This window comes from Macrotis lagotis, chromosome 1 (assembly GCF_037893015.1).
Source record: "Macrotis lagotis isolate mMagLag1 chromosome 1, bilby.v1.9.chrom.fasta, whole genome shotgun sequence".
Classification (NCBI taxonomy): Eukaryota; Metazoa; Chordata; class Mammalia; order Peramelemorphia; family Peramelidae; genus Macrotis; species Macrotis lagotis.
Genome location: NC_133658.1, coordinates 259,640,344 through 259,784,522, shown reverse-complemented (window position 1 = coordinate 259,784,522; position 144,179 = coordinate 259,640,344).

The following is a 144,179-nucleotide window of genomic DNA, read 5'->3' as shown; positions in this document are numbered from 1 at the left end:
GTGAATTACATAGGTTTCGGTTGTTGTTTCTTTATTGTTATTATCTAGGATAAAATAAGTAATACTTTCTATAATTTGTTGTTTGATCCACTCATTTTTTAAAATGAGGTTATTCAGTTTCCAATTAGTTCTGGGTCTATATCTCCTTGCCACAATATTGCATATGAGTTTTATTGCATTGTCATTTGAGAAAGATGTATTCACTATTTCTACCTTTCTGCAATTGATCATTAGGGTTTTATGCCCTAGTATGTGGTCAGTTTTTGTGTAAATGCCATGTACTGTAGAAAAAAAGTATCTTCCTTTCTATCCCCATTCAATTTCCTCCATAAGTCTATTATATCTAGGTTTTTAAAAAATCAACTTACCTCCTTAACTTCTTTGTTGTTTTTTTATGATTGGATTTATCTAAATCTGAGAGTGGGAGGCTGAGTTCTCCCAGTAGTAGAGTTTTGCTGTCTATGTCTTCCTGTAGTTCTTTCAGCTTCTCCTTTAAGAATTTGGATGCTATCCAATTGGGTGCATATATATTCAGTACTGAAATCACTATTGTTTACATTACCTTTTAGGAGGAAATATTTTCCTTCCTTATCTCTTTTAATCTATTTTTGTAGCTGCTTTGTCTTAAATAAGGATTGCTAGCCCTGCTTTTTTCACTTCAGCTGAAGCAAAATATATTTTGTTCCAACTTTTTACCTTTACTCTATATGTATCTCTCTGCTTCAAATGAGTTTCTTGTAAGCAGCATATTATACAATTTTTGGTTTTTAATCCACTCTGCTATTAGCTTAGGTTTTAAGGGAGAGTTCATCCCATTCACATTCAAACTTAGATTTACTAACTCTTTATTGCCCTCCATGTTATCTTCCTTCTGTTTGTATTTTCCCCTTTTTCCCTTTATCCATACTCCCCAATGTTTTATTTCTAAATACCACCACCTTCCGTGTTTTTTCCTTCTTATATCAACCCCCTCTCCACTTTCTTTCCCCTTTCCCTTTTCCTCTTCTTCCCTTCCTTCTTTTAGTTCCCCCTTTTCTTCCCCTCTCCCTCCCCATTCCCCCCTCCCCCTTTCGCCTTTTAATGCTTGAAATATAAGATATGTTTCTTAATTAAAATGAGCATGTCTCAGTTAACTTTAAGCCAAGTCTGATGAAATGAAGATTCAGGTGTTTCTCATCTCCTCCCTCATTCCCCTCAATTACAATAGGTCTTTTGCACCTCTTGATGTAATGAGATTTACCCCCTCCATCCTCCCATCTCTTTATTGTCCCCCTTTTTAAGGAGGTATTGTTTTTAAATCATTCTGAGTCTCATCAAAGTTATGAGTGTCTATCACTTCTGGCTAAGTATATTTTCTCTAACAGAGTTAAAATTCTCAGGAGTTATGAGACTCTTTCTCCCTAGTGGGTATATAACCAGTTTCATCTTATTGGATAAAAGTTTTTCTTCTTTACCCTTTTTTTGAACCTTTTCTTGTATCTCTTGAGCCTCCTATTTAATGTCCAAATTTTCTATTTATCTCTGGTCTTTTCATTATGAAATATTGGAAGTCTCCCATTTCATTAAATGGCCTTCTTTTCCCCTGGAAGAGAAGGTTCAGCTTTGCCAGGTAGTGGATTCTTGGCTGCATTCCAAGCCCCCTTGCTCTTTGGAATGTCTCATTCAAGGTACCTTGATCTCTTAATGTTGCTGTGGCCATGTCCTGCATAATCCTTACTGTGGCTCCTTTGTATCTAAATTATTTCTTTCTGGTTGCTTGCAGGATTTTTCTTTAATCTGATAGTTCTTGAATTTAGTCACAACATTCCTTGGTGTTTTCATTTTAGGATCTCTTTTTTGGAGGGAACCGTTACATTCTTTCAAGAACTATATTGCCCTCCTGTTCCATGATATCAGGGCAATTTTCCATCACTAAATCCTGTAATATTATGCACAGGATTTTTTTCTCTTCAGTGTTCTCAGGAAGGCCAATAATTCTCAGATTCTCCCTTCTCAATTGGTTCTTGAGGTCAGTGGTTTTGTCAATGAAGTTACTTTACATTTTTTTCTATTTATTCAATCTTTTGATTTTGTTTATCACAATCTTGTTGTCTCATGAAGTCATTAGTTTCAGCCACCAATTCCATTTTTTTAGAGATTTTTCTTCATTTATCTTTTGCAACTCCTTTTCCAGGTGGTCAATTCTATTTTTGAAGGAGTTTTCTATTTGTCTGAGTGTAGTTTTGAGAGAGACATTTTCTTTTTGCATTTGCCCAATTGAATGTCTGAGAGAATTATTCTCATTTTGTATCTGTCCAATTGTATTTTCTAAGGATTTGTTTTCTTCTTTTGAGATGTATATTTTCTCTTGCAAGGTGTTAATTTTCTCTTGAGTTTCTTTTCCCAATTTTTCCAATTGACTTTTAAACTCATTCCTGATTTCTTCAAGGAAGTCTTTCTGGGCAGAAGACCAATTCATATTCTCCTCAGCAGTGCTAGATTTCTCTGGGTTAGAATCTGTTACTTCTAAGTATTTCTCCACAGGTTCCCCTTTACTCTGGCCTTTCTTCATCTTTCTAGGATCTTGTTTTTGGGGGAGCTGGCTCTCAGAGGTTTGCTTTTGAAGATCCTAGAGGCTTTGTTCACTTATCTTAGTAATTCCAAGGGCCAGCCAGTAGATTTCTCTGGTTGCTTTTTTCCTGGAGTGTTTGGGGCCCTCAGCAGCAGGGTCTGGGACCTGGGGGAGGGATTTAATTTCTTTCAGTTGAGTGAACTCTGTTGACCAAGCCCAAACCTGAGGGGTTGGGGAGTTGTTTGTTGTTTGTTCTGGACAAAGGGCTCTGCTGGAAGTATGAAGCTCATGTCCCTGGCCCAGGTGGTTGTTCTCCAGATGTGTTCTGAAACCTTGTGCTGGAACTCAGCCTCCCATATTTCCTCTAACCTTTGGCAAAGACTCCACAGCTAAAGTTGGATCTCACACCTGCTACTCATCAAAGTCTCTTCAGCTCTGCTCTCATCTCCTGGTCTACCCATGGTCCCCTGAGCCAGGTGTTCTTCTCCTAGCTTCTCTTTCTGGGTTATGTCGCTTGAATTTCTGTTAAGAAGTTTCTTTCATATTGATTCTGAGGGGAAAGAGGCACACTTAGCACAGTGCCTTTCTTCTTTCCTCCATCTTGGCAGGAAGTCCCAATTCTGCTTTTTAAGGCATTCTTATCCTCATTTGCCTTTTGCATTGCTTTTTCCATTTGGCCTAAACTGGTAGTTAACATATTTTTTAATATATATTTTTTGTTTTTCTTTCATCATGCTACTAATTTGATTTTCAATATTTATCCGCATAGCTCTTCTTTCTCCCCCCCCCATTTTTCCTCTACCTCCCTAAATTGCTTTTTTTCTCTCTTTTTTTGGTGCAAATTATTTTTTATATATTACTAAAATATTTTTGTTTAAGAGTAAACATAATACCCCTCCCCCAAAATATAGACCCTCATGAGCAATAAAGTAAAATAAAGAGAAAAAAAATTAAATGTGCTTCAGTGTGTTCCAACACCATTTAAAATTTTTTTTATTTAGTTGCTGGGCCTTAGGGGTGGTAAGTGGGCTTGGGTCCTCTTGGCCCCAGGGCCAGTAGTCAGTCTGCTGTGCCACTCAGCTATCCTACAGCATATTTGAGAAGAGGAACAGAATGAAAGGAGAAAGAAAATCTAGTATATGGTAGTGGCAAAGTATTAATGGAGGGAGTTGCAATCTGCAATGGCAAAGGAAGAAAAATATGGAAGTAGTTTTTGTGATGGACTTATAAAGAATGTGATCCACCCAAGACAGAGCTGATGGTATCAGAACACAGACTGAAAACATTCTTTATGATAAGTCCAGCAACCACCCAGCCCTGGGGTCCTGGACAGGTCATCCAATCCTAGCCCCTTGCAAGAAGTCTCTTTCCACTTCCCTACCTTTGGTAGGCTGAGCACTCAAGGCTCAGTTGCCTGGGAGTTTCTGCTTATGTGCCTGCTTCCATTTCCTGATCTGGGCTGCCCTTGCCACCACTGCTCACTCAGTGCCCTGAGGGCTGGGCTTCATTCACTCTGGCAGAGGTCCATTCCCGCCCCACCCCCAGCTGATCTTCCAAGTTGTACTGGGTGCTCCCCCGCTGCTGTGAGCTAAGGCTCCCAGACTCCCCAGGGCTGCCTCTGGGAGGCTGAAGTTCCTTCACTTTGGTGGGCTGCCCCTCTAACCTTTCCACTATTTTACAGGTTACCTTGCTCTGGAGAACTGCCTCATTGGATCCCTCTGTGGGTTCTGTCTCTCAAAAATTTAGTTAGAGTCATAATTTTATGATTTTTGAAATATTATAGCAAGAGTGCCATCTTGGCTCTGTCCCCTTTCTTAATTGCTTTTTAAAGTCTTTTTTTGAGCTCATCCTTAGCCAGAGTCCATTTTCTACTTCTCTTGGAGGTTTTGGCTACAGCAGCTTCAATGGATTTTGTCATCATGTGAGTATGTATTTTGATCTTCCATGGGACTAAAGTAATTCTCTATGGTTCTTTTTCTATTGTTTACTCATTTCCTCAGCCTATGACTGATTTACTGCACTTCTAAGGCTTTGGAGGTTTTTGCGACACCCAAATGGGACATTAATTCCTCCAAGGTCTTACGAGAGGCTCTGATTGCTTTCTTGGCCTGAGCTTTGACTACCCTCTGTCCTGGAACTGTGAGGAGGATCCCTTTCCCTTTTTGTTTATGATAGTATGGACGTCCAAACTGCATCCTGGATTTGTGTGCTTGGCAAACAGCTGAGTCCTGCTCCCAGGGAGAGCAGAGAGATTTCTGTAGTCTCCCCACCCCCTTACCATCTGTGAGCTATGCTCTGGAGATGTAGGCTGGCTTCCCTGATTCCTGACACAAGTTCTCACCACAGGGTTGCTCTGAGGCCAGTGCTTGCTCCACTGGTGTGGCAGAGTTCTCTCACCACCCCTTCAAGCTGTTCTCCATGATCCCAGGGCTAGGAGGTTTGGAAAACTGTTCCCTCTGCCTCCAGGAACTCCCAAGCAGCTAGGTACTCAACCTGGCTGCTCCGTGGCTGAGTCTGCAGCTGTGCTCACAGCAGCTTTTACCAACCCCTGGTCTGGTGAAACAGAGCTTTCCCTCAGAACTTCTAAGTTGTCTTGGACTGGGAAATTGTATCACTCAGTCTTTCTGGGGGGTTCTGTCCCTCTAAATTTTGGCTAGAGTCATAATTTGACAGTTTTTGGAGTTTTTTGAGGAATGAGTTTCTGGGAATTCCTGCCTTCATGCTACCATCTTGACTCTGCCCCCTTCTCTATTATTTTAATTCTCCCTCGAGGATATTTTTTTTCTCTCAACACATTCAATTTTGATAAATGCAATTCATGAAAACAGTGTAAAGATTATCAGATTGCTTTCTATGGGGAAAGGGGGAGAGAAGGGAGGGTGGAAGAAAATTATAAAATTCAAAATCTTACAAAAATAATAGGTAGAAGCTACTATTGTATATAATTGGAAAACAAATAAAATATTAATATAATTAAAAAATCTCTCTCCCAATTAAAAGCAGCACACATCTTATGATGCAACATACTTATCCAAGGACATCATATGTCCTTTATTGAATTATATTTCCTTAAGGAAGGACTATACCTTTAAAGATTTTGTATCATTTGTGCCAAGCATTATACATTTCATATAGTAGGCATTCAATAAATACTTTTAGATATAATTTAATACAACAAATTTAGGTGTAATTTGGCATTTATAAAAATAATATGGGCAGCTAGGTGGTATAATGGATAGAATGTACTGGAATAAGGAAGATTCATCAACCTGAGATGAAATCTGGCCTCAGATTTTTAGTTTTTAGTAGCTATGTGACTCTTGGCAAGATAATATTTATCTCAGTTTTCTCATCTAAAAAAATGAACTGAAGAAGGAAATGGCAAATCATTCCAATATTTTTTTCCAAGAACACCTAAACAGGATCATGCAAAGTCAGATATGACTAAAATGACTCAACAACAACAACAATGATAAATATGAAGTCAAAGTAATGTATTAGAAAGAGTGGCATGCTTGAATGAATGAAACTGAGTTTGAATCCTGACTCTGATACTTATTCATTGGTTTTATGATACCTACTATGTGATTTTAGTGAAATAATTTAATTGCTCTGAACTTCAGGTTCCTCATCTGTGAAATGGGAGTAATATCATTTGCATTAGCCACTTCATAGGGTTATTCTGCTTTTTTACTTTTAGGAATTTTTTTTAAGGCAAGAGGTTAAGTAACTTGCCCAAGGTCATATAGCTAGGTAATTATTAAGTGTCTGAGGATGTATTTGAACTCAGGTCCTCCTGACTCCAGGGTCAGTGCTCTATGCACTCTAGCACTTAGCTGCCCCATAGGGTTATTCTGTAAACCTTAATGCAAACTATAACAATAGCTGCCTTTTGGATAATGCTTTATAGTTCACAAAGCAATACACATACATTCTATCATTTGATGTAGCAAAGAAGCCAGGACTAATTTGGGGAGATATTTTGGTCTAATTACATTTGGAAACTGAGTTTCTCTTCCATGTCTTGAATAATCTGTTGTGACAAATCTATATTGGCAACACAAGTCTCTTCTCAAAAGTAGAGTGTCATGTTATTAGGCTTCAACAGTTCAGTAGCACAGAATAAAAGAACAAATTAAAATGGCTTGTTTCTCTAAGACACAGGTAGCTAAGGAATAGGGACTGGAATGGAGAAAGAAGAAAGCATTGGCAGAATATTATCAAGGAAGCTTCACTTCTCCTCTATCAGTAGGAATCCATCTTCTTATGTGAAATTCTGAAACCAAATCATGTTTTAAAAAAGGTGATTTCCTACAGAGCATCAGACAAGCCCTGGACTGTATTTATGAAATGTCCAATTCAAGGCAAATAAAACTAACCTTCATTTCAGGAAAAAAAAGAGAATGTATTTGATTTCTTTGATATAAAAAATTGTCAGATTAAGGCATTCTCTTCAATACTGGAGGTCAATAATTCCTCTCCAATTTCTACTATCATGTCTAGAGAAATGAGAATTAAGTGACTTGAAGTCACATAGCCAGTATGTGTTAGAGTCAAGATTCAAATTCAGGTCTTCTTGGCTTCAAGGTTAACTTTTCTGTTCATTATCAAATTGTTTCTCAGTGGCCAATGATGGTACTATTAGATAGATTTGATTGAATTATTAGATTTTATTTCAAGAGATGTGAATTCAAATCCTAGGTGTGGAACTCTTTGGATAAATCACACAGAAAATTTCAATAATTTCCTCCTTTTTCATCTCCAATCCCTAGAATCATTAGATTCCTTCAAGGTTTACCTTAACTACCCCCTCATACAGAAAGCCTTTCCTGATTTTATCCCTTCCCCAGTTCTTTATGTTTGTGTTCTCCTTAAATGTAATCATTTATTTGTATACATATTGTCTCTCCTACCTATGATCCTTAAAAAGCAGTAATTGTTTAATTTTTGTCTTCATAGGTCCTTCCCCAGCTTATGTTAATACATTTGTTAAAAAAAAATAAAGAAAAATGCCATTTCTAAAGTATACTAAGGTTTAAAATGTTCTTACTTCATAATAATCTGTTAAGATAGGGAAGGAAAATATTATACTGATTTTTGAAGTGAGAAATATGAAGCTCAGGGAGGTTAAAGTGACTTGCCCATATTTATATGTACTTTCAGGTCCCAAGTATCAAATTTAGTACTTGGCTTTCAAGACCTGTGTTCTTTGTTTTGAGCAAGCTGCCCGTGGCAAATAATTCATTCCCAAACAGCAAAGGGCCTTAATCAATGACCATGATAACAATAAAAATCCCCACTTTAAGATCAATTAAAGATACTTCAAACCCATTTTGAAATCAATTAAAGATATTTATTAAAATGTTGATTGGAATTATAGGATCTCATGGTTCAGTGAGACCTTGAAGGCAATGTAATCCTATCCAATTAAATTCCCTCACATTTTTGAGGACCTCCCAATTGCCTGGCACTGTGCTAGCTGCTAGGGAGAAACCTACCACCCTTCACCATGAAATAATTTCTGATTTTATGAATCTGCTGGAGTAGGTTACACAACATATACACAAAGAAGAGAATACAAGATATTTTGAGGAAAGAGAAACTATGAAGAACTGGTAAAGGGAATGAAGGGGTGAAATCAGGAAAGGTTTTGAAGGAAACTAATACTTCTAAGAATTGGAGACGGGAAGTTGAGAAGTAAATTTTCTCTGTAGCATTTGCAATAAATGGATATCTAGTCTTGAAGATCCCACGAGAGAATGAATCTAATAATTTAATAAAATTGTAATAATAGTAATAATGCTAGCAGCAAAACAACTAGACTTTAACATCTTAAGGCTTTCAAAAACACTTTACATATATTATCTCATTCAATACTCAGAATACATTGTAAATGTATTAATTTAAATTAAAGTAAATGCCATTAATATCTCTGTTTTACAGATGAGGAAACTGAGGCTCTGAGAAGTTAAATAATTGTTTCAGAGACTTTCTTCTAAGATAGCTCATTCCACATTTGGAAAATTCTAATTCTGAAAAAAATTTTCCTTATGACACAACATTCTTTGCAATTTTTAAATATTACATATTGTTATCTAGAACTTAACTAAATGTCTAATACATGACAGTCTTCAAATATTTAATGATTGCATTATGTGCCTTTAAATCTGTCCTTTTCCAGATGAAATGACCTAACTTCTCAGTCAATTTTCATATGGCATGGTCTCTGACAAATACCTTAATAAATGCTTTTTAATTAATTGAACTTGAGGCTCTTAATAAACATGGAAGGTGATTCAATTAGGTAGAAGACATACTCTCTATCCTTGAAGAGTTTTTTCCCATTTTCAGGAATATGATTAATCCAATTTAGTGACCTTTCTGAAACATCTTGACCACTTCAGACTGGAGAGTACACTCATTCCTGAAAACTCATCCTAGAGGCACTATTGATTCTGATGACATGGTGAGAAGTATTTGAAAGGTTATCATGTAGAAGAGAGATAAGACTTTACTTGAGTTCAGGAAGCAGAACCAGATGCAGTGAGAGGAAAATACAGAGGTACAGATCAATATTAGGAAATATTTCATTCCCAGAATGGTTTTGTCGATTTTTCCAACACTGAGTTTTCAAGAAGTTGCCTAATTCATTTGCTGAGGATCTTGTGGAAGGGATTCTTGATCAAATACATATAGATTGTAATGAGTATTGAAGTTCTTTCTAGCTCTGAGGTTTTGTGATGCTTTGAGTAGACCAAGAAGGAAATTTCAGTGATGATTTAAGGATATATGTCTGAACAGTTGCTTCTATAATTATTTCAGAATTTTATCACAAAATGTACTTGAAGAAGCTAGGTTGTACAGTGTATAGAGAGTTGGGTGACCCTGGACAAGTCATTTAACCTCCATTATCTCCCTTTCCTCAACTGTAAAATGGAACAACAACAACAACAACAACAACAACAATAATAATAATAATAATACATACATACATACATACATACATACCTCCTAAGGTTGTGAGGATGAAATTAGATAAAATTTGTAATGTTCTTAGCCTAGTGTCTGCCATAGAGTAGGGTCTTAGGAAACTCTTCCTTTTTTTTTGCCCTTCTTTCTTCTTTTCTTCCTCCTTTTTTTTTAGATTTTTTTTGCAAGGCACACGGGGTTAAGTGGCTTGCCCAAGGCCCCACAGCTAGGTAATTATTAAGTGCCTGAGACCAGATTTGAACCCAAGTACTCCTGACTCTAGGGCCGGTGCTTTATCCACTACGCCACCTAGCCGCCCCTTTTCTTCCTTCTTTCCTTCCTTCCTCCTTGAAACATGGTCTTCTGTTTGGCAATCCTGAAATGGATTTTTCATAGAATGGATTCCTCTTTTCCTTGTTGCAATTGTATGTTGGAAATTACAGAATCATTAAATTTAAGAATTACCAGAAACTTTAGAAAGCATTTAATCTAATCTTCACACTTAAGGCCAGAATTTATTTTTACATTTTCAAAAAGGGAAAATAGACCAAAGGAGGTCTAATAAATTGTCTACAGATTTTCAGGTGCATTGTGCTTTGGAGTTTTCATGAATACTTCTAGGGACAGGTATTGCATTGCTTCATAAAACAGTTCATGGATTTGGGGAAGGTTCTAATTGAAAATTTTTCTTTATATTGAGCTGAAATATGAATTGAACTTGGACTACTTGGTCCTAGGTAAGTTCATTGGAAAAAATGCAGAACTAGTACGCCCCTTCTTTTATGTGATAATTATAAAAAATATTTGAAATCAGAAATACTGTTTTTCCTTAATTCAATGACCTCAGACATATCACTTCACTTACTTTAGTCTGTTTCATCATCTATAAAATAAATTTTGACTAGATGATCTCTAAGAACTTTTTCAAGTCTAAATCCTATGATCCTATAGGATCCTATAGGATTTCTGGGCTTCTATAAATTCTTTCAATTTTTCTTTCTTTTTCTTTTTCTATTTCTTGATCTGTCACTATTCTGCTTGAAAGATTCTACATGTATTCTTTATTTCATTGCTCTTCATTTTATTGAACTTTGCATATATGTTTTAAGCAAAATGAAAATTTGTGCCATTTTTCTAACAGCATGTGCTCTCATCAAGTCTTTGTGAAACAGTTTGTTAATTCTTGCAATATTTTAAATAGTTTCATTATTGTTATGTCTGTGATCAGTGACATTTGATGTTACTATTATAATTGTTTTGGGGTGCCATGAGCAGCATCTATATTAAATTATGAACTTAATTCATAATTTTTATGTATGTTTGTCACAGCCTCACTAACCTGCCATTCTCCACGTCTCTCCTTCTCCTCTGTTATTCCTATTCCTTGAGACAAAACAATTTTAAATTAGACCATTTAATAACACTGAAGTTGCTTCCATGTTTTAAAGATAAAGAAATAGTCAATACATATGACAAACATCATTGTTATCTTATTTTAAGAAATTGCCACAGTCATTCCATCTTTAGCATCCTAATCAGTCAACTGCTAACAACAACAAGGCAAGATCTTCCACCAGCAAAATGATTATTAGGATTTACTGAAGTCTCAACTTTGGTTCATATTACTTTTTTTTTGCAATAAAGTATTTAATTAAGTTATGTATATTGTATTTTAAAGACATAAAACCATTGAAAAACTTAATAGGCTACAATATAGTATAAACATAACTTTTATACACCCTGGGAAACAGAAAAATTCATGACTCAATTTACTATGATATTCGCTTTATTGCCATAGTCTGGAGCTGAACCAACAATATCTCTGAGGTATGCCTGTCTCTGTGTATCCTCTAGTTTGTCACTTAGTTCCCTAAAATGTGGCATTTTTCAAACCATTTCATCCTTTTATGAGATTTCTGGGCTTCAAATGCTCTCAATGAGAGTTGTACATTTCAAAGACATATTTAAGAGGCAAAGAGGGTAAGAAAAACATAGGATGGAAATGGAGATAAGACAGGGACTGGGGTTGTTTTGGGACATAAGAAGTGGGTAGAAGAAACACACAGAATCATGGAACAGCAAAGTAAATAAGGAATAACAAAATTTAATTACTGAATTTGAAGTCTAAAGACCTTCCAGGCTCTCCCACTTCCTAACTTTTTGACCTGGAGACATGTTATTTCATATTTCTTAGTTTCCATTTCTTCATCTTTAAAAAAAGAGAATGCAGGGTCAGATGAATTCTAAATTTCCTTCGTTGGCATGTTTATCTTAGATGTAGTTAGCTAGAAGTAGGGAAAGGAAATTATGACAAAAGAAAATCTGATACATTGGACACAGGTTCAGTTGGTTTGTGCTTTGGAGTTTTCAAAATCCTGATGACTATTGGTTTTGGTCTCAGTTTCATGCATGATCAATTTCATCACTGCCACTTACTATAAGAATGACTATTGCCAAGTTATTCCTAGCTCCTGTCAATAGCTGGGCTTTGTTCAATGATCAACTGATATTCCTCCTCCTCCCTTATCTATAAATCTTTCACAATTTCAAACTCATATGCTCACAAACTGCTTTTTAATGGTAACTCTGGTATTCTATTGAAATCATTATATGTGGTAATTAGTAATCTGCAAGATAATTTTAGTTAATTTTAAATTTAAAATCCATCATGCAAAACGAGAAGGAACAGAGTGAATATCACAACAAAGGAAATGAATCAGTGTAAGAGAATAAACTGCTGAACACTAGAAATAAAAATACACAGATTTCTTAGGGAATAATCATTGTCTAGATTTTACTTGTAATTATAATTTAATTATGAACCCCCTTTTGCAACATTTTTAAAGTACATAGTTAGCATTTAAGTACTTTCCATATAATTATCTGCCATTGAACCTGTTCATTATTTAGTGGTTGCTGCATAAATTACTGTGCTTTGTGTAAAAATATTTTTCACTTCTCAGTGACTTGAAATCAAATAAGATAAATCATTTGAATGGTATTTAGTGCCCTCCCCAATATTAAATTTCAACTTTGAAAGAGAGGCTGACCATCTTAGACAGAAGAGGATAAAAAAAGATGAACTTAGACTACTTTATTCTAATACTAGAAGGTTTCCAGAATCTTAGAGGGACTTCTTTTTTCATTTCTTTCCCAAGAACTCAAGGTGCCTTGCTTTAAGAATCCCATTGGATGTATTCTTGGAGGAAAGGTAGAATACTCTGAATCTGATATATATCCCCATCCTTCTGAAAAGAAACTAAATATAGAAACATAAGATTATAGAACTTGAAAGCAATTTTAGTCTTACCAAAAAAGAGTTGAGCTATCTCATTTTACAAAGAAGAAATAGGCCTAGTCAGAAGAATTGATTTAATAATAATATTAACTAGCATTTTTATAGTTCTTTAGACTGATAAAATTATATTTATATGTATATGTATGTAATCTCAGTTGATTGTCACAACAACCTTTTATATCCCCATACAGATGAGGAAACTAAAGTTGAGTGAGAGAGATTACCTGATTTGCCCAGGGTCAAACAAGTAAGTGCCTAAGGCAGAATTGTGGGTGCCTTACATAAGGTTACAGAGACATAATCATAGAACTCAGGCTAAAAAACAGGTCCATTGACACCCAGTTTGATATTCTTTACTCCCCCTTAGGAAGTGGAAATACATTTCCTTGCTGGTATTTCCTTGGCACTGTACCAAGGATGACATTTAAAAAAAAAATTCAGCCATAAAGCAATGAATAAACTATTAATAGGATGTTATTTAGGGTTATGGAAGTGGAAGGAAGGCTTGAGGTTTGTGAATGAACATGAGTGGAGGAGAGAGTCAACTCTGAACCATGGATAGAGGAAATGCCTATTCAATGACCTAACTTTGATAGTGTGCACTGATGTAAAGAAATATAGGCCAGAATAAGAAAACAAAAGAGTGGAGATGGTCAATCATATAAGCACTATGATTTCTCCAGGTCTTTCATATTTATTCTGGGTAGGTCAAGATTGTTAATCACTAAATCAATGAATCAAAATCAATAAGCATTTACTAATTTTACATAGTACACTATGTGGTGAGAGATACAAAGACAAAAAATGAAATAGCTTTGTCCTCAAGAGGCTTACACTGTAAAGGAGGAGACAACATGTATATATTTGCATATATACATACATATGTGTGTGCATGCATACACATATAATTCAAGGTAAAAGTGGTGGATTTAGGAAAGGCCTAATTTCACCTCCTATTTTCCTGTTATCTCTTCAGTAATCATCTTGTTGCCTTGAAGAAATTTCTGGTGTGGGGTTGTGCTGCACTGATTAGTGAATGTGTCTCTGGGACCATTATTTCAGAAAAGTCCTTTAACCAATTTTAGCTTCAGATACTATGATCAAATAAGTTCTTCTAGTCACTCACCATCTTCTGAAAATTTCCCTAACATAGCATCTCTTCCTGGTCACCATATTCTGTTGTACATTTTCTACCCCACAAGCATGTAAACTCCTGAAGGGCAAAGATTATTTCCATTTTGTATTTGAATCCTTAGAGCCTAGCACAGTGCTTAATTCATAGTAAATGCTTAATTTATCATTTTTTTCCATTAATTAATTAATTTATTCATTTAGAAACTGGTGTTTGAGATGAACTTTAAAGGAAACTAGAGATTCATTTTTAGAATGCAGCTAGATGACTTAGGGGATAAAAGGTTTTAGCTAGAATCTTGAAGACCTGAGTTTAAATCTGACCTCATCTTTATTGGCTGTTTGACCCTATTTGCCTCACTTTCTTTTCTATAAAATGGTAATAATAACATTTACCTCTTAGGATTATTGTAAGGATGAAATGGGATAATTTTTTAAAGCACTTAGCACAGTAGGAAGCAGTTAGTAAATGCTGTTTCCTTCCTTACTTTGGAGTCAAGAAAAAGAAATCTAATTTATATTCCATGTGTCCAAATTTTTGAGGATATTGCTCATGAACTCCTTGTTTTTTTTCCTCTTTTGAGAAGGGGCATCTCTAGTTTCTTCAGCTGTTACAAAAGATGGTTGTATTCCAAGATATCCAGTCTTTTCACCATTTGATTCATTCTTGCCTGTATGACCTCTATTTTTGATCAATGTCCTTCCTAAAATAAAGTGCCTAGACTGAATAGAGTATGATTTTTCAGGAACAGAAAATGTATGTCAGGGCTACCAGTTTTCTGTTCTTAACATTGGACTTCTATTAGTACAAAATAAGACTATATCAGCATTTTTTTGATTGACGTATTATACTTTTGACTGTTATTTTGCTTGAATTCCCCCAAAAATCTCAATATCTTTTAACATTGTCTTATACTTGGGCAATTAATGTCCAAAATATAGAATGTTGCATTTCATCCATAGCAGATTTAATTTTATTTGATTAAGTTAATCAGTTAAACCTATTCAATTTTTAGTATTTTTTTCCTTTCAACATATCTGTCATCCCTATCATATTTATATATTCCATAAACAAACCATTCATTTTCTTAGTCCAAGTTAACAGCCCAGAAACTTGAAGGAAGTTAAAAATTTACATAATATTTAAAAATTTTCTATATAGTTCACTTATATTAGTGTTTCACAACAATCTTACAAGACAGGCAACATAAGTAGTACTATCTTCATTTTACAGATGAAGAAATTGAAGGTGAGAGATGCTAAATGATATACTCATATCTAAATAATCATTAAATGCCAGAGGCAATATCAAATTCATATTTTTACTAACATCAAGTCCAGTCTAGCATTCTTTCCATTATACCACACTGCCTTGAATATAACTATAACTGGATGATTATGTCTGAAAGTTCATCTAATTACAGACTTAGAGCTGGAAGAAGCCTTAGGATTCAACTAATCTAACCAATTCAGTTTATGGTTAAGGTAATGGAGGCCCAGAGAGATTTAATGACTTGTCCCTGGACATTTGGATAGTAAATGGCAAGCCAGGATTCAAATCGAGGTCTCTGATGGCAAATATAGTGCTCTTTCTACTCTACTACATTGGTGACACAAATGATTTTATGGTGGAGGATCTTGGTTTTATCATTTACAGGGGGTATAGCTTGACATCTCCTTTTGAGAATAAGGTAAGAAAATATTTTGGTTGATTAAACACAGAGGAAGTTAAATTCACTCTGTTACATTCAAGAGTCAAAATGACCAATTTTAGGTAGAGAGAGATATTACATTTTCTTAGAATAAGTTTCTTATATTTTTAGAAACTTCATCTTTCAAATTTGAAGACTGAAGTTTGTCATTCTCATTTTATGTCTCAAATAATTTCTATGGTATGATTATGGGGAAATATTATTGTTAAATTGACCCTTGGAATGGTATCAACCACTGGAATGGTATGAGCTAAATGATGTTAATGGTATGCTGAATATTTGTAGTATTTTTTTTTGGTGCTGGGCACTGAATACACTTTATTTATTAATTGTTTGGAAGCCAAGAGATGCAGCAACCAGGGAAAAACATCAATTTATATTTAAAGTTTTTTTTATTTTTTAAAATATTTTATTTTGAGCTTTTCCATTTTCCCCTAATCTTACTTCTGTCTCCCCACAGAAGACAATTTGCCAGTCTTTGCATTGTTTCCATGGCACACACTGATCCAAATTGAATGTGACAAGAGAGAAATCATAACCTTAAAGAAGAAACATAAAGTATAAGAGATAGCAAGATCAGACAATAAGATATCAGTTTTTCCCCCCTCTGGATACAGATGGTATTCTCCATTGCAGATAGTCCAAAGTTGTCCCTGGTTGTTGCCCTGATGGAATGAGTAAGTCCATCAAGGTTGATCATTATCCCCATGTTGCTGTTAGGGTGTACAATGTTTTTTCTGGTTCTGCTCATATATCTCAGCATCAGTTCATGCAAATCCCTCCAGGCTTCCCTGAATTCCCATCACTCCTGGTTTCTAATAGAACAGGTGTTCCATGACAAACATATATCACAGTTTGCTAAGCCATTCCCCAATTGAAGGACATTCACTTAATTTCCAATTCTTTGCCCCACAAACAGGGCTGCTATGAATATTTTTGTACAAGTGATATTTTTCTCCCTTTGCATCATCTTTTCAGGGTATAGACCCAGTAGTGGTATTGCTAGGTCAAAGGGTATGTGCATTTTTGTTGCCCTTTGGGTGTAGTTCTCCAGAAAAGTTGGATGAGTTAACAGCTCCAATGTATTAGTGTCCCAGATTTTCCACATCCCTTCCAACATTGATCACTGTCCTTTCTGGTCATATTGGTCAGCTTGAGAGGTGTGAGGTGGTACCTCAGAGATGCTTTAATTTGTATTTCTCTAATAAGTAACGATTTAGAGCAATTTTTCATATGACTGGATTACTTTGATCTCCTCATTTGTAAATTGCCTTTTGCATATCCTTTGACCATTTGTCAATTGAGGAATGGCTTTTTTTAAAAAAATGACTCAGTTCTCTGTATATTTTAGAAATGAGTCCTTTGTCAGAAATACTAGTTGTAAAAATTGTTTCCCAGTTTACTACATTTCTTTTGATCTTGGTTATAGTGGTTTTGTCTGTGCAAAAGCTTTTTAATTGTAATCAAAATTATCTAGTTTGTTTTTAGTGATGTTCTCCATCTCTTTCTTAGTCATAAACTGCTTCCCTTTCCATAGGTCTGACAGGTAGACTACTATTTGATCTTCCATTTTGCTTATAATATTGTTTTTATGTCTAAATCCTGTATCCATTTTGATCTTATCTTGGTATAGGGTGTGAGGTGTTGTTCTAAAAAAGTTTCTTCCATACTAGCTTCTAATTTTCCTAGTAGCTTTTATTGAAGAGAGAGATTTTATCCCAATAGCTGGATTCTGTGGGTTTATCAAACAGCAAATTGCTATATTTGTTTACTGCTTTTGCACGTAGTGTATTCCACTGTATTCCACCACTCTATTTTTTAGCCAATACCAGGCAGTTTTGATGACTGATGCTTTATAATATAATTTTAGATCTGGTAGGGCTAAGCCACCTTATTTTGAACTTTTTTTCTATTGAATCCCTGGAAATTCTTGACTTTTTATTTCTCTATATGTATTTACTTACAACTTTTTCTAACTCATTAAAGAATTTTTTTTTGAATTTTGATCAGTAGGGCACTAAACAGGTAGTTTAGTTTTGGTATAGTTGTCATTTTTATTATATTAGCTCGACCTATCCATGAGCAGTTGATGTTCGATCAATTATTTAAATATATTATTTGTGTAAGAAGTGTTTTGTAATTGTTTTCAAAAATTTTATGAGTCTGCTTTGGCAAATAAACTCCCAGGTATTTTATATTGTCTGAATTTACTTTGAATGGAATTTCTCTTTCTAGCTCTTCCTGCTGCATCTTAATAGTCATATATAGAAAAGTTGAGGATTTATGAGGGTTTATTTTATATTCTGCAACTTTGCTAAAGTTACTAATTGTTTTCAGTAGTTTTTTTGGATGATTTCTTGGGATTCTCTATGCATACCATCATGTCATCTGCAGAGTGAAAGTTCTATCTCTTCCTTCCTAATTCTAATTCCTTCAATTTCTTTTTCTTCTCCAATTGCTGAAGCTAACATTTCTAATATGATATTGAATAGTAGTGGTGTTTCACCCCTGATTTTATTGGTAATGTCTCTAGCCCATCCCGAATGCATATAATGGTTATTGATGGTTTTGATAGATACTGCTTATTATACTAAGTTACAGTCCATTATTCACATACTTTAATTAGTTATTTATATACTGCTATCCTCACATTGAATCCTCCCTTGGGATGAAGAAAACCAATGAAACAAAACTGATTAAAAAGTAAGAGATTGCATTAAGTACTTTGTACCAAGAGGAATGAACTATATGTGTTTTATCATCTAGCCTTAGGGATCAAGACTAGTCATTCAATACCATTTAGATATTAAAAGATCATAGGTTAGGATCCCTTTTAGTAAGGACCATGTTGAGTTCACTTTGGGAGCAAGCCAATATCCACAGTTGCTCTTATTTAGGAATTGATTTCTTTAGGAACTAAGATTGTGGCTATAATCTAAAATAATAGATTTCAAAGACCTTGGGTTGTCAGAAGAGGCTAGAAGTCTAAGCTGCTGACAATCTGAAAACTTCCACTAATCCTCCACACCAAAATGTATTAAGGTTATAAAAAGAACATGTAAATCCATGATATACAAATGCTTTAATGTTGGTGGACTAGTCCTGCCATATTTTCAGATAGATTCTCATATTAAGATTCATCTTCCATTTATTTGAGTTGGCTGCAATTGCCTTTGAATTTCTGTTGCCAAAGATGATTCTCTTTGGTGACTGTAAATTACAGATGAAACTGAAAACATCAAGCCTGACATGTTGGGGGTTTTTGGCATTTATTTTCAATGAACAAGGATTAATATGAGATTCTCAGCACTTGATGTGTTTTTCAAGTTTATCACTAGTCATAGCTTCACCAGAGATTGATGTATAGTGGCTGCAGTGTTGGGTAGTGGCAAGAGAGTGAAGCCAAAATCTCATCTCTCTTTCCTAATTACTGATTCATTTTTTTTGTTCTTTCTTTTAAGGAGTCAAAGTTTCCAAAATGAGATTAATAGAAATTATCTAGCGGCTTCAAATATATTGCCCCAAAGATCTTGCATCTCAATAAGTAGAAGTCTAAAGAACTAATAAGATAATTAAGCATTAGTAAATATAAATGTGAAAGACTTTTGCTATTAGGTTCAGAAATTGTAATTGGTTTTCAAGCAATGACTCTACATTTGGATGTCATATCAATTATCAATGACATTTTTACATATTTCCTGAAAATTTTTTACATTAAGTTATATGTTTATATTCCATATAAAATAAAGGAGAGCAGATTTATTTGAAATTGTAAATAAAATGTAAGTGCTGTCTCAAATCAAGCTATATAAGCATATAGTATCTTTTCCACTTTGTACATTAAAATATTCATGTAGCAAGTAAAGACTAGCAAGTCTGAAGACTTGGACATGAATTCTAGCTCAGCTATTCTCACTACCTGTGTAATCCTCAGAAAGTCACTTATCTTCTTTAGACCTTAGTAGTCTCTCCTATAAGAAGAAAGGTTGACTGAGATGATCATAAAGATTTCTCTATTTATAGATCCTTCTATCTATCATATTTCTTCTTCTGCTTCCAATTTTTTGGAGTACTATTAAAAAAGTTATGAAAAAAGTCCCAAACCATTTTTTTGCAGGGGAGGAGATCACTGTGAAGACTCACATCTCTAGTTCCAGTTTTGTCTTTTTCAAAAATGTAACTTTTCCTTCAGTAAAAAGGGTATGTTTGCAACAACATACCTCATAGGGTTATTATGAAGATAAATGAGACTTTATAATAAATCTATATATAATATGTAGTCTTATTTATATAGATACATACACACATACATACATATACATTAAATATTTGCAAAGCACATACTGAAATACAAAGTACATAGGAACTTAAATGGTAATCACAGAAATATTAGAAATGTGCATCTAAATTTCTGTGTTTTGAAGTTAATAGGATGATTATATATTGGGAAGAAGGTCTAAATTGAAGGCTAACTTTATACTTTTTAAAAATTACATTTCTACCGGTTCCTTTTTCTTATCATGCTACTTTACTCTTCTTATTGCATTTTCTTATTTCTTCACTCAATGAGGAAATGCCAAATCCCATTTTCCAACACTAATTCCTAAATTAACAGCTTAACTGGGATATCATCTTTCTCTGCCAAATATTCCTCAAAGGAACAAGGGTAATGAACATTATCCAGTAAGTTAAAATATGTGTTATTCAGTTGAACTAAGCCTTTAAGCTTGAGCAATGAATTTTTGGTGGCTCCCATTTTTTTCAGGGACTTAACTGCTGACCAATGATTTCCAAATCATAGGAAGACTGATAGGAAAAAAAAAAAACTTTAGTCTATAAATGGTTTTGCAATTAATCAATCCATTATTAAGCATTTATTAAGTACCTATGTGCTAAGGGCCATGATAGATGCCAAGACTACAAAGACAAAAACAAAATTGTCTCTACTCCCAGGGAGCCTGCATTCTATCAAGAGAAATAATAGTTACACATGTGAGTAAATTTTGACAGGGATGACTAGCAGTTGATGTGGATCAGGAAAGGTCTCATGTAGGAGATGTAATTTGAACTGAACTTTGATGGAAGCTTGGAATTTGAAGAGGTTGAAGTAAGAAGGGAATTCATTTCAGGCATGGGAAATGTCAATACATAGGTGCAGAGGTGTGTAATGGAATGTTGTACCTGAGAATAGTAAAGAGGCCAGTTTGATTAGAACAGAGCATATAAATAGGAATAATATGTGATAAGCCTGGAAAGATAGAATAGAACTAAATTGCAAAGGGACTTAACCATACAAATATGAGTTTGGATTTGTACTAAAGAAAATAGAAATCCTTTGGAAATTTTTGAGCAAGGAATTGTTAAGCTCTGCCTTCTGCTTTAGGAATATCACCTTTACTGGAGAGATGGATTGCAAAGGGGAGTTACTTGAATCTTAGAGACCAATTGGGAGAGTATTGAAATTGTTTAGGTAACAAGAGACTGAAGTAAGGAGGTGGTTATGATAGTGGAGCAAAGGTACATTGTGGAGTTTGTGAAATATTAGGTTCACATTAATGTCCTGTGTAGTCTTAGGAGGAAGAGCCCATCTATGAACCATGGCTAGTGAAGAGTTTTATATCTATTTATTTGATTGGACAACAGAAAATCCATCAGGGACAAGAAGTACCACAGGGGCTTTTAAATAAAGTATGTAGTCATGATGTAAAAAAATAATATAAGAAGCAATTGAGACATTAGTTTCAGCAGATGAAGGAATTAACTATTTTAGCCTTCTGTCTCTTTATTCTTTCTACCTAGGCATTAACTCCGTTATTTTTTGCTGAAGGAAAATATGTATTAAATTTTTATGTCCTCTAAATGTAGACAATTTTTTATTTTTTTTGTTTGTTTTTGCAAGGCAGTAGAGTTAAGTGATTTGCCCAAGCTCACACAGCCAGGCAAGTATTGTCTAAGGTTGGATTTGACCTCAGGTCCTCCTGACTACAAGGCTAGTACTCTATCCACTGTGCCATCTAGTTGCTCTGCTTTATATTTGCCCTATCCTAGTTGTGTCTCTATCAGCAAAATACCCTTCATCTCTTCCTCAGAGCTTCCTATCATCAGTTATATTATTAACAACTCTCTCTCTCTCTCTCTCTCTCTCTCATCAAATAACATGGAAAAGGTCAGAATATGTAAATGGGGATAACTTCAGTCCAACAGTACAGAATGCATGCATGATACTAGGTGGTGTATAGAGTTCTGGCCTTGAAGTCAGAAGGATGGGAGTTTGAATCAGATCTCAGCCACTTGATACTTACTAGATATGTCACTCAATTCTGATTGCCTCATCTGCAGAACCATCTTTAGTCAGCCTGATTCATATCTGGCCTCTGGCCTGAGATGACTGTGGAGGAGAAAGTGAGGCCAGTGACTTAGCACTAGAATCCAATTCATGTGATTGTTATAGCATCACCTCCCCTGACACCATGACCTTCAAAAATGAAGGACACATATCACAGAGTGCATGAATTTATATCTTTTTAGGAAAAGAAAATGAAAGCAATTTAAAGCAATATTTCCAATGTCATTAAAATGTATATTCTCTGGGGGGTAGCTAAGTGGTGTAGTGGATAGAGCAATAGCCCTGCAGTAAGGAGGACCTGAGTTCAAATTCGACTTCAGACACTAATTACCTAGCTGTGTGACCTTGGGCAAGTCACTTAACCTCAGTGCCTTGCAAAAAAAATGTACATACTCTGATCCAGTGGTACCATGATCAGGCTTATACCACAAAGAAATCAAAGAGAGAATTCTTATCTGTCTATCTATCTATCTATCTATCATCTATCTATCTATCTATCTATCTATCTATCTATCTATCTAAATATATGTCTTTACATATATACATATATATATATATATATATCTAATAATAGAATTCTTGTTCTGGCAAATAACAAGAGACATCAATTGGGAATGGCTGAATAAATTATGCTATACAAATATAATACCTTATAATTTTACCATGAGTAGTGCAGGGGGATTGGATTCAGAGAAACTTAGGGAAATTTGCATGAACTAACTTGTATAAGTGAATAGAAGTAGGAAAAAATGCATAATAAGTTCGAAATTGTAAAGAGAAACAAAGTGGAAAACATGAATTCTAAGTGATGCCATGACCAGTCCAGAGAATGGATGATAAAATTTTGGTCCACTAACTTGAGTTACATGTTGAGAAATCCATTTTTAGTTATGACCAATGTGTAGATTTTCTTTGCTTGATTGTTCACTACAAGGTTTTTTTTTAATGAAGTGTTACATTTGGTAGAGAGGATAGAAATGAAGTCATGTCCAAAAGAAAGGAAGGAAGAAATAAAGAAACTAGGAAATAAAAGAGGGACTTTGAAATACTTTAGAAAATATTAACTAAAGAAAATAGAAGGTACTATAGAAGGAAGCATAAATTAGATAACTTTGAAACTATTTTATACTTGCTATGTAATTTAAAAAAGAAAAATAAGTTGTATATTATGAAGATATGAAATTTCATTTGCAATTCTCTTTTTTTTTGTTCTTTGTATATAGAAGTGGTCCTGCTTGTAGGTGTTTGCCATATTGGAATTAAAAATACAATAAAAGGTGGCAGCTAGGTGGTACTGGGGCAGCTAGGTCATGCAGTGGTTAGAGCATTGGTCCTGATGTCAGGAGGACCTCAGTTCAAATCCGAACTCAAGCTCTTAATAATTACCTAGCTGTGTGACCTTGTGCAAGTCACTTAAGCCCATTTCCTTGCAAAAAACCAAACCAAAACAAAAAGACAATAAAAAGGGCAGTGACACTCTTTATGTACATTGACAAATAATATGTTAATAAAAGAAAAAAATGTTGACTTAGGAATATCGACTGATACTTTGAAAACACATTCTCTTTGCTCAATGTGTAGTAAAATAATGATTTTTCTGGCCTCTTCATCTTCATCTTCTATGATTACTGTTTGTGTGTATAGGTGAATGTTCCTACTCAGTCACTTTTTGTTCTTATCTTATTTCTTCTACTTGACTCTCAACAAGCACTATCATATTTAACTCTTGTTGCTCCTCAGTCCTTGGCTTGCTTTCCATTGCTTCTCCATATCTCAGTTCACCTAAAGTTATTCTCTGAAATTATCTTGGACTCCATTCACTCCATCTCTTTTTCTTATTCTGGTTCATCAGTCCTTCCCTAGTCTCACTTTTCTCCCCTTACAATATAGACTCCTTGTCCTCTTCCTGAATCTCTTGCCCTCTTTTTTTCACTGTATTTATCTTAGACACCACTCATTTCATTTATTCTCATTCTTTTACCAGTATTGCTGAGCACACTGAGAAAAATCACACTATGGAGCTGATTAAGTCCACTACAAATCCACTTTAACTAATCTCTTTCTGGTTCTTCTCCGCTGCAGGTGTTCCTTCTCTTCTTGCTTTAGTGACTCACTGTTTTACCCTTCACAGAAGCTCTTCTAAACATTTTCCCCTTTCTTCAAGCCTCTAATATATCTCTTCCTTTTTCTCTTTCAACTGTCAGTCAACAAGCACTTATTTTCATCATTCTTTAGTTGTGTCCAGCTCTATGTCCCTTTGGGTTTGTGTTTCTTTTTTGGCAAAAATCTTGGAGTGGCTTATCATTTCTTTCTTCTGTTCATTTTATAGATGAGGAAAGTGAAACAAATGGGGTTGGTAAGTGACTGAATAGTTGGTAAGTGACTGAAGCTAGATTTGAACTTAGGAAGCAGAATCTTCCTGATGCTAAGCCTGGCACTCTATCCACTGCACTACCTAACTGCTCAAGAATTTATTAAACACCTATTATGTTGCAGTAACTATGGCTGGAGATACAAAGTAAAACAAGAAGCAAACCCTCTTCTCAAGGAGATCAGTGTCTAATGGGGAAGACAACATGCAAGCAACAATGCACAACTATATTATATATAGGATGATTTGGGGATAATCTAAGAGGATCACATTAAGGTTAAGGAGGACTAGAAAAGACTTTTGGTAGATTATATTACTCTACTTTTATCATGTCAATGATAATGGGAACATGTGGGGAAGAAGAGGAACATAATTATGAAACTTAAACTGAATTAGATTGGGGCTCCAATAGATTCTGTGTAATTTAACAGAGTATCCTGCCTCCTACTCAATGAGAAAATAGAAATTATCTGTTGTGATATTCTCTTTTCTTTTATTCTATAACTTATGTTCTGTAACTCAGTGCCATCCTCTAATCCTTTTCACATTTGTTCCATTTTCATAAAAGAATGTGCTCCTTCATTTCTAAAGGATGATAACTTTACTTATAAGCTTGAACCTAGCTATTCTCAACTTCTCCAAGAGTTTTTTCTTTATTGATCCCCACTTCCATAATTTTCCTAATTTTCATCTCTATTACTGCCTCCCTCTCTGGTAACTACAAATATGTTCACGTCTCTACTTCTTGGGAAAGAAAAATCTTTGTTTGACCCTACCAACCCTTCCTTCTGTCACCTGTCTCTCTTTTAGAATCAAATACCTAGACAAAGGAATCTATGATCAATGTCTTCTTCTTTTCTCACTCACTTTTCAACCCTTTTCAGTTTGAATTCTGACCTCACCATTCAAATGAAATTCCTTTTTCCATGGTTATCAATATTTTAATTGCAAAATCCAAGGATGTTTTCCTAGTCTCTATCCTTATTGATCTCAGTATAGAATTTGAAACTGTCTCTTAAGCTTTCTGGGTATTTATTTCCTGATTTTCCCATCTGTCTGATTAATCTTACCCATTCTCTTTTCTGTACTATCTTCCATCTCTCTCCACTTCCAATAGGAAGGAATCCCTTCAGTCTAGATCCTATGCTTTCTTCTTTTCTTTTTCTGCATCCTATAATCATGTAGCAGTTCTGATGGACTTTATTGTCACATAATTGCATCTAGGCTCTTCAAACAGTGCCTGGAATATAGTAGAAGTTTAATAAATGTTTGTTGACTTCAATTGACTATAGGCAACAGATTCCAGAATGGATATAATGCTTGCTATCTTAGTGTTAGGAAAATTTTTGTTCAAGATTATTTCTAGTTTCATGAACCAGAGAAAGTCACTTAACATCTTTCTTCTTCAATTGCATAATCTGCAAGAAGGATTGATAATGGCCCTAATTCATAGAATTTTTGTGATAATCAAATGAGATAATATTTGTAAACTTCTTTGCAAATCCCAAGATGCTATATAAATGTTACTTATTATTACTGTTGTTTCTTTGCAGATGACTCCAGATCTGTCTTGACTCCAGATTACAGTCTTGATTTTTTCCAGGAGTTGTGTGCTCCTCAGATACCATCCACATCACCAATTGTCTATTCTCTAACTATATCTCTTGATTGCATCTCAAATTTGAAACTGTCTAAAACACAATTCATAATCTTACTCCTAGAACTACTGCCTCTTTTATAAACTTATCCTTCTATTCATCCATTTTCTTGATATCAGTTATCATTGGCTATTTACTATTCTTCATTCTCTGTCAACATCCAGCTAATTGCAAAGTCTTATTGATTCTTTACTCACAAGAATCTTTGTTTATGTTACTTTTTCCTTACTTATATGACTACCTCTAATATTTAGATACTTTCATCTGTCATCTAGACTATGAAATTAAAATCCTAATATCTCCTCTGTATAGTCATACAGACTGCCAAAATATTTTTATATAGTACTTCCTACTTAAGTACTTTTAATAAGTCCCTATTAGTTTTAACATAAAAATTGCTGAGATCTGGGAAAGACTTTAGCTTAAAAAAAGCCCATATATCTTGGCCCATTGCTGGTCATATTGACTTATGTGTTGCCACTGAACTCCAATGACTCTGGAGGAGATAGGAAGACTCTGTCTTGTTTAAATACAAATTACTCAAAAATCAAGACATTGGTGCAGTGGATAGAGCACTGGCCCTGAAGTCAGGAGGACCTGAGTTCAAAATCTGACCCCAGACACTTAATAATTGCCTAGCTGCATGACCTTGGGTAAGTCACTTAACCTCATTGCCTTAAATAAAATAAAAAATAAAACAACAGCAACCCCCCCCCCTAAACATCACCTTAGTGTTGTCATGGTGCTGTTCTAGAATAAAAGATGAATAATGACAAATAACAGACATAAAATATCAATTATTCTTTAAAATTTGGAGACTCTTACAATCCTACTTCAGACTACCTTTAGAGACTATTCGAAATTACTTCCTTTCGTGCACTCTACATTCATTCAAAGTAGCTTACTTGACATTCCCCAAGCTCAACATTCCCACATCATGCCTTTACCTCCTATGTCTGAAATGCAGTTCTCCCCAGACCACCTTACTTCTTTAAAAGTTAAACTCATGTATTAAGTCCAGTAGGACTGAATCCCTTAGCTGATAATATTCTCTCTTGCATCAAGACATCATTTGCATTTATACCTTTGTCTGTCTGTATAATGTATTCTTTAATGAGATTGTCAACTCCTTGAGACCAGAGACTATTTTCAATTGTGTTTTTGTTGTTGCTGTGGTTGTTTTTTTGTATCACTAGTGCCTATTACAGCACCATGCTCATAATAGGGACTTAATATAGACTTATTGAATTTTATTGATTAGTTTAGCAAAATTAAGGCCTGATATAGTAACTATTTAGCAAGCATCTGCTAAATTAATTTATGCTCTTTGTAAATATTATTGTCCAAAGGTCAGTATAGCTATTTGATCACAGTGTTGAAATTGAGTGTCACAGCAACTATAAGAGATTTTTCTACTTAGTCTTTGAAAGTTCATGATTTATGAAACTAAAGGAAGTACTCACACTTGAAATAATGGATGCTTGAAATACTGAATTATATATTTGGAATATACTGATACATGCATAATCTACACATACTACTTCTATATACTTGAATGTTTAAACAGATAAAATGTAATAATTTATTAAATAGAAGACTGAATATAGCATGTGCTATATTGTGCTGTGCTCATGGTACTGAAAATACAAAAATAAACAAAGAAAGGAAAGGTATATGTATGTGTATGAAATAATTTAATATATAATATGTAGCATTAAAATAAAATACAATTACATAATATATTATACTATGTAATAGTATTGGAAAAAGTACTGAAACCAATATCATTACTACTACATTCAAATCTACTATCACTTTATACTTCTCTATGCATTCATCACATTTAAACTAGCATATTTATTTTTCTTTTGAGTCTTATTCCCCTTTTAAACTCCATCAGGACAATTTATCTTTGCATCCCCCAGGGTCTGCCTCAATGTATTGCATATATTAAGCATTTAATAAAGGCTTGTTGACTGAATGAATCATTTCTGTGCTTCTCTGTGAGGAACTTTGCCAAACAAGCAATGATTCTCAGTCAAAATAATCTGTACATATTTTCTGCTTCCTATACAACCCATATAATTATAATCTAATGCAATTATGTGAAACTTGAGGCATAGATTTCTAGTTCACATATTTAATAAGACATTTACAACTCATTATCATATTTGGCCAACATTTTGCAATGTGTTTTGTTTGGAACTAATTCTTCATCTTCATGTTTTGATGAGCTTCTAGTTTCCATCATGCAAGTTTTATAAGCAGCTTTCACACATTTCTTATTAACAGGCTCAGTAACCACGGTTTCAATGTATGATATGAACAATAATGCCAGATGAGTACATGGTTTGATCATATCCTAAAGCAATTCCTTCTCTACTATAGAAGAAAAAAGAACTTTTAACTCAAGAGTGAATTAAATGAGGAGAAATGGGGAGAAATAAAAGAAATTGAAGGAGTGTAAGGATACTGAGCTTCCTTCATAGTTCTTTTTATTTTGGCAGTGTAAGCTATATCCCAAATGGGAGACTTGTTAACTGTGAACTTTGATCACATATACACAAATATAATACACATGCAAATGTATAAAGACTCCAAAGCATAGTTTGAGGTAGAAAGATGATACATTGACTCCTCACAATGAAAAAAAAGACTTGCAAGACCAAAAAAAAGGGTAGAGAAGTGAGGAACTAAAGATAACACCTTAGAAGTTTAATAGACTCAAATTTCAAAGTAGATATCAAGTAAGATTTGTTGCCTTATATTTTGCCTGGCTTTTAGTGCTTGTTTTGGAGAAGGCTGATAGTTTAAGACAATCTGTATGAGACTAGATAGAATTGTACACAATCCCACCTGGAAGAGAAAATTGGTGTATACATTGGAGGTTCATCTGGTAGCAGTTGAATTTTTGTTCCTTAATTCATGTCAAGATTGGATCCTTTCTTTTTTTTTATTCAGACACACATAAAGTAGAACAGTGGAAAACAGACAGATAATTGATCTTGGAAGCACTGGGTCTTAGTTCACAGATTTAGAACTGGAAGAGACCTTGGAGAACATAAAGTCTAATTCTTTCATTTTACTGGTGAGAATCTTGAGGCACAAAGAGGTTAAGTTACTTGCTCAGAGACAAAATGCTAGTAAGTGCTACCTCTCTGAATGCACATTACTAGTCTCCTGACCTCAGGACTTCTTGATGTAGCAGGTCTTATTTTTATGTGATTCCTTTTCTTTGGATTTATCAAGTTCTTTTTAATAGAAATCTTGAAGTTAACTTTTCCCCCCTTTTTTAAGTTGTCATTTACAGATTTCTTTGGGGTCTATGTAGTTAAATTATCTCTTTTGTCATCTCTTTTTTCTTTTTTCTTGTCTGATAGTGTGACATGGAGGAAAGAAACTATATCTTAAAGTAATGACATCCTCATCATCTTGGCCAGTCTTCAAAAATCACATTGGTCTAATGATATATATGAATTGTGTTTAAAAATAAAACAAGGAGAGGCAGAATCAAGATGGTACAGAAAAGCGGGGATTCTGTTGAGTTCTCCCCCACACCCTTCAAAATACCTTTAAATGATAACTCTAAACAAATTGTAAAGCAGCAGAGTTCACAAAAAGATGAGCCCAAGGCAATTTAGAAGATTGATATGAAAGGTCTGTGGCACCAGGATGAGAGAGGAGTGCAGTCTAACACAGGTCAAGTTCCAGACCTCTCAGTCCACAGTCAGTAAGGAGATTGGATAATGGGTCACTAGATTTACAGGGTCCCTTTTATTGCATCAAGGGCAGGAGCCTATTGCAATGCTTATACTTTGATCCAGGTTACTGTCCTGGATTGTAATCCCAGGGCTAGGAGGAGCATTAGAACTGCATATCTGCCCAGGGCTATAGGGACTAAGGACCACAGTTCCAGATGGGAAAAGAATGGTTATGGTCACTCACTAACCAGTGTACAACACAGGAGAGTAACAAATCTACTTTTCCCTGCATCAAATTGCCTTGAATGAGCCCCAAAATTACAGGTACCTAGAATTACATCTGAAAACAGCTGAACAAAAAATGTGAAATTGGAGGCAATGTCCTTTCCATTCCAGAAGAAAGCCCCACTTTATTATAGAGTTAAAATTTTTTCAAAAAGCTTATAAAATGAACACACAGAACAATTCTGACCATTGAAAGCTATTTTGTTGATAAGGAAGATCAAAACACACACACAGAAAAATTAGTCTTAGGCAATGGAAGGACTTTAAAAATCAAATAAAAGAGATAGAGGAAAAATTGGGAATAGAAATGACTGATGTAAGAAAATCATGGAAAAAATTCAATGCTTGATAAAAAAACACAGAAATCCTTAAACACAAAAATCAGTGAAGAAAAAAGAAAGCCTTGAAAAGAAAATTTGATCAAATGGGAAAAAATATACAAAAATTCACTGAAGAAAAGAATTCCTTAGGAGGTACACATGCTTCCTGAAGAAAATCATTCCTTTAAAATTTGAATTGGGCAAGTGGAAGCTTATGAATTATGAAACACCAAGAAAAGAAAAAAATAGAAAAAAATGTGAAATACCTCACTGGTAAATCAATTCACCTGGAAAATAAATGAAAGAGAGATAATTTAAGAATTATTGGATTATTTGAAAGTCATGATAAAAAAAAGAACCTAGACGTTATTTCTCAAAAATTTTCAAAGCAAACTGTCATGAGATTCTGGAACCAGATGGTAAAATAGAAGTTTAAAGAATCATCCAATCACTTCTTAAAAGAGATCCCCAAATGAAAAGTTCTAGGAATATTATAGTCAAATTTCAGCCCTCCCAGATGAAGGAGAAAATACTGCAAACAGTCAAAAGTAAACATTTCAAATATTGTGGAACCAAAGTCAAAATATACAAGATTCATTAGGCCCTACATTAAAGAATGGGAACATTTGAAGTATGATCTTCTGGAGAGAAAAGCAACTAGGATTACAACCAAGAATCATCTCAGGAAAAATGAGTATAATCCTTCAAGGGAAAAAATGGATACTCCATGGAAGCAATCATGATGAAAAGAGCAGAACTGAATAGAAACATTCAACTTTTTAAATACAGGTTGCAAAAGAAGTATAAAAATGTATACAAGAGAGAGAAATCATAAAGGATTTGATAAGTTGTTCGTATTTCTACATGGAAAAATGCTATTTATAACTCCTAAAACGTTTCCCATTATTAGGACAGTTAGAAGAAGTATACAAAAAAGCTGAATGTGATGCCATGATTATCTTAAAAAAATAAAATTAAAGGATGAGAAACAAGAAGGGAAAAGGGAGAGGTAGAATGAGATAAATTATTTGACATTAAAGAGTCCTGAAAGAGATTTTACATTGGAGGTGGAAATGGGGCAAGTAGGGTAGGGAGCACATGAACCTTATTCTCATCAGAATTGACTCAAAGAGGGAATAATATACACATTTAGTTGGCTTAAAAATATGTCTTGTTATATAAGAAAATATGACAATTGAGGATAAGAGAAAGCAGGGGGAAATGATAGAAAGGGGGGTAATTAGAGGAAGGTTAAAGTCAGAGACAAAGCATTTTTGAGAATGGAGAGGGTAAAAGGAAAGAGTAGGACAAAGGGGGAAAAATAGGATAAAGGGAAATACATAGTTGGTAATCATTACGGTGAAAAAAATTTACAGTGAGTTTCTCTGATAGACTTCATTTCTCAAACATAAAGGAATCTGAGTCAAATTTATAGAAATAAGATCATTTTTCATTGATAGAAGATATGAACAGGCAATTTTCAGACAAAAATATCAAAACTATTTATAGTCATATAAAATGCTCTAAGTCACTATTGATAAGAGAAATGAAATTAAGAAAATCTGAGTTACTGTCTTACTTAGATTGGCTAATATATGAAAAGAGAAGAAAAGAAAAATGACAAATGTTGGAGGGAATGTGAGAATATTAAAACACTAATGTACTCTGTAAAATTGAAGACTGATTCAGTCATTCTGGAGAGCAATTTAGAACTATGCCCAAAGGGTTACAAAACCACCATATCTTTTGACCAATCAATACCACTACTAGGAGTATAACTCTAAGAGATAAAAGATAATAAGGTAAAGGACCCACATTTAGAAAAATATAGAAATTCTTTGTGATGGCAAAGAATTAATAATTATGGGGATGTCCATTAACTGGAAAATGAATTTAAAATGGAATATTATTGTACTTTAAGAAATGAGTAACAGGAGGCTCTCAGAAAAGCATAGAAAGACTTGCTTAAACTGATACAAGGTGAAATGAACAGAACAAGGAGAATATTGTAAACAGTAACAGCAATAGTGTATGATGATCTACTTTGAATATCAACTACTCTCAGCAATATAATGTTCCAAGACAATTCTGTAGGTCTTATGAGGAATAGTGCTGACCATCTCCAGAGGAACAATTGGTACAGTCTGAATGCAGATCAGAGACATCTGTTCTTTTTCTTTTGGGATTATTTTCATCTGTTTTCTTTTTACAGAATGACTTACATATAAATGTGTTTTGTATAACTTCACATATATAACCTATGTCATACTACTTTCCTTCTCAAAGAGAGGTAAAGAGAGGGAGGGAGAGAATGTGGAACTCAAAATTAAAAAAAATAGTATTAAAATTTGTTTTTTCATATAATTGGAAAAAATAAAATATTAAATAAGATAAAATACACAGAGCAACACTTGTGTCTATAAACTATTAATTGTGTAAATGTTCATATCACTTTCTAAGAGTCTGACTCACCTGTAGTGACAAGAAGGGATAAATATGGTTATTTTTTAATATTTTGACTCTATGAAATACTGCTAGTTTTCACACAAAGAAAGGCTAATATTAATAAAATATCATTGCAGTGCCTCAGAATTCTACATCAAAAAGCCCCCTATGATCGTATAAATAAGTTTTGCCTGACTGTTAGTTTTGCCAAAAGCAGACACAGAGTTCAATTATAGAATAGGAATTGGAAGGGGTGGGGAGGCCAAACATTGGAAATTACATTTTTGTTACCTGCCAGTCAAAGAACAAATAAAGTGTTTGTGGCTTCTCAATATCTTTTCTGGTGTTGTAATGTTTTACACATTGTCCTACTCTTAATTTTTACAAGAGAAAGACTGGGATCTTTTTCTTGGAATAATATATTCCAAGACAACTTTTGCAACTCTTGTAGTTAGGCAAAAGAAAGAGGACAAAACTAATCAATCAACAAATATTCATTTAAAATTGGCCCTGTTTTAGGTGCCATGAGGAATAAAAAGAAGTTAGCACATGGTTCCTGCCCTCAAGGAGTTTATAGTCTCCCTAACTTTGGGAAACAAGACAAGACATGAGTTTGCATCCTTCCTCTACTTTAATTAGGTGTGCAACCTCAGGCAAGTCATTTAACCTCTGCTACTTTTTTCCTCCTATTTTTCATTTGTCAAATGTATCAGGCAATAAACAAATGACTTACCATATGCTAAGACTCTGCTACAAAGATAGGTAAATCTGGGATGCAACATTAGGGAAAAGCACTATCTCTACCTTCAAAAACCTCACACTTAATGAAGAAAATGACATATCAAGTACCTACTTTCTTTAAGTACCCACAAGATAGAGAGACAGAGTAAAGAAGAAGTTAATCTTCAAAGGGAAAGTACTGAATGTGAGGGAAGGGGGATTGGAAAAAGCTTTCAACAGAAGACAGGATTTCATTATGTCTTGAGTGTTGGATCTGGGGTCTGGAAGATCTGAATTCAAATTTTATCTCAGGCATTTTACTATCTGTGTGACTTTGGCAAATTAACCTATATCTACTTCAGTTTCCTTTTCTGTAAATTAAGGGTTATTTGAGAGGGAAAGAAATATTTGTAAACCTTCAAGTGCCATAAAAATTTAATGATTATTATTAGTAGCAGTAATAACAACAATAATAATACTAATCTAATTTACAGATAGAAAGGTATAAAGTATTCAAAAAATACAAGCTTGTTGAACCCAAGTGGCAAAATTTGAAGGGTTTTAAATGCCAGAGGACTTTATATTCGATTCTAGAGGTAAAAGAGAGTCACAGTTGTTTGTTGAATAAAGGAGTGACATGATCAGACCTGCTCTTTAGGAAAATGACTTCGAAAGTTGAGTGAAGAATGGCATAGAATGTGAATCATAAGATCCTTAATACCTATTTCATAAGCTGTGATAAGGATCAAATAAAATAATATACATCTATGGTCCAGTCAGGTACTAATATTCAAATTTCTTAGAAGAGAGATAAATTAACACAAAAGAGGCAAAAATGGGAATGGTTTGTATGATAACTTGTAGGGTGGGAAAAGACATTTGACTGCTTCTCTCACAATTTCATTAGATTTAGAATTGGGGAGAGAGAGAGAGAGAGAGAGAGAGAGAGAGAGAGAGAGAGAGAGAGAGAGAGAGAGAGAGAGAGAGAGAGAAGAGACAAGGACAGGAAGAGAGAAGACAGAGAATTAACAGAAAGACAGACACACGGAGAGAGACCAATAAAGAAAGAGAGAAAGAGAGTGAGAGATAAAGAGATAGGGACAAGGAAAGGAAGAGAGTCAGACAGAGAAACATTGAGAGAGACAAAGTCATAGAAAAAACATATAGAGACAGAGACACAAAGAGGGAGAAAGAGAGAGGAGGACAGAGAAACTGAGACCAAGACGAGAGAGAGAGAGAGAGAGAGAGAGAGAGAGAGAGAGAGAGGAGAGAGAGAGAGAGAGAGACCCCACCACACATACCCACAAACAGGCAGAGAGACAGACATATATGGAGCAGCAGAAGGAGATAGAGACAGAGAACCTTGTGTTTTTTGTATACACTCAAAGTTCTTGCTCCGCAGTCAATTAAAAGACTTCTTCACACTGATAATAAATGGTCCCAGAATGTTTACATGAGCTTTGAGTCAGGGACAGTCAGTTTCATTACAAACTATTGCTAATTTTCAGAAATAAGACTCACATACATCACGCAGAATAATCTGCGGAAAACAAAACAAATCAAATGCTAAATGGTGACTGTAACTACGGCATGAATTCAGGAAAGAGATAGAGAACCTGGGGTCCAAGTTAGATTCCTAAGGCTTCTTAGAAGAGGTAAAATTTAAGGTGTGTCTTCAAGGAGAAGTAGAGTCTGGATCCAGCAGAGAGGAATTATGCTATGTGTGGAGTCCAAAGGAGAAATACAATCAGGCTAGAAGACAAAATCCAGTGTAGGAGAAGAAAAGACTAGCATCTGAGAGTGCTTAGGATATAGCCCTGCAAACTAAGCATAGTTTTTACATTATTGAAATGATATTTTATTTCATGTTAAATTTAAAAATATTATTGTAAATGTGTAATTCATAGTTATTTCAAAGGCTGTACAAAACCAAATGACTGGTTGGTATCCCTTTATTAGCTTATTGATGGACAGCAAGCCTGTCATTTGTGGGATAATCAAATTAAGTCTAGAGAGCATAGGATAAGGAGGGAGAAAGGGAACTTGTAGGCAAGGACTGTTTTTTGAGATAGCTTTGTATCCCTAGCACCTAGCTTGGTACTTTCTCATATTAGGTACATAATAAATGTGTGCTGAACTGAACCAGGTTGAATTGAAGTAGATTGAATTGGTTTGGAAATAAGAAGAAAACAAGTTTAGGAAAGAAATTAAACTTTACTTCACTTCTAGTAGGTTGGAATCAACTGATAGTGAAGTTAGGAAATGTGAAATTGAAGGACAACTAGAAGTTATAATAGATCTACATATATCTATTGATATGTAATTTTAAACCATATCTATAGCCAAATATATGCTTACCAGAGATTTGCAAAAACAAAGTCTAATCCTCCCAGTAGGATTTTGTATGCTCTTCCATGGATTATTTCATCCTTTAGCAGTATTTTTTTTTATTTAATTTTGTGTTCTTTTTATCTTGATTAAGCTTTGAAAGGCCTTTCTAGAGATTTCATTCAACCTGATAATTAATTTTAAAGTATTCTTCCTTCATTTGTAATAGCTTTTGTTAGTGTATAATTAAAAACAAAATTAAAATATTTCTTCCCCCTCACTTTTGTGAAGCCTGTAATCCAGTTTCTCATGATGATTGGTATGTCACACTTGAATGCAAAGTTTGTCTGCTCCATCTTCAGCAATGGCTAAATTAAAGTTTGGGCAAGCAGAAATGAAGTTGTATTAAAGTTGTATTAAACTTTTATCTGAAATACTGATTTTTTTCCCACTCATTTTCCCTTTTCAAGATTTAGGTTTCAGAGAAAATGAAAGAAGTCATTGCTTCAATAGGAAATAACCTTATCCCATCCAAAACTACAATTAATATTCATAATGATGATATTTGATAGTAATTTAGGGTTTCCAAAATGCTGTGTTTACATAATTTCATTTAATCTTCAGTCTTCAAACATAGATCCTATTCTTCTTCCCATTTTATAGATGAAGAAACTGAGAAGTTATGATTTGCCCAGAGTCATGAAGCTAGGAAATATCTAAGGTAAGAAATGAGGAAACAATCTTCAAAAGGTGAATTCTATAGTAAAAACCCAATGATTTATTATATTTTAATATTTTAATAATAGAAAAATATGAATAAAGATTATAGTAAATTGGCAAAAGTTTAATACCGAAGTGGATAAGAATGAAGATTCATGGAAAATAATGTAATTGTGATTATAGGATTTAGGTAATATATTAAACAGAGCTAGCATATATTATGAGAGGAGAGTTTAGGAAGGAAGATGATATTATAGTTTTAGACATATTAAAATTGTTATATCTCTGAAACATATAGTTTGAAATTTCCAAAAAGATTAAAAATTCATTGACAAGATAGGTTGTATATGATATATAAATATATATGTATATATTTATATATCATATGTCTAGAGCTAATAGCTGATTGGAGCTGGTAGGGTTACCAAGGGAAAGAATTTTAAGAAATAAGGGATGAGGGCCTAAGCAGATGAACTAGTTATCAGAATGGAAAATTTTTGTGAATCACCAATAATAATTTTTAAAAGTGTTTCTTCTAAAAACAAATATATCAGTTTTTGTTGACGATCCTTGGGGAGGTTGAGAGATCATGTGAACAAGTTGGAGAATTATATATCTTTTCTAATTCACAATAATTCTTACCTTCTCCCACCCCAAAATGCTTCAGAGTAATAATGGTTTCCCCACAAGAAAAGAAAAAAAGAAAAGAAGAAGCCCTTATTACTTTCAAAGTAACAGTAGAGAACAATGATCTCTAAAGAACTCTCTCAGTATCCCTTCTTCACTAGTCTCCAATCCCCAGCAGGATTCACAAACCTACCTAAGCATTCATGAGGCTTCCACTCAGAGAATTCCCTTCTCCTGCAGTCTCAGTTGCTGCACTTCACCCTTGGCACTCTTCAGACAGCATTCTGTTGCAACAAGAAATACATCTCAACATTACCACAGTCATATACATCGGTCTAAGAGTGGGGGAAACATCACACTGCAGTTTCCTTAAGGTCTTGATTATCTCCTCATGACAGGGTATATGAAAGGGACAGAAACATTATCTTAAATACTCACTCTCCCCTTTCCTGAAACTTGCAAAAAAACAGCTGATGCTGCCTTAGTCCAGTGAACTAAAGAACTGAAGAAACTAGGACAGTGGACCATTGTATGAGGCTGCAGTAGGCCTGAAGGAAAAAAGGATTAGAATCCAGATGGTCTACCAGAAGCTACTTGAAGTAGGGGATGAGTATAGTGAAAAGTGAATTCTTTAATCTGTGAAGAGATTGAGACAGCTTTGAGCTTCAACCCCGAGGATAAGCCAACTGTCAAAGAGAAAAAAGACAGAAAGTGAGTGACAAGGAAATATGAGGGTGAAAAAAAGACTGAAATGATAAAAAAAAAATCAGGAGGGAGGAATTTCATTTACAAATGTAGATTAGAAAAAATCACTGAGATCTTCTAAAATCTGAAGTGGACTACTAAAATATCTAAAGATTGTAAACATATCAAAATAAATATTGAAAGACAAAGGAAATTGAAACAATATCTAATGAGACACAGAACTCTGATTTTTATAAAGAAAGAACATGGAATTATAACATGCTATTGTTAAACATGTCAAAAGAGAAAACAGAATCTTAAGAGAAACTAAAATGGATCAAATGACAGAACTTATGACCTCTATCCAAGAAAGAATTAACAGAAAAAATAAATCTGAATCTTTAGTTGCAAGTTACTAATAAGAAGCAGGAAAAATATAGATTGGAAATACAAATATATTTAGGTGAAGACTGATTTGGAAGAAGGAAAGCCAAGAAAAAGTCATAATGTAAAAAAGATAGGTGATCTCTGATACAAACAAAACAGATTGATCTTAAAGATAATGTGCATAGAATACAAAGCAAATTAAAAAAGTGATTACTATAATTAAAGAAATAATACAAAGAAAATTATCCAGAACTTCTTAATAAAGAAAACAAAACTCTAGTTGAAATAATGTATAGATTATGTAAATGAAATAATAAGTTCCAAAACTATCTTTCAAACTCCAAGACACATAATAGTTACTTTTAATAATTCCAATGAAAAACAATGAATTTCATAAGTGTATAAGAGAAAGATCTAATATAAAAGAAAGGGAATTTGAAAAAAAAAGACTATTTTGTGTCCACCACAGAAAGGAATGGAATAATATATTTAAAAAAATAGAAGTCAAGATGTACCCCTAAAATATGTGTCCTAGAATTTAAGCCTAATCATTAATGAAAAACTGGACATTAAATAAGAGACATTTGAAACATTACCACAGAGATATGGACAAAATAAACAAGGTGACCAACGAGTAATAAAATAATCTCATTTTAAGGGCTATTAAAAATAAAGGGAAACAAGAAAAAGCAAGAGAACTAATAGGTTTAAAACAGCAACAATAACTGAAGCAAACAACTGAGGGACTGTTATAAGACTGATTTCTATATAAGGGGACAAAAATGAAGGCAAAATTTAACATCATAAAAGAACAGAAATTGAATGAGTTGAGGCAAAGTACCTTACACTGTCACCTAAAGGTGAATGAATAGATTCTATGTAGCTAAATTGCAGACTACAACCAGTGAAAAGCAGGTGGAGGATAGGAGGAAATAGATGATATACCCCCTTAACTTCCACAATAAACAATGAAGAGAAGATAATTCTTGTGATTTCTAAGAAGAAGGGCCAGAGAAGAAATGTTGAGTTAGTAAAGGGAGGTATTAAAATAAAAAGTGTGTGGGAGGTAATCTTAATTCATTGAGGGCAGAACTGTCCCTTGGGGGATGGAAATTTTCTATAAAGGAAAATAAGAGACTTTAGTGGATCTAATCAGGAAAAGCAGCATCAGGAGATATTTGGCATCAGAAGAAAAGATGGTCATGTACTGGAGTACCAATTGTTGGGCAAATTAGAAAGAAGATAATCTTGGGATAGGCAGGAGATACTATTGGACAATCCATGTAGAGATGGAAGAGGATAGATTAGTAAAACAATTTAGCCCTTTCTCCACATAACAGAAAAATCTGAGATCTTACCAGGTTAGAAAAAGAAAAAAAGGTGATTGTCAAGGTAGTGATGGTGGGGTACTGACTCCAGAAGCACCACTAAAACTAACATTGAAAATTCTCTGTCAATTGCTGTACAACTGGAGGTGGGGCAGAAAATATATTCAAGCTTCCCCTCTTTGATAATTTATTATAAAATAGAAGCATACTTTTAAAAACTGGCAAAGTTGTAAAATCATCTGTTGTAATGCCCTGATTTTATAGAGAAGGGAGCAGATTTAAAGTTTGAAGAACTCAGATTAACAATTATAGTTATAGGAAAATAGATTACTTCCTAGTAACAGTTCCCAAAATGATATGGGCTCCTTCCTGAAGCAATGAGCTCCCTATTTATGAGAGTGTTTCCAGAGATACCTAGGAGACCATTCATTGGAGATGTTTTTTTAAAATTTTTTTTAGTTTTTTTGCAAGGCAATGGAGTTCAGTGGCTTTCCCAAGGCCACACAGCTAGCTAATTATTAAGTGTCTGAGGCCAGATTTGAACTCAAGTGCTCTTGACTCCAGGGCCAGTGCTCTATCCACTGTGCAACCTAGCTGCCCCAGTTGGAGATGTTATAGATGGGAGTTATATTAAAATCCAAGGCAAAGTAAAAAAACCTTGAGTTTCTTTATAACTAGAGTCTATCTATGAACCCACAGTACCCAGAACCCAGAGTCAGAAAAGACATCAGATTTCAGAGTTATCATCATTGTCATTATAGCTAGTATGTATATAGTTGTTTAAAATTTACAGGGTATTTTATGTGTTATCTAATTGTATCTTCACATTGATCCAGGGAGGTAGATATCATTATTATATCTATTTTTACAAATGAGAACACTTAGTTAGATATATTAACTAATAACTTGGCTTAGATCAAGTGGCAGTGGTCATATTTGATTCTTGATCTCAGGTTCAGCACTCACTCCACTGTACTATATAGTTTCTTAGAAATCAAAAGATCCAAGAGGAGTCTTATTTCTACCTCTTGTGAGTTATATAACTTGGTGTTGCCTTATGCTCACCTCTGTGAATCTCAATTTCCATCTAGTAACATTTGCTTACCTATTTCACAGAGTTGTTGTAACATTAAAAAACTATAGAGTGCCATAAAGAGTTAGACATATAATGTGGTAATCAGAAATCAACTGCTTTTTTCTTAACTGATATTTTACTTTTTTCCAAATGTGTGCCATGAAAGTTTTTTTAAACATTCATCCATATGCCTGTGCATATTTCTAAGTTACACAATTTCCTTCCATCCTCTCTTCTACCTGCCTTCTTCTCGGTGGTGAACAGGTTAATATAGTACTTGCACATTGTGTTAAATGTATTTACAGGTTAGCCATTTTTGGTGAAGAATTAGGATTAAAGAAAAAAACACATAAAATAGATTTTTTTTAAAAAAAGTGAATGTGGGTGGGGGGTGGAGCCAAGATGGTGACTCTCTCTCTCTCTCTCTCTCTCTCTCTCTCTCTCTCTCTCTCTCTCTCATATTTCAAAACTCATAAGATAATGACTCTAACTAAATTTTCGAGAGACAGAACCCATAGAAAGACACAATGAGGCAGTTCTCCAGACCAAGGTAACCTGTGAAAAAGTAAAAAGGCTCTACTCCACAGGCTTAGAGGGGTGGCACATCAGAGTGAAGGAACTTCAGCCTCTTGAAGGCAGCCCCAGGGTGCCTGAGAGCCGTGGCTCACCACAGTGGGGGTAGTTTTCTGACCTAAACCACCTGGAGCACTGCGCACAACTTGGAAGATGGGGGGGAACCTCTGCCCTCAGGGCACTCAGTGAACAGCAGTGGCCTGCGAAGCCCAGATCCAGGAAATGGAAGCAGGTAGAGCCAGTAAGCAGGAGCCCCCAGGCAACTGAACCCTAAGTGCTGAGCCTACTGAAGGTAGGGGAGTGGAGAGAGACTTTCAAGGTCTGTCCTCGGTATCTAGAACAGGACTCTGGGGCTCTGACCACATTCAGAATCTGATTGCAGTCTAGCCGCCCCCCCCCAAATAGAACAACAGGGTGCCTTCTCCCTACCTCAGCCCCATGGCAGAGGGATGCACTTGTGGTCATTCACAGACCACCAGGAGGGAAGACAGAGCTTCACACAATGAGATCCTTGTAGGGGAGTGTCCCAATAATATTCAAAAGCTCAAGAAGCACACCAAGACCAGGCACAGGCCAGGGAAATGAATAAACAGAGAAAAACGAGGAACACCATTGAGAAACACATTGTCTATGATCCCAAGAAGGATCAAAATACTCAATCTAAAGATGAGGATGTACAAGCTCCTGCAGCTAGACTCCAAGAAAATGGAAATTGGTTTCAGGTTATGACAGCTCAAAAAAGATTTTGAAAATCAAGTAAGGGAGATAGAAGCAAAATTTGGAAAAGAAATGAGGGAAATGCAGGAAAAACATGAATAAGTCAGCAGCTTAGTCAAGGAGAGCCAAAAAATGCTGAAGAAAATAACATGTTAAAAACCAGCATAGGTCAAATGGACAAAACAGTTCAAAAAGTTATTTAGGAGAAGAATTGGCTAGATGGAAAAAGAGATAAGAAAGCTCTCTGAGGAAAATAAATCCTTCAAATCTAGAATGGAGCTAAAGGAAGCTGATGACTTTATGAGAAGTCAAGACAAAATGCTTCAACACCAAAAGACTGAAAATGTAGAAGAAAATGTGAAACATCTCATTGAAAAAACAACTGATCTGGAAAACAGATTCAGGAGAGATAATTTAAAAATTATTGGGATACCTGGAAGTCATGATAAGGAAAAAAAAGAGCCTTGACCTCATTTTTAAAGAATTCCTACAGGAAGATTGCCCTGATATCCTAGAAGCAGAGGGTAGAGAATCTACCCATCTCCTGGGGAAAGAGATCCCCAACAAAACCAACCCCCAGGAATATTATAGCCAAGTTCCAGAACTCCCAAGTCAAAGAGAAACTATTACAAGCAACCAAAAGGACACAATTCAAATATCATGGAGCTGCAGTCAGGATCACATAGGACTTAGCAGCAACTACATTAAGGGCTTGGTAGGGCTTGGAATATAATATTCCAGAAGGTAAAAGAACTCAGAATGCAGCTGAGAATCAACTACCCAGCAAAACTGAATATCCTCTTCCAGGGGAAAAGATGGGATTTCAATGAAGCAGGGGAATTTCAAATGTTCCTATTAAAATGGCCAGAGCTGAACAGAAAGTTTGATCTTCAAATACAGGACTCAGGTGAGAGTGGAGGAGAAGGGTAAAATATGAGGGACTTAATGATGATGAACTGTATGTATTCCTGCATAGAAAAATGATACTGATAATAATCATAAGAAACTTCTTATTTAATAGAGCAGATAGAAGGAGCTTTTATAGATGAAGCATGGGAGAGAGTTGAATTTGAAAATCTAATATAATGTAAAAATGGAGCCAATGGCTAAAAGGAAATGTAATGGGAGTAAGAGAAAGGAGAGGTGGAATAGGCTAAGATAGTTCATATAAGAATTTTTTTTTATTACAAAACGCTATTGCAATGATATGGAAGGGGAAAGATGAGGGGGAATAAGGGAACCTTCGCTCTCATCAGAGGTGGCCTGGAGAGGAAACAGCATATATACTCAATGGAGTGTAGACGGCTAGAGTAAGATGGAGAGAAGGGGGACAGGGGCAAGGAGGGGTGATGTGAATGTTAGAGGAGAGGGTGGACCATGGGGGAGAGTGGTCAGATATCACACATTTTATTTTTTACTTCTTGCAAGGGACTGGGATTGGATGAACTCTCTGGGACCACAGGGTTGGGTGGCTGCTGGGTCTTAGGGGTGGTATGTGGGCTTGGGGCCTCTTGGCCCCAGGGCCGGGGATCTGACTCCTGCACCACTCAGCTACCCTACAGCACATTTAAGAAGAGGATTCAGAGTGAAAGGAGAGAAAATACAGTAGTGGAGAAATACGAATGGAGGGAATTGTGATCAGCATGGCAACAGTGGAAAAATATGGATAGACTTATGTGATAGACTTATCATAAAGAATGTGATCCACCCATGACAGAGCTGGTGGTGTTGGAACACAGACTGAAGCACATTTTTCATTATTATTATTATTGTCATTATTTTATATTTTTTGTCTTTTGCAGGGCAAGGGCATTGGGGTGGCTTGCCCAGGGTCACACAGCTGGGTGATTGTTGCATTTCTGAGGCCATATTTGAGCTCAGGTGCTCCTGGCTCCAGGGCCAGTGCTCTGTTCACTGTGCCACCCCTAGCTGCCCCTATTATTATTATTATCATAATTTTTTTAGTTTTAATTTTAATTTTTAATTTTTTTCTCTTTCCTTTGATAATGAAGGTCTATATTTGTGGGGGAGGGGGTATTATGTTTACTTTTAAGCAATAATATTTTAGTAATGTTTAAAAAGCATAATTTGTACAAAAATAAAAATAAATGTAAAAAAATAAAATGAATGTGGTATTCTTCAGATTCTGAAGGATTTTTTGTTTTGTTTTGTTTTTCTTCCTCTGGAGGGGATAGCATTGTCCTTAGCTAGTCTATTAGACTGGCTATTAGAGTTGTCCTAGCTCTCTGAACGGCTGAGAGGAGCTGCTCCCATCAAGGTGGATCATCTCACAATACTGTTTTTAATATGTACATTGTTCTATTGGTTTTACTTTCTTCACTCAGCATCAGCTGCTGTAATTCATTCCATGCTTCTCTAGAGTTTTACCATTTATGGTTTCTTGTAGAACAATAGTATTCCATAATATTCATGTACCATAACTTGGTTAACCATTCCCCAATTGGGCATCCCTTCAATTTCTAATTCTTTGTGACTACAAAAAAGAGCTGCTATGAATATTTTGGAATATGTAGGACTTTTCACATATTTTATGATTTCTTCTGGGTATAGGCCTAGAATTGGAATTGCTGGCTCAAAGGGTAGGAATAGCTTTATTGTTCTTTGGGCATAGTTCCCTATTGCTCTCTAGAATGGTTGGATTACTTTACAACTCCACCAACAATGCATTAATGTCCTAATCTTCCCACAACTTCTCCAGCATTGATCATTTTTCTTTTTTCTCATCTTAGCGAATCTGATGGGTGTGAGGTGATACCTCAGAGTTATTTTAATTTGCATTTCTCCAATCAATAGTGATTTGGAGAATTTTTTCATATGATTATATATAGCTTTAATTTCTTCATTTGAAAACTTTCTATTCATATGCTTTGACCATTTATCAATTGGGGAATGACTTGCAACTTTATAAATTTGATGCCGTTCTCTCTATATATTTTAGAAATGGGACCTTTATCAGAACTTCCAATTGTGAAGATTGTTTCACAGAAATGCTATGACATTTAAAAAAAAAACTATCGACTGCCATAAAAAGGAAGTTAGACATATAATTCAGTGTCAGAAATCAACTGTTTTTTCTTAATTTATATTTTACTTATCCAAATATATGTCATGAAAGTTTTTTAAAAAATTCATCCATATGCCTATGCATATTTCTAAGTTACAAAATTTCCTTCCATCCTCCCTTTCACTCCCCCCTCCCTTCAGCGGCAGTCAGTTAATATAATATTTAAACATTGTGTTTTCCTTCTAATTTTTGCAGCATTGTTTTTTTTTAGTTCAAAAGCTTTTTAATTTAATATAGTCTAAATCATTCATTTTGCAGTTTATAATGTGCTTTAATTCTTGTTTGCTCATACATTTTTTCCCCTTTCCATAGATCAGATAGAGTGTTTTTGGTCTATTTGTCTATTTGTCTATTTGGTCTATTTGTTGCACTTTATGTCTAAATCCTTTACCTATTTTGACCTTATTTTGGTATAGGGTGTGAGATGTGGATCTATGCCTAGTTTATGCCACACTGTTTTCCAGTTTTCCCAACAATTTTTGTCAAATAGTGAGTTCTTATCCAAGAAGCTGCTGTCTTTGGGTCTGTCAAACAGTAGATTGCTGTTGTCATTTACTGTGGTTTTTTTTGAACCTACCCTAATCCACTGATCCAATACACTATTTCTTAACCAGTACTAGGCAGTTTTTCATGACTGCTACTTTATAGCATAGTTTTAGATCTGGTAGAGCTAGACCACCTTCCTTTACTTTTTTTTCCCATCAGTTCCCTTAGCTATTCTTGACTTTTTGTTGCTCCAGATGAATTCTGCTACTCTTTTTTTCTAGCTCAGTAAAATAATTATTTGGCAGTTTGATAGGTATGGTACTGAATAAGTAATTTAATTTAGATATAATTTCATTTTTATCATATTAACTCAACCTAACCATGAACATTTGATATTTTTCCAATTATTTAGATCTTACTTTATTTGGATGAGAAATACTTTATAATTATATTCATAGAATTTCTAGATTTGTCTTAGAAGATAGATTCCAAATATTTAATGCTGTCTACAGTTACTTTAAATGGAATTTCTCTTTCTATCTCTTGCTCTTGGAATTTGTTGTTCATATATAGAAATGCTGCTGATTTGTGTGGACTTATTTTATATCCTGTTACTTTGCTGAATTTGTTAATTATTTCAAGGAATTTTTAAGATGATCTACTTGGTTTCTCTAATTATACCATCATATAATCTGCAAATATTGAAAGCATTGCTTTCTTACTACCATTTCATAGTCCTTCAATTTCTTTTTTTCTTCTCTTATTGCTAGAGCTAACATTTCTGAAATTTTATTGAATAGTGATGGTGACCTTTGTTTCCTCCCAATCTTATTGGAACTGCTGTGAGTTTATACCTATGTCATATAATATTTATTGATGTTTGTGATAGCTACTACTTATTATTTTAAGGAAAGCTCCATTTATTCCTAATCTTTCTCATGGTTTGTTATTAGGAATGGATATTGTGTTTTAACAAAGGCTTTTTTCAGCATCTATTAAGATAATGATATGATTTCTGTTAGTTTTGCTATTGGTATGTTGATATAGTTTACTAATACTGAACCATCCCTGTCTACCTGTTATAAATCCTACCTGATCATGGTGTATTATCCTAGTAACAACCTGCTGTAATCTGATTAATAAAATTTTATTTGAGATTTTTTTGCATCAATATTTTCATTACAGAGATTGGTAAACAGTTATCTTTCTCTTGGTTCTTCCTGGTTTGGGTATCAGCACCATGTTGGTGTCATAAAAGGAGTTTGGCAGAACTCCTTTATCTCTTATTTTTTAAATACTTTATGTAGAATAGGAATTAATTGTTCCTTAAATATTTGGTGGAATTTAATGTAAATCCATTTGGACTTGGAGATATTTTCTTAGGAACTTTATTGATGGTTTCTTCAATTTCTTTTTCTGAAATTGGGTTATTTAAGTATGTCATTTCCTCTTTAAAACAACTTATTTAAAAAAGAAAAAAATGTGATGCAAACTCATTGGTGAAAAGGGAAGAAAATTCTCTAGTGCAGAATTTACCAGATTGGGAGGTGTCTCTTAATCCTAGTGCCTTCCCTTTATATTTATCCTGTAAATAATTTTTTACCATAACTGTTTGCATACTGTCTCCCCTTTAGATTATTAACTCTTTGAGATCAACAGAAGTTATGTTTTATTTTATTTTTCCTTATCTTGCATTCTCAGTGTTTAATACAATGCTTGAACATAAGGTAGTCACTTAATAAATGCTTGTTATAAGGTAAAAGCCTTAGATTTGAATTCTGGTTGTGCTACTTGCCTATGCAACCTTGTACAATTCACTTTACTCCCCTATGTCTCATTTTTCTTTTCTTCAAATAAGGAGATATTGAGATAACTACTAAGGTTGCATCTAGTTCCAAAGCTGTGATTATTCATAGCATTCTTGCACTAAAGTTGTCTTCTGATTCTTCACTCTAGAAAATGACCCTGGTTTCTCTGTACTTATATTGGTAGAAGCACATTTTTGAGTAGTCATACCTAGATAGGAAGTTTTCAGGTATGGGCCTAATGATGAGTCGTGTGTTTATTGTGCAAAGGTACAAAACGTAAGCTCAGAAATTCAATATTCTTGAAGGACTGCCAGGTAATGTATTTTGGGGAAGTCATAGCTACCTCTGAAGACTATCACCAAAGTGTAGAAAAGTTGTGATCTACTTTGATGGAGTAATAACCACAATAACAAAATAATTGATTTTTATAACATTGAAGTATTAATAATAAGAATATCAGAGCTGTTAAAGTTCAGGATTCTCTCACTTTTTGATTTATATCTCCTATATCTTGAACATAGTTTGTGCTTAACAAATGTTGGCTGTTGAAATGGCTAATACTTTTTAAAGTTAAAAAGATGCTTTCTTCATGTCAGACTGTCTGTGGAGATGGAAGGTACCATCTGACAGGTCTCTGCTTTAGATCAAGTCTAGATTTCTGCCAGTTTGTCTTTTAAGTACAGTGGCGATTACAAAGCCTTGGGGAATCTTCAGAGATTCGGTTAAATGGGATGTGTCTATCTATCCTAGACTTTAGAGAGGGTAAAAATTATATAACTGACTTACCTACATTTTGACTTCTGTGCCATTGGGAGAAACCCAAATGCCATTGTGAGATTATTAATCTTGAACAGCAAAGGCCTGCTTTAGATCTGGGTATTCCCAGCTGGAATTTCAATTGTGCCTGCATTCATTCCATACATGAGCACAAATCCTCTGGACAACTCTTTTGATGTGTGTGGTTTTATAGCTCGGAAAGCTTCATGCCAACAAGCACAGTTGGCAAAAGGCAAGAAGTCTCCTCTCTATAGATTTGGCAGTGTATTAGATAAAGAGGCTATCCTCAACAGAGAAAGGAGTCAGTTGAAAGAGACAAAGACTGTCTTCTTGTGAAGTTGGCAGACAGATAAAAGGAACAATAAGGTCACAAACGTGGCAAAATTGGTTGGTTTCAATTGGTGACTCTCAATGAAAATGAATTTTTGCTTCCTGAGAGATATTATTAATGACTGGAGAAATTTACTACCTTGGTCTATGTAGGAGGAAGGAATGGTCAGATGAGAACAATTTGTTCCAATGATTGTGAACCTGGTTGAAGTAGGTATTGTATTTAGAGCTTGATCAGATGTTGAAAATGCCAAGGTCACCTGCTCCATCGTGGATGGAGTTGTCTAGATTTTTTACCTCATCATTGGACTTTTAATGACTCTGGAAGAGAGAATGAGACTGACAACTTTGTGCAACTTTGACTCAAATCCAATTCACTAACAAGTCAATACATCTTGTGATGTCATCAGTCCTTTTTGAAATAAAAGGACAAAAAACATCAAGGAGAAACCCGTGATCATTTAACTCCAACTGCCTTCTCATTTCCAGAGGAATACCCTTGAGAATATACTTGATAAGTGGCCATTTTCCCTCTTCTTGAACACTTTGTATACAGAGAACTCTCTACCCCAAAAGTCAGTTTCACTATTGAATTGCATCAACTGCTGGAAGGCTGTTCTAGAAATAAAATCTATCAAAAACAGAGATAAAATCTACCACCTCATAATTTCCACCCAGTGGCCTTCATTCTACCTTTTGAGTTCTTATATTCTACTGAATATAAACTAAAGTAGATCTTAATTTCAATTTAGTCTGTTTCTGTTACTTAGCATAGAGTTTTTCACTTACTAATTGCAAAGTAAATATTATTTAGTTGAGCTGAATTGAACATAAATCACAAGATCATAGATTTAGATTTGGAAGGGATTTTAGAAGTCATTTACTCTAACTCTAATTTTACAGATGGTTAAAACAGAGGTCCAAGGAGATAAAAGTAGGTGACACAGTGAATAGAAAGGTAGACTTGGATTCATGATTTCAAACTTTCATGACTCTTAACCTTTTCTTATTGAAGAAGACCAAAATGACATCATTATGTTTGAGACAGATTACTGTGTATCCAACTGCGACTGATCAGACTAATACAAGCTCAGAATGCTCTATCACAGGTTGAGCACAAATAGTCCATGTAAATACTGGGATTTTTACCTAAACTTAAGTATGTCATGCTTCCTTGGAGTTGCTTCAATTCTGCCTTTCTCATAGAGCATAGCACCCTCTCTGATGAGGGCATGCCATGCTGGGCAGTCCTGTGCTATTTTCTCCCATGCTGCACAATTAATTCTAAAGTTCTTAAGAGAGACCTTTAGGCTGTCCCAATTCTTCTGACCCCCTTGTGAGTGGTTCTTCAACCCAAGATGATTACTTTGGTTAATTTCCCTAAGCTTTGCCTGCCTCATTTTTGGGGGATGAAGTGCTGTATAAATGTTCAATTTATTGTTGCTGTTATAATGATTTCCTGAAGATCGTATAGCTAGGAAAATAAAATGGGATTTAAATTTATATTTCTTGATTTCAGAGTCTACACTTTTTTGTATAGTGTTTGCTTTAATTCCTCTTTCACATGAGGACCCTTCAAAATACTTGAAAATTATTATGTTTGTACTTTTTTCTTTTTTTGTGTTAATACCCCCGATTCCTTCAGCTGACACCATTTGACATTATTTCTACATTTTTGATTACATTAATTTTCCTCTTCTGAATACTTAAATTGTCAACATTCCACCTCTCTTTAAAATGTGTTATCTAGAATGCAGCCATTCAAATCTAATCTTACATAACTATATTCTACATTCTACCAATGCAGCCTAGGATGATGTTAGCTTTTGGTCTGGTTGTTATGTCACACTGTTGACACCTATAGATCATGAAAACCACTAAAACACACAAGTCATTTTCATATTAACTGTTATTTAAGTTTGGCATAATCTATCATATTTTTGGTAGGGGAGTTTTTTCTTTAAACAAAATTTATTATGAAAGCAAGCCCCCAAAAGATATATTTCCTTATACACCACAGAATACAAAAAATATTTCAAATGAAAGTGAATCTCCATTTTGTAGTTTACTTTTAAGAAATAGATATGATTTCATATAATATGTTGAATATTGTCTAGATTGATTATGCTTCCTTCTCTTTTTTCTATATATTTAAAAGAAAGATTTATATGGACCTCTTTCCCCTCCAGATTCTGGCCCCTCAAATTAATGGGAGGGAGGGAGTGGGGAGGGGGAGAGAGAGAGAGAACAAATAACTATAGTAAAGGAAAATGAATCTACACAGTGACCGCATCCAGAAATATCTGTCATTCTGTATCCATCACTTCTCTGTCAGGAGATGGGCAACATACTTATTCATATATCCACAGGAGACATGGTTGGTATTTGTATTGATAAGAGTTCCTAAGTCTTTCAGAGTTGATTTTCTTGACATTATTGTTAGTCTTGTGTAAATTGTACTCTTGGTTCTATTCAGTTCACTCTGCTTTGGTTCATTCTACCCAGGGTTTTTGAAATTGTCTCTTTCTCCATTTTTAATTGCACAATAATATTCTATTACATTCATATAACTTAGTTTGTTCAACTTCTTCTCAACTGATGGAAATTTCCTAGATTTTTCTTTTCTTTTTATCCCTTCCCCTTCTCTCCCTTCTTCTCTTCTGCCCTCTTTCCTCTCCTTTCTTCCTTCCCTCTCTCTTCTGTTATCCTCTTCTGTTTTACAGGACCAAGGACAGAACCTTATGGGTGCCACTAATGGTATATGTGCAATATTTTAGGAACATAGGATTTAGAGATGGAAGGAAGGTTAGTTTATATCAGCTCTACCATGTTACAAAGACAAAGGCTGACATTCATTAATTTATCCTAATTCTTTCAGTGTGGTTGTTCTGCCTCCTATTTTTTTACATGGATCTTTAACCCAGAGTATATCCCACTCAGTCCTGTTGGTTTTTTGAAAATGATTATTTTTTTTGAGAAATTCTTATTTCTTTAACCTTCACTTCTAAACATGGAGCATCTTATCTTTGATCCAGTGATAAAGAGCATGATTTTAGGGTCAAAACACATTTTGTGCCTAATAGAATTTGCCTATACCTACCCATTTTAGAATTACAAGCTAATTTTAATGTTCCCTAATAGTTTTTGGTAATAAATGTTAAAGTTAACAAATACTCCATCTTTGCCAAAAATCTTCCTTTTACTATGCCTATATATTTATATTTAAGAATCTATTTATTGTGCAATTATTTGTAAATTTGTTAAAAATGTATTTCCCCATTTCATTTTCACTCTGATTCTACATGTCATGTCCCCAAGGCTCACTTTTTCTTTCTGGCTAGCTAATGATCCCAAACAGCTGCCTAAACAGCTGTGAAGGCTAAGTGGAAAAGAAGAGTCCTAACTAGAATAATCTTAATAGTGGAGTTCAGACCTTCCCATATTTGATTTTGTTAGAGTCACTTAGATAAGTGTTTCTCAATCTTTTTCTGTATACAGTCATCTTAGGTAGACAAAAGACCTTAAGAACTACTAAATCTCTATAGTTTACATGTATTGAACAGTCATTAGAATTGAATACTTGGTAATATAGACAATAAATTTAAAATGCACAATGCAGAATTACATTCTAAATCTACTTTAGAACTAGGTTCTAAGGAATAGGGGAACAAGAATTTATTAAGTGTTTACTGTATACTGGGAGCTAGGCAAATTATTTTCTCATTTGATTTTAATAACAACTCCAGTAGGTTGGGTTGTTCTCATTTCACTGAGATATATAGAGATTAAGTAACTTGCCAAGGTCATTCAGTTACTAAGCGTTTGACACTAAATTTGATCTCAGATCTTCTTGACTCCATGTCTGGCATTTATTCACTGTACCACCCAGATATTAAGGTTTTAAGGAAAATTTAGAGACTAAATAGTCCAACCCTCTCAATTTTAAAAATGAAGAAACTTGGGAACAGACAGTTTAAATGATTTGCCCAAAGACACATAATCTCACAGGTAGTAAAATGCAGAGTCAGGTTTAAATTACAAGTCCTTAGACAACAGTTTCAATAATTTCTCAATAAAAGAATCCTTCATATATGCAGTCAACATCTCATATTTTGATACCAAATTATATATTTGATCTTATTTTCTGATATCTGAAAAGTTTGACTCTTACCCCCATCAACCCTGGGAGGAACTCCAGAATCCTGCAGGCCTATTCCATTTCTCAATAATAATAGGTCAGGATTTCCCAGTCCCATCTTCCCACCTGTTCCTTTGCCTACAAATTTGATGCAGCTTCTTCTACTGCTTGGATGAGTTGAGACTCAATTACAATCCTTCTTAGAGCAGAGGATCCATAAGACCCATTATCTGACCCACTTCTAGACTCTTCCTTCTAAACTGCTAAGGTATACTAGAAATCTCTGGGTCTTGTCATATACCTGCATCTGAACCCTTATATATTTGTTACCTCCCCTAATTAGAGTGGAAACACTTTCAATATGAGGATTGTCCAACTTTTTCTATTCTTGACTCCTATCTTAGCCTGGTATTTGGTACATAATAAGTACTTAGTAAATTTACTCATTCATTCATTCATCTTTTTGCTCCTTAAGTTTATAGGTCTATATTTCTCTTTTGGTTTATAAACTCTATGAGACAAAGACTGGGTTTTGCATTCATTATATAAATATGATGCTTCTACTCAACAAGATTAATAGGTTTGAATAGAATTGAACTGACTAGAATTCATAGTAGAACACTGTTGCTTTTGATGAGAACTAATTAAAGGAGGCAGTTAGGTGGCTCAGTAGATAAAATACTAACTCTAGATTTAGGAAGACCTGACTTCAAATCCAGTCTCATACACTAACTAGCTGTGTGATCCTGAGGAAGTCACTAACCTCTGTCTTAATCCACTGGAGGAGGAAATGGCAAACCATTCTAGTATCTATGCCAGCAAAATACCATGGATAGTATGGAGCAAAGGGTCAAACATATTGACTACCACCACCAACAAAAAAAACACATCTGCTTTTTATTCAGTAATTTCGTTTTGATAGTTCATTGAATTCAGAGTTATGGTTCCTTCCTCCTGTGGTATGCAGTACAAATCAAACATACCATCTTATCTAGTGTCATGTGGTGTGTGTGTGTGTGTGTGTGTGTGTGTGTGTGTGTGTGTGTATGTGTATTTGTCTTCATAAATGCTCCACAGAGGATCTACCCTATGCACTGGAGGCTCACTTAATGTTTCATAAATACCAATATGACCACGTAAAATCATCTATCTGTTATCCCTCATTCTGTGTAAGAGATTGAACCATTCCCTTTACTGATCATTCACATTCTTTGGAATGTCTTTTATGCAACTTTTTCTCATCTAACTCATCTAAGACTGTAGCAGCCTGACACTTGCCACGTGTCTTTACATGACCTCTGGGATCTTTGCAGTGGTGATTCTTCTCAGATTACAAGGTTTAGTTCTATAGCATGTAAAGAAGAATATTAATTTTAAAGACATAGGTTCTTGTGACTGGGAGTATGGTGGGAATGAGCTGCTTCACAATTTCCCAAGCAGAATTGTATAACTAGAACTGGAAAGGACCTCAAAGGCCCTGTTGTTCAACCACTTAATTTTATAGATGAGAATCCTGAGATTCATAGAAGTTAAGTGATATGATCAAGATCATATAGGTAGTAAGAAACAGAAACAGGATTGAATCCAAGTTCCATGATTCTAAAACTTATGCTCTTTCCATTCCACTGTGCAACCTCTTTGATACTTGATCAGATTAGGAAGTGCTGAATTCAAATCCATCCTCAAACACTTATTAGCTGTGAGATCATGGGTGTCTGTTTGCCACAATTTCCTTATTTGTAAAATGGGAATAATAATAATGATAATGATAATAATAATAATAATAACAATAATAACTCCAACCTCTCAGGGATGCTGTGAGAACCAAATGAAATAATATTTGTAAAGCATTCAGCACAGTGACTGGCTCATAGTAAGTGCTGTGGGAATGTTAGTTATATAGAAATATTATCGTTGTTTTATTATCTATCCTAATCTTTTCCTTCTTGTCTATTCTGATTCCAATTTTTGCTCCATCTGGGTTCAAATCCTATCTCTCATGCTTCTTATCTTTATGATCTTGGGCAAACCATTTCACTGAGATTCCTTCCATTTCTAAGTCTATTATTCGAAATAGTTAATTCAAACTTGGAAAATACAATAATTACTACTTATAAACATTTATGTTTGAATACCACCTACAGTCCTAGATCAAACTTAGTGAACAACTGCTCTAAACTACTTCTTAATGTGTGTGAACTATTATTATATTGTTGGGTGGAACATTGGCTTCATCTAGTCATTCTAGAAAGCAATCTGTAACTATTTGAGGAAATAGAAGAAAATGCCATTTGCACTAAAATGTTTATAGTAATATGCCTTGTGTTATTAAAGAACAATTTACAAAATTGCTGCCTATTGACTAGGAAATGGCTAAAAAATATGATATGTGATTGTAATGGATTATTACTGTTTTAAAAGAAATATTACTATGAAGAATTCAGTAAAACTTAGTGAAAACTTCTATGAACCCATTTAACATTGATTCAGCAGAACTAGAAAAGAATATACAAAATTACCATAACAATATAAGTGGAAAAAAGAAAAATAACTGAACATAGTATAATTATTATCAGTAATTATTTCCTAGAAGAAGAGATGTCAAATACACCTTGCTGACTACACTATAGAGGTAAAAGATCTCAAGTGTAAAAAATTGCAAATGCTGTCAGATTGAGCATTTTGTTTAGTTTTGTTATTTCTTTTATTTTTTTAAATTTTTATTTTGTTTTACCTAATTTATATACTGGTTGCAAAGGATGACTTAGTACATAGGGAGAGGAGTTAGATATCACTGGAAATAAAAGTCATATAACAAAAACCTTTAAAATGTAAAAAAAATTATATTTGTGTTCATCACATCATCTTATAACTAAAGACAATAGCATGATAAGAATTGGAAGGTACCTTAGATACCAAAACCTTGACTTTATAGATGGCAAAAATGAAGCTCAAAGAAGTAAAACTCACATTGAATCAGTGTTTAAGGCAGAACTAGAACTCAGTTCTCTGAGTCTTCACCCTTGTGATGGTTCACAAAGCAATTTGAGCTCCAGGCCTTTTAGCTAGAGACTTTAGGATATGGGTTAGAAATAGAATATGAGGAACTAGGTTCTGACCTAATGATGATTTCATCTTATTGTTTCAGGAGCTATGCCTGTCACAGGTTTGTTAGTTGATTTTCATTGAAGAATAAGCTCTAGTAAAAAATTTTAAAATCCCCCCAAACAAACCTTGTGTCACCATGAACAAGTTCATGATAGGGCATAGGGGAAAACATGAAATATGGATAGGCAGCACAGAAAGTCTAATAGGCTTAGAGTTATTAGGGTAATTTATGTAATGAAAAAATTTTATGTTCAAAGATGGATTCATGAATCTTTTTTTAGTTATTGGTATGCAAATTAAGAGTGGCACACATATTCCCATAATGGATGAGAGGCCTTACTGATTCATACCCCATTCATGTATAATGGAGAAATCATAGCAGGCCCTCACCTGTGTTAATTACCACACATGAGAGTGACAAGGCTGGTTAAAGTGTATGTGCTCACAATTGCACCATAAGGCAAATGACTACATTCAACTCTACTTGACTGAAGGGTCAGTCATCCAGGGCCTTGTCTCTTTGACTTGTACCTTTTTGTTATCTCAGTACTTACCAGTCTTTGATATTCTTCACTGCTGAGCCAGGGAAATAAAAGAAGACAATAATACCACATGTATTATTGGTATCTCATTTTTAAGTAGTGAGAAAAGTACTGTTATGCAAATCAGAAAACTGGGGTTCTATTTCCAGCTAGGACACTTACAAAGCTAACTAAGCTTTGGTAAGTCACAAAGCCTTTTCCTACCTCATTTTCCCCATCTGTAAAAAAGGGAAAGAGAATCAGTGTGGCAGAGTGAACAGAGCACTGGCCTTGGGATTTTGCCTCTGCTCTCTAAGGTAATGTGATAGTGGAAAAATTGCTTAAACAACCATGCACCAGGAAATTTTATAAGATTAAGATTTGCAGAGAAGTTACAAGTCTGCATTGGTAGAGAAAGACCCTTCATTCATGAAATCCCAGTTTTGTAAAATATAACATTAACACTACTTGAATACCTGTTTCACAGTTAGTTAACTGTTCTTTACTAAATATGTGCATTGTACCTGTTGCAATGCCAAGTACTAAGGATCCAAAGAATAGCAGAAAACCAGTTCCTGCCCTCAAGGACTCCATGGACTAATGTAGAAGACAGCATATGAAAATATGTACAAACAAGATATAGACAACCTAAATTGGGGGTGGTTTTAGAGAAAGGGCATTAAGCTTCCAAAGGGTTAAGAAAGACTACTTGCAGAAACTGAGACTTTAGAAGAGACCTGAAAGAAGTCAGAGGAGCTAGAAGGCGAAGGAAAGAGAATATTCTAGACATGAACTGAAGTAAAATATATAGACAGTGAAAACAGTAGGAAGTCAGGAGAAGGAATGTCATCTGCAAGGAACAGTAAAAAGGCCAGTACTATTGAATTGCAAAGAACATGGATAAGCAGCTGGGTGGTACAAAGGAAGGCCTGGATCAGAAAGTTCAGAGTTCAAATGTGACCCCTGACACTTACTAGCTATGTGATCCTGGCCTATTTACCTCAATTCCTCATCTGCAAAAATGGAAACTCCAAAGAGAAAAATATGACAAGCTATTCCAGAATCTTTGCCAGTGTCTGTGGGGTCCCATAAAGCTAGACACAACTGAACAATAGCAAGAAGTCTGGAAATGTGAAAAGGGTCTGGGTTATGAAGGTTTTAAAAGCCATACAAAGATCATAGGGATCCACTGGATTTATTTGAATGGCCAGGGAAGTGATATAGTTGGCAGCTGCATTTCAAGATCATTTTGATAGCTGAGGGGAAGGTGGATTGCTGTGGGGGAAATGCTAGGGAGGAGACCAACCAGCAGGCTATTGCTATAGACCAGAAGTGAGGTGATAAGTATCTTTAGTATGGTGTGGACAGGGTCAGAGGAAAGAAGTATATATATATATATATATATATATATATATATATATATATATATATAACAAAGGCCAAAAAAATGCCGAATTGACAATTGTTTAGATCTGATGAGAGAGTGAGGAGCCAAGGATAAACCTGGATTGTGATCCTGGGTGATGGAGATGGCAGTGGTGCCCTTAACAGTAATAGTAAAAGGAAGAAAAGAGAGTCTAGAAGAAAGATTAAGTATTCACAGAGTTGTTAGGAGACTCAGATGATGGTGATGCTGCTACTGCTAAGTAGCATTTATTTAGTGCTTTAAGTTTGAGACCATTAATACTGAAATAAATATTAGCTTACTTTATGTAGTGCTTTGTAATAGTTAAAGCTGATATTGTACTCTCTTGGATAAGATCCATATTTACTCAAAAGGCTATTGTTTAGCAATTCTCATATGAACCCCCCCCCCCCCGCAAGGAATTGAAGGTTGACTTATCTAGATCATGATAAGTAAGAGAAACCCATAGAACCTGACCATCAATGTCTCAAGCATATTGGGTGAATCCATTGTGGTGATGAACTTATAGAGAGATATGGACAAGAATTTCACAAGTCTGGAAGATGAGGATGAGCTGTAATTGTTGGAAGGATTTACCCTTATTGATGAGATCAAAGATCCATTTGACTATCATTATTATTTTTTCACATCTTTCATCTCATTTAAGTCTTGTGACAATCTTGTCAGCCCATCTTTATGAATAATTAAATAAGGCATAGAGGAATCAAATAACTTGCTTGAGGCTATACAGTCTACAAAGATAGAATTGACACTGGAACCCAGGAATCTAGTTACCTAGAATATGATTTTCCCAGAGAAATATAAAAACACAAATTATTCTCACTTCTCCATCAATACCTTTTTTTTCAATTCCCCTGCAACCCTCAAACCAACTAGTAGTAATGAGAAAAGATCTCTTGATAAAAATTGAAATTGGTGGCTCAAAGCATTTCTAGACTCATCCTCTGATTATGTTTCATAGAAATCTATCTCTCTCTCTCTCTCTCTCTCTCTCTCTCTCTCACACACACACACACACATACACACATACACACATTTCTTACCTAATTCAGTGCTCTGCACACAAAAGGTATTTAATTTATATGCAATAGAAAGGAATGGAATTTCAATGATCTGAGCCATTTCTTCTTGCTTTTTCAGCTCTCCCATCCCTTCATCCCATTTACCATGGATCACTGAAAATAGTTTGTAGTATATTGTAGATTTGGGAAATGATTTTAAAAAAAGGTATATCTGAGTTTCTGCTTCTTCAAAGTGAGAGATCAAGGGAAAAAGCTGGGATTGGTTGGCTCCTGGAGCACAGGCGGGGATTAGAATCCAAGTGCAAAGGGCTGGGGTTAGCAGTTATACTCAGCAGGTCAGAAATGATGGCAATTTCAGTCCAAGGGACATGGGCAGAAAGGAAAACTCATGATCTTATTTTGGGATGGTGTAAATGCTGACTTAGACCAGCATTGAAAACAACAACAACCAACCAAAGAAACAAACATAAAGCCATTGCTAAATATTCTGCTCTTGGGCTAAAACAGAAAACACTGTGTGAATGTAATGGGTGTCATACACCTGTGAGAAATAGTATGGCTGTCCTGCTGTGCACAGTTAGACTGGAGCCTCATTATAGACTGGGAGAATCATTTTACTTCCATCTGACACATATGTGATGATAATCTCCACCTGGGATATATTGAATATATTTGATGGTGGCAGTGGGATTATTTAGAATTAGCATTTTAGCCCAGACCAAGATTTTATACATCATTTGTACTTAAACATGCACACATAGATATATATTTAGTTTGAGCCTGAAAGGCAATAGGTAGTGGTGGTTCTTTGCTTGGACTTAACAAATAAAAATGAATACAGGTGCCAAATCCTATACCTCCATATTTCATTGATGCAAAATGATCCTAAATATTTCACTGAATATTAAAATGGAAATAAACTCCTGTAAATCACATAATCCAATTCCCTTATTTTACAAAAGTGTAAACTGAGATCCAATGAAATAAAATGATTTGCTAAAGGTAACTCACTGAGAATTTAGTATTTGTATATGTGTATGTTTTTGCTATTATGAACCTTTTGTCATAAAAAGCTTGTGAAGCCCTTCTCAAATTAATGTTCTTTAAATGCATAAAATGCACAGGATTACAAAGGAACTTGATTATACTAAAATTCAATTATATATTATATACATGCATTATACATATGTATATATAAACATACACATATTATGTGTCTACATAGACATATCTACCTATGAATTCCTACAATAAAGGTAAGATTATAAATTTAGATCCTCTGACTTGAGAGCCAATGTTTTTTCGAAGGCACCATACTATTTTCCCTATTTATCCTTCAAATTGGAATGATAGAGATGATAGATTGATTGAAAACTTTATTCTGGTGTACTTAATTCATTTTCCCTAAGGCAACTTCTTCTTACTAGATTAGTATATCATGGTGTTTGTAAAGGGGGCATGCATGGTCCTTTAGTAGTCACAAAGCGACACAGAGAGAGTTGGAATGGCAAATGGGAAGATACAAGTATCTATCCTTGACCTCCAAACAAAATAAAAGAAAAGAAAACAGACTAAATTGGGAGATAATGTTTGATGAATACTCCTTCTCAATGTTTTTGATTGGATTATTATCCATGCCATGACAATTAATTTTGGGTGTCTGCAAAGAAAAGTGATATCTTTTTTTTATCCCACCCCATCCTTTCTGACTTGATGACTTAATTATTTCCCAAGGTTTCATGAATCATTTCTTTTCAGGGCATACCAACATCTCTATGTTCAATGATAGGCTGTTTTCTGATTTACAAAATTATACATTGCCAACTCTCTATTAGACATTTTGAACTTGATCATATTTAGTCATTTCAAAGTCAACATTTCCATAAAAGATAGCAATGTATTTCCCACAAAGACCACCACTCTCTGAACTTCTTATGACTGTCAAGGACACTACCATCCTTCCAGTTACTAAGGTTCACTCTCTCTCTCTCTCTCTCTCTCTCTCTCTCTCTCTCTCTCTCTCTCTCTCTCTATATATATATATATATATATATATCCCTCCCTCTCATATACTTCCATTCTCTCCACTTACATAGGAACTATCTAATTTTAGGCCCTCATTATGTCTTACTTGGATTATTTCAACAGTTACCTATTTGATCTTCTTAACTAAAATCTTTTCCCACTTCAATAGTTTCTTAAATTATAGCTCTGACCATATTATCTTTCTTGTCCCTCATACCCCTGATAAATTCAATCAGCTTCCAATTACTACCATGATCAAATATAAATCCTGTTTGGCATTTAAAGTTCATTACAACCTGCCCCTCTTTTTGTTTTTCAGCTGAGTCCAATTTTTTTGTGATCTTGTGAACCATAGTACATCAACACCATCATTGGAGTTTTCTTGGCAAAGATACTTGAATGGTTTGCCCTTTCTTTCTGTAGTGGATTAAGGAAAATAGAGGATAAGTGACCTGTCCAGAGTTACACAGTCTACTAAATGTCAGAGGCCACATTTAAACTCAGGTCTTCTAGACTCCAGACCCAGTGATCTAAGCTACATAACTGCCCCTGTCTCCTTCCAACTTTTCCATAATGTTTATATGTCACTTGCTTACAGGTTTTCTATGGGTCAATCAACTAATCTACATGCACAAATAAAAAATAACACTCCATTTCACATCTTCATGCCTTTGCACTGGCTGTTCCCTATGCCTAGACTGGACTTTCACTTCTGCTTCTTGTTAGCCCTGGATTCCTCTGAGATGGTTCATATGCCATGACAATTCTTTCTGTGTCCTCTGTGACCTTGTATCATGAACATGCCTTGAATGCATATGCCAATATATGCACGTTTCTTTTTTTTATTTAAAAATGTAGCTTATTGGGGTCAGAAACTGTTTTGACTTTTATTTATTTACTCCGAGATTCTTAGCACAGTGCCTCTCATATAAGAAAAACTTAATAAACTTATGAATTGATTAATTCTTTCTTTTAAAGTGTAACAGATTGAAAGTTAGATTTTGCTTTCTGTTTTGCATACTTATTTGGGTGCTTTTTTTGATGGTCATTAGGTCTATAATAATTTGGAGAAGGGGCTATATTTCATTGGTGTAGGGAATTTCTGGTATGCAAACCCTTTCCATTAATGCAGGTCAGTAACTCATAGTCTTGGCTAGTTATGTGAAGTCCTAGGTGACTGTTACTTGCCCATTGTTATGAAGTATGTATATATGTCAGCAGCAGGACTTCCTCTAAGACTGTTATTCCAAGTTGTTTTTTTTAATAATAAGTTTAAAAAATAAAATATAAAGAAGAATCTGGAAGTTAACGTCTTTTTCTTATTGTTAGGGAAGAGCCTGAAGAGCAAGGTCAGGTAGTCAGGGATGAGACAGCTTCTTTTTTTCTTCCTCAATTTTCTAGTGGCCATTTGGAACTGATAGCAACCTTCTTGATAGATTAAAAAAATTAAACCACTCGAAGAAGAATAACATTTGTGGTTATAATACCTAGCTTACAGAATAATTTATTTGGTCACATAATTATTTTTAATTAGGGAGGAGAAAGAACAAATTTTGTCATCACCAAGATTGCAATTGGATAATAAGGAACCATTTATTAATAATCTCTCCATCTTTAGAGGTATGTCCTTGGTGCCAAATTAATCTCTGTATCTTTTTCCCTAACCCCTGCACTCCCTAAGACCTCATCCCCATTTGATGCATATCTTTGCACAATAGGGAATCTGATTGGTGCATTGTGAAGCACATTCAATTATCTGACACTTGAGACAGGATATTGGCTAAAAAAGACCATCAGTCTGTTCCTTGGGGCCTTGTTCTTCTATTTCATTTCTCAAGCTGCCAAGGCTGAAAGTTTTACTGTTTTCTTTTTCCTCCTCTCCATCAAGTCAAATACTTTAGAGAAATATACTTGCACTCATATGAAAGGAAATGGTTACCCTGAGGTATACTGTAGCTTCCAAGCCTCTGGCAGCTATCTTTACAATCTGCAGAAGTAATACAAAGATTCTTTAGCCCAATAACTTGGAGAACACCAAGCTTCTACCCATTATAACTTTCTGGCAGAACACAATGCAGGCCTTCCACAAAAGGTACTGTCGACTCATCACTTAAAGAGGTGCAAATCTTCTTTGTTTCCTGAGAAACCATTTAATTGTCCATTTTTCATCCCCCAATTTTCCCCAACAGTTTCATTAGCTGGCAAAAGAAAATGCCAGTTCATTCCCTATTAAAATACAGACCCAATTTGAACCAGCATATTTTTACTCTGGGATCATATTCATCTGTTGTTTTTTATGAGTGATATCTTAGTTAGAGAACAAAAGCCCTGCCCTCTCAATTTCTTTTCCCAGAAGATCATAGGAAAGGCAGAGTGAAGAGTCCTTTATTCTGCTACACCAGAGGTTGTATTTTCAATAGTGTACAAGGAAAGCTTTGAAGACACAATTAAATCCTGAGGATAAAATGTGTCAAAACTCCTTCATGATTCCTGTTATCTAACAATTTCCCTTTAAACTTGTTATTTTGTAATATAATATTTAAATATGCTTTGTATGCATTTTTAAAAATCCATGCCATGAATCCTTTATTACATTCCTCATGAATGAAATTAAAAAAAAACTACAGACATTATGATATAATAAAAAAGAATATAATTGAATTTCTAAGTAGGTCATATGATCCTATTGGTAAACCCTAATTTAGGTTCACAAGAATTCTAGAAGAATACGATTATTTGTGGCTACATACATGCATCTTAGTGTATAGTAGACTATTCCCTTTCTCTTATGTGCAAAGACACCCAAAACATATGAAAATTATGGTCTTTTTCAAAAAGTGTCTGTCAAGTAACTAAACTACTTGCCTTTTAAAATTTGCTTCATATATAGTTTTAGCTAAGTTTGGAAACACATTCTTCATTTTTGATTAACATCTAAACCAGAATGGCATCTGGGGAAGGAAAGGAAAATCAATCTATTTTGAGTTAAGTTTTTTTACTTATTTCAAGTGCAATTATTTAAGTGTTTAGGGGATGTTTGGATAGCAGGAGTATATTATCAGTAATGTTGAAAGACTTAAATGACTTAAAATAAGACCTGGTACTTAAACAGTAACAATACATAATTATCTCAGAAATTTAGCTTTTTGAAGGGAATTTTCTTCTAAGCACCTTCTCTTCCATTTATTCTCTCTCTAGAGATTTGATTAGTGAATAGCTCTTGTTAGGAAAGAGAAAAATCCAGATGGGAACTAAGCATGACCTTCAATGATATCTAAATTTCCCCTTTCCCAACAAATATGATTAAAAGTCCTTTTGAGTTCAGGCTAAAAGACAGGGGTGGGGTGGCTGGGGGGATGGGAGAGGGAAATCATTGATTCAGGCTTCAGTGGATCAATTGTCTCATCACATTAAGTCCTCAGTGTGAACATGGCACAATCATTCTATGCCTTTCTATCTTGTATGCTTCTGTCATAATGTTGTTAGGTGACATAATGTCTAGTATTCCATGTTGGAATCAGGAAGATCTAGTTCAAATCTAGCTTTAGATACTTACTCATATGACTCATGACCTCTTTTCTTGCCTCAGTTCCCTCAACTATAAAATGAGGATAAAACAAGCACCTAGCTCCCAGAGGAAAAAAATTAAATTGCCTGGCACATAGCAAGCATTACATCAATATGAAGATGATTATGATGATGCAATTCTTGCACCAACTAGATGGAGCACTTGAACAAGCTTCTATTTCTCTTCCTAGTAACTTTGAATTCCCCTGGTCCAAGTTTGATTTTAGAGACCCGAATTCCCAAGATAATCAGTTTCTCCCTTCATTTCTTATCCCCAGATCAAAAGTTTTGTCCCAGAAGAATCAAACTAAATCAAACTTAGGTATGGCTTTTATGTAGGTTTCCTCAAATATGAGTTCCAGGTATAACATGGCTATCCATCATGGAGTAGTACTTCAATCAATGTGGAAAAATTGAGAAGATGCCAAGGATCCTCAAGAGTTTAAAAACAAATACAGAAGCAGAAAGTTCTCAAATAGACTAGTAGATGCCCACTAAAAGGCAATGATGCTTCAGAAGACTATTAAAGAATTATTTATCATTCACCTTTGCCTTTACTATCTGTACAACCCATGACAATAGCAGGGTTGACTAATTGCAGATATTGTGTTCCCTCTCTCTACTGTCTCACCATAGTATGGTTTTGGTTCTTCAACTTCAGAGAAGGCTTTCTGAGGTACTTTCTTTCTTTATAAGAACAGTACCTGAATTTTGAAACTCAGGAATTCAATATTGGAAACTTTAGCACTTTTATGGAAATACCATTCACTGACCTTTGCTCATTAAAAAAAAACAGAGGGAGAAGGTGGTAAGGAAATTCAAATCCATTCCTCTAGCAGATTGATGGGGCAAACAGAAATTTTGCCATGTGCTTCTACTGTCAATCACCATTTTCCATCTATGGATGTGTGTGTGTTTGTATGTATGTGTGTGTGTGTGTGTGTGTGTGTGTGTGTGTTTATGTATGTGTATATGTAGAAATCTCCTTTCCTCCTATTCTTTGTATAGAAGACCAAGGGTCATTTTACAGTTTACTTTTATAGGTTATAGGAAAAGGCGATCTTTCTCATCAGAGTCCATATTCCTTCCCTTTCAGTTGCCATTCATCTTAGAGACAGTCTGGGGACCTATTAGAGGAATTTTTTTGTCCCCTGAAAGGGACTAGGGAATTGTCCTTCCAATAAATATCTGTTCCTTGTAATTTCTTTAAGTTGATTCTGAAATTTATGAAATTAAAAACAGCCTGGGTCCCCATTCTCTTATATATCAATCCTCCAGAGTAATTATTCTTTATGTCACAGACATTCCATTGGTTCTTTTTAAATATTTTTTAAAGAATACACTGATATTCATCCAATATACTTTATTGAGCACTTAATATGTTCAAGATAATTTTCAGAATTTTAGGGGGATACAAGGTGACAGATCTTGTTCTCAAGATTTTTAGATTTGGGGGGAAAGACCTATTCATGAATAACTGTCTGAGATGAGTGCCAGTTGAGATATAGCACTAATGATCCTGGGCTGCACCTCCCCAGTGAACTTGCTTGACTGGACCACTGGTCAGCAAATCATCAAAGCCTAGCTAGTTGTGATGCAGCCCTCAGGGTAAACTCTGAATCAAGGGATGCTAAGATACTAAGGTACTAAAGTTAAGTGGAAAAAATACATAAGCTAATGGATACCATGGGCAGAGAGGGTTATCCTAAGAAACATGCCATGCAGCATGCCATGGGGATAGGTAGTGCTCTTCCTCTCCTGTTGGTGGGGCACAAATAATCTGGGTGAATCTTATTCACCTTCTGTTAAGCTAGAGAGTCCAGCAAAAGTTGGACATCAGCTATGTGAGCATTTGTCATTACATAAAGTCCAACCTTATCTGTACCTGTGTAGAAGATAGTTCCCAGTTGAGAGCAGAGTCCTTGTTCCCAGTCGTCATGACTTTCTTCTGAGATCTGATAGATAACATTTAATATTTTCAACTTCTTTAGACTAACCTATAGTAGAAAGGATATGAATCCTGATATTCAACAAACTAGATGATTTTATTTTAAGAATAAAAGCCTAATTGGTAGTTTCATCACTTAATCTATAGTCTCTAATTAATAAAAGTAAATCTGTATCAAAGTATCCTGAGTAATATGTGCCACAAAAAATCTTAGAGTAATTTTAAAGCTTTAGCTGCACTAAGAATTTTGGGACACATTACACACACACACACACACACACACACACACACAAACATATGTATATTGATGCTAGTATATAAATGATGTTCAAAGAAACCTTGTTCAATAGCATAATTCAGTTCAGTAAATTCAATTCCATAAATATTAATTGACTATCTACCATGATCCAGGCCCTGTGCTCAGCACAGGAAAAATGCATAAGAAAAAAAACAGTCCCTACCTTCAAAAAGTCTACAATTTAATACAACAAACAAAAGGGAGGGGGAAGGCAGCCACCAGTGGGTATCTGGTGTAGGGGCATCAGGGCATCTTGAAACCTTGAAGAGCAGCAGATGCAAAGTGGAGTATACAAAACAATATTAGAGAGACAACGTATTTCCTGACCAGGAACAAGTTGAAATCTTTCTTATGCTGAAAGTCATATTAGGAAAATTTACTGAGTTTATCTGGAGATCATGTGGACACAGCTATATATTTCTGCTTTGAACAGAACATTCCTTTTGAATTATAATGCAAAGTAATATAAGTCTAATCACTGGACACTTATATGATATCTGATACCATAGAGAAATCCTTTTGGCTCTTGGCCAACACAATTAGGTAGATTTTTCTCTTTCCAACAACCTCCCAATATTATATAATATTGTCATTTTGCTTGTATTTCTATGGTACACTTACCATGTATTATTCCTAGTTGTGACTATTTTTGCTGGTTTCTGATCTACTTATTATATTTCATGAAGACAGGAACCCTGTCTAATCTAAATCCCAGCATAGTTATTAAAACACAATATTAGAACCTTTCCATTCTACTTCCTCTAACATCCTCTTAAAAATAGAAAACACAGAAATTAATTTAGAATGTAAGTTCCTTAGGGGCAGGGATATTTCAGTTCTTAAAACAAATGTTGATTGATTGACTAAAACCAAAGAATGTTAATCCAAACAGGTCCTTAAACCATGCATCTGTGTGTAAGTTTAGAGGGAAGAACAAGGAGACAAAATGTATTCTGCTTTGATATGAAATTAGAATCCCCAAAATTAGGGGAAATCTCAGCTCTAGCTCCTATGGTCTAGAGAGAGAGAGAGAGAGAGAGAGAGAGAGAGAGAGAGAGAGAGAGAGAGTGTGTATAATTCTCCTTGGGGGTAGGATTAGACTTTTTCAGTTACTACAAACCCTTCTAATTAGTGGGTTCTCTTCAAATAGGGCAATTTGTTTTAGAGGCAATTATTTAGTATTATTTAGTATAGTAGATAGAGTGCTAGACTTGGAAGAAGATATGAGCTTAAATTCTCTTTGTCACGAGGGGTTTGACTCTGGACAACTCGTAATCTCTACTAGCACTAGTTTCCTCATCTGTAGTACACAGACAGTAATAGCATTTATCTATAGGGTTGTTTTGAGGAGAAAATGAAATAATGTTTCCAAACCTCAAAAATACTATATAAATGCTAAGTATTATTATTTTTTTTTTGTTGGGAAGAAAATCCTGGGAAAGAAACTCCTCATAAGTTTTTCTTTTTTTCTTCCTTGTTCTATGAGTCTTCCCAAGAGTGATTTGATTGGAGAGTGGAGAAAGCCACGCATTATAGTATTATTGCAATAATAACAATAATAGCTCACATTTATACAGCTCTTAAAGGTTTACAAAATACTTTCCACCCAACCCCATGAGGTAGAGATTATTATTCTCATTTTACAGAGGAGAAAAGAGAGACAAGCAGGATAAATAACTTGCTCAGGATCACATATCTAGTAAACAGAAGAAATATAATTTGAACCCATATTATCCCTAATTTTTCTTGCACATATTCTATTTATAAAAGAAATTTGAATGTTATTTATGGTAGAAGATGAGATCTTTGACATAAGGGATTGGTTTTTGCCAATGCTTAGTGTAGTGTCTGACAGATATCAGATGCTTAATAAAGGCTTGTTGAATTGATTTGATGCCAAGCCTTTAGTTCTACATCCTTAAATCTTATATCAATCTGAATTCTCCCCAGAAAGAAGGTTCCTTAGAATATTATCTAATAAAGTTTAATTTAACTCAAGAAATATTGATTTAAGAATCCACTCTAGGGGGGCAGCTAGGTGGTGTAGTGGATAGAGCACCGGCCCTGGAGTCAGGAGTACCTGGGTTCAAATCCAGCCTCAGACACTTAATAATTACCTAGCTGTGTGGCCTTGGGCAAGCCACTTAACCCCATTTGTCTTACAAAAATCTAAAAAAAAAGAATCCACTCTATGTTGATCACTGTCCTAGGATTTAGATTAGACAGGGTTCCTGTCTTTATGAAATTTAATAGATAGCTTGGACATCAACACAAATAACTACAACTTGACATAATACATGATAAATATATGAGAGATGCAAGCCAAATGGCAATTTTAGATGAGGTTGGATAGTTGCTAGGAAGAGAGATCTATGTAAATGTGCTGCCTATCCAATCAAAGTAATTTCTCTATGGTATCATGTAGTATTAGTCAAGTGTCAAGTGATAATGACTTACTTGACTTTGCTTTATATTAATTTGCATGATAAATTAAAAGGAACTTTCTATGCAAAGCAGAAATATGTATCTATTTCCATATTGTCCCCTAGATTGGGATCTTGGTTGGTGTGGTGGACAAAGATCACTTTTCAAATCCAGCCTCATACACCTAGATACTTGTCCATGAAACCATGGACAAACTATTTAGCATCTGTCTGCTTTAGTGTTCTCATTTATATAATGAGAATAGCAATAGTATCTAGCTCCCAAGGTTATTGTGAGGATCAAATGAAATATTATTTGTAAAGTACTTTGCAAATCTTAAAGTATGATATTAATGCTAGCTGTTGTCATTATGCAAATAAAAGACAAAAAATTCAATGAACTAATTAGGTCTTTGGGTGGCATGGTGACAAGCGTCTAGTGATTCAGACAAATCAAGATGTTTTAAAAATTTTTTTTTAATCTTTTTTTTGCAAGGCAAATGGGGTTAAGTGGCTTGCCCAAGGCCACACAGCTAGGTAATTATTTAGTGTCTGAGACCGGATTTGAACCCAAGTACTCCTGACTTCAGGGCCAGTGCTTTATCCACTGCACCACCTAGCCACCCCTAAATCAAGATGCTTTTAAGCCAGTGTGACCTAATTTGTCTCAATGCCTTAGTTGTAAATAGAAGCTTTACAAATGAAAACTTTTCAGGCAATTGACTTCACTCCTCTTTGCTTTGATATAACAAAATGTGGGGCAATTATCAGGAAATTTGATTATTGAAGTTAACTAAACTACTTTACTCAGGTGAAAAACTTTATTTTTCCCACCAACATCGATGGAATTTGAATGCTTTCAATATTTATTCTATCATACAGTCATTCAACAAATATAATATCTATCATGTAAAGAAAGAGGGGCATTATGATGAAAAACAATGAAAGGTTTTGATTTATTAGTCAAATCTTGACTCTAATATTTATTAGCTATGATTATGGTAAACTAACAATTTTGAGCCTATGTGACTTTTTAAAACCATTGGTTTTAAAGTTCTTATATTTTATCTTAATACACCACTACAACAATCATAAAAACATTTAAATGAAACTTTAAAATATAAAAATATTCTTAACTAACAATACATACAAAAACAAGGTTAACACCTAGGCTCTTGCTATCCTCATTTTACTTATGAGAAAATTGAGGGTGACAGGGGTAAGTGATTTGATCGGGTTATTCAGCTATCAAGTGACTGAAGAGGGATTTGAATTCAGTTCTTCCCAACTCCAAGTCTAGCACTCTATCAACTCAATCATCTTGTAAGCTTCATCTTGTAAGCTTCATATAAGGACCTATAAAATGATAGCTCCTTAATGTTGCTATGCACAGAAATGTACTATGCATTGTGAGAACTGCAATATTTAGATAACCTTTCATCCTTATACTCAAGAAGCCTTCACTATTGAGATAATTATCTCAAAACTCCACATTACTCAAAGGTTGGAATTCTAACCTTTGTATGTTTAGCATTGAAGAGACCCAGGTATTAATTTTTATTTTGTCTTTTTTCACTAAAAAGCACCTGAGCATGAAATATATAAAAAATAAATATAAAATAGCAGAAGAAAGTTTAGAAGGGGACAAAGAGAAGTATGGTATGAAACTAATATGGGAAGTTTAATACATAGTCAAAAAACAAGCTGTGTATAACAAAAATTAAAGTTTTCATATATATATATAATTGTTATTCTTTGTCTAAGGACATTTGTATATTTGTTAATATCTATCAATTTTATAATAGTAAAAAAAAGACAATTAGGAAAAAGTGTCAATCTCCTGATCTTGTTGTGGGAATATGAGGAAGAGAGTCATTGGACAAAGCTCTTTTTTTCTTTTTTTCAATTAAGACTCTGAATTTTGAACCATCATTAAAAATGAAGGACATGTTAGGAAAAGAGAAAGTCAATAAAAAGGGGGGGATTAATATGATCCCCCCCATACTCATCCAATTTGGTTGAGATAGACCCAGATTATGAGGTTTTAATATAATAACACCATGTTAAAACAATAGTAAAATTGCACCCACATCTAGTAATCCCTTTACAAAATATGACCATCTTGCAGATTGAGTCCAAAGGGAAAAACAAGATTAGCTATAAAAACAATTTAGCTATGATCCAGGGAATATTAAAGAACTGAATTCTGGAGAGTTGAGGTGAATGTAGATTTGGGATTGACTTCTTAGAGGATATTCCAGAAGGGAAGAAAAAGATATTTCTCTCTCTTTGTTGGGAATGTCACCTAGCAGCATCTTTCAACTTCTTTGTTGATTGTCTAAAACCATAGAAATTCAACTCTAAAATGAATTTAAAAACCATGTTATAGGGGCATTGAGGTGGTGCAGTAGATAGAACACCAGCCCTAGAGTCGGGACCTGAATTCAAATCCAACTTTAGACAATAATTACCTGTGTGACCTTGGGCAAGTCACTTATCCCATTGCCTTGCAAAAAAAGGGGGGAAATTGAATGGGAATAGGAAGGAATGTACTATTTTTACAGCAGTTCATGACTCCTACACAAAAATGACCATGTATTAAACCATAAACACTTCATAGCTAAATGAAAAACAGTAGAAATAGGGGTGGCTAGGTGGCGCAATGGATAGAGTGCCGACTCTGGAGTCAGTGGTACTTGAGTTCAAATCTGGCCTCAGACAATTAGTAATTACCTAGCTGTGTGGCCTTGGGCAAGCCACTTAACCCTATTTGCCTTGAAAAAACCTAAAAAAAAGTAGAAATAGCAAATGCAATCTTTTCAGACTTAATGCAGTAAAATTACATTCAATAAAGGACATTGGAAAAATAAATTAAAAATTACTTGGAAACTAAATAATCTACTGCTAAAAAATAAGTGGGTCAAAGATTGAATCATAGAAATAATTCATTTCATTAAAGAAAATGACACCAATGAGACACCATAGCACAATTTATGGGATACAGCCAGTTCTCCTAGGGGAAATTTTATATCTCAAATTGCTAACATAAATGAAATACAAAGAAAGCTAATAAATGAATTGGCCATGCAACTAAAAAAAACCCTAAAAAAAACAACAAATTGATCCCTTCAGTTAAAAAAAATATTGGAATTCTAAAAATCAAAAGAGATCAATAAAATTGAAAGCAAGAAAATGATTGAACAATAAAAAACCCTAGAAACTGGTTTATGAAAAAAATAGGTAAACAAAAAGGAAAGAAGAAAACTAATTTATTAGTATCAAAAATGCAATGGGTGAATTTATCACAAGGAAGAAATAAGGACAATTATTAAAAACTATTTTGCTCAAATATACCAATAAAATTGATAATTTTAATGAAATAGATGAATAAGTAAAATATAAACTATACAGATTTTCAAAAGAAATAAAATATTTAATAATCCAATATCAGAAGATGAAATTGAACAAGTCATATATGAATCTCCTCTGAAAAAATCTCCAGAGTCATATGGGTGCACAAGTTAATTTTATTAAACATTTAAAGAACAATTAAACTTAATACTACATGCTATTAGAAAAAATAGGCAAAGAATGAGTCCTACCAAATTCCTTTCATGACAAAAATATGGTGTTGATACCCAAACCAGGAATAGTCAAAATAGAGAAAGAAAATTATAAACCACTTTTCCTAATGGATTTTGATGCAAAAATTTTAAACAAAAAGGTAGGAAAGATATTATAGCAAACAAGCCAATATAATAAAAATGACAATTCTATCAAAATTAATCTATTTATTCTGTGCTATATTAATCAAACTACCAAAAATTATTTTATAGAAATAGAAAAAGTAATGACAAGGTTCATATGGAAGAACATAAGGTCAAGGATATCAAGGGAATCAATGAAAAAGGCAGTCTGGTCATTACAGATTTCAAGCAGAATTTGAAAGTAGTAATTATTAAAATAATCTTCATTGATTACGAAATAGATTAGCCACAAATTACATTATAGTAAATGACCATAATAATGTAGTACATGAGAACCCTTCCCCAAATCCAAGCTTTTGGTACCAAAAAACCCATTATTTCACATAAAACACCTGGGAAAAATTGGAAAACAGTATGGCAAAAACTAAATTTAGATTAACATCTCCTACCCACATACCAAGATAAAGTCAAAATGGCTTCATCAATTACAGAAAAAGAGTGAAACCTTATGCAAATTATGAGAGCATAAAGTATCAGATCTATGGATAAAGGAAGAATTTGTGATCAAAATATAAAACAGATAATTATGATTACATAAAACTAAAAACGTTTTGAACAAACAAAACCAATGTAATCAAAATTATAAAGAAAACAAAAGACTGATGAAAAAATTTTGAAACAAGTATCACTGATAAATTCAATTGCTCATGGTTAGATTGAGCTAATGTAATAAAAATGATAATTTACCAAAAGTAAATTATTTATTCAGTGTCATACCAATCAAACTACCAAATAACTATTTTACCAAGGTAGAAAAAATAGTAATAATTCCTCTGGAGTATCAAAAGTCAAGAATAGCAAGGGAACTGATGAAAAAACAAAGTAAAGAAAGGTGGTCTAACTCTACCAGGACCAAAACTATACTATAAAGCAGCAGTCATCAAAACTGCCTGGCAGTGGTTAAGGAATAGATTAATGAATCAGTGGTTCAGAAACCACAGTAAATGACTGCAGCAATCTACTGTTTGAGAAACCAAAGTAATCAGCTTCTGGGATAAGAAGTTACTATTTGACAAAACTGTTTGGAAAACTGGGAAATAGTTTGGCAAAAACTAGGCATAGACTCACATTTCACACCCTATAGTAAAATATGGTCCAAATGGGTACAGGATTTAGATATAAAGGGTGACATCATAGATAAATTAATAGACTAAGAAATTATCTATCAGAACTATGGAAAGGGTACAAATTTATGACCAAATAAGAATTAGAGTACATTATAAATTGCAAAATGAATGATTTTGACCATATTAAATTAAAAAGGTTTTGCACTAATAAAATAAATGTTGTCAAAATTAGAAGAAAAACAGAAAGCTGGGAGACAATCTTCATAACTAGGATTTCTGATAAAGATCTCATTTCTAAAAGATATAGAGAATTGCCTCAAATTTATAAGGTTGCAAGTCATTCCCCAATTGATAAATGGTCAAAGAATATGAATAGACAGGTTTCAAATGAAGAAACTAAATCTATATATAATCATATAAAAATGCTCAAAATTATTATTGATTAGAGAAATGTAAATTAAAACAACTCTGAGGTATCATTTCACTCCTATCAGATTGGTTAAGATGAGAAAAAGGGAAAATAATCAATGCTGGAGAGTTTGTGGGAGGATTGGACATTGATGCATTGCTGGTGGAATTGTGAAGTGATCTAACCATTCTGGAGAGCAATATAGAACTATGCCCAAAGAGCAATAAAACTTTTAATACCCTTTGACCCAGCAATTCCAATTCTAGGTCTATATCCAGAAGAAGTCATTAAAAATAGAAGTTCCACATGTTTCAAAATATTCATAGAAGCTATTTTTTGTAGTGGCAAAGAATTAGAAACTGAGGGGATGCCCATCAATTGGGGAACGGCTACACAAGTTATGGTACATGGATACTATGGAATATGATAGGTCTATAAGAAACCATAAAAGGTCAGACTCTAGAGAAACATGTTACAGGATCTCAAGCTGAGGGAAGGGAGCAGAACCTAGAGAACAATGTACACATTAACAATAACATTGTGAGATGATCAACCTTTATGGATACAGCTCCTCTCAGCAGTTGAGAGAGCTAGGATAACTGTATTAGACTGGTTATGGACAATGTTATCCCCATCCAGAGGAAGAAAAACAAAACAAAAAAATGCTTCAGAATCTGATGAACACTTTATAAAAATTATTTCTTATCTCTTTCCCTTTATCCTAATTCCTCATACCAAAGTGACTAATTTGTAAACACATTTATCAAATATATATGTATATGTATATATATATATATATATGTGTGTGTGTGTGTGTGTGTGTGTGTGTGTGTGTGTATGTGTATATCTATATGTACAATGTTGATCTGACTATTGGCCACTGAGGGAAGGGAATGGGAAGGGAGAATGGAAGGAAATTTTATAATTTAAAAATATACATATGCACATGGATGAATGTTGAAAAAGTTTCATAACATGTATTTAGAAAAATAAAATATCAATTAAAATAAAATTAAAAATAATCTCATATATCTACAAAACTGAGTCAAATTTTTTAAAAAATTAGTCATTCCCAATTAATATAAATGGTCCAAGATTATGAATAGACAGTTTTCAGGCAAAGAAAACCATCTATTGTCATATGGAAAAATGCTCTAAATCATGGTTGATTAGAGAAATGCACATTTAAACAACTTTGAGGTACCACCTTATACCTATCAGATTGGCTACTATGACAAAAAGAAAAAAATGATCAATCATGGAGATGATGTGAGGAAACTGGAACACTAATGCATTGCTGATGGTGTTGTGAACTGGTCCAACTATCCTGGAGAGTAATTTGGAACTATGCCTAAAGGGAAGCATATCTTTTGATCCACCCACACCACTACTGGCTCTATATCTCAAAGACATAAAAAAAGATAGAAAGAACATATTTCTATACAAATATTTATAGAAGCCTTTTTTTTGTGGTGGCTAAGAACTGGAAATCAAAGGAATGCCCATCAATTGGGGAATGACTAAACAAGCTGTTGTTAATGATTATAATGGAATTATTATTGTATAAAAAATGACAAATTTTAGAAAAATATGGAAAGACTTGCATGAACTGATGCAAAGTGAAGTGAAAGCATTGTGCACAATAACAGCAATATTGTTATTGAAGAATTGTAATGACTTAGCTAATTTCAGCAATATAATGCCCTATACTATATACCTCCAGAGAAAGAATTGATATTGTTTGAATACAGACTGAATCATATTATTTTTTCACTTTTATTTTTTCTAAAACTGGAGTCATATATAATGACTAATAGAGAAATGTTATAAGATTGTACATGTATAACCTATATCTGATTACTTACTGTCTCAGGGAGGGAGGAAGGGAGAAGGGGATAGAATTTAGAACTCAAAGCTTAAAGTTTTAAGAATGTTTTAATGTGTAATTGGGGGAAATATATTTTTTTAAAAAAGGAGAGGAATAAACAAAATATAGGAAATTAATTTCTTGATCTTATATTCTAATCACACCATTTAAAGAATTTATCTATGTAAAATGCAGCAGATAGCTTCTGGAACAGCTGATTTATATGAGCATTTTCCTTTACATTGCACTGCCTCTGAACTACTCTCCCCAGTTCATACATGGGCTAGCAAATTGGGGACATAGAGGTTACTAATTCGGATTCTAGGAACAATCTAATTTGGTTTTGTTTCTTGCAAGGCAATGGGGTTAAGTGACTTGTCCAAAGTCACAGTGCTAGGTAATTAAATGTCTGAGGTCAGATTTGAACTCAGTTCCTCCTGACTCCAGGGCTGGTGTTCTATCCACTGTGCCACCTAGCTTCCTCTCAATCTAATATCTTTGAATGTATAACAGTATAATTCATGAGCCCCCACTGGTGTGATTTTAATTACAACTCAAACAGGCATGAATTTACATTTAAATATATACATATGTACATGTATATATATATATATATATATATATATATATATATATATATATATATATATATATGCTACCCTTTTCATGCAAACATGTTCTCCATAGTCTTCTTTATTACATGATCCAGATTAGAGGGAACTAGGTGGAATACAAGATAGAGTACTGAATTTGGTGGACAGGAAGAACAGCATTACTATATCCTTTTCCAGACATTTACTAATTGTGTGACCTTTGACAATTCATTCATCCTTTCAAATTCAGTTTCCTCTAAAATAATCATAGCATCTGCTTCATAGTGTCTTTAGGATCAAATGAGATAATGTACATAAAGTACTTGGCAAATCTTAAAGTGTTCATATAAATGTTAGCCATTATTTATAAAAATCATTTATTAAATTCCTTATGTAATGATTTTATTGTCACTTGAATATTACCCTGGAGACACAGACATCGAGAAGGTAGGATTTAAAAACCTTCAACTAGAAAAAAACGCATACATTTGAAATAGGTTCTGGCTGTGTCTTTATCTGTGAAGTGTGATGGAGAGTTAAATATTTATCTGTATCTTTTAACCAATTGGATAACCAAATACTAGGACTCAAGGAATAAAGGACACTTTTCCCTTCAACAAAGAATTTTTAATGATCTAAATTCAGTATCTCTTTTTTTTTTTTATCATTGTAAGAGGAAGCTTGATAGAAGGCTCAGAATCACAATTGTCCCAGATGGGAAAGTATGATTACTTGACATCTGAATCAATTGAGGGAATATCCTTACAAATAAGATCACAGATTAGTCTAGGCAGAGTATACATAAATTATATTCCTTAAAACTGTAAGGATCATGTTCTTTTCCTTTTCTTTTTTCCCCCCTTTAAATCTATTTAATTTTCATGTGTGACTGGGAGGGTCAAACAAAATCCACTTGAAACTTTGGGGATAGTAGATTCCTTTACTATATCAAGAAAAAAAGGGAAAAGTCAGTGAAGAATGAATAAAATGACAGTGGATTGTCATGGGAATATAACTCATTTTCTTTAAAAAAATAAAGCAAATTTGATTTAAAGTATTGCCTTAAGCATAACATATTTGAATTTCTATTTTCCTAAGATCGTGGTAAATTATTTCATGCTACCGCTTTCCAAGTCAGTTGTATTTAGTTATTTAAACATGAGTAAAGAAGAAATAATTATTTCCGAATCTAAATTAACTCATTATTTTAGAGAAAACTAAAGCATACATAGATGTGTTGCTCTGAGTTATCAATATTATTGTCTCAGTTAAACCATTTCACTTGTATATTCAAGACACATTTCCAAAATAGGATACTTTGCTTTCCACATCAAACATTCCCTTTTATTTTTATTGCTTGTCTATGTTAATTTATCAATTGTTAAAGATTTATTAAATGCACATTATGCAGCAGACATTGTGTTAAGTACTAGAGTTATAAAAATGGGAAAAGACAGTTCCTGATATCATGGAGGTTATCATCCAATGAAGGAGACAATATACAAAGAGCTTATGAATAAGCAAGAGATAAATGGGACAAATTTGAAAAATCAACAGACGGATGATATGAGATTTAAGGGACATTGGTAAGATTTCTTATAGAAAGTAGGATTTTGGCTAGGATTTGAAGGAAGGCAGAGATAGAAGGCATAAAAACAAAGGAAGAACAATAGCTAACTAAATGTAATTCACCTTCAACTAACTATGCAAGAACCACTGGCCTGGGAGAGATCAGTGTTAAAGTGGAAAGTTTAATGGAGTTGCCATGAAGGGAGTGTTTGTGCATATACATCTCACATATTTTCTAGGAGTTTGGAGCATGTCAATTTAACTAGCTTGATTTTAGATTCTTCATCTTTAAAACGGGAATAATAATTATCATACTTATGTCTGTTGTGGTACAAGTGTTTTATAAGCTTTAAAGACCTACAGAAATGTGAATTTTTATCATTAGAGGATTTGTATTCATGAATGATGCATGATTTTATCAACATATAGGACTTTCAGTGTTGAAAATTCCTCCAATAAGATAGGTTACTGACCTTGGGAAAATCTCTTAATTAATTAGTGTTCATTTATTAAGCAATTTTTTTTGTGTCAGGGATTATGCTAGGAGTTAGGAATACTAAGGCAAAATGGGCAATTTTTGCTCTCAATCCACTTACATGTTTTTTGAGATAGATAATTTATGCAAAATAAGCATATATAAAGCAAAGACAATGTAATTTTGAGGAAAATGCCCAGGAGTTGAAAGATTCAGGAAAAGCTTCATGTAGAAAGTTTTCCTTGAATTTAAAGATCTGAAGGAAATTAAGAATTCTAAAGACAGAAATAAAGTAGGAGTGTGAGTACAAGGTGGGCATGTTACATAGCCAATACAAAGGTATAAAGATAGAAGATAAAGTGTTGTATATGAGAAATAACAACATCAATTTACCTGTACCATAGAGTGTCAGAAAGGTATGTTTGGGTTATGTTATGAAGGCTTTTAAATTTAAGCAATACAAAACATCTTATATAAAATCTTCAAAGCAATAAGAAGAAATTCAAATTTTGAATAGGGTCATGTATACAGGATGAGTTAGATTTTAGAGAAATTTAAGCCAAGGAGACCCATTAGGAATCTATACAATGATTCAGGTGATTAACTAAGGTTGTGATCATATGAGTGAAGAGAAGGGGGTGGGTGTGAGAAAAGTGAACAGAATGGCAAGATGAATAAGAGTGAGGAGTTATGGATGACATTGTCTATCAAAGTGACTGGAAAGATAGCAATGCCTTTGACAAAAATAGGTAAGTTTGGAAGAGATATGGGTTTTGGAAGGAGGGAGAAGTAAGCTAAGTTTTGTACACATTGAATTTGAGATTTCTAGAGAATATTTAGTTTGAAATGACTAATGAGCAATTTATATATAGAGAGGGGGGGAGAGAGAGAGAGAGAGAGAGAGAGAGAGAGAGAGAGAGAGAGAGAGAGAGAGAGAGAGAGAGAGAGAGAGAAAGGTATAGATTTGGCAGATATTTGCATTTCAGGTGATATTTCAGTCCCTGAGAACTGATGAAGTTACAAGATAAATATAATGAAAAAATAGAGAAAGGCTCAGAGATACACCCATAGTTAGAGGGAGTAATGATGGTGACTGAACAATGGAGACTGGGGTGTTTTCAGATGCTACACTGTCTCTATACTATCATAATAGGATATATGATTGTTATTAGAAAACTGTCTTGAAAATAGCAGGACCCAGTCCCCTTTGAAGATCTCAAATATTTCAAAGGCTTTTCAGGGAAAATTGATTTCTATGAAGCCATCAGTGTTCCCTTTCAAATGAACAAGTCATTTTTTTCCCCTGGAACTTTGGTTTACTACTATTGAGGTGTGGTCTTTGACAAAGGCAAATTAGGGAAATATTTTAGGCATTTTTTTCCCTGACTAGTCTAGTTAATATATTGAATTTTAGTTTAACTCTTCTGCAAATGGAATTCATTATTGTATTTTTATGACTTCTAGAACTTGAACCAAAATGTTATATTGGTCCGATAGAGAGTCTAATTTTTCTACACATACACACAAACAACAAACACACACACACACATACACACACAAACTTGTAATTCCTTACTTTTCTTTTTTTCTCAGTCTTTCTTGTTCTATGCTTTTCTTTCCCCTTCTCTCTCTCCTTGACTTTCCTTTTTTCCTTTTTCCCTTTCTTTCTTTTTTCTCTCTATCTCTCTCTTTCTTTCTCTCTTTCTTTTTCTGTCTTTGTTTCTTTTTCTCTTTCTCTCTCTCTCTCTCTCTCTCTCTCTCTCTCTCTCTCTCTCTCTCTCTCTCTCTCTCTCTTTCTCTCTCTCTCTCTCTCTCTCTCTCTTTCTTTATCCCCATATGTCAAGCTCTTAACTTAGAACTTTTCAGTTGATTTCTCATTTGATCTTCACAGTGACTCTAAGGGTCAGGTGCTATTATTACCACCACCACCCCCGCCCTGTTTCAGTAAAAGAAAAAACTGAGACAAAGCAAAGTTTGCCCGACTCACTCTGGACCACACAGCTGGGCAGTGCCTCAGGCTATATATGTACTCTTCCTGATTCCAGACATGGTGCTGTATCTATTGTACTATCTAGCTATTTAATAACACACGTGTATGTGCATATGCTTTATACATTCATTCAGCTGCTCATACACACACACACACACACACACACACACACACACACACACAGACGCCCATATCTCACAGTGCCCCATATGGAAAGTGCTTAATAAATGCCTCTCTATATAAATTTCACTCATTTTGAAGGCTAAGAGGAAGGTATTTGTGCTTCTGTATTAGATTTAGCTTTTCTAAGTCAATCATTGAGAACTTCTTTGTTGTCAATAGACTCATCTATAGAGTGCAAGGGTGGCATTTTTGTTCTGTTTATTTGTTTGTTTTGGAGGACATATTGAAATTGCTCCAGAGCACCTTAATCTTGACCAGGGTATCTTATATTAATAGTTTTCTCTGCAAATTTCCTACTAGAACTGTAATAAAATGAAACTGGTAGTTGTCTCCAGAAATGATATCTGGTCACTTTACGTCTGATCAAGATGATCAGGATTCTCTCTTCAGGAAGCAGAAAAGAGGAGATTTTTTTCTTCATTCATTTTTTGTTCTGAATTTGACAGCAAATGCTTGACCGAGATGCAATGTCTGTTCTTGGGAATGTAGAGTAAAGCATCAGGTCATTTTGTCCTAAAACCCAAAAACTCAGCAGAGAAGAAAGAACAATTCATTTTGTTTATCTCTGTTAATGCAGATTCTGCATGGCCCTAGACTTGAGATCTTATGATTTCCATGTTCATCCTCTTCCTACTAGAACTATAATAAAATGAATATTCTATTTCCTTCTTTTTCCTTTTCTTCCTCTCTTTTCTTGGGTCCTCTCTCTCATTATCTTCTGTCAGTCACACTGATCTCCTTTTTCATTATTTAGGGTAGTCTTAACATTTAACAATGCATGTTTTGATTCCACTGGAGTTTCATAAGTCCTTGTAAAGAAGTAGTTAGCAATAAGGTAAAACTTTGATCTCCTCCTTCATGAATGGTAGAAGAATTCTGAGATTTATTGCAGAAAATTTCCACTTTATTAAGCTGTCAGGTTTTGCTGGAAGGCATACCACTCTGTGAAATACTAAATTTGATTTAAAGGTCAGAGGAGAAGCATGGCACCTGCAATCTGCCTTTGAATTGTTTTTGTAACACTAAATAGAGTTTACAAGGAGAGGAAATTGGAACTGGTCAGCATAAGTCATTTCAATCACAGTGTCTCTCAATAAACAGTTTATTTTCAACTACACTAAGAAATGAGGAAAATTACTATGTTTGCATGATATTTCATATTTTTTGGAATCAGAGACTAAATTGTATGGGTCTAATTAGAGCAAATCTGTAGCAACCTTTGAAAAACAAAGAAAAAATTTCATTCTAATTGAGAGTCAGTAAATACCAGGCCTAGTTATCGAATATGCTTCTTCATGATGGCATTTAGTTGACTTTGTCTTTGGATGAATAAATAATTTTGCAAAAGAAAGATAAATACAATAGTAACTAGTCCAACCTATTAAGCCTAATTTTGTATCATTTAATTCATATCTCAAACAAGGTCCCAGAAGGGAAAAGTAAAGCTCTCTCATTCTAAATACTATTTCCATTAAACAAAAAATCTTTTAAATTATAATTTTATATTTATAGACAAGTCACAAATTTCAGAGACTGAAATATAATTTAGTTGTCAAAATTTTCATATAAAAATTCTTAAAATGCATAAACTTTATTTATTTAATTTATCTCTATGTAAGGTAGTAAGAAATGGGGCAAAGTAGCAACAAACCTTCATGAACACTTCGCAAGCTTATCTCTTGGTAAAATTGTTAGAAAACAGTTGAGAGTCAAAAGTGGTTAAATAACATCTTGCTGATAGTGTTACTCTACATGTCTATATTTTTTCCCTTGAAGGATGACATTGCGAAAGTTGCCAAAGAGTAAAAAGATGTAGTTGAATTTCCTGGTGGGAAAACTTAGAGCAAGTGATATAAAAAAAAACAGACCTAGATTTCAACAAGGTAATGTGTTGCCTTAGCCCAAAGTTCTCAGCAATACATGTAATGCAATTCTCATTTTGGAACTGCTTAGTGACTACTCATTCTGTTTGCAAAACAAAATACTATGGAGGAGTAAGCTATCATTGAGATTATATAATCATATAATTTTTATTTTTCTCCTGAATTAGTCAGATTATTTCCTTAGCTCGTTACTTGAATAATGTAGACACAACTTCATATATTCTAGGGAGATGTTTTATCCAATGGCTTACGTAGTTTTATAAAAGTAAAATTGCTAGCTCTTTAGAGAAAAACAAAATTGCATATTTACAATGACTACAATCATGTAAACAGAAAGAACAACCATTCATACAAAAATCAAAGGTGAGTGCTGCAAATTTATAAACAAGTATGTCTCAAAAGAAGTAGTGAGAAGAGACTCCCAACTCATCCCTTCAAGGTGTTTGTTGCATGTTGCACATGTTTTCAGACTTTTTCAAAATATTGATTAGTTGTGCTGATTTTTTTTCCTGTTCTTTTCATTTTTTGGTCTTTTAAAAATATTTGGTATCACTGCAGGCTTTCTGGGTGAGAGGAGATACTATGGGAAAACTATGATGATGTTAAAACACAATAACAAGAAGACATCAATGAAAAGCTTATTTTAAAAATAAACAAAGAAAATCTGTTGCTATTGAAGAAAATATTGTTTTTGTATTGGTATTTATATTGACTGAATTAATTGAAGAAATATCCAGATTTTTATTTTGTCTACTTTTAGGGACACAGGTCAAATAAAAATAGAGAAACTATGTGAAAAAATCATTAAACTGATTATATCCTTTGTTCTAAAGATTATTGTTGGACCTACGGCCCAAGGCAGGAAAAAAACCCAACCTCCCTGTACACCAACATATTTATAATAATTCTTTTCTTCTTTGGAACCTACTTCTGATTCTCTAGTTAAACCAAATCAAAGAACTCTTTTCACCCTGGAAGTTCTATTAACCCTTGACCTCCCTCCTCATCTTGGAAATTCACTCGGCCTCTGTTGTCCTTTCCTCTTGGTCAATTCTTCCCAAAACCTCCACTTGAAGAAAAGAGTCTAGGTCAAACTTGCCTTCCAAACATGCCAAACAAAACTCCCTTCCTAACCCTCCAAACTTTCTCTCCAATGCCAGAATAGACTTTTTAACCCTAGAATCTCCCTATACCCCTGCAATGTCCTCACCTTGGAAGTTCACTATATTCCTGGTCTACCTCTCACCCCAACATTGAAAATACATGATGTTTTTAAGTCCTTCATTCTTGAAGAAGACCATGACAAATGGGGAGGTAATTCCATGGCAAGTACATGAATTGGATTTGAGTGATGGGGGCTGTGTTAAGTCACCAGCCTCACTTTCTCCTCTGGAGTCATCTGGGTTCAGTGACCAGACATGAATCAGAATGACTGGAGATAGCCCTGTATGTGAGGTGATAAGGGTTAAGTGATTCATCCAAAGTTACACTGCTTAGGGCAGCTAGGTGGCTCAGTGGATAGAGCACTGGCCCTTGAGTCAGGAGTACCTGAGTTCAAATCCGACCTCAGGTACTTAATGATTACCTAGCTGTGTGGCCTTAGTCAAACCACTTAACCCCATTGCCTGGCAAAAAAATAAAAAACAACAAAAAAGAACAACACCAAAAAAGTTACATGGCTAGTAAGTGTCAAGTTTCTGAGGCCAGATTCTAACTCTTGTCTTCCTGACTCCAGGACCAATGTTCTCTATTCACTGTGCCACCTAGCTGCCCCAAAATAGACAGAAAGTAAAAGTTCAATTTATCTCTCCATTGTTATCTATTTATCTCTCCATTAGGAGACCAGGGAATTCAACCCTCCTCTCCTACATGACAGGTGGAGATACCACTATTCTAAGGACAATCCACTCCTGAATCCCTCACATTGGAAGAATGCTCCACTTCTGTGACCCCTTCCTCTGTCTAGTTGGTTCCTTCCAGAACCTCTACTTCAAGTCATGTCCTAATTCCTCTTCATGATCTACTTTCAAAACTTTCTAGACTTCCTCTACTATGTCCTACATGCAAGTCCCTTCTGTTTTTCCTCTTTCCCTTTTTAGCTCTTTTCCCTGTTGTCTTCCCCAATTAAAACAGAAGTTCATCAAAGGGAGGAATTGCCTTTATTTTTGCTTATATTTGTTTACCGAGACCTAACTACAATGTCTGGAAACATAGGAGGTTGATTTGACTTGACATTTTGTGGTAATAACAATCTGTAAGCAAAGTGACTGCCCATCAGTTGAGGAATAGATGACTATATTGTGGTATATGAGCTGAATGTACTATTATGGCAACCTAGGAAATGATGATGATAAATACATCAAAGAAATATGTGAAACTTGTACAAACCATTTTATACATCTTTAAAAATTAGAAAAATATATACAATAATATAAATGAAGCAAAATGAAGTTGAAGACTTCCATAATTAAAAAAATAGATAAGAAACTATGGGTGGGGAATGTTACAAATACTGGCATGTGATGATCCTTAACTATTTTTCTTTGCAACATTGAAATGTTCTCTGAGTATAATAGGGAAAGGGGTTTATAAGCAGAAATGACTGCAATGCAAAAACAGACTATCAATAAAGCTTTAAAAATAAAACAACTATCCAAAAATGTACCAGTAATTTTTCCACCAAAATTGAATCTTCCAATGATCCTTGACTAGATCAGATAGTGGAAGTAGTTAGCTCATCTGAACCATTATTAAATAATTTTTAATATTAAGATATAGGGAAAGATATCCTACATGTAAGAAAGAAACATAGTTGCGGTGAGGGATATAGTTGTGTTGTTTGAAGGGAGGCAGAATAGACAACTTTAACTTTCTTTGCCCCTTATCTTTCTTCAAGGGAGAATTTTCTTCCAGCAAGAAGGGGAAGCAAACAGTTCGTGCTAGAAGACACCAATTTGCTCTCCTTAAAGAAGAATAGAACAGAATACCCAGAATCTGGAATTCTGGAATAGAATTATATCTTCTTTCTTAAACATTGTTCGTCTAGGGGATGTGATTGGGTTCAAACTTCTGATTGCTTTGACATTATTATTGGGAAGGGGGTAGGACCCCAAGTTTTATATTCAAGGTTTGACCTCTTTCCTACCAAATACCAATTTCACAATGAACACACATAGTAAATAGCAAAGTAAATTCATGCATCCAAATTGAATTCAAAACCAAAATTGGTGAAGATATATACTTGACTAAATATAAATATCAGACAATACAGAGTGAAGGCATTTTCCTTTTGGGAGTAAGGTAACAATTTAAGCAGGAGAGAGTCCAAGATTTCACTAAAAGGGAAACTCTCCAAAATTTCCAACATAACACATTGGGGATATGGATATTATGGAGAGTTCTGCCTCTTTTCATGTATTTCCAAAGTCTTTTCATTTAGCCAGCTTCCCTCTTGGATGTAGAAGCCAAAATCAATTTGATGCTTGAAGAAAACCCAAGACGACTTGAAATAGAGACTTAGTGGAATGGTAGTGACTTGCTTTTACAGCAACCACAATTCAGTACCCTTCTGGAACAGTTGTTGGGCTCATTTAAGAGGTTTATGTATTCATTCAGGGATTTCTTAGAACCTTATGTACTTTTTGTGGGATGATATAAAGTCAGTTTCATATTCACTAACCGTATTGGACATTGGGGACTTATTTAAGAGCTGAGCCCCTCATATCCTCTTCTAAAGAAACTTGGACAAAAGTGTTTTTAAAGTTTTATTTTGTAGGTGATCCTCATTTATTCCAAGCAGAGAAGAGGTTAATGACTCAATCTTGGATCTCTCTCAGGATTGATATGTTCCATATGAAACTAGAATCCTTGGGGAGCTATGAGCTGCAAATACTTTCCTTGTTATAATCAGTAAACAACTTCTTTCCCATCCCCCTTATCCCCCAACGTTTACAATCAGACCAGTCATTGATGAAAGTTGTGCTGTCAATGTATTGACATGGTTAGTTAAGTCTCAAAAGGCAGCTATTAGTTCATATTCAAGTCATAATGAGGTTGAATAGTTCATTTGTATCTACAGGGATGCTCACAGCTATTACAAGAATGTTTTATTTTGGATACTTTTGATTGTTTGAATCTATAAATGTCCTAACTTTCCTTCTACTTTAAGAGAGTTTTGTTGTGATATAGTGGATAGACAATTGCCTGGGTTCAAGTCTCATCTCTTGAAACATACTGACTGTGTGATTCTGGATATAATACCTAGGAAATAGCAATTGCTTAGTTGTTGATTTTCTATTACTTACAAACATGTCTTCCCTATCTGGGAAAGAAGTCCTCACTTGGTCTGTTTGTAACTCTTCTACTCTTTGTAACTAAACTTGAAAAGACCAACCAAAATAGTTTCTCTCCAGTTTCTCTCTTCTTAACCTTTGTAATCTGGCTTCTGACCTTATCATTCCACTCAAAGTGTTCTCCTCAAAGATCAAATTAATCCCAAGACTTTTTCCTCAACTCTTAATGTACTTGACCTGTCTTCTGTCTTTGACACTTTGATCGTCCTCTCCTTGATTCTTTCTTCTTTCTAGGTTTTTTGAATACTACTCTGTCCTGGTTTTTCTCCTCTCTATGATTGTTTCTTCTGTCTCCTTTGCTGGATCCTTCTCTAGATCATGCCCTTGAATCATAAATGTCTCTCAAGGGTCTGACCTTGCTCTCTTCCCTTATTCTTCCCATAACATTAAAGTTACAAGACTATCTTTGAACCTCTCTTGATTATACTCCCTTCTCATCTCTGACACTGCCACAATTCCAGTGCAGCCCCTCTTTATTTTATTCTGGACTATTGCAATAGCCTGCTGGGTGAGTTGGGGGAGTAGTTTCTGCATGTCTCTCTCTCTCTCTCTCTCTCTCTCTCTCTCTCTCTCTCTCTCTCTCTCCACTCCAATTTATCTTCTATTGAATCACTAAAGTGATTTTTCCTAAAGCACAGGTCCAATCATATCCCTTTTCTACTTAATAACTCCAATGACTTCCTACTGCCTCCAGGAGCCAATACAAAATGCTCCATTTGGCATTCAAGGTCCCTTATAACCTGAGCCCCCTCCTACCTTTCCAATCTTCTTATACCCTACTCCCTTTCTGGTACTTTTTTGGTCTAGTGACACTAGCCTCCTAGCTGTTCCATGAACAAGGCACTCCATCTATCAGCTCTAAGTATTCTTTCTGACTGTCCTCCATGCTTGAAACATTTTCCTTCTACCACTCCAATTAATGCCCTCCTTGGTTTCCTTTTAATCCCAACTAAAATCCTACTTTCTATAGAGATCTTTCCCCAATCCCTCTAAATTATACTGTTCTCCTTGAGTTAATTATTTCCTATTTATTCCAGGTATAGCTTGCTTTGTATATGTTTGCAAATTGTCTCTCACATTAGATTGTAAACCTCTTGAGGGCAGGGACAGTCTTTTGCTTCTTTTTTTTTATCTGCAAGTGCCTGATATTAATTAATGCTTTTGACTGATTAATGAATACTTGTAAGTTGTCGGTGTTCTATGTAATCATAATATTATAAAATGAAGAAAAGGTGCTGACCCTTATCTGAAACAGATCCAGACTTAATAATTATCTTTGTTTTGTCTGTTACAATCTCAGTTCTAAAACTTGCTTAGGGAGTTTCTTTCTCTGCTTCCTCTGTTCCCAATAAAAGAGCCTGCAAGCTAGTTGTACTTCATTTTCTCTCTTGCTCAAGATTCTTTGATGAGCTAATGAGTTGGGGCATCTAACCTACACTATTGGCTCAAGTTCCCATGAACCAGCAGCTAGATGGTGAAGTTTCAAATGGGGCATGATGAATCAGATACAATTGAAAAATAACAATTGCAACAACAATAAAAGGAATTACATAACTTAATTAGTCCTATATAGGATGGTTCAACTAAGTTCCAAGTTCAAAGTCCTTCTGGGTTTTCATCCCAACACCCTGACTTCTCATGCTTGCCCTTCTGGTCTGGCAGCAACATCAAGCCTGCAATCTGACTCCAAGGTCACCATGACTTGAGCTTCTAGGTCTGGGGAATCCAACAATTGTGTCTAGAACTGAGGAGCACAACCAAAACAGAAACCAATCTCCATGTCTGATTCTTGGAGACTCAGGGTCTAAATAAGAAGGAAAAAGTGACCCTTCCTCCCACTCATTTTAGTGCATTGTATCCATATTGTAGGTAAAGAATGCCTCTATCCCTGGCTGCAGCTGGGGAGAGAGAATAAGACTATTCCCATATGTTGGTTTTAAAGACATTTGGGCTACATAGCCAATAGAAAGCACCTGCTCCCATTCAAGAGGAATGCAGCATATCTTCTCCCAGGAGTAGGTCCTTGTTCTCTTCTACATGTGTAACTCATTCTTGGTGGACCTGGATATCATCCAAAGCCAGGTTGCAAAGATAGGTTTCTATCATTAAGTGAAATATATTTGTACAGCTTTTGCTTGCTTGGCAATATTTTTTACTTATTTCTGAAAGGGTCCTGTCCTACAAAGGATTAAAAGCAATTTGATGAGATCCTATAGATCTAGGCTATATGCCAATGAGCCAAACTGCACTTAAGGCTAAGACTCAAAAGTCCCCAAATCCCTGAATTGAAACTCAAAATATCAGGAACCAAGTTACTTCCACCTAACCCACAAATTCAAATATCAGAAAATTCAGATTGAGAAGTGAGGATCTGAAGAGTATCCCAGAAGGAGATAAAATGATGAAGAGGGGGAATGATCAGTGCTGTTTTCAATCATATATGTTTGGAGTTTGAGTCAACATGTGACTGAAGAGGATGACCGTCCTGGGAAGGATGGGGAAATGTGATGCCTGGGGTCCCCAAAAAATATGCATCCTATGTAGGAATAGTTAAGTTAATTAACTAATTCCTTTGTTGTTGCTTTTCATTTATTTTTCAGTTGTATCTGATTTTTCATAATCCCATTTGTGTTTTCTTGGGACAGATACTATACTAATATGCCATTTCCTTCTCTGGCTCATTTTACAGAGGAGGAAACCGCAGAAGAAGATTCAGATGTATTTGGTTTACATCCAGGAGCCAGGAAGACCTATTTGACCCCAGGACTTTACTAGCTATGTGACCTTAGGAAAGTCACTAAACCTTTTTCTATCTTGGTTTTCTCAATTGTAAAATGAGAAGATAATAGTGCCCACCTCCCAGGGTTGTTGCGAGGATCAAATGAGATAATATTTGTAAAGAACTTGACTATGTGTGATACTTGGAACAGAATAGACCCTTAAAGAATACTTGTCTCCTTTCTTCTTTTCCTCCAATCCCAATTTTATTTAGGAGAAAACTGAGGCTATAGATTAGTCATCTGCTATCTTAAAACATTCAATGTTTTAATTTTCCAATAATTCCAATAATTGAGAAGTATTGTAGTTATATACATTCCTACAAATATGCTCAAAAGCACACACATAAAGTAGAAAAATCCAGCTCAGTTGTTCTCTTCTAAGGTTGGATGTCTTCTGGCTGAAATCCTGCTATGCTAGTAACCTAGACCTTGAAAACAACAATATAGGTCAGACCCCCAAAGCATCTAGGTAATGATAGCTATAAAATGTTTCTAAAGTGTTAGTTTAGGTAACCCTGAATCCCAAAATGCTATTTCATATTTGGATGAGTTTTCACAGGGTAACTCATTAGGCTCTGAACACTAAATGCACAGGTTCAAAACTGAGGAGCTTTTAATGATCATTTACTTTTTTGACTCACTTTTCCCAACCTTGGCTGATCATTGGGAACATTTAACTAACTGGTTCAAATTTTTAGTTGCAAATCATGCTAATAGTTCCAAGCAGAGAATAGTATTAAAATATTAAACATTTATATAACTCTTGTCCCAAAGCCCACTGATACAGGCCTATATTCTTATTGATGAAAATAGATACTCAGGCTTGAATGAGTGAAAAAGCTTCTAGTCACTCTGGGCTCTCCTGGCTCTCAGTTTTGAGAGGGAACATGGAAGAGACCAAGTCAGATTGCTGAAGGAAAAGACCATGAAGCATGAGAACAGGTAGAAATATTCATCATAAACATATTTCCAGTTTTCTACACTAGAAACTTTGGGGGGCTTCCCTTCTGGTGAGATTTGAATCTTGCTTGAGCTGAATTACCTCATTCACAATGATAAAACTCCCTCACTCTTTATTCTCCAACATATCTTCTCCTATTCATACTTTCTCTGATTTCTATTTTGCTATCATTTGGCTAAATGGGTTTCTTTGCTACATATTATGAAACTGGTATTTAATGAGAAAAGGTCAAGCATTGGATATAAAGCTTGGGTCCCTCCTTCCCTGCCAATAATGACACAATGATTAGAAGTTAGTTTGAACGTGATCATATCCTTTAGACTAACATCAAGAGAGTGGATAGGAATAATTCTAGCCTAATATCCTCTTTCTCTCTACAGAGCAGTCATCTATTCACAATTTCTTGCTTCTCCTCATAGATCCCAGAAGGATCAGGAAAGATCTTAGATGTATGCATTCTGCCTCCCTTTGAGCCATAAAACAACACCCTTCATGCTGCAGGTAGGGGATAGCTCTTACTACATGAGGGCTCTTGCTACACTTGGGGCTCAAAACATTTAATTAGAACAGCTTTGATTCTTAATATAACAAAAACAGTACCTTCCCCATACTTGAATAAATTTGGTGTCTTTACCCTCATCCTTCTTCCCCCTCTCCTGTTCATCTCCTTGTCAGAGTGTTTTGAAATTAATTTTCAAACTCTCAGCTTAGAGGATGGTAGTGGAAGTGTACTCCTGGTTGGGCCCCAGGGACTAAAGACTTCAGTAAAAGGCTGATACTAGGTCTAGGGTTCCCCACATCCCTTATCCATCTCCCTGAGTTGCATGGATGTATTTCCTAGCCTGGTTTGCTTCAAGAATTAAACACGACTTGTTTATCACTAACCCCTATGTTGCACCTCCTTGCTATGCTTTACATGACCACAAAGCACCTCCCTTCTTCTGACCATGTCACCAAATGAGAGTCTCAGTGAGGAAAGGGAGGAAGGGAAGTGCACACAGACCAGGCCTGTATAGACTTGAGGAATGGCTGCTGCATAAATATCAACAATAAAGTCTTTCCCTACTTCCCATTCCCCCTCTACTCTGAAGATTTAAGGAATGTTTTCTTAGTTTGCTGGCAAAACATATTTGAATTCCTGTTTCTTCTGTAGAGTCAACAAGGAATGTTAAGATTTTATTCTGAAGAATATTGCTATTATATGTAGGTAATAAATAATAAAAAAATGTTGAATTCATGGGCCCTAATTATTATGGTAAAATAATAGGAAAAATTCCCTGTCCTGAAGTAATTTTTTGATGTTGAGCCCTTGGGTAGGAGCACTGAAAAGGGGATTATTATTTCAGTATGTGTCCAAACTAGTACTTCAAATATACTTCAAGGCAAGAATAGTACTATACAATGATAATAATGTCATTTTTATCTTCTTAACATCTCTCATACATGCCTGCTTATCTCTTATGAGATTGCCACCACCCTGCTGCAGGCCTGCATTACATCACATAATTCTGGTCTTCTCTTGTACTCTGAACAAACAGGGATTTGTTAGTCCTAGGTATCACCATCCTAGATATCAGAGGGAGAAAGGGCGTGATGTTGTACAGTCTGAACTTTGAGTTTGCTACAGAGATTCTGTGAAATAATTGAGTGCCAAAAACCCTGTTCCTGCCAACTTGTTTTGCTATAGGAGCAGAAGAATAAGATCATTGTACTGGTGAAGGAAAGTCAATTGATCCAATCCTCTTTAAGATGAGGAGACTGTGGTCCATGGAGATTTAGTGATGCATCTAAGGATACATAAATAGTAGGTGTCAGAGGCAGGATTTGAATAAATGTTTTGTACTGTTCAATCTCTCTAGCCTCAATAAGAGAAAACTGCTAATTTGGTATTATATCCCTGAGCTATCATATAATCAATGGCAACATCAGAATTGAGGGTTATTCCCTAAATGTGGAAGATCAGTCCCACCCCTATTCTAGATGATAATGATGATCTTTGTCCTTCATACTCATAAAAGACCCTGATATCTGGGAAGTGATGCCATATCTTGCATGTGAATTAGATTTGAGTGAGGGGATGATCTTAAAGTATTTCTTTTTCCTCCAGAGCCATCTGGGTCCAGGGGTCAGATATAGATCAGGATGATTGGAGATGATCCTGGATGTGAGATAATCACAGTTAAGTGATTTTCTCAAGATCACACAGCATCAAATGTTTGAGACCAGATTTGAACTCAAGTTCTCCTGACTCCAGGGCTAGTGCTCTATCCACACTGCACCACCTAAACATTCTACATATAAGAAAAAAGCCATTAGAAATTCTTGCCCCAGGAAAAAACATGTTGATTTTGTCTGGCCAGATGACAACTGTATGATTGGAAGTGAGCTTCACTTGGAGGCTCCTCTGCCTTAATCTATGGGAACCTGAAAAAAAGAAATACTTCCTCTTCTTTATAACTCATCCTTCCCTCTTTCACCAGTCAATGATGTTTGGGGTTCAAGTTTCTCCAGATAAATAATTTGTGTAGTGATGACATGTGTGATGTGTCTCTGTAGAGAACAACACCTGTTGGAAGCAAGAAAAAAGGAGCAATAAGGACCAGAGGAGAACAAGTGAAAATAGTACTCCCAAACCATTTGGTAAAAGCTATAGTGGGAGAACGTGAGCTCTTACACAAAATTAAAACAAAACTTCTCTAATATTGGGAATTGACAGCTTCTAAATGAGAAAGAAGTCTGAATGTACTGGGTATTCTTGTGATTAGATTTTTTTCAAGTTTCCCAGGAAAGTTCTCAAAGTAGACCAGGTTCTTCACACTTTGGGAATCTGTGACTCAAGATTTGGGTAGACATTATCTTGTTTGGTACTCATAACAATTCTAGGAAGGTGATAATCAAATTAAGAAATAACAAGATCATTTTATAGATGAGGAAATTCAGAGCAATCTAGTATAAACAAAAGTGCTAGATTTGTAATTTGGAGACCTAGATTTGATTCTTAGTTCTACTAGTCACTCACCTGTGTGACTTTGGACAAATCACTTAACATCTCTGAAGCCCAGAGATTTGTACAATGAAGGACATGACAGTAGAACTATTGGCTTCTAAGGCTTTCCTTCTTGCTCCAACTATTCTTTCCTTCAGTTTGAGAATTAATAACAGTATTTCTGTTGATTTGGTTATAAATTCATGGTATCAAGGAATCAAACCTCTCTGACCTGTAGAAACCAAATAAGTGCACCTCAAATACATATTTTACTTGAATTATCTGAGTAAGATGTCTATATTCCTAACTCCCTTTGTTAGTGGAGACTTTAACATGAGTTAGGTGGGTGAACCAAATCATTTTTGACAGAGATAAGGGGAGAAAGCTCCATGTTAATTCATTGGTTTCATAGTCCAAATTTTCTTGGTTTATGAATTCAAAAGATAATTTTTCTAAATGCCAGCCTTGCATATTCAAGCTGAGAATGAAATTCAAGCTGTGTTTTTTTTCCTGCTTTTTACCGTCCATCATTGCTTGTAATAAAGACCCTGCAAATTTGTCAGCCAAGTTCTGACAGTAAAATCTTTATTACTGGTGATGATGTAAGAGAAAAAAGGAACACAGCTTGAGTTTCAGATCCCAGGTTGAATATAGAAGACTGATGCATAGAAAAATCATCTTTTACTGAACACATTTGATCATTAAGAGGAGATAAATGGGGAACCCAACAAAGCCATTTTTATAATCATGGAACTGACTGTAAGCACCATAAATTGCTAATAGGTGGATGAAAAAATTAATGTACAGATTAACCAGCCAAGAGAAGCAACTGAAAAAAAAATTAGAAAATTAATTTAAAGCAACATCTCGCACCATGAGTTGGGTCTAGTGTAGGCCTGCAGGGGGAAATTGATAAAGCAATTTCCCTGAAAATCTATAAAGTATTACAAAAGTGTCTTGTGATGAGAATTGCAAAAGAAACAAACATTTAGCTGCTAAGATGTGGTATATGATTTAATTAAAATGGAGCTAGATCTGAATCATGGATTTATTACTACTACAGGCTGTGAATCAGTATTATATATATATATATATATATATATATATATATATATACATATATGTATATATATATATATATATATATATATATATATTCAAAGGAAGAGAATAATCCAAGTCTTGGATATTTAGGTTAGGAATTATCTTAGAGATAACTTAACCAAATCCTTCTTTTTATCAATGGGACATGGGACCAGAAAGGGGAAATTCCTTGCTTTAGGAAACATTGATCTTCTGACTTGTAGTTCTCACTTCTTATTCTGATAATTCCTCTGTTGTAAAATAAAAATGGAGAATCATTTTGATTATGCAGATCAATCAACAACATTTTAAAGTTACTACTGCATGACAAGCATTTTGATAAACTCTTGGGATACAAAGGTATGAAGTAAACATGATATGTATTTATGGGCATACACAAAACATTTAAAGAAGGAATTTAAATGCTTAATAGAGGACTTTATAATTGATCTTTGAAGCAATATGAAGCCTGTGTGTGTGTGTGTGTGTGTGTGTGTGTGTGTGTGTGTGTGTGTGTGTTTGATGAAATGTCATAGTCAAATCTATTCTTTAGGAAAATAATCAGCAATACTTTCATATCAGGCAAATTATATAAATGGGAAATTTCCTTGACCTCACCATACCATAATCTTTCTTAAAAGTATACAAGTACTACTAGCACTGACCTTTGAGTCAGGAAGACAAGAGTTCAAATGTGACCTCAGACATTTGATACTTACTAGCTGCGAGACCTTGGGCAAGTCACTTAACCCTGATTGCCTCACATCCAGGACCATCTTCAGTCATCCTGTTTCTTATCTGGCCATTGGATCCAGATGGTTCTGGAGCAGAAAGTGAGGCTGGTGACTTAGCACAACACCCCCTCACTCAAATCCAATTCACTTGTCATGGCATCACCTCCCTGATGTGGTGGTCTTCTTCAAAAATGAAGAACAAACATATTAGAAATTATCTTCCCTCTTTAAAAAGTTCTCATGTTTTTCCTTCCTTTTCCGTGTTTTCTTTCTTTTCGCTTAGTCCTAATTTCTCATACACAAAATGACCATTATGTAAACATATTAAACACAATTGCATAGGTATACCTTTTACCAGCATGTTCCCCATTGAGTGGAGTGGGGTGAGAAGGGAAGATAGTAGAAAAATATGTAACATACATATGCAAATAGATGAATGTTGAAAAACTTTCATAATATGTAATTGGAAAAATAAAATATCAAAAAAATAAAAATATATTAGTTCATACCTTTAATTTAGTGATCTTCTCTCAGTAGCTCTGTAAGTATATAGAACCATAGATTTAGAGCTGGGAGAAAACTTTAGAGGTCATTAAATATAAATCTCCCATTTTATAGATGAGGAAACTAGAATGCATTTAAGTGAAGTCATTTGTGTAAAATTGTCTCCAAAAGTCATAAATATCAAAAGAAGTATTCAAATTTAGGTCCTCTTATTCCACATTCATGTTTTCTTTTTTTCCTTGTTCTTATTCCTTTTATTCTTTTTTCTTGTTGCTCTCGTTTCCTTGTTGATGTCCTTCCTTGCCTTCTTTGCAGAAACAACAATAGCACCACGGATAAAGCAGAATTAGAGTCAAGACTTTCTTACAAATCTAGTCTCAAATATTTACTAGTTGTGTGACTCTGAACAAGTCATTTAACCTTTGTTTGATGGATTTCTCATTCATAAAATGTGGAAATAATAGCACTCAACTTCTAGGGTTGACGTGATGCTCAAATGAGATAACATCTCTAAAGTATTTATCATCCTTCCTGATTCATAGTAGGTGCTTAATAAATGATTTTTTCCCTCTTCCTTCATTCCTTCTATTATAGGAACTTCTTGAGATCAGGGATTGTCTTGATTTTCTCTTTGTATTCCCAGCATTTAGGGAAATATTTTGTAGCTGATTTTTACTAATATTTTTCCCCCACATGCAGTCACTCACTCATTCTTCTGGCTTTAAATCTGGGGCTCTTTCCCTTCTCTCATATTATTGGTTCTCTGCCCAAGACTGGAGAATTTGTGAGGTAAGAATAATTTTATGAAAATATAGGGTTCTTTTCTTCTTTCCTTGCATGATTTGAATGGAATTGGTAGGAATATATTCAGAAAATTTATACTTATAGAGGTTCAGAAATAATTGTGATTTACATATATATGGAAGGAAACAACTTCTTTCCATTGGATCTTATGTCTAGAGTGATCAGGGAAATATGAAAATGTGTCTGTGATTTCTTCTGCTTGGAGAAATTCCTTTACCACAACAAGTATAGGTTATCTAAACCTTTGTATATCAACCCTAATGAAGCCCTTGAATAAGATGATAAGGGGTTTGATATAGTGTCAGAGGCAGGCTTTGAAGCTAAATCTTTCTCTGACTCTAAGCATAGCATAGCATTTTATATGCTATAGCCATACAATACTATGACTAAAGAAATATCTAGAATGAAATGGGATTGCATCTGTTCAGCATATCATACTTAAGTTGGAGGATAGTTATGCCATTAATTTCATAATATAAGTAAGGTATTAGTTACTGGTGTGTTTGCCCACCTATTCCCCCACACCTGGGCTTTGTTCTTCCTCTTTTTTTCCAGGAACCAGAGGCATTCCAAAAACATCATAGACAGCAAAGGGAGAGTTGCAATTTCATTAAAAAGTGAGTGAATGATAACCTTGGGCCTTTTGTTAATTAGTTTAGACTAAAGCATCACTAGCCAAAGAGATTCTCCTGTCTCTTTATTAAAGGTAGTTAAAGTGATTTGGACACAGTTAAAAGTAACCCAAAGGGGAAGGAGAGACCCTGATAGAGAAAACACACACACACACACACACACACACATACACACGCGTGCGTGTGCGCGCACACACAAACACAACAATAACAACAATACTGCACTTACTATCTAATAATAGAATAGTTCTTTAAGAGCCTTTTCATTTCTCTTTTCTTCCTTATTTCTTTCATACTTTCCTTCTCTCCCTGTCTTCAATCTCTCTGTCCTTTCTTTCATCCTTCATTATGTCTGGCTCATTATATAATGGGAAAAAATTAAGCCATTTAATAGGATTAATCTTTGAAGGTCATTTAAGACAACAGGGGAGTTTTATAAAATCATGTAATGTTTAAGTTTATGTCATCCTACAGATGAGAAAACTGAAGAGTGGAGAGGGGGAGTGACTTCCATAAAGTCAAAATATTTTTGGCAAGACTGGTTGAGACACAAACCCCAGCCTCCTAAAAACTCTTCCTCCCACCCCACCCTCCATTTCTGTTCAGGAATCTTTCTTTTGAATCTATCTATGCAACAGTCCTAACAAAATGTGGATAAATAGTAGTGTTTAAGACTAGTGGAAAAACCCCTAAACTGGAAGTTGGTTACTGCCATTTACCCTTGGGGTAGTTCTAAGCACAGTGACTGATATGCTGGGTCTAGAGTCAGGAAGACCCTAGTTCAAATCCAACCTCACATACTTACTACCTCTGTGTCCTTGGGCAAATCCCTTGTCCTCTGCCTCAGTTTTCATAACTGTAAAATGGAGTAATAGCACCTATCTCAGTGTTGTTACAAGGATTAAATGAGATCATATTTTCCAAGTAAAGTATTTGGCAAAGTAGTTGTCACATAGTACATACTTGCTAAATCTTTCCTTCCTCCTTCTCTTTCTCTCTCTCTTCAGTCTTTCCTCCCTATCTCCCTCCATTTTTCCCTCTTTCCCTCCCTTCCTTTCTTGCTTCCTCTCTCCTTGCCCTTCCTTCCTTCTTTCTTTTGTATCATTCCTATAGGTGACTTCTAAGTTTCTTTCCTATTTTAATATCATTTGTAATAATAGTCAGGCAGTTGTAGAATGTGCTACAATAAAATATTCCTAGCTATATTGGAAAGCTCTATAGACATGGTTTCCTGTGAACTGGGTTTGAGTTTCCTAGCTCTACCACTTATTAACTGATTGACTTCAGGTAACCAACTAGGTGGTGTAGTGGATGGAGCATTGGCCTTGGAGTCAGGAGGATGAGAGATCAAATTCAGCCTCAGACACTTACTAGCTGTGACCTTGGGCAAGTCACTTTATCCTGATTGCCTCGCATCCAGGGCCATCTCCAGTTGTCCTGATTCTCATCTGGCCACTGGACTCTGATGCTCTGGAGGAGAAAGTGAAACTGGTGACTTAGCACAGTCTCTCTCACTCAAATACAATCACTTCCCTGATGTCATGGGCTTCTTTGAGATTGAAGGACAAACCTCATCATTATAAGATCTCAGGACTCTATGTTTTAGTGTTTTGTGGCTCACTGAAAGAAGAATGCTAGTAAAGAGCAAGTGTTTGGGCTATATCAGAGCAGAAAAGAATGAAGTTTCTATTTCAATCCTCAGGTAGGACTCAATACAGCCGTTGTGTATCATACAAAGATTGCTGGAGGTTTTTTCTTCTAGCACTAGGGAGATTCAGTTTCGTACATCGTGCAATAAGGAGCAAATAAGGAAATAAACATCCCTATTTATATATTGACAAAAGTGGATAACTGCTAAAAGCAAGATTCCATTTCAGACTCCTCTAATTAAGCTTAGAATGTGTGTAACATCATTACCATAGAGTTTTGCAAACTAAGTTATCAGACTCTAGTTTAAGCTACACTTGGGCAGCTTGTGACACCCCAAGACAAGGTTGTGATGTTGATATTGTGAAATGCGAGCTCCCGAGGCATCTGTAAAGTGATGCAAAAAATAGTTCCCGTCCTGTGCTCGAGGCTGCCAGCACCACTTTGCATAGGTAGTAAAACTGGGAAAGTTGCAGGTACAACAGAAAGAAAGCCTGGAGTCAGATGGAGAGAGTTCATACCTGAATGAGCAATTAGGAATAACTCACCAGAGGGGGATGGATGAGCTGCACTTGAATTTCCTTTCATATGATGATATCTGAACCCTTTCCTGTCTGAAAATAGGATTTTTCCCATAATCGGGACTGAAAAAATATTTGTCAAATTGCATCGAATCAATGAGAATGTTAGAATTAACCTTAGTGGCTCTCTAGGCCAACTTGTCATTTGGCAAATGGGAAGCTTGTGACACAGAGGTTCAGTGATTTGCTCAAGGTACAGTAGGAAGTAGCAGAAAAGGGATTTGAAACCAGGGCTTCTGACCCCAAGTCTATCATACTTTCCATTATGCCACTGATGAATATGATATTTTCTCCAGACATCAAGATGAGATAATATAACTCTCCATGAGAGTATGGGCATAACCCTTCACTGAGAGTTCACAGGGAAATCACAATGATTTTATTAACAGTGATTTAGAATGATACAGCTTGATCTCTCTCCACAGTCTGTAATAGTGGTGTCAAATTCAAATAGAAATATATCCCCATGGACAGTATATTGCCTTAGAAAATCACAAATTAACATTATCTGTGTTGTATAGTATTTTTCTTTATTTCATTAAACATTTTTTAATTACATTTCAATCTGATTTCAGTTGCACTTGGGAGTTTGGTAAAAAGGATTGCAGCCTGTATGCAAAGAATTTGACACCTTGTGACAAGGAGATGACAAATCAGTTTGCTCCTCTGTGTTATATTTTCATGAGTGCCATTACAGCATCATAGAATTTAGAATGAGAAGCATCTTTAGGAATCATCTAATCCAAAACCTCTATTTTAAAGAAACAGGCAATGTTTTGTTCAAGGTCTCATATATGACAAGTCTAGAGTACATGCTTCTCTACCCTATCCCTTCTTTTAACAAAACATTCTGCTATTGTCCTAGAAACAACTGAGAAGGTATTTTCTCTAATTGTGGCATGATCTTGGTTTTTTTTAAGGTTTTTTTTTGCAAGGCAAATGGGGTTAAGTGGCTTGCCCCAGGCCACACAGCTAGGCAATTATTAAGTGTCTGAGACCAGATTTGAACCCAGGTACTCCTGACTCCAAGGCCGGTACTTTATCCACTATGGCACCTAGCCACCCCAATTGTGGCATGATCTTAAAATTTCCTCCATGAAATTTTGCCTCCCTCCATTTTTCCCCAAGGTCCCTGGCATCCCTATATTTTTTGAGGCTGAGCAATAGTATACATTATGATAGGTAAAAGGCAATGCTCCTCAGTCTTTTCCTTGGCTGTCCCCCATACTTGGAATGCTCATTCTACTCATCTCCACTTATTGATGTCCCTGACTTCTTTCCAAGACCTAATTAAAATTTTACCTTCAGCAGGAAGCTTCTGCAACCCCTCTAATTCTAAGGTCTTCCTTCTTTTCAATTATTTCATATTTATCATGTATATAGCTTTTTAAATTGTTTTAAAATTTTTTGTATATAGCTTTTTAAATAGAAAGTTTAATGTATTGTTTCCTCATTAGATTTTGATCTCTCTGATGGAAGGGACTCTCTTTTGCCTCTTTTGTAACACCAGTCCTTGGCATAATAAATATCTAAGAAATACTTATTGCTGGACTCAGCTTCAAGGAACCCTGAAGGAGGAGGGAGCATGTACCAGCAAAGGAAAACAATCAACAATGCCACCATTTTCCCACAGATCCTGATGGAGAGCCCAGAAACATGAACCCAAGAGTTTCTGGGAATGACAATGCATCATGCTGGTAAGCAACCCTTGTGGAGAAGCAGCCTGGAAACTATTTGTACAAGTGCTACAGTCACTGCTATCTAAGACCCAGAAAAGAAAGTTCTTATCTCCAAGTCCTTGGCAGAGTTCAATAGTTTAATGTAAGAAACTGAAATCATTTTCTTAATGAAAATAAAATTAAAGAAGAGCCATTAGCATCTGCTTTGCCACTGTACTCTTAGGATCATATGACTTTTCCATCTAACCTGCAGTGGAAACTTTTTCATATGTTGTTTACTATATTATATTGTGAATGAATTGAGACATGACTTACTTTGCTATTTCTATCCTTAGTGCTTTGTATAAAATAAGCTCTTAATAAATACTTCATTCATTCACACTTTTCTAATGACCTCTTCTCATCCCTCATGACATGGAGATGATAATGTATTTTTTAAATGTCTCAGAAGAGCCCAAGCATTGGAAAGTCCTACCTATCTGGAAAATAGCTAAGAATAAGTACATATTACACACACACACACACACACACACACACACACACACACACACACACCTCCCTCTCTCTCCCTCTCCAATCTATCCCCTTAGCTAAGTTCAGTCCCATAGCCAGATTAGTTACAGGGTAAAGAAATTTTGGTCAAAGATAGTCTCACTTATGGGTAGCTATACAGTTTAGTGAATAGAGTAGAAATGAAGTCAAATCTGGCCTTGCAAATTTATTAGCTATATGACCCTGGACAAGTCACTTAACTTCTGTTTGCCTTAATCCACTGGAAAAGGAAGTGCCAAACCACTTAGTATCTTTACTAACATGGTTTCATGAAGTCAGACTTGATTATTGATGCAAACACCCCAAAATACTCACTTATACAATCACTGATTCTTGAAATATGAAACAAATAAATGGGAATTTTTTTTCTTTCACTATACGTATCATCCCATCACTATACATATACATATCTCTTTGTTTTCAACATTGGACAAAAACAGATGTTTATTAGTTTAAAAATTAAAATAAAAAATAAAGCAAAAAGTTCATAGGAAGGTAAAGCAATCTGTCACTAAACATTTAGTCAAAACATAGTTGACAAAGACTTCAAGACAAGGATTGAAACAATCCTTACTTTCAAGGTTTTTTTATCCTCTGTTGTAAGAATAAAAAACTGATAAAAATCGATGCTAAAAAAGGAAAACAAACAAATTAACTAGGACTTCAAGAACAGGAATATGTCTCACCTCTGCTTTTTAAAGAGATCCCATGTTTGGTCCCTTTTTATCTCTTTAATGTACCCCTCTCAGCACCCCCTCCTCCAATTAGAGTTTGACAATTTCCTTTTTTTCTTGTGGTTTATTATTATTGAAGCAATTAAATAGGGAATTGAGGTTCAAGTTGAAAATTTTCAGTTGCTTGTATAAAGGTTTTCTTTTTACTTCTTTCTTTTGTTTCTTAGTGGCATAAATGAGTACATAGAAACAAATATTTCTTATTAAACACCCACTATATGTCATGCAATAGAAATACAACACAAAAACTAAATAATCCCTGCCTTCAAGAAGTTTTTATACTACTAGAGGATACAGTATGAAAATGATGTGGGTAAATTTTTATGTATGAGGAGCAATCACTTTTACTTACAAAACAGCAATAGCAGAGGTTCAGGGCTTTTATATTTTTTATTTTAATTTTTTAAGTTGGCAAGTTTTGCTTTAAGAATTAGGAAGTTTCAAGGGGCAGCTAGGTGACACAGTGGACAGAGTACCAGTTCTGGAGTCAGGAGTACCCAAGTTCAAATCTAACCTCAGACACTTAATAATCACTTAGTTGTGTGGCCTTAGGCAAGGCACTTAACCCCATTTGCCTTGCAAAAAAAAACCCCAAAACTAAAAAAAAAAAAACAATTAGGAAGTTTCACAGTTCCACAGGCACATGTTTTACTTCTTAATTTTTATTTCTGGAGTTTATCACCAGAAAGTACTCAATGATTAGACAATCCTAGCAATATCCTGTAACCATACTCCCAAAGGATGCTTCAAACCCTCACCATAGCCCCCACCAATAGCTTTCATAAACAATAAATCAGTCTTGTATTGCTAACATGAGGAGTTTGAGCAATTAATGATAATCAATAAGAACACTAAAAAGTAAAAGGTTTTTCAACATAGAAAAATGTTTTAAGGAAAGTAGCTGATCATCTCAAAGGTTTGAGTTCATTTAAGCTATAATCTCCAGGGACAGAATCAAAATATACTAAAAAGTACTACTCTTTGTATGATCCTTTGTGATATTGTATGAACTTCTTTGTAGCATAATAAAAATTACAGTGATGGGAGACTGTGCACAGTTTGCATAGGTTATTTAATCCAAATTATTTTATAGCAAAGGAAACTGAGACTCACAGAAGGAGCATCAGAGGCCTATTAGAGTACAAATGAGTGGCCTGGTTCTGGAAGAACCATAAAGGAAGTCCATCTTTCCTTCCAGAAAATGAAATAGTTGCCTTGGGACAAAAGTAAAAGAAATCATTGAGCACTTGTACAAAACTTGAAAGGAGTGATTCTATTTGAACTTTAGTTGAGAGATGCTAACAGCTTCTTGTTGTTGAGTCATTTTTGTTGTGTCAAACTCTTTGTGACCCCCCCCATTTGAGGTTTTCTTGGCAAAGATGCTGATATGGTTTGTCTTTTACTCTCCAGCTCATTTCATCGATGGGGAAACTAAGACAAGTAGACTTAAGAAAATAATCGATTTGCCATGAGTCATGCAAGTAGCGTCTGAGACCATATTTGAATTCAGGAAGATGAGTCTTCTTGACTCCAGTTGAAGAAATCCCCTTTTCCCCATAGAAAGTCCAATTCTGAATTATTAAATAGGATAGATAATTCTAAAAGTTATGATTATCTAAGAGTCAGTCCTCAAGAATCAACTTTCCTCTCAGGCTGAGTGGACAGATATCTGCTTCTGTCACATTTTTTAGGAAATCTATTAGAGTCCCTTCAATGCTTTGCTGCTTCATGTTAGCAGTTGAGGGGGCACTAATAGATTTCCTTAAAATGTTATGATTATATAAGACTCATACCTTATTCTCCATAGAGAAAGAAGCTCATTCACAAAGTTCCAGAGCAATATTCTACTAAGAAAATAAAATTAGTGAGTCATTTAGATAGTAAATATCACAAGGCTTTTTCCAGCAGACTAAAAGTGGATTTTCTTTTGACATGAGGAAGAACAGAAGTGAGAAAATGGGTGGAGATACTAGGTGATGATACAAACCTTAGAGAGGAGACTATGAAGGATTTGACAGTCCTCTTGAAATGAGCGACCCTGGTGGCAACCCCCAAATTCATTTTTCTTTCTGAGATTGCTCTTTGGAAATTGAAGTGATTTGTATATATCTGTATCTATTCATGAGCTCTTTTGAGCTCTTGTCCATCTTCCAAGTTACCAATTTGCATGTATTACCTTGTATGCTTATATAGGATCTAAGCATCTCATTTACTGGCATTTTAGGTAACCTAGATATGAGTTATACTTAATAATTATTTTGGAGATTTCCAGATTCTTGGAGTAAATCCAGGTAGAGCCAATGAATCACAAAGAAAAGTCAAAGCTCATAAAGATTTTTCTCCAAGGTGGTGGATTGGTAGAGGAAAGTCCTGGGCTACAATTCTTATATTCATATATGTTATCTATATGTACAGAGAAAAAGAGTAACTTCTTATAGGTATAGAAATTGAAGACAAAATTTATGGGCTTTTTATCATCCCTTTGGTATGACTAACAGTTTCTTTAAAGATAGTCCAAGTTCTAGCGAAATTGGTCTATAGGGAAATAAAGAGATGTGGTAGAAGTTGAAAAGAATTTATTCATTTCAAACTCAATTGGGAAATAAGATTGGGGAATTTTTGCCTAGGGACAGTAAGTATTGAGGAGGATGGGGAATTATCTGAGGAGTCCTTTTCAGTGACAACCTCATTCAGTTGTAGATCTGATGAACAAAAAAAGCAAAAAATATGTTGATTAGCCAAGGGCATGCTTTGGCAGAGCAGTTGCATGAAAAACTAGTAAAACTTCCTTTGAGGAGAAACACCACCAAATAAAGACAGCCCTAATAGATGATGGCAATAGCAACTTGAAAGAGAAAAGGAATACCAAAATGTTTTAGAAGTAGCTATAAATGTAAAATGGAACTGAAGCTATGTAGCTAGAATAGAGTTTCAGTAAGCACAACCAATTGCTAAGAGATGGAAATGTAACAGGTGATTTATTTTCTAGTCTACTGGCCACAGCTGAATTTGATGGGGTTCAAACAATATTTTTGTAACTATGATCACTCTGAATACCCCTCATTGAACCTCTGGGCATCAGGAGTTTCTAGTATTTGGTGACTAGAACCTGGTTGGTACCTCAGAGTTTTGACATGCTTTGAGAAAGCCTTTAACAATTATGGAGGTAGGAGATAGATCTGATAACTTTAGCCTTATATTCCTTTGGTAAAATACAAGTTGCTATGCACCCTCTCCCTGCTCCTACCCCCCCCCCCCACTATATATATATATATATATATTTTTTTTTTTTTTCTTTTCAAAGAAGTCTAATTTTAGGAAAGTTGCTTCAATTCAGAGACAGTTAAGTGGTACAATGAATAGAGCATTGGGAAGATCTGAGCACAAATCCTGAAGCCTCAGATAAAAAGTAATTGTGTGACCCAGTGAAAATTACTTAATCCTTATTTGACTCAGTTCCTCATCTATTGAATGGGGACACACTGAAGAAGTACATGGCAAACCACTTTAGTATTTTTGTCAAGAGAACTCCAAATGGAGGGCACAAAGAGTTGGATACAACTGAACAACTGGATTACTGAACAAGAAGCTTGAATTTAATTAGTATTTAAATAATAATATGCTATAATCTCATGAGTGTAGAAAACACTAAAATCATCTTACCATTTGTTCTTTCCATAAATGCCCTACAGATGGCCATGCAACTCATTGGAGACCTCTCTCTGATACCTAGATAACTATAATATTAAAACTTGATATAAATTTTCAGTTAAATTCTATCTATTTTTCTCCTTGTAGATTTTAAAGAATTAAAAAATTTGAGGAAACAGTAAGAGGAATAGAAAAATATTGAACAATAGAATATTATGTTATCCTAAATCTCATAATATGATGCAAACAGCATTTTTGCTTTCAATTTCTGTTTTTACTTTTCAAAGATTTAAACATTTTATTTTTATTAGAAACTTAAACATCAACAAAATGTTATATTTCTCTATACAAATAACAGATTAATTGTATATGAAAACATTTCCTAGAATGCTTTCCTTCCTGCTGCCACATCAACTTCCTACTTTTCTTTCAATACTTGTTCCAAAGTCACCTGTTCCATGGAACCTGACCATGCTTTCATCTTCACTACTGACTTCCATCTCATCTGATAGCACTCAATTTATACTTCTCAAGTACTTATGTTTTATTTTACATTATTGCTATAATATATACACATGTGGCATTATTCCTTACTAGAGTGCCAGTTCCCCATAAGAGGGACAGGACACTATTTTATGTATATCAAGTATTTTGTTTGTACTTATCCTTTACTTATATTATCTTTGTATGTCTAGCACATTGCTCTGCAGAGTGAGTGTTAAGCAATTTTTTTAATGTTTAGTTGGTACCTTTTCTCTAATGAGATACAATTGAAATGTAGTTCCAGATTTATCCTTCCATCTCCCTCTGGTCAAATGGTAAAGAACAAGAACAGTTATGTTTAAATAAGAAGAAATTGAAGTTGGTGACTTTTCCTACTATCATACATAGGGGGATATTAAATCTGGAACTACAGAGTGAGACTCATTTCTGGGTCTTTGATTGAGAAAGTGGACAGCCAAGGTCTAGGTGGCTTTGAGGTTCTACATTGCTGAAAGAAGGTTCTTTTCATGGTGACAAGGAAGTGGAATGGGATTAGGGTAGTGGTGACATAAGTCCTGGAAAAAAGACCTGGTAGCCAAGACAGAATATAGGCAGGGAGAAATTTATTTGCTCCTACTGTCTAGGAGGTAAGAAGGAGAGTTAGTAGGAACCCATAGGTTTCACCAGACCTCTAAAAGTGTCCATATATCATAAAGCAGGGGTGGGGAATGTCCAGCCTGTGGACCTTATAAGGTCTGGGGAATCATTTGTTCTCTTGCTGCCACAAGTGGGACTTGAAATTCAGTAAATCTATGAGCATTTTAGGAGAAAGTTAGATATTTGACTAAATATACCAGGTTAATTTTTAAATTGATAATTTTTATGGCTCACAAATCATGTTTTAAATATGCAAATGTCCCATGGCTGAAAAAAAAGGTTCCCCACCCCTGCCATAAAGGGTAACAAACCCTTGTAATGGGGGAGAGGGAGCACATAAAAGATTTCAGGTGCAGATTAAATAGAAAAGCTTCAAGGGTCCTTAAGGTGCCATGCCAAAGAAGATCATAATGCAGCGTTTTTAATGTCTTTTTCATGAATGAAGGTGTATTTATCTCTGACATTGAACCATTTAACAATGACAAGAACTTTGGGGTCAAGAACTACTTTCCCCTTAGGCATCAATTAGTATTTATTAAATTCTGCTCTAGGTACCAGACACTTTGCAAAATGTTGGAGATATAAAAGCAAAAAACAGTTCTTGCCCTCAGGGAGCTCATAATCTTATAGAAGATACAATGAAACAATAAAAAAACAAACAAATCATATACAAGTTAAATAGGAAATAATTAACAAAGGGAAAGCATGAGAATTGAGAGGGATTTGGAAAGGCTTTCTGTAAAAAAGATATTTTAATTGGGACTTGAAGGAAGCCAGTGAGGCTAGAAGGTGAAGATCGGATGAGAGAGGATATGGGACAGCCAGAGAAAAGGCTTTGAATCTGGAGATGGAGAGTCTTGTTCCTGGCACAGCAAAAGAAGCCAGTGACACTGAATTAAAAGGTAATTGTGGGGAATAAAGTGTAAGAAAACTGGGAAGTTAGCTGGGGAGCTTGGTTGGTTGGTTGATTCTTTTCTGTCGTCATCAAAGAAGACCAGAATGATATCCTTATGTTTGAGACAAATCAGTGTAACCTACTGTGGCTGATCAGTCCAGTTCAAGCTTGGAATGCTCTACCACAGGTTTGGCACAAATAATCAATGAGAACACCTGACCTGGGCTGGGGACTCTAAATTTAAGGATGTCACATTTCCTTTGAACTGCTTCAATTCTACCTTCCTCATAGAGTACAGCACCCTCAATGATTGAGGGCACACCATGCTGGGAAGTCTTGGACCAGTGTTTCCCATATTGTACAATCAACTCTAAAGTTCTTAAGAGAGACCTTCAGGGTGTGCCAATAATCATTTCTGATCCCCTTGTGAGTGCTTACCCTATGTGAGTTCTCCATAAAATAATCTTTTTTCACATTCTAACAACATTCCTAGCCCAATATAGTGGCACTCTCTGTAGTGAAGTTTGAATACCAGGCAGTTTAGCTCAAGAAAGGACCTCAGTGTCTGGTATCTTCTCCTGCCAGGTGATCTTCAGAATCTTCCTAACACAATTTAAATGCAAGAAATTCAGTTTCCTGGCATGGCACTGATAGATTGTCCAGGTTTTACAGGAATATAGTAATGAGGTCAGCACAATGACTCTGTAGACCTGCAGGTTATCAAGAGTTCTGAATATCAGAGAATTTTATATTTGACTCTGAAGGTATTACAATATCCCTGGAATTTATTGATTGTGAAGGAGATTATATGGTAGGATCTGCTGATTAGAAAAATCAGTGATAATTTAATGGAGGATGAAGTAGAGGGCTAAGAGATCAATCAAGAGACTATTGCAAGTATTCAAACTGCTAGGTGATAAGAGCCTATGCCAAGATGGGTGGCAGTATCAAAGGGGAGAAAGGGGCTTATTTGGGATATGTTGCTGAGGTGAAATCACCATTACAGCAACTGATTGACTATGAAGGGTGAGAGACAGTGAGAAGTTGAGAATGACATCTAGATTGTGAGTCAGGGGACTTGGGGAAGGTGGTACCCTCAACAGTAATAGAGACATTTGGAAGAGGGGTGGGTTTAAGGGGAGAAAGACCATGAGTTCATTTTTGGACATGTGGAGTTTAAGATGTCTCTTGGACATCCAGATGGAAATGTCTGAAAGACACTGGTTGTTTTAAGAACAAAGGTCGGCAGAGAGATTAGGGATATAATTAGATTTGAGAATCATCAGCATAGAGGTGCTGATTCAAGGATCTGTAATTGCTGAGAAGGGAAGGGATTGTAGTGCCTGTGGAAGTTGTTGTAGGTCAAATCTCCTCAAAGCTCTAGGAGGACAGATTGAAAGTAGGGCCAGAGTTTGAGGGATATTATTGTTCTCAGGGTTCTTGATAGTCTCCTGTTGAAATTGGTGGAAAGGTTTCTACAAGGGTTTATTCTTTTTGAAAACAGCCATAAGGACTGAGTTGGAAGCAGGATTTCCAGTGATAGGGGGGATCTGCTATTCCCTAGGTACTGGGGTCAGGGAGTTTTGAGTGCTTCCACCAGGGTCTGAAGAGAGGTAATGTTGGGATGTTCTGGTCTGCTTGACACACATGGCTTTCCATCTCTACAAATAATTTAGTTCCTTTTATATCTCTTCATTTTTGAGCCTTAGAGAGCTGGTGTTTATTTGAAATTTTTAATATTCCTTCTAAGAATAAGAATTCCTCCTAAGTGAAAAATGACTCTACTCTGGTGTAAACTGTTTTCATTTCACAGGATGGTCACTTGTCCACTCACAAATCACATTCTATATTAATTGCTCTCATTTCTATACTGCTTCTTGTTTTACAAAGTAACTTCCTCTAAATAAAATAGCTCTTGGCAGGGGTGTAATTCTTTTTTTTGCAAGGCAAATGGTGTTCAGTGGCTTGCCCAAGGCCACACAGCTAGGTAATTATTAAGTGTCTGAGGCCGAATTTGAACTCAGTTACTCCTGACTCTAGGGCTGGGGCTCTAGCTAGCCACTGTGCCATCTAGCTGCTCCAAAGGGGTAATTCTTTAAAAAAGACAATAGATCATAGTATCTAGAGGTAGAAGCATCTCTTCTAGTCATCTAACCCAACCTCTTCACTTTACACAAGAGAAAACAGAGACCCAGAAAGGTGAAATAACTTTCCCAGTGATACACAGGTAGCAAGTGTCAGTGAGAATTTGAACCCAGCTCTTCTGACTCTACATCTAATAAGAATTTTGCCTCACAAAGGCACACTCTATGTTCCTTTAATCTTACCCCTCTTATTTTATTAGTGTCTCTATTTATTTCCATTTTATCTGACTAGTTAAAACGACAAGATTGTGTTCATTTGATCCAAGACTAGCTAAGATATAAATTTTCAGTTTACTGAAGCTTCTCATTATTGCTGAAACTGAAATAAATCTTTGTTCATTAATAATTATATTTAACAAACTTAATTTGTATCACTTTTTTCTTTAACTAAATTATTTAGCATCCAACAGTCATCATTTGCAGGTTTCCCAGGCAGCCAAAAGGGACAAATTAGGTCAAGTTAGCTTCATAAAAGAAGATGTAGAAACAAAAATAAATTGGAGATTTCCATGGTGGTTTTAAGGAGTTCCATATAAAGTGCCACTAGAGCCCCTAAAGACCAATGATCAGCTATTCAGAGAGAACTCTTTGATAATGGTCTTGGAGCTTGTACAATATGTTGTACAGTGCAGGAGGTCAGATATGGATAATTAAAATAAAAAACAAATAAGAAATTTAATGGTATGTACTCTATTTAGGAAAATCTATACAATAGGATTCTTCATTTTATAGAAAGATTTATCTAATAATCAGACAATTTCTTTACCTGGAGTCCATAAACTCATTTTTATGTCTCTATCTTTATCCATATAGATTACTATATTCAAATATAATTGGTTTCCTTTGAATTTTAATTGAATTCTTATGAATTCCATTTTATATATTTAAAAATACTATCTTGAAAAGTTCATAGGCTTTACCACACTCCCCAAAGGACACATGACACATAAAAAATTAAAAACATTTATTATAGAATATTTGCAATAAAATATAACTTTTAAAATTATGATTTACACTTAAATTTTGGAACCTATCCATTGTATATTTGCAATCTATTTCATCCACAATGATAAATTCAACTTATACTTCCAAAACCTTGAGTTCCAAATTCTCTCCTTTCCTTCCACCCCCTGCCCCACCCCCTTGAGAAAGCAAGTTATTTGATGTAGGTTAAAAATATATTGAGACTTATTACACAGCTCTGCCTCATTTAAATTCAATTCATTAGGAAGGAAAGACATCACCTTCCTGATGTCATTGGTCCACTTTGAGAACAAAGGACAAACAACAACTAATCTTAAGCATAGGGATGGTCTCGTGATTTTCCTATTCAAGCAACCACAGTGTCTTTTTAGTGTCGCTAGGACAAGATATAAGTTCCCTCATTTTTAAAGTCCTTCTCATCTTGCCCTCAGCCAGCCTAGTTGGACATTGTTCCCACTTCCATAACCTATAATTAAGCAGAACTGACTTTCTTTGTGTACTTCATGCATAATACTTTATCTCTTGTCTTTACAACTTAAACTGCCCATTCCACTCTCCTGGAATGCACTCTCTACTTATCCCTACCTCCTCATATTCTTTTCTTCCTTTAAAATGAAACCCAAGCACAATCTTCTGTGTTCAGGTTTTCCTGCACCCGCCTCTCCAATGGCTAGTGCTCTCCTTCTGACCTACCTAGCATTTAATCACTTCGAATTGATCTGTCTTTATTCCTTTGCAATTTTTGTTGCAGATACTTAGATATGTACTTGTACTAGACAGCTATGCAGGAAAGTGGAGAAAGCACTGAACTTGGAGTCAGGAAGATTGAGTTTAAATCCAGTTTTGGATACTTAATAGTTTTATGACCCTGGGCTTAACATGTCTACAACAACAGCAATAAAACCTAATTTCCATGTTTGTTTTGAATTTATATTTGTTAAATGCATTTAAGTCCAAATACATTATATAATTAAATTGTTACTGCTATTGCTGCTACTGCTACTGCTACTTGTTTCTCCCACAATAGACTGGAGACTCCTTTTAAATAGAGATTTGTCTTTCTATGTACTTGTATGTCTAGCATCCAGTACAGTGTCTGACATGGAGTAGGTACAACAATGATTGTTGATTGATTGCTATCTTGGGTCACTTGAACTCCCATTAGTGTAAGGAAATTAAGCAAAGCAAACAGTTTAGTGGGTCTTTTCATTAAATTGGTGGTCGTTTGAGTATTGTGTAGACAAAGACGAAGTGTAAATGCTTGGAAGGCTGGGCTCCTTTATTCTTGATTCTCTTATACACTGTTTCCAATATACTTAACAGAATTGGATACTTATTGTCTCTTTTGAATGAACCAATTCCCAAGAACCTCCCACAGCATTCTGGGAAGAATCTAGAGGAAGAAGAGGATGTATAATAACTTGCTTCATTTGATTTTTCCTGCAAGAGCAATTGGCCCATGGTAGGGACATTGACTAAATAGGGAGGAATATTTACTCCCTACTTAGCAGGGACACAGACAGCTGCTCTGCCCTGCTATTATTCCCTATGGCAGGTAAATTGAAAATATCAATAATGATACAAGTTTGTTTATAACAACCCTGTGAAACAGAATCATATAATTAGAGATAAAAGGGCCCTCAGAGATCATAAAAATCTAATCCTTTCATTTTAAAGATAAGGAAACTGAGACCAAGAGGGGTTATCTCAATGGGGCCAAGATGGCAGAGAGAAGACAGGCACAGTTCTAAAATCTCCTGATCTTTCCCCATCTATGATATGAAACAAACCTCTTAACAGAAATCCGATCAACAAAACCCAGAAAGAAAAGCCAGGAAAAAGGACATCTACCTCAGGATTTCTTTTCTGCCACTGTGGGTGAGTCTGGGTGCAGAGGGCGAATCAACCGCAGATCAGCCTGATTAGTGGCAGGGTTGGAACCTGGTCAACCATGGGGGGGCTTGGGTCAACTAGGGAGCAGAGGCATTGGTGTTGGCGCTGACCCTCAGGAGCTTGCTGACAGGGCTGGGGGAGAGTTCTGGTGCAGGAGAGCTGCGGACACCATCCCTGGGCTCCTCTGGTCAGCAGGAACTCTGAATCCACGCCTCCATTTCAGCTGAAGCCTCTTCCCAGAACAAATACAGTTACAGACCTTCTGCCCCAGGTACAGGTGTGTGAGCAGAAGAACCAACTCAGTTGACAATAGGGATGACCTCACTCCAGCGTAAAGCCCACCATTGATTGAAGACAAAAGTGTAAAACAGCTTCAATCACTCCCTCCAGGATAAGGAAGAAGGCCTCAATCAAAGTCACACACACTCCAGAGAAAGCAACTAGTGCCTCCTACTGGCCAGCTGGGGGTATTGCACTGAGTGAGTAAAACCTCTAGGAATCCCAATACTAAAATTCTGTGAGCCAGCCCCTCCCCAACTAAAGGTCTTAGCAAAACGAAGAAAGGTCAGCAGAAAGGTGGAATCATAGAAAAATTCTTGGAAGGAAAAGACCCTAACTCAGAGAGACCTAGAACCTCTGAGGAGAATATGATCTGCTCTCCAGAACAGAAATACTTCGTTGAAGAAATAAGGAAAGAATTTAAAAATCATTTGGAAATTTTAGGAAAAGAAACCCAAGAGAAGATTAACACCTTGCAACAAGAAAACAAATCACTTGAAAATAAAATTTGTCAAATACAAAATGAGAATAATTCTCTCAGATGTAACTTGGACGAAAACAAAATGAGAATAATTCTCTCAGATCTTCAATTGAGCAAATGCAAAAAAGAAAAGAATTCTCTCAAAACCTCAATTGATGAAATGGAAAGCTCTTTCAAAAATAGAACTGACCAAATTGGAAAAGTAGTTGCAAAAGGTAAATGAAGAAAATTACTCTCTAAAATAAAGAATGGAGTCTGCGGAAACTAATGACTTCATGAGACAGAAAGAACCTGTTAAACAAAACCAGAAAATAGGAAAAATACAAGAAAATGTAAAATACTTCATCAGCAAAAGCACTGACCTTGAGAATAGGTCAAGGAGGGGCACCCTGAGCATTATTGGACTTCCTGAAAATGTTGAAGAGAAAAAAAAAGCTTGGACTTAATAGTACAGGATCTAGTGATGGAAAATTGTCCTGATATCATGCAACCAGAGGGCAAAGCAGTTATTGAAAGAATATATGGATCCCCTCCAGAAAGAGATCCTAAAATGAAAACAACAAGGAATGTTGTAGCTAAACTCCAGAACTATCAGATAAAAGAGAAAATGCTGCAAGCAGCCAGAAAGAAAAAAAATGAAATACCAAGGAGTCACAGTAAGGATTATGCAGGACCGGGCTGCATCAACATTAAGGGATCGAAGGGCCTGGAATGAGATATTCTGAAGAGCAAGGGAACTTGGAATGCAGAGAAGAATCCATCATCCTGAAAAGCTGAGCCTTCTTTCTCAGGGGGAAAAGATGGACATTTGATGAAATGGAAGAATTCCAAAAATTCCTCATGAAAAGACTAGAGATAAATAGAAAATTTGGACATCAAACAGCAGGTTCAAGAGACACATGAAAAGGTAAGAAGAAAAAAAAGGGGGGGTAGAGAGAAAAAAACTTCTATTCAATAAGTTGAAAATGGCTATATCCCAGCATGGGAAAAAGATTCTCATAACTCTTGAGAATTGTTACTCTTACTAAGAGAATATACCTAGTCAGAAGTGATGGACACTCATGACTTATCCATGAGACTGCTATCTAATGGGATGAAACTGGCTATATCCCTACTTGGGAGAAAAACTCAAATAACTCTCAAGAATTGTAACTCTATTAGAATATATTTAGCTAGAACTGAGGGATACTCAGAATTCTCTATGATTCAGATAGAATGATTTAAAAACATCTCCTCCTTAAAAAGGGAGACAGGAAGGAGATGGGAGGAGGAAGGGGATTAAACATGATAAATCTCATTACATTAAAAGGTACAAAATACCTATGGTATTAGAGGGGAAGAAGGAAGGAGATGAGAAACACCTAAATCTTCTTCTCATCAGACTTGGCTTAAAGTTAACTTACACACATACTCAGTTAACTCAAAAAGTATCTAACCTTTCAAGTATTAAAAGGGGAGGGGGGACAGAGAAAGAGAGGGAGATGAAAAAGGGAAACTAATAGAAGGAAGAGAAGGGAAAAGGGAAAAGGGAAAAAAGGAAAAGGGGAAAGAAAGTGGAGGGATATATATAGGAGGGCAAACACACAGAAGAGGGTGGTATTCAGAAACAAAATATTGGGGAATATGGATGGGGGGAGGGGAAAAATACAAACAAATGGAAGATAACATGGAGGGCAATAAAGAGTTAGTAATTATAACTTTGAATGTGAATGGTATGAACTCTCCCTTAATATGTAAGCGAATAGCAGAGTGGATTAAAAAACAGAATCCTACAATATGTTGCTTTCAAGAAACTCATTGGAAGAAGATAAATACATATAGAGTAAAGGTAAATCAAGTTATACTTTTGTAGAAGAATTATTTAAAAGATGCTAGCCATTTATGGCTTGTAGGAGAAAATTCTCAACTTTACACTAAAACTTTCTCTTTATTAAAAATGCAGAAAAGCAAATTAAATATGTGCACCTGAAAAACACCAAAATTTAAGAAGAGAATATTCAGCTATTTACTTGGAAAAATCAGTGTCCAGCTCAGTCCACAGGATCTGTGGCACATGAGAGGACAAACAACAATAAAAAGAAATAAGATTATTTAAAAAAAATTAATGTCCAATGTGAACTCATCCAACCTTTCTGGAGAGAATTTTGGAACTATGGCCAAAAAGCAACACAAATGTGCATACGCTTTGATCCAGCAATACCACTACTGGGTCTATTCCCTGAAGAGATGATGAAAAAGTGTAAAAACATCACTTGTACAAAAAATATTCATAGCAGCACTGTTCGTGATGGCAAAGAATTGGAAATCAAGTAAATGTCCTTCAATTAGGGAATGGCTTAGCAAACTGTGGTATATGTATATCATGGAACACTATTGTTATATTAGAAACCAGGAGGGATGGGAATTCAGGAAGCCTGGAGGGATTTGCATGAACTGATGCTGAGTGAGATGAGCAGAACCAGAAAAACACTGTACACCCTAAGAGCAACATGGGTGTGATGATCAACCTTGATGGACTCATTTCATCAGTGCAACAATCAGGGACAATTTTGGGCTGTCTGCAATGGAGAATACCATCTGTATCCAGATAAAGAACCTTTGAGTTTGAACAAAGTCCAAGGACTATTTCCTTTAATTTAGGAAAAAAACCTGATATCATATTGTCTGATCTTGTTATCTCTTATACTTTATATTTCTTCTTTAAGGATATGATTTCTTTCTCATCACATTTAATTTGGATCAGTGTACAACATGGAAACAATATAAACACTGACAAATTGCTTTCTGTGGGGGGTGCAGGAGGGAAATAAGATTAGGGGAAAAAATTGTAAAACTCAAAATAAATAAAATCTTTAATGGAAAAAAAGAGTGAGGTTATCTCAAAATTCACAGAGATGATAAATATAGAAGTTGGTATCTGAACCCAGGTCCCTGACTATAATTTCAATGATCTTTCCACTGTATTATCCTCTCTAAATGAAATCAATCTTTTTTTTCAAAGAAGGAAACTGAGGTAAAACAATTGATATTTCTATAGCACATTTTTGAGTTCATATATTCTCTCTTTTAATTCTCATAGCAATATTGCAAGCAGATAGTATTTCCACCTTGCAGTGGAAGAAACTAATGTTCAGTTTTCTAATGAAATTTTTAAGGATCACCTAGCCATCAATGCAGGTTTTTGGACTCCAAATTTGTCAAAATCAAAAATTCAAAATGAGTGGAAAGAGCTTATCTGCTTCAGCAAAAAGGACCAGCTCTCTAGCTCCAATTATCATGTTTCACTATAAGATCTCTTCTTTTCTATCTCCCCACAATTCATACAGTAGCCCTCAGCAGAGAGAAAGTGCAGGCTGAATACTCAAGGCAGCTGGATCCCTCATTGGGGAGGGCAGGGAGGGGTAAGGAGAGGCAGGGATGAGGTCTTGGCTCCATCTTTCATGCAGCTGCTGTTTCTGCTCAGCCAACTGCAAGCATCAATTGTGAGGCTGCAGGCAATCCATTCTTAATTTCCTGGGGAAACGAAAAGAGGCAGTTGTTGGAGATTCATATATGTGTAGCTACACATATAAAGCAGCCTTGATACCAGTGAACTTGAGTTCTGTTCTTCATTCCCTAATACCTGATCATAGGTACTGGAGTATGCAAGACCAAGTCAGAATCATTGAGTAGAACTAGATATGCATAAGAATTGATCTCCTCTCATGTGAAAAGAATATGCAGAGAGATTCCTTGGGGTTGTTTTATCAGTGTGGAGCATCTTTATAGTCATGCATCAGTAAACAACAACATCAATAATAATAACTAGCATTTGTATAAAGTTTCAAGGTTAACAAAGTGCTTTACATAAATTGACAATATATGCATATAAAAAAACCCAATACAGCCATAAAAGCCTTTACCTTGGATTGATTTTGGATCATAGAAGAAAATGATATGCAAATTAACTAGGGTCTTGTTTTCAAACACTTGGGGCTACTGGAAAAAATCTTGAATTTGAAAACAGAAAGATTAGTTTGGTTCTGGCTACAATTTTCCAGGGTGGTTACTTTGACTCTCAATTTCCTCACCTGTATATTGGATATAATAATTCCTGGCCCACTTACATAGTCTAGGTGAGGCTCTCAAGTAAGAGAATGCATGAAAGTATTTTAACATTAATGTATCCAGTACTTTGCACATATTAGATGATTAAAATATGTTAATTGAAATAATGAAATGAATTGATCTTGAGAAGAATCAATAACAGCATCTCACTCTAAAATCTTTTGTGATTAAGAATATTGTAGTGAAATGTTCACTAAAGTTGAAGTGAGAAGATTGGATTTTAGCACTGATCAATGTGAATTTATAATCTCTCAAACTTGTTTCTTCCTCTATATAAATGGGGATACAAATAATTGTACTGTTTACTATACAAGGTTGCTGTGAGAAAAGTGTATTGTAACTAGAATGTGTTATATAAATGCAGTATCTAGTTTGGGAGAATCCTCTCAGAGTTAAAGTATCATAGAAAATTTAAGAGCTTAAAGCATAGAGCTTAAAGCAATTTCATGGATTATTTGGTTTACTCATTTTTATAGATGAACAAACTAAAATTCAAAGAGGGTAACTTATCCAGTCATAAAAAAAAAAATAGTGACTGTGCCCAAACTTGAATCCAAGTTTCCTCTTAGTCAGGTCACTTCTATGCTACAAAGATGGTGTTTTTAGGGAAACTAAGGGAGAGATTACTAGCAAAAATCCCCACAAATGTTTTTTCACTTTTGTTAGTGGTTTTGTCAAATCTATATTAGAACAAAATTAAGAGAAATAATGAGCCCACATTTTTACAAAAATGACAATTCTCAAGAAGTCATAAAATTCTACTTTTGTTAACCAATGATTATCTTTCAAAGTAAAAGTACAAATAATATTCATTAAGAATGACACATTATGGGGCGGCTAGGTGGCGCAGTGGATAAAGCAACGGCCCTGGAGTCAGGAGTACCTGGGTTCAAGTCCAGTCTCAGACACTTAATAATTACCTAGCTGTGTGGCCTTGGGCAAGCCACTTAACCCCATTTGCCTTGCAAAAACCTAACAAACAAATGAACAAAAAAAAGAATGACACATTACAATCCATTTCAATATTTTAAAATATCTATAATTTCAATGTTGTGAGTCCTCATTCCACTGATTAATTGACATAGATTCCATGAAATGTCATGGCTGAAATAAAATGAAAGATGACAAAGAAAAACCCTAAACTATCCCTTTGAAGGTCAGCTTAGTCTTTTCTGCTCCATTATCTATATTTTACTCAATCATTGCCAATTCATTGCTCATCCCCAAGTTCCTCCTGGAATATTTTTCAGTCTCGTTTCTCCAAATACTTGCTGGGCATCCTCTTCTAGATGTTGCATAGTAAATATCAAACTTTCAGCATTTTTTCAAATTGAACTCATGAAGTTTTGTCCTGTATATACCTTTTCTCCTAACTTCCCTACTTTTATCAAGTGCACCTCTACCTTTCCAGTCAACTAGATTCTCTAGAAGAGTTTTCCTATTCCTTTTCACTTATTCCCCACAACACATTTGACCACTTAAGTCTTGACCATTCTACCACCACACTATGTCCTATTCATTGATTTCTCTTAATTTAAACTCTCTCTCTCTCTCTCTCTCTCTCTCTCTCTCTCTCTCTCTCTCTCTCTCTCTCTCTCTCTCATTGTATTAGACTCTTAAGTGTTTTCTTTCTTTTTCAATTTGTCCTTTTCCACAAATCTTTTAAAGAGATATTCCCAACATATCCCACCTTTGCTCCAAAATCTTTGGTTGCTCCCATTTGCCAATAAAAGACAAACTTTTCTGTTTGGTGCTGAAATATCTATATAATCTGGAGTTATCTTATCTTTCCAGTATGATGACATATTTACTCATTCTCATTCTCTTCATATTCTACCAAACTGTTAACTGTTTTTTTTGCAAATAAGATTCCATCTCATTCATCCATACAAAATGTTATACAGACTGCTCCCTACATCAGTAATGCTCTGCCTCTTGGAATACTAATTTCTTTCAAGGTTTAGCTCAAGCAGGTTCCATGACAAGAAATCTTTTCTGCTTTTCCCTAGTCACTTGAATTGACTTTCCAGCAAAAAGGGGAGCAGTATCATCTAATTATTATCTTTACACTCACAGATGTCCTGCACAATGCCTAGCTCATAATAAAAATTTAAACAATCATAAAACTTGATGGAATTTGTTAGAATTCATGATTCTTTGGCATAGCCTTCAAGATCGCAGGGTCACCTCCATACCACAAGGTCAGAAAGAGAATATTTATGGGGAAAAAAAGGTAAGACAGGAATAAATGTAAAGTTCTATACCAAGTTGAAAAATTTCACAAGCATAGGATGGAAAAACATAGGTGAAGAATAAGCCTTTTAGGAGTACTGGCAGGGACTTCTGAGAGCTCTCCCTCAAATCATTTCAAATATCATTAAATAATGATTCTAACCAAAGTTTAGATTGGCAAAGTACACAAAAGTGAAACAATTTTTCAGCCCAAGACAACTTGAAAGTTCTGTGAGATGGATCTGTTACACTGAGGTTAGAAAGGGCCCACAGCACAGTCTAGGCCATCTTGTAGTGAACCAGCTCCAGCCATTCAGGAATAGACTTCAGGGTGCCTGTGTCCATGGCATTGGTGGAAGTTTCCAGACCTCTTAGCTCAGAGATTGCCAGGGACAATTAGGAAGGTCAGCAGGAAAACTGCTACACCAGAGAAAGAGATTGCAGACTATAGTCCAGATCATCAGACCTCAGGACAGAGCCTGTTCTCCCACTCCCAAGGGTATCTGTAACAGATCTAGTGAGGCACCCAGTATTGAGGTACTGAGCAGCTCATATATGGTAAGGTGATTGGGGAGATTGCAGACATCTCTTTGCTCTTCCTGAGGCAGGATTCTGTTGCTTCATTCTTGCTCTGATCCAGGTCACAGTCTGGGGTCCCAGACTCAGGAAGAGGAACACAACAGAACTTATTGCCTGAAGCAGGGCAGGGACCCTCCTCATGGATGTAGGACAGAAAGGAGTGCTTGTGTTCAGCCACAAACCAGACCACAAGTCAGGAGAGTAGTCATAGCCTGTATCATAAGATTTTGGAATAATTGAGAACTTGCAAGTCCCTGGGGGATATCCTTGAAAAAAGTTGCAAAAAAAACCCTCAAAATTTTGGGTCAGTTTCCTCCACCCAGAAGTGAAGCTCCACCTTAGCAAAGAGTTAAAGCCAAGTTATAGATTGCAGAAATAAGTAAACAACAGAAGAAAAAAAATTGACCATAGACAATTACTTTGGTCATATGGGAACATCAAAATACACAATCAGAAGATAAAAAACCTCAAAGCTCCTGAAAATTATGAATTAGTCTGAGGCTATGGAAGAACTCAAAATAGATTTTGAAAATCTAGTAAGGGAGACAAAAAGAGGGAGACAAGTAAGGGAGAAAAAACTAGGAAAAGAAATGAGAACAATGACGACAAAATCATGAAGATAGAGTCAGCAGCTTGGTGAAGGAGATTGGAAAAAAATGAAGAGAATAATATCTTAAAAACTAGTTTGGGGGCAGTTGGGTGGCACAGTGGATAGAGCACCAGCCCTGGAGTCAGGAGTACCTGAGTTCAAATCTGGCCTCAGACACTTAATAATTACCTAGCTGTGTGGCCTTGGGCAAGCCATTTAACCCCATTGCCTTGCAAAAAACCCCAAAAACTAGTTTGGATCAAATGGAGAAAGTAGTTCATAAGGCTAATGAAGAGAAGAATACCTTAAAAAAACAGAAGTGGCCAAATGGAAAAAAGAGATACAAAAGTTCTTTGAAGAAAACATTTCTTTCAAATGTAGAATGGAGCTAAGGGAAGCTGATGAACTTTGTGAGAAATCAAGAAATAATAAAACAAAATCAGAAGAATGAAAAACTAGAATAAAATGTGAAATATCTCATTGGAAAAATAACTGACTGGAAAAAAAAAGATCCAGGAGAATAAATTTTAAAATTATTGAACTATCTGAAAGTCATGACCAAAAAAAAAAACAAAGCCTAAAATTTTCATGAAATTATCCAGGAAAATTGCCTTGATATTGTAGAAGTAGAGGGTAAAATAGAAATGGAAAAATTCTACCATTCACCTCCTGAAAATGATCCCAAAATGAAAACTGTCAGGAATATATATACTGAAATTTCAGAACTCCCAAGTCAAGGAGAAAGTCTTGCAAAGAGCCAGAAAGATAGAATTCAAATATCATAGTTATAGTCCAGATAACACAAGATTTAACAGCTTCTACATTAAATGATTGTAGTACTTGGAATATGATATTCTGGAAGGTAAAAGAGCTTTGATTACAATGAAGAGACAACTATGCAGCAAAATTGGACTTACTCTATTAGGAAAAATGATGGGTATTCAGTGAAATAGGGGACTCTTAAACTTTCCTGATGAAATGACCAGAGCTAAACAGAACATTTGATTTTCAAATACAAGACTCCAGTAAAGCATACAAAAGATAAACAAGAAAGAAAAATCATAAACAACTTAATGATATTGAACTTCTTATATTCCTGTATGAGAATATGATACTGATAACTCATATGAACTTTCTCATTTATTAGGGTCATTAGAAAGACCATATATGGACAAAACACAGGTGGGAGTTGAATTTGAAGGTTTAATACATTAAAAAGAAGGAATTAATGGGGGAGAAAGGAGTGTACAGGGAGAAAGTAAAAGGAGAGGTAGAAGGGAGTAAGTTATTTTAAATAAAAGAGGCAAGAAAAGTTTTTGCAGTGGAGTGGAATGGAGGAAGGTGGAGGAAGTGAATGAGTCTTTCATTGGAATTTATTTAGAGAGGGAATAACATACATACTTTGGATGAAGAAATCTGTCTTACTATAGAGGAAAATCAGAGAGGAAAGGTATGGGAGAAAGGGAAGGGGGAGGAGGGGCAGTATAGGTGAGAGAAGGGAGGGAAGATCCTGGAAGTGGGCAGTCAGATAAAATATGCTTTGTTGAGGAACATTGTGAAAGAAGAGGGAGAATTAGAATGAGGGCTGGGGGAAGGTATGGAGGGGAATGTTAGTAATAACAACTGTGGGAATAAAATATTTAAACAAATTTCTCTAATAAAGACCTCATTTCTCAAATGTAGAGAATTGAGTCAAATTTATAAAACATAACCAGCACTTCCCAGTTGATAAATAATCAGGAGTTACCAAGTTTTCAAAAGAGTTTATAAATACATTCTATTTAATTATTTTTTATAAATGTCCTACCTCACTATTGATAGGAAAAATGTGGGTTGGGACAATTCTGAGACACTACCTTATTGAATTGGCTAATAGAAAAGAAGAAGAAAATGCCAAATGTTGAAAGAACTGTAGGGAAATTGAGACATCGATACATTGTTGGAGGAGTTGTGAAATGATTCAACAATTCTGTAAAGCAATTTGGAACTATACCCAAAGAGTTATAAAACCATGACTACCCTTTGGTCCAGCAGTGCTACTGCTAGGTCTATATTCTAAAAAAAAATGGAGATATAGGAAGAAAAGAATCTGTTTTATATATATTATACACACACACACACACACACACACACACACACACACACACACACACATATATATAATATATAAATATAGGAACATTTATAGCAACTCTTTTGGAAGACAGGAAGCTGGAGATAGGGTATGCCCAGAGATTGGGGAATGATTGAGCAAGTGGTGGTATGTGATTGAGATGAAATTCTGATCTGTTATGGGAAAAGCATGCTATGGGAAATGATGAGCAGGTTGCTTTCAGTACAAAGCTTACATGAGCAGATGCAATGGGAATGTGCTTTATGCAAAGTAACAGCAATATTGCAAGGTGGTCAGCTATGAATGCCCCACCTTTTCTCAGTAATGCTGTGACCCAATGGAACTCTAAAGGACTTATGAAAAAGAATGGTATCCTTCCCAGAGACCGAGTTGATGATGTCTTAATACAGACTGAACATGCTTCTTTTTTTCCTTTCATTTTTCTTGAGGTTTCTCTTTTTTTGTAGGGGGGAGGGAGTTAAGTTTACTTTTACAATATGGTTATTACAGTAATGTTTTTCATACTATACATTCTTAACCTACACCAAGAAACTTGCCATCTTAAAGAGGGGAGATGGGTGAGAGAAAGGGAGAGAATTTAGAACTCAAGTTTTTGGAAGTAAATGTTGAAACTTCTTTTTGTGTGTATTGTGAGAAAAAAGAGAAATTAGAAAAGTAACCTCTTTGGAAAAAAATTAAAAAGATAGAGACTGGAAGAAAATTTAAGTGACAGATTTTCTTTATTATTAATTAATTCTAAATTATTAGCTAATTAATTATTAAATTACTCTTCATGTTTTTAACCAGAATGCAAGTGTGTTTCTTTTAAAGCAGAATACAGATGTCTCACAAGGTCTTCCCTTATCTCCATAGTTAAGTCATCTTTCATTCTTGAAATTTGTCTTATTGAAAATTTACTTACTTCTATGTGTAGTATAACACATTAATAGAGTATAAGCTCCTTGAAGTCAGAAACTATTTCCTTTGTGTTTTTATATTCTGAGTACTTTTGCACAGAGCAGGTGCTAAATAGATACTTGTTGAATTGAAATGAAGAACATTGCCATCAGTATGTAAGAGCACATCCCTCCCTACCTAGTATTTTTCTAACCTGAGCTGATTTATACAGATGACTTGCCACATTTCAAACTGATGGCTCTTTTGGTTTCAGAAGAACATGTGCTAGAGAGACAGTTATATATGGAACTTCTATGTTCCAGCCTTGGTCCTTACTCTCTAAAGCACCATTACTATATATCAGAAGCATCAACCATTCCCTCTCTGGAAGCATGTCTATAGGAAACTAGTAATATTTCCTAATACTTTGAGCTCTATTCCATGCAGTCTTTTGCTTAGGGAATTTTTCTTGACATATTTGAATAAATCTATAAGAAGAAAGAAAAAATCTTAAAACCTTATTAGGTGAAAAATAAAACAAAACAAATAACCACAACCCTTCTCATTACCTTAATATGAATAATTGAATGGAGAACTTCAATAAGCTTATTGAATATATCTGTGTTTCTATGACCAAGTTGTATAAATGGGTGAGGCCTGGGAAAAATCTATTTAAATAAGTGTTAAAAGCTAATTAGAGTGGTCACAGTATTTCAGACATGGGATGCTCCTTAGAGATCAGCTAGTCATATACTGACAGAATCTCACACTTTGAAAAGACCCCAAAGGTCATCTAGTAAAATTTTTAGCTGAGAAGTGGGTTGGTGTGGTAGAAAGGTCACAGATTTAGAGTTGGGAGCCCTGAGTTCTACCATGGCTTTACCACTTTTGGGGCACTGAGCAATTTACTTCTCAGACTTTGTTCCCACATCTATAAAATGAGGCAGGTGTTTTAGATAAGCTTTAAAGTCTCTTCCAGTTCTCAATCTGTTGAAGGAATTCCTTCTACAACTTTCCTGTTATGTGCTCATCTAGTCTCCATATGGGCTCTAATATGGCTTCAGATACTTACTAGATATTTGACCCTGGGCAAGTCACTTAACCTGGTTTGCTTTAGTTTCCTCATCTGTAAAATGGATGTAAAATACAAAACAATTCCAGTTCCTTTGTCAAGAAAACCCAATTTGAAAATGATTGAATAGCAACTGTAGAGAGGAAGGGACAGCAGTTTCTACCCTCTGATTATTAGAACATTTTTCTTTATAGCAAGTCTGGGCTTGCTTCTCATTTCACCCATTTTTCTTAGTTTTTCCCCCCTCTACCAGTAACTGCCACCCATTAGACCTGGCATTTTCCTCTGGGGTCAAATAACAAGTTTAATCCTTTGTCCACAAGCCAGTACTTCAAATAATTGAAGACTACTGTTCTGTCCTGCTGAATCTTCTCTTGTTCAGGCTAAACATTTCAAGTTCTGTCAAATGATCCTTATATGATTTGAACTGAAGGTCTTTCACAATCCTGGCAAGTGTAAAGGAGAGTTCATCCAAAGAGAGATAAGAGGTTTGAGGAGGGAGAGAGATCATTTAGCACTGGGAAAATTGAGGAAAGTTTCATGGTTGAAGTGATACAAGCAGGAAAAGTTATTTAAAAAGTTTGTCAACTGATTTTGGTAAATCTATCTTGCCACCAGAACTAGAACTGTGAAGAGTTGAAGAGCTTATGAATAATTCCTCCCATGTTTTGAGTATGGTTTTATCAGCAAAAAAATATTCCCTTTTCTAAGCATCACATAGTCATATTGTTATTAGAATAAATTTTATTTTTCTACCTGAAAATCCAAGGGTTCAACTGCAGAGGACAGTTCTTAAACCCAAAGGGCAGTGATAACAGGATGACCAGAGAAAGGAGTGCTTAGTTTCTCTGAACTGCAGCCAGAGGTAGTGCCAGGAGGTGGCTGGCAGATTTGAAGAGCCATTTGCATTTGATTATTTCTCTAAGGTTTTCTAGGCTGTAGATATAAAGGATCTGCTAAAAGAAGTAAATAAGCACCTTTCTTGGTCTCTCTTTTTTATTGCTATTAAGCCCCAAAGATCCTAGTCAGCTCTAAAGAAAAAGAGGAGGCTAGAAAAAAACTACTTAACTCTTTGTATCCATGGGAGTATTTAGACTGGAAAAGTGCAGGCAAAAGAAGTCTGAAATGACTAAGCTCAAGGTAATTCTCAATGTCAGTACATTTGTTTATACCTTTCCTTGGGGTTTGGGTGGGCAAAACTTAGGGAAGGGTGGAGTTACAAGGGACTGTGATCCCCCAATACACCAAAAAGTCAAGGGTTTGCTTCCATGACAAATCCAAGTAAATTTTTCTTTCTAGATGAGTTCAAATAGGTAGGGGGGTTTCCAAGATTTTTTTAAAATGGACATTTTGGATGGGGGGAGGGGTGTAGTGGACCTTGTCACAGAAGATGGAACTCACCAAATTGACAAGAGAATTTTAGGTATTGTTTATGGGTTCCTATGTCTCTTTTAATGTCCTATTTTTGCTATTTGTTCTTTTGTTATCATTGTTGTTTTTCATTTTCTGTGGGGTAAAATAAACCTATCCTTCTGCCTGATATGTCTTGGGATATTTTCAAGGACCTGGAATACATTTTTATCATATCTGTGAAGACTTAAATACAAACCATATTCTGAAATTTCCCAGATGGAACTCTGGGTAGGGGCAGTATGTACCAAAGAGATATCACTATTTTTGTACACTGCCAAGATAGAATCAAGTCCATGTAGACTTTGAAGTTGTACATTTGTTACATAGAGATTATATGACTTCTATAAACTATGATCAAAAATGAAAATAATGCAAAGCAGAGTGTGAAAAGTTCATGAGAGGCTCAAAATTCTATTAATTTCAGAGAAGAGAGAGAGATTTCTTGGTTGGTTGGCAGAAACTGGGATGAGGGCCATGAAACTTTAACTAAAATAGCATAAGTAACAATACTGTGATGGTAAAGCATGGCATGTTCACAGGACCATAGACTTAAAGGCTGTCTAGATGACTCTGTCTGTTGATGCTGGGGCCTTAGATTAGGTTTTGAACCCAGTTTCTCTAATTTGGTGTTGTGGTTTTGTAGTAGCTTTTCATTGTCCCACACTGCTAAAAGCATAACTGGTTTGACTGGGTTACTTGGCATGCAGAGGGAAGTTGTATGAAATAAAGCTTTTGGAAAGATAGAGACCAGAGTCATTTTGTTGAAGTTTTTCAATGCCAATCATGGGGTACAGACCATACTAGATAGGAATCTATCCACTCAGCTCATACACAGAGCTGGTCTGCGGCATCATCACACATACAAGCCACACAACTGGGTTGCAGCGATGTATGCTTTTGTGAGGGGAGACAATATGCACTTGATAAAGAACAACATAAGCGAGGTTACTGAATGCAGATGGAATTTTAATGCTTATCTAATGGAGAGCTTATTGGAAAAGTGCCAACATGTGGCTGGAATCAGCAGCCCAGGGCCATGAGCAGAACATCACAGAAACGAAGATAAGGCAGGATAGGACTGAATTAGCATGTTTGGAAAAAGAAGGCCTTTGAAGAAATGTTTTCTTTCTGTGTGGTTTGGGTATAAGCAGGAAGCCTAATTTCCTCTTCTCCTTAGGGGGCCTGTGTATATTAAGGTGCCATCCTGGTTGCATGTTTAATATGTGCTTCCTCCCTTGCTTTCATTATATTTTCAGGCTTCATTCAATGCATTTTTGAAAAACCATAAAGCAATGCTGATCCCTCTTAGTACTTGAGAGCACATCATTAAAGGTATTTGTCCTTGGTTTCTAAAGCTCATTGAGAAAGGAGTTTAGGAATAAAGAACTTTATCCACATATCTAATTTTCAAAATATGATGGCAAATCTGTAAAGAGGTAGAGCATTTGTTTATATGGTAACTAATAGCTGCTAGGTTTCTTTTGATTTTAATTCTTTTGAGGGGAGTAAAAATAATCATAGGGAGAGAGATGAACAGACTTTTGATTTCATTGGTTTAGGTAATTTCCATTTTGGAAACTGAACTAATCTATACAGATTGGTCTTGAGAAGTTACATAGCCAATATAACCAAGAGATGGGACTTGAACACAGATTTTCCTAACTTCAAGGTTTTCTGTCTCTTCACTAAGCCAGACTCCCACTAATAATATAAATAGCTGGAAATTGAATAGAACTTCATGGTTACCCAACACTTTCCTCACAGCATCTTCCTTGGTCCTCAGAGCAGTTCTGCGAAGTAGGAGAGATCAATATCGTCATTCTTATTTTTTATATATGGGCCCATTAAGACTCTGAGAGCTAGACTATGTGACTAGCAAGGGGCCAAGTGAGTTCTAGAATCTTGGTTTTCTGACTCCTGGAGAGTGTTTCTTTTCCCTAACCATGCTGGTTGTCTTGCGGCATTCAAAAGTGCATTGAAATGTGAAGCAGCAAACTGAGAGAAGTGTGAATAAATGCCTGTCTGAGGCAAAGTGATTTTTTTAAATAGAAAATGCACTTTAATTAAAAGCTATGCTTTTTATATCTGTTCATTTGATTGTGTATTTTAATGAAATTTTCAGATAAAGGACATCATTAATTTATGTGCCTGCCTCCCAATGTAGTTCTCTTATATTTGCTTTCACTATAATGATTTTTTTCCAATTTCATTCACCCAATTAAGCAATACCAGATATCCCAGGTTTATTTCAGGTGGTGGCAGCAAAACACTCCACTATTTAATACTATCTGCATTCTATCCATGCTATAAAGTGTTATGTATATTTGTCCATGTGGTCAGACAAGTCTTGCCGAGATGTGGAGAACCATTTATGATTATTTAAAAACATTGGGGCTATTGGTTCTTACTTAAAGTAAATGGTATTAACAAATTTCTGGTAGTGTGATAAAGAATCGTATCTTTGCTTTTCAAAGTTCCAAAGTCTTATGTTTCATAGATTTTTGACTTATCAAGAATGTCAGGATACAAGCAGGTAAGGACATTTTAATTTCTAATAATCCCCTTCAAAGTAAATTAATATTCTAAATGTCTCTTAACAAACTATGTCAAAAGCATTTTGAATTGAATGTCTTAGATACATTTTCAATTCAACACATCCAAAATGGAACATATCATCATTCTCCCTAAATTCTCCATTCTTTGCAACTTTCCTCTTACTGTTAAGGGTACCATCAATTATTTTCCCAGTCACTCAGTTTTGCAACCTAGTTATCATGCTTTACTCCTCTTTTTCTCAAATTATCCCCATATTCAATCTATTTCCAAGTTCTATTGATTCTACTTTTATTTCATCTCTCATATACACCCCTCTCTTCTCTGACACCAAAGTGGTCCATGCCTTCATCATCTCAATCCTCTACTATTGCAATAGTCTGTTAGGTGGTTTCCCAACCTCAAGTTTCTCTTCATTCTATTCCATTATCCACTCAATTGTCAAATTAATCTTCTCAAAGGACAGTTCTGACTAGGGTCCTCTCCTTCCCTCACTATTCAATAATCACTAATGTCTCTCTATCACTTTTAAAATCACATATGAAATCCTGTTTGGCATTCAAAACCCTTCCTAATCTGATCCTTTCCTATCTTTCCTGTCTTCTTACATTTTATTTCTCTCTGGCCAAATTATTTGTGATTTCATGTGGCTATCTTCCTCTTTGCTGTTCCTTACACTAGATATTCCATTTCTTGACTGCATTTTTACTGACTGTCTCCCTCTTTATCTCCATCTCTTGGTCCCCTTATCTTCCTTCAGGTCCTACTTAAAATCCCACTTTTTACAAATTCCTTTTTTGATCCCTCTTAATGCTAATGCCTTTCCTCTGTTGATCATTTTCAATTCATTAAGGATAGGGGTTTTTTTTTACATAGTTTGCATGTTGTCTCTTTAATTTGATTGTGAGCTCTGATTTAGAAACCTTTCTTGAATCCCTAGTGCTTGCATAATGTTTAGCACAAATTAGGTACTTGTTACTTTATTAACTTGATAAGAAAGCCAACTGGGATTTTACCAAAGTAATTGATAAAAATTTTAAATAGCACAACTATTCACATATCAATGAGGCACTTGATTTGAGATTGTCTTCTGTGTTGACACACATACTCAAAAAGATGTGATCTTATTTATAACACTAATAAGTATGACTAATATATATGTAGTTGTTTAAGTTTTGCAAGGTGCTAACATGTATATGTATATAGATGTATGTGTATATATGTACACTTATATGTATATATCCATATCATATGTTATTTTATTTTATTCTTACTGATTTGTAAAACTATTATTATGCCCATTTGACAGATAAGGAAACTGAGGCTGAGAAAGATTAATTGACTTAATCAGGGTTATGAATTTCTTAATTGTCTGAAGCATGATTTGAATTTAGATCTTCTTTATTCCAAGTCCATAACTCTTTCTACTATGCTGCCACATAAGACATGTATATGTTGTCTATCATGGGGACATATCTGTACCTGCTGATCTTATGTGACTCTTGTTCATATCCTCCCATAAGTTTGACACAGGGGGCACACCCAAAGTAATAGGGAAGTTTTTCACTTTCTTTTATCATTCTTTTAATGTGATATGGAAGTTATTATAGCTTTCAAAGAATCTTAAATACTTTTGGTCATTTGTCAAGTTTGTGGCCTGCCCTGCTGAATCAAATCCTTTATTGTAGGCAACAAATAAAATGTAATACATAATCTTGTATTTTATATAGATATATGTCTATATATACTATATATCTTATGGTCAGCTGGATGAAGCTGAAGATTTACTATACTGGAGTATCATTTTCAAAGACCTGACTTTTCTAATATCCTCCTCAAGCCTGACTCCCATTGATGCATTCAAGATTTTATAGGAATGAAAAATAAGCATTAACATTGGTAGTTATTATTGGTAAACATGGTCAAGAACAACACAAGCCATGTTCTTTGAAACACAAAATATGTTTCACAAAAAATTAAGAGAATAAATTGCTCAATGTTTTTAAAATTATTTTTATTTCTGTATGAATTTTCTATGTATATACTTGTATGTTTTGCAGTGTTATTCCATCACCTTTATTTTTCTTAATGTCACTCCTGTTTTTTCTAGAATCACGTAACAGTGATGTGAGAGAACAAATGGAGTAGTTTCATTGAATTTGATGGTGAAAATTAGTGCAAATTGATTGCAATCCTTTTTTTAAACTGATATTTCCCTTTTTATGATCATATGAGGAAATATGCTAATGATCTGAGTTCAAATTTGACCCCAGATATTTACCAACTGTGTGACCCAGGAAAGTCATGTAAACTCTGCCTGTCTCAGTTTCCTTATCTGTAAAATGTAGATTATAATAGTACCTTCCTCCCTTGGTTGCTGTGAAAAAAAATGAAATTATATTTGTAAATCATCTTGGAGTGCTTTATAAAAGCCAGATATTATATCATTCCTCACCATATGATTTTATACATGAATTTATAAATTCATTTTCAAAATGTGACTTCTGTCATATCTCTCTATTTGGAAAATAAATACTTAAATTTGTCGAGTAAGATTTTTTGTGACAATTCTTCATCCTTTTTATTGCAAGTGATCTTTAACAGTTAAATTTCTATGTGAAATTATTATAATTGTGATTTAAGAATTTTCCTCCATGAAAGTTTCATTTTGAGGGACACTCATATCATATTTTAATAGATCAGTTTAGAGTTGTTTAAAATTGCATATTTTTTGTTTATGTTTATTTCTTTATTCCAGTTTCCTATTCATTTTAATTATTCCTCTAATAAATTAGAAGCCTTACTATAAAGACACCTAATAGATATTTGATCCCCACATCAATAATGAATAATTTTCTGTCAAAATGAAATCAATTTGATTTTGTGTGTATAATGTTCAGTGGTCAGTGTGTTTCACACCTTTTGATTCTTACCTTGAAGAATATATTCAAAATATAAAAGTATGAGACTTTTGGCTAATACATAATTCTTTGTCATATTTTTTCTTTATTCCAGAACCAAATCTTCCCATATACTTTTAACCTATCTCCCCATGCCCATCTTCTCATTGAAATCATTGTTTTGTAAAATCTCATCAAATTCCTCAGAAAATTTATATAAATTTCATTATCTACAACAGTGTTGTTACATCAGCTACAATTATTTTTATGATGATCTTAATTTCTTATTATGAGCTTGTCAAAATGAGATATCCAACTGTACCATGACATGATGATTCTTACTGCTTTGCATAGACAATAAGATCAAAGAACCCAATTCCTTTATTTCCTTTCCAAGGAAAACTTTTGTGCCAATCTTCCATGTAGCTTCAATTTACTATTCTGTATTGATTTATATTGAAAATGTAAATATTGTCCCCTTATTAGTCAGTGAAAGAAAATCTTATCTGGATTACCAGAAAATAAAATCTAGCGTGACAATGTTTCATTATAGCATTCCTATAGATAACCTGGTATGTCAAATTATCCAAAAATGTGTACTGAAGTTATCTATACCTGCTCATCCCATAGGACTCATTTCAAGCCTTTCCATAAGTTTGCAAATGTATGGGAAGATTTCTTTACTTTCTCCTGATATTGTGAAGATACAATTGAAATACTCTGGCTGTCACTTGTCATTATTTTCCATCATCTTATGAAAACATCTTTTAAACTTGTTGCATTCTGTTCAGATCTACTATATTCCACTTCACTGTTCTCTATGTGAAATTCATTTTCCACAACTGTATTTTATGTTTTTCTGTCATAGAGCAACATCTAGCCGAAATCAGTATTTAAAACATTGACCTTAGTTTTCATGGAAAGTGTAGATCATTAAAAAAAATTTGCAACTTCCCATAAGCAATCTATTTTGCTCTCATCTTCTCACACACTGTGGGCTCAACTCATTGTTCACCTGCACTGTCCATTTTAGATATACACACTGATTGGAAACCATAATGAATTGTTCATACAAATTCATTTTGAAATATCAACAAACATTTGTTAATAGATCTTTCCTATATACATCGTCCATTCCATCTTTTTTTGAGTGATGAAAGAGCTCTTCCAAGAGACTCTGCAATCTTGTGAAGTTTGGAGATATTGGGATAGTACAACCTGCAAACAAGACCCTCTAAAAGATATCACAATATATGGAGAAACTTTCTTCAACTAGCAATTTGTGCTGCATCATCTCAATCACAATTGTGAACACTGTTAAGCAAGTATTCATCTCTTTGCTTGATGCTTTACCTGATATTTATGCCTAAAGGTTGTTGGACAGGGTCCTTGCTTACTATCATTTTATCTTATAAGAGATGTCAAATAATTTTGCTGTATGGATTAGGAACACCTTGTTGGAAAAAACGATTGGAAGGTGACATTTTGCTCTACTAAATTATATGCTATTTTGCAGTCAACAAACAATAATCACAAAGGGATTTGTGTTTCTTAGAGCTTTCAGTTAATTGTGAAATAGTAAAAATGTAATCCATTACTAAATGTCACTTGCAAAAGTCTTTTTTCCATATTAATTCCCCACATTTAGGTTGCCCTCACTTCATGTACACATGAATAATAAAAGTTTTGTAGACAGAATAGGCATATATATTAAAAGTTATTTGTTTTCACTTTTTTCTGTATTAATAAGGGACAAGGATTTTTTGCTCCCTTTTGCTCTCTTCCCCCTTTTCAGATATCTTGTATATTAATTACTCACAGTTGAAATATCTGCCTCCAGTACATGTTTCTTCTAAAAATAATTCATCCCAAAGCACATCTGGCGGTGTACATTTTATAATACTATTTCCACTTTCTTTTTGTTGTGTTAGTATCTATTAGGGTCCCTATCATACCATTGGTTTAGTTATTCAATGCGGACTAGATATAATTTTTCTTTTAAAATTATTGAAGTCATCTTCAAAATTTAATGGTGAAGACTTCCAAAGCCAAGATGGTGGAGCAAGCAATAAAACTCCATAATTTCCTCACATTCATTTCTAAGCAAGTAGCCCTTCCAAACAAATCCTAGAACTGTGAGACTAGAAAAATGGCAAGGCGAAGCAATCTTTTAGCCCAAGAAACTTGGACGATCACCAAGAAAGATTTGTTTTACTCAGGTATAAGGAGAACAACACTTCAGGTCAGGAACCATTCCAGTAGGCCAGCAGGCAAGCCCCATCTAAGTGGGATTTCCTGAGCCCCATTGGGTAAAGCAGGCAATCACTTATAACAATACACCTGCATCTGTTTCAACATAGCCAGGCAACCTGCAGTGGGCAGACAGCCACATACTTCATAGCCCTGGGAAAGACAGCAATATTACATTGATCTCAGGACACACTAGACACCAGTACCAGGACCCCAACTCAGCTCCAGGGAAGTAGTCAGATCTTTATAGCCTTCAACAGCATCAGCTAATCCCCTGAATGTAGCACTAGACAAGAGAATCCTCCATGGACCTCAGTGTAACATCAGTGCACCATCATATAAGGAGCTAGGTCTCACAGTCCTTGGCATTATAAGCCTGTGACAATGCCCCTTCAGGCCCAAAAGCAGAACTCAAACTTAAAAGAAAGGCAAAAGGCAAAAAAAAAATGAACAATTAACAATAGCAAAACAAAATAACAAAAAAAAGAAAGAATTTGACCATAGGGAAGATCAAGATATAAACTGAAAAAGATACAACAAAAAAAACTCAAAGAAAAATGAGGAAGTAGTATCAAGCCCAAAAAGAACTCATAGAAGAGGGGAAAAGCCCAAAAATCATATAAGAAAGGAATAAGAAAAACTGGGGAAAAGTGAGAGTGATGCAAGAAAAACTATAAAAAACCCAACAGCTTGGAAAAAGAAAATATTACCTAAAAAGTAGAATTGGTCAAATGGAAAAGGAATTTCAAAAATTCAATGAATAAAACAATTCCTTAAAAAGTACAATGGATCAAATGAATTAGGAAGTACAAAAGTTAACTGAGGAATTCCTTTAATGAGTTAGAAAAAGTTGTAAGTAAATTCATACAGAGAAATAAAAAGTCAAGACTTTCCAGGGATTCAGTCTTACCAGATAAAAACTTGTATTATAAAGCATCAGTCATCAAAACTGTCTCGTATTGGCTAAGAAACAGAGTGATGGATTGGTAGAATAGACTAGGTGCAATAGCAGGAAATGATTATAGTAATCTGCTGTTTGATAAACTCAGAGTCCAGCTATTGGGATAAAAACTCTCTCTTTGATAAAAAACTGTTGAGAAAATTGGAAGTTAGTATGGAAGAAACTTAGATTAGGCCAACACTTCACACGCTATACCAAGATATGATCAAAATGGATACAGGATTTAGACACAAAAAACAATATTATAAAGAAACTAGAAGATCAAAGAATAGTTTACCTGTCAGATCTATGAAAAGGGAAGTAGTTTATGACCAAAGAAGAGATGGAGAACATTATTAAAAACAAACTAGATAATTTTTATTACATTAAATTTAAAAGCTTTTGCACAGACAAAACCACTGTCACCAAGATCAAAAGAAATGTAGTAAATTGGGAAACAATTTTTATAACTATCATTTCTGACGAAGGACTCATTTATAAAATATACAGAGAACTGAGTCGAATTTTCAAAAAAATAAGCCATTCCTCAATTGGCAAATGGTCAAAGAATATGCAAAGACAATTTACAGCTGAGGAAATCAAAGCAATACATAGTCATATGAAAAATTGCTCGAAATCACTACTTATTAGAGAAATACAAATTAAAGCATCTCTGAGGTACCACCTCACACCTTTCAGACTGACAAATATGACCAGAAAGGGCAGTGATCAATGTTGGAAGGGATGTGTGAAATCTAGGATACTAATACATTGGAGCTGTGAACTCATCCAACCTTTCTGAAGAGCAACTTGGAATTATACCCAAAGGGCAACAAAAATGTGCATACCCTTTGATCGAGCAAAACCACAACTGGGCCTATGCTCTGAAAAGATTATGAAAAAGGGCAAAAACATCACTTGTACAAAAATATTCATAGCATCCATGTTTGTGGTGACAAAGAATTGGAAATCAAGTAAACGTCCTTCAATTGAGGAATGGCTTAACAAACTGTGGTATATGTATGTCATGGAACACTATTGTTCTATTAGAAATCAGGAAGGATGGGAATTCAGCAAAGCCTGGAAGGATTTGCATGAACTGATACTGAGCAAAATGAGCAGAACCAGAAAAAAACATTGTACACCTTAACAGTAACATTGGGGTGACCAACCTTGATGGACTTGCTAATTCCATCAGTGCAACAATCAGGGACAATTTGGGGTTATTTGTGATGGAGAATAACATCTGTATCCAGAGAAAGAATTGTGGAGTTTGAACAAAGCCCAAAGACTATATTACCTTTAATTCGGAAAAAGGGTACCTTATTAATGTAATTTTTGCTATCTCTTATACTTTCCTTTTCTTCCTTGAGAATATGATTGCTCTTTCATAACATTCAACTTAGGTCAATGTATACCATGGAAACCATGTAAAGACTAACAGACTACCTTCTATGGGGTGGAGGGGGAGAGGGAAGGAAGATTGAGGGGAAAATTGTAAAACTCAAAATCAATAAAAGCTTTCTAAAAAAATTAACTGAGGAAAACAAGTCCTTAAAAGTGAAAATTGGATAAGTGGTAGCTAATGATTCTATAAGACATTAAGAATCAATCAAATATGGGACTCCAGCCCTGGCATCAGAAGGACCTGAGTTAAATCCAACCTCAGACACTTAATAATTACCTAGCTGTATGACCTTGGGCAAATCATGTAACCCCATTGCCTTGTAAAAAAAAAGAATCAATCAAATTCAATAGAATGAAAAATAGAAGAAAATATAAAGTATATTTGAAAAAGACTAGGAAAATAGAGTAAAAAAAGATAAAGTCAGAGCCACTGGAATTTTTGAAAGCTGTAATCAAAAGGGGGACCCAGAGAGCATCGTTCAAGTAATCACCAAGAAAAACTGCCCTGCCATCCTGGAACCCGGGGAGAAAAGAAGTTGAAAGGATCTACCTTTCACCTCAGGAAAGAGATCTCAAAATAAAAAAAACTCCAAAGATAGTCATATTATAGAACTATCAGATCAAGGGAAATATATGTAAATTGAAAGAAACAGTTCAAAGATTGGGAACCACAATCTGTACTACACAGGATTTAGCAGTAGAAATATTAAAGGACCAGAGGTCATGGAACATGATATTCTGCAAGGCAAAGGAACTAGAAGTACAACAAAAAATCACTTCTCTAACAAAATAAACATGATAATTCAAGGGGAAAAAATGATCATTCATTGGAATAGAGGAATATCAAGCTTCCGTAAGAAGACAAAAACATAAACTCCCCTCCCTCCCAAGAATAGAGAAACCTTGAGAATAGTGAGAGAGGTAAAAAAGTGTGCTTCAATCTGTGTTCAGATTCCATTGGACCTGTCTCTATAATGAGTTGCCTTCTTAATCATAAGTCCACCAGAGAAGTTGCTTCAAAATCTTTTCCTACAGTAGCTATTACTAGCTATATTTCCCTCCATTCTTTTCTGCATTCACATTTATTATATTCTATCTCTCCTTTCATCTTGTCCCTCCTAAGAAGAGTGTTCTATTTGACCACCTTCTCCCATGATCTTCCCTCTCCTACAACCTACACCCCCTCCCCACCCCCCATCCCCCTTATCCCATCCCTTTCCTCTCATTTTACTCTAGGGTAAGATAGATTTCTATACCCTTTAAGAGTATATATTATTTCCTCTCTGAGTCATTTATGATGAAAACGAAGGCTCACTTATTCCCCCATTCCTTCCCCTGTTCCATTTCATTGCAAAAGGTTTTTCTTGACTCTTTTATGTGAAATATCTTAGCCCATTCTTCCTCTTCTTTTCCTCCCTCCCAGTACTTTCCTTTATCACTCATTGATTCCATCTTTATATTAAAATATACCATTATATTCAATTCCCTGATGTGCCATATATATATATATTTTTTTTTCTAACTGCTTTTATAGATGAGAAGGTTCATATGAGTAATAAGTATCTGCTTCCTATGCAGGAATACATTCAGTTCAACATCATTAAGTTCCCTATAATTAGTCCTTCTTGTCCACCCTCTCTGTATTTCACCTAGTCCTGTACTTGGAGATCCAACTTTCTGTTCAGCTCTGGTCATTCAACAGTAAAGTTTGAAAGTCCCCTATTTCATTGAAAGTCCATCTTTTCCCCTGAAAGAGGATGTTTAGTTGGTAGTTGATTCTCAGTTGTAAACCAAGCTTGTTTACCTTCTAGAATATCATGTTCCAAGCCCTGTTGAAACTGTCAAATCCTGTGAAATCCTGACTATAGAGTCATGATAGTTGAATTGTTTATTTGTGGTAGCTTGTAGTATTTTCTCTTTGACTTGGGGGTTTTGGAATTTGACTATAACATTCTTGGAAGTTTTTCTTTTGGGATCTCTTTCAGGAGGGGATCGTGAATTCCCACAGTTTCTATTTTACCCTGTGCTTCTAGGATCTCAGGGAAGTTTTGCTTTATTGTTTCTTGAAAAATGAAGTCTAGGCTCTTTTCTTGGTCATGACTTTCAGGTAGCCCAATAACTTTAAAATTATCTCTTCTGGATCTGTTTTCTAGGTCAGTTGTTTTTCCAATGAGATATTTCACATTTTTCTCTAGTTTTTTGTTCTTTTGATACTGTTTTATTGTTTCTTGAGTTCTTGCAAAGTCATCAGTTTCCTTTAGCTCCATTCTACATTTGAAGGAGTTATTTTCTTCAGAGAACTTTTTATCTTCTTTTCCAGCTGATCAATTCTGTTTGTTAAGGCAATATTCTCATTTGTCTTTTGGGTTGATTTTTCCATTTGGCCTAAATTGGTTTTTAACATGTTATTATCTTCAGTAATTTTTAACCAAGCTGCTGACTTGGTTTTCATGATCTACCTGAACCACTCTCAATTCTCTTCCCAATTTTTCCTCTACCTCCTTTTTCTGTTTTTCAAAGTCTTTTTTGAGCTTTTCTATTGCCTGAACCCATTTCCTATTTCTCTTGGAGGCTTTGGATACAGAAGCTTCAAATTTGTCATCTTCTGATTATGTGTTTTGATACTGCATGGGACCAAATAATTTTCTATGGTCAGATTCTTCTCTTTCTGTTATTTGCTCATTTCCTCAGCCTATGACTGATTTATAGCACTTCCAAGGATTTGGGGGTTTGGGGGACATAACACAGGACTTTAATTCCTCCAAGTTCTTATGAGAGGCTTTGACTGCTCTTTTGTATGTGCTATGGTATGTGGATGAACACAGGCCTTCCTCCCTGCCCTGAAACTGTGAAGAGGGTCTCTGCTCCTTTATGGTTATATGGAGGCCCTGACTGTGACCTGGACCTGAGTGTGGGTAAACAGCAGAGTCCTGCCCCAGGAATAGCAGTGAGACGTCTGCAGTCTCTCCCCACCCCTTACCATCTGTGGCCTGGGGGCTCTGGGGGTGGCTCTGCCAATTCCCAATGCAGGTTCTCATCATAGGACTGCTCTTTGGTGAGGTAGAGTTCTTTCATTGTTCCTTCAAGCTGTCCCCAGTGATCCCTGGGCCAAGAGATCTGGAAACCACTCTCTCTCTGCCTCAGAACCAGGAGCCCCCAAGGACCCTGGCACCTCATGGGCTGTTCCTCAAAGACTGGAGCAGGTTGGCTCTGGCCCAGTTGCACTGCAGTGTGACTGCGCTGTGATGTGGCTACTCTGGAGCTCTTTCAAACCTGTAGTCCCAGTAAAACAGACCTTTCCTGTGGATCTTCTAAATTGTTTTGGACAGGGAATTTATAATCACTCAATCTTTCTGTGGGTTCTGCCCCTTTAAATTTGAGGGCTTTTGGAGGGGCTTTCAGGGGGGGGGGGGATTTCCAGGAATTCCTGCCCTCATGCCACCATCTTGGCTCTGTCCCCCAATATTAGTATTTCTTAAAAATTGTACCACTAAAAGTATAATTTGAAAGAATGCATAGAAAGAAGATACAGGCATAAGTTAAATTTAAGTGAATGACATAAAAACAATTAAGAAAAAAGAAAGAGGGGAACACTGGGTCCAGAAGCAAGGGAGATATAAAATAGAGTGATTATTTTATAAGAGGCAAGAAGAACTTATTATAGTGGAGGGAAAGATAGAGGGTTGAGTGATGTGCATCACTTGAAATTTACTTATTGACTCAAGTAAATAATAATATACATAATCAGTTGAATATAGAAATATCTCTTATCCAACAGAAAAGTAGGAAGGGAGAGATAAAGTAAAGGAATAGGGAGAAGTAAAAGAAAAAAATAATCCACTAGGGGAGGTGGCATATAAAGCAAAACACTGTCGAGTAGGGAAAGGGTGAAAGGAAGAAAAACAGGATGGAAGGAAATTCACAATTATTAATCATGAGAGTGAATATGAATGGGATAAACTCTTGCATAAAATGGAAGTCTATAGAAGAATGAATCAAAACACAGAATCTTACTATACATTGTTTCCAAAAAAATGCACTTGAAACAGAGAGACACATAAAAAGCAAAAGAAAGGGGACTGGATCATCTCTTATGGATCAGTTGAAATACAAAATAACAAAACAAAACAGGGATAGTAATCCTGATTTCAGACAAAGCAATGATAGACAATTAAAAAAAACTAAGTGGGGAGGGGGTGAAGCCAAAATGGCAACTTGAAACTAATATGCTTCTGAGCTTTTCCCTACCAAAGATAAATGAAGCCCCTATTCTGAAATTCAAGCTACAGATCCCAATAAGAAAAAGAGAAGATGAAGAGAAGTTGTCAACCATGGGCTTCATGGAAGATCTTCAGTGATGGTCTGTCTCTTAGGAGGGAAAAGGCAAAGTAAAGCCAAGGAAGAAGGAGAGCAGGAAAGCCAACAGAAGGCTCTTAGCCACAGAGCAATGCAGGTCCAGAGGGCTTGACAACAGCAGAGGTCCCTGCACCTAGATAGCAAGCCAGCAGGGAGGATCCCAAACCCAAACACAGGCTAAACCCTAGGAACACTGGGACAAAAGACAGGACTGGGTTGGGAACAAACCACCTATACTAAAATTGACCTTGTACTAGGGCATGAAAACCTCTTAATCAAATGCAGAAATAATAAATGCATACTTCTCAGATTATGATGCAATAAAAATTACGTGTAATGAAGGATCATGGAAAGATAAACCAAAAATTAATTGGAAACTACATAATTTCATTACAAACAATGAGTGGATCAAACAGCAAATAATAGAAATAATCAATAATTATACCCCAAAAATATTAAGAATGAGACATCATACTAAAATTTCTGGGATGCAGCCAAGGCAGTTTCGAGGGGAAATTTTATATCTCTAAATGCCTATATGAATAAAAAAAGAAAAAGAGGAGATCAATAAAAATAAAAAAGCTAGTCAAAGAACAAATTAAAGACCCCCAATTAAATCTCAAATTAGAAATTCTGAAAATCAAGGGAGAGATTAATAAAACAGAAAGCAAGAAAACCATTAATCTCATAAATAAAACTGAGTTGGTTTTATGAAAAAATCAATAAAGTAGACAAACTTTCAGTTAATCTGATTTTTAAAAGATGAAAGAAGATAAACAAATTATCAGAATCAAAAATGAAAAGGGTTAACCAACCACAAATGAGGAGGAAATTAAAGAGATAATTTGGTGCTACTTGGCTGAACTATATGCCAATAAATTGGATAATCTGAGTGAAATATATGAATGCTTACAAAAATAAAATCTGCCCAGATTAACAGAAAAGGAAATAAATTAATTTGCTCTATTTCAGTAAAAGAAATTGAAGAAAACATAGACAAATTCCTTAAGAAAAGTCTCCAGGTCCATATAGATTTGCAAGTGAATTCTATCAAGCATTTAAGGAACAATTTATTTCTATTCTACATGATAAGAAAGAGTTCTGCCAAACTCCTTTTATGATACCAGCATGGTGCTGATACCTAAATCAGGGAGAACCAAAACAGACAAAGAAAATTATAGATCAATTTCCATAGTGAATATTGATATAAAAATTGTAAATTAAAGTTTTAACAATTAGACTACTGCAAATTATTGTTAGGAAAATACACCATGATCAGGAAGGATTTATACCAGATTGGCAGGGATGGTTCAATATTAGGAAAACACTCAATATAATTGAATATATCAATAGAAAAACCAAAAGAAATCATATGATTTTTTCAATAGAAGTTGAAAAACCTGTGATAAAATACATCATTCCTATTCAAAACACCAGAAAATTTAGGAATAAATGGAGTTTTCCTTAAAATAAATAATATCTCAAATCACCAACAGATTATATGCAATGGGAATAAACTCGGAGCATTTCCCAAAAAATCAGGGTGAAATGAGGATGCCCATTATCCATTTCTATTCAATATAGTATTTATAAATGCTAGCTGTAGCAATAAGAGAAGAAAAAGTAATTGAAGGAATCAGAATTGGCAATGAGGAAGCAAAACTTTCATTCTTTGCAAATAATATGCTGATATACTTAAAGAACCCTAGAAAATCATCTAAAAAACTCCTTGAAACAATTAACAAATTCAGGAAAGTAGGAATATATAAACTAACCCACATAAAGCATTAGCATTTCTGTATATGAACAACAAAGCCCCAAAGCAAGAGATAAAAAGAGAAATTCCATTTAGACTAACTACAGACAACATTAAATACTTGGGTATCTACCTCCCAAGACAAACCCAGAAACTGTATGAATACAATTATTAAGCCCTTCTCACCCAAATAAAGTCAGAGCTAAATAATTGTAAAAATGTCCATTGCTCATGGTTAGGTCAAGCCAATATGATAAAATGACAATTATACCCAAATTAAATTACTTATTCATTGCCATACCAATCAATCTATCAAATAACTACTTTACTGAGCTAGGAAAAATAGTAACAAAATTCATCTGGAACAACAAAAGGTCAAGAATAGCAAGTGAACTGATGAAAAAAATGTAAAGTCTTAGTTCTACCAGATCTAAAACTATACTATAAAGTGGCAGTCATCAAAACTGCCTGATACTGATTAAGAAGTAGAGTAATAGATTAGTGGATTAGGATAGGTTCAAAAAAAAGTTCAGTAAATGACTACATCAATCTATTATTTGACAAACCCAAAGACATCAGATTCTGGGATAAAAACTCAGTATTTGACAAACATTGTTGGGAAAACTGGAGAATAGTATGCCAAAAACTAGGCAAAGATCCACATCTCATACCCTTTACCAAAATAAAGTCAAAATGGGGACAGCATTTAGACATAAACAGCAAAGACCATAGATAAATTAATAGACCAAGAAATACTCTATCTATTAGATCTATGGGAAGGGGATAACCAAACAAGAATTAGAGTGCA